The sequence below is a fragment of the Parus major genome, chromosome 4, assembly GCF_001522545.3.
Source record: "Parus major isolate Abel chromosome 4, Parus_major1.1, whole genome shotgun sequence".
NCBI lineage: Eukaryota > Metazoa > Chordata > Aves > Passeriformes > Paridae > Parus > Parus major.
In genome coordinates, this window is record NC_031771.1 from 62,103,959 (window position 1) to 62,248,137 (window position 144,179).

The window sequence follows — 144,179 nt, forward strand, 5'->3', positions numbered from 1 at the left end:
GCTAAACACCCTATATGTGCTATTGCTCCACATCTATGTGGTTAAGGGAACATATGTCCAAGGAAACAATTTTGTTGTCGCTTCCTTTGTGCGTTGGTTTCTAAACAAGTGAGTTATTGTTTTATTAAGGCAGCGGATTCCGTGATTGATGGCTGCATTCGCAGGATGACCTTGTCATTGTTTTCTCAAGTACTTGTAATTGTTACAGTGGAGAACATTGGGCTTTAATTATCTGTGCAAAAAAATTCATACACTCTGGTTACACTCTGCTGATTGTATTGGATTCACTACAATATTTATTTGCTGGAGAGGGAAAAATGGCAATGGCAAGTCAGTCTAAGGACTTTCACAAGAGAAAGTAATGGTGGATATTACAGGTTCCTAAAATACTGTAATAGCATATAGTAATTCAGGCAAGCCTGGTAATCAGTTGATGCTTGGGTTCAGTACAGATTAACTGCTATTATATCAGGCAGTCTCTCAATCTTGAGAAAATATCTGTTAAGGTATAAACATTTAAGCGAAAGAGGTACCGAATGTAAATACTGTGGATTGGCAAACGGTGCCTGCTGCACAAACATCACGACTTCTTTCCCTTTTTGAATATAATGTATTCATTTCACACCCCCAGCCAGTGGTTAGCATTACCTAATTGCCAGGCATGCTCATTATAAATAATTTAATTCACATAGCCCTTCAACAAAGTTCAGTCCCCTTGAGAGCTTCCCACCAGCAGCCTGAGACCAAACTTCTGAACCAAAGTCTGTCAGCAGCTACAGTGGGGGCAAGACAAAGAGCAGGACTATGAATCTAAGAGCTCAAAGACACTAAAAACTTAGAAATATACATTAAAAAAATGTCATATTGTCACAGAAAGACTTTGAAGAAATAAAAATGTATATGTATATACGGGTGTAAATTGGAGAGGTCTATGTCATGCCAGATCCCCATTATCATAACAATACTAAAGCATCAGGTTTCTGTCACCAACTTACTGTAGAAAACAGACAGATAATATTCAGAAAGAATAAATCCATATAAAATATGCCATGAAAGAAAAGTTGAAGGAAAACTGTCAGATGTCAGAGATCCATTTAGTCTAATGGAGAAAAGCAAAACCTGGGCCATTAGCTGGAACTGAGGCAAAAAAGAAATAAGGTTGACATTCCCTGCTTTTCTTCTAAAAGAGGGTCTGTAACTCTTGGAAGGAACTGCTCCTTTGAGGAAGAACTCAGATGCCATTCTCAGAGACAAGAGAATCAAGCCCTAAAATCTGTTGTTTGTTCAGGGACCATTTTTCACAGAAAGTGGCATAAAAAAAATACTTTAAAAAACAAAAAAAAATCATGTCATAACTGTTTTGCTTTCATTGCTTTGAAATAATAAGGAGGATGAGTTTCTAAACAATAGTGGGCTGTGGCTGAGAGCTGGTGGATCTCTTTTATAAAACTTGTAACACCAGAACATTGCTTTTTTCTGTAAATCCAAAGCAACATAACCCTTAAATCCAAAGAAATGTAATAGCCAGAACCAGCCAAAAAATGTAAAATGGTTATTATTGAATTGGGGTGAAGTACAGAAATATTTCCACACAGAGATAGAAAATATGGAAAAATATGGAGTGTGTTAAAAAAAACACCAGTTCACAGCCTAGCTCTGAAGAAGCTACAGTAAAACATCTCATGAAAGTGAGTCTCCACATAAAAAGACAAATGCTGTGGCTGCATGTTCCTTCCCTGACAACTCATTACAGGGATAGTCACTACCATAATATTACTGATGCTCTTTGCTATTTTGTTTTTATAACTTTGAAGTCCATTTTTGTCATTTTCTGCTGCATTTCATTACAGTTGGTAGTGTTTTGAGCAACAGAATTATTTGGGTTGGAAGGGACATTTAATGGCCACCTTGTTCCAGCCCCTTGCCATGGGCAGGGACACCTTCCACTAGACTAGGCTGTTCCAAGCCCCATCCTGCCTGTCCTTGATCACTGCCAGGGATGGGTGTCTGCAACTTCCCTGAGCAACCAGTTCCTGTGCCTCACCACCCTCAAGGTAAGACTTTTCCTAATATCTAATCTAAACCTACTCTCTTTCAGAGGGAAGCCATTCCCCCTTGTCCTGTCACTACCTGCCCTTGTAAAAAGTCCCTCTCCATCTTTCTTGTAGGCTCTCTTCAGGTACTGGAAGGCCACAATTAGGTCACCCTGAAGCCTTCTCTTGTCCAGGCTGAACAAGGCAATTCTCTCAGCCTTTCCTCAAGGGAGAGGTGCTCCATCCCTCTGAACCCCTTGGTGGTCCCCTCTGGGCTGGCTCCGACAGGTGGATATCATTGCTGTGCAGGTGGGATCTCACAAGAGGGGATAGAAGGGAATCCCATGGTGGTTTGGGTGCAGCCCAGGGGATTTCAGGGCTGCCAGTGCACCTGGCTAATTTAACAGCAAGTGCTACAGGCATGTCACATGTGAGCAGGAAAGATGTACCATGCTTTGGAGAGATCTTACTCCTGTTTGGATTTTATTATTGAGTTCATTTCGATCCTAATTCCTACATGTCTCCTATGACCAGGCCTTTTACAAGTTCATCTCCCAAATACATGTATTAAATAAAAGCTTATTGTTGTTTATGGTGTAAACATCATATTTTTTATTAAAAATTATTTTACAAGCCCACTTTAAAGTTGCTTCAATCCTCAACTAATCCAGCTAAACTTGCATATATCTACTAGGGATGACTTACAAGCCATCATTTCAGCATTGTGGTGAAGAGAGAAATGTTTGACATACAAAAACACTGATGCAAAGTGACTTTGTAGTTAATTCATTTCAGTTCACAAAACACACATTCAATAGTGAGAAGTGATTTGAGAATAATTTTGTTTGTTATTAGGTTTAACATATTGTGGCAGTATTAAATAAAGCACATCTGTTCAAGCTAATTCTTTTCATTTTAATTCCCTCAATTAAACTGAAAACATATTACAGTGGGAACTGAGCAAAACAACTTGTGCCAAATTCTCACCCAAAGCCCATGAAAAAAAATGCTGCTTTCATTTTGCACCCTTTTCCTATACCAGCCTGCCACCTCCAACTGTGGAAAGGGAAAAACAGCTGAAAGTTATTTAAAATGAAAAATGGGCATAGTCACTGCCAGTGTACACACTTCAGAGTGATCTGTATTTTTCTACTAATGTGACAGACACTTAAATGAAAGAAGTGAATTCACGGCCACAATAAAACAGTGGCCAAGTCTCCCTTACCCTTATTTTATTTCTAGCAACAGTAATAAAATGGCTGTTTATTGAGCTTTTCTTCACTCTTTCTTTTCTCTGTGTTTCAAAATCAAACAAAAATGTTATTTTTGAGAAAATAAATTAACTTATTTTATTAGATTATTTTTCTTGTGGCTCCATAGTAAATGATGGCAGAATTTTATGTATTAACTGGTGTGATAACATTTTCTGCTTTAATAAATGCTTGGATTCATCTAAAGGGCTCAGGTTTTGCTCAAGCATTTAGGATGAAAAGCAACACTGTAGAAGCACCATAATCACTGAGCACATGTTAATGATGACAAGGCTATGCTAGTTTTAGTTTAAAATACCCATGAAATCTGAAACACTAACCAAATAAATAAAGCATGTACCTATGCACGGGGTATGGCTTTAGCAGTATTTCTCCATCCTTGCAAAGCCATGTAAACAGTTTCAAATGCAAGACCAGTATAGACCCGTACAGAATATATTTGTACACATCTAACTGTTCCCCAGGGGCTGCCAGAACCTGTGTGTCACTGAGAACCTACCACCCCCTCCCCAAAGTCAGTGATGGGAACAGATGATCAACACTTTGCCTTGAAAGCCAGCCCAGGGCAGGGCAGGCAGTGCCCCTCAGAGCTCCCAGCCACTGCAGACACACAGCAGCAGCCCCTGGGGTTATCCAAGGACCAGGGGAGAAGCAGAGTGTCATCAGCAGTGACATTCCAGGTATACCCTGCACCATCAGACCTCTGTGTGTGTCCTTTGGCTGCACTGCACAGCCCTGTGGAGCCCAGCACACCCTGGCTGGACCAAACATTGCTTCTCTGCTTCCCTCCCTCACGTGTGAATTCCCATTAACCTGACTGAATTCCTACATGCATCAGCCAGGTACAGCTTGACCCATTTCCACAACAGCCCTCTTCATTTAATCCTTCTGCAGAAAGTGTCGGCTCGGATATTTGTTTCAATAAAGTTATTGATTTCATATCTCCACCACTTTTGCTACAGTATTTTGGGTCAGTAGGCCATGTGGCCCTGCCTCATCCAATAGCTGTCTGGTCGATAACTTAAAAAACCTCGGTATTGACTGCTGGAAGAATGATCATGCACAGAAATGGACCTGACATCAGTCAAACAGATTGTGTTTGGCAACCCAAGGGGGTACAAAGTGAACCTATACTGATAACTGGGTCAGTCTAATAAAGATACATGTGTCATCAGCTTCACAGCAATTGATTTGCTTAAAAATTAAATGGAAATGCAAGTGAAACAGTCTTTGAACTGAGCCTGTGTCCACTAACACAAAGATTCCCCTTGGTTTCAATGAGGTTTAAAATCAGGCTGTAGAACACAACTGATGGCTCACTAAGAAGGACATGTATCTGATACAAACTCATCATCTTTACAGTTTGGAAATAAAAGTAGGACTAAAGCAAAAAGAACACGCCAGAAACATCAATTTCAAAAATACTTCTGCCCTTCACTCAGTCCCCCAAAACACTTGGGAAATGGTTATGTGTGCTTGTGTGTTTAAACAACAAGCTGTTAACCAGGAACCTGGACTGGTTTCTCTGCCTGAAAAGGCAGAAGGAATGGTGCTTGTTATCATCTGTGTGAATTTTCTGTGTGCCTTGGATCCTAAGGAATCCAAAAGAGGTGGAATGAAATGCCCCATGGAAACATTTTCTTCTATACAATAATTAAGGTGCCAGCTTAGACAGCTAATGTGGAATAGACAATTAAATTTTGGACAGCAGAATTGAAAGATAAAACTTGTAATTTTGGGAATCTTTCCAATCCCTGTCTATTCTGATGTACTTTCCATGCCAAGTTTATTATGAGAATCTGACAGCTGGGAATTTTGTTCCCATTCCTTGTTCTACTGCAGGTACAGATTATTCTTCTTGTCTGTGTCTGGAGTTGTTTCAATAGCCAGAAAATGGGAGTTACAGCATTTATGGGAAAGAACCATTCTTATAGACAAAATTATATCTATTTATGATTTCTTCTCCTTCCATTTATGATAAGCTTGTCAAAGCAATGTTATATATATAGCTGTAGTTATATTCCCATCATCCAGTGATAAAAACACGAGTGAGTGCTGCTTTCCCTGAACAGATGCTGAACTGGAGCAAGGACTCCAGGTTTGACACACAGCTCTGCTTAGTGGAGAGTGATATCATTTACAGAATGATACTATTTTCTAAGCAAAGCCCAGTGCAGTTCTGTTATAAATAGCTGAGGGTATAGTTCTGTTTGTTATTTCTGTAACTGCAATTACTGTACTGGCTGACACTTGTTTTTAGTGTTCTGGGTATTGTTGATTCACTACAAAGTACAATAAATATTATTCTTTTAACTACTCTTTTTTTTTACATGTAGGGACAGGTCAGGATTGCTTGCTACTTTGAACTTCAAACCGTTCAAAATAACATCTTTTCTGCAAATCTTTTCCCTGGTTTTCCCTAATCCTCACGAACTGATGTCCCACTGATATCAAAAAAGGTATATTTCAAATGTAACATTATTATCAGCCACTGACCTACCACACTTTATGATGTTTTTTCTTCCCATTCAGGATTCCTGACCAATGGATCCCACAAACTTCTCATCCTGTAGGACTGAAGGCAGATACCATATGTCAGGTGTCCAATAATTTTCCTAGCACATACACATCAGCTAACATTGCATGGATGTTTTCCAGCAATCAATTCAACTGTTTGATGAATATTTTTAATTTCAATAATTAATAAACTATAAATCAATCTGATTCAGGCTCCAAGGTTCCTGGCTAAGAGTTCAGATCCAAATTTTCATGTTGAATTTACAGCTAAAATAGTAGTCCTAACATGCATTTGGCATTCAAATTACTAAATTAATAAACATTTCTGTGTAGCACAGCAATTCTAGTGCCTCTTACCTAATGCAGTTTTTTGCATTTGTTCTAAATGCAGAGAAAATGGCTGCAAAATACTTCAATATACCCACTAGGTTTGGCTATAAATAAGAGGACATGCTTTCAATCTGCATTTAGGCAGCCTAAAAAATTTCATTCCTTCTTCCCAGTATGGAACTGAATAGTGAATTACCACCACTCAGCTGGGACCACAGTGTTAAGAAACAAGTAACTGCATGCCAGGCATGCTTTAAACCACTCCAGTCCAGCTACAAAAGCACTTTGGGTGGTGCCTTCAACACCCTTACTTGAAAATGCAGGAAGTTTCTCAGTACTGACAGGAGCAAGGTTTCAAGCATCAACAGGGTCTCACAATGAGAGCATCAGGCAATTTTGCATTCAGCCCCCTCTTGTGTAGATCAACTGACACAGCCAGCCTAATTTGCACTAGTTTGCACTAGTTTGTAAAGCTGCCCCTTAACTCTCTAGCTTACATCTAAAAGGGTTTTCTTTGCAGTGGTGTCTCATATCTTTATCATCTGCATTTCTAAATGCTTTAATAACAAAATCACAAGAGATGAGTGCTGCTCACCCATCTGAGGTTGTCTTTGGCAAGAGGCACTCAGTTCATAACTATATGAACAACCTATGGGCCCGCTGTGTCCCTTACAAAACAAACTTCACCACAAGTGGTGTTTTGGGGTGTCTTGGTTTGAAAAGACAGGTGTCAACTAAGGAATCTCCTTTGAAATGGAAAAATGTAACACACTCCTCTCCAAATCATTATAATCTTGAAATCAAGGGGCTCTCAAGCAAAGACATTGGAATAGGAATAACACTTCTTACTAGGAAAATTAAAATAAAAATGCAGTAGAAGAAACACCCAAAAAACAAAAACCAAATCCCAACCCAAAAAAAAACCAGAACACTGACAGAGTCAGAATACAACCTGACAGCCTGTTGCTCAGAGTGTTGGTTGCAGTCTGATTAAATAGTGGCTGCAGCCCTCCTGGAGTGTCAGACGTGGTTCTGTTGAAGCAGTGATCCTATAGAAAGGTGTAGTTTTCCTGTGAAGGTCCACTGGTGATGCAGATGGGTGCAGTCTCTCCCCTGGGATCCAGTGGAGAAAGGCTGCCTGTGGTGTTCCAAGTCTCAGATTATATCCAGGTAGGAATGCTTGGCTCCTCCCCCTGGGTGGAGCATCTCACAATGGGATGATGTCATTTTATCAGTCCTGCAGTGAGACTCAATGGCCCAGTAACAGAAGATATCCCCTGGAGGGAGGATGGGTCATGGAAGAGATAAAGAACACTGCCACTCCTGGTTTCAACAGCTGGTAATAGAATACATACTTTCTTTACATCTCGCATTGCAACTCAAGACATCAGTGAAGTTCTGCAGCAGATGGGAGAATCTTGGGATGTTGCGGAGCTTGGTCAGAAAACTGGGACCTGACTATGGAAAGAAGCTTGGCACCATTTTCTGTAGCTCAGAGTATCGGCAACACAAGCAACCTGTCAATACAGGTAAATTAGGGATGTGGCAGTTGTTATTTAATTCACCAGGTTTATCCTACTGAGCAATTAAGTTGTTAGGCTTCTGTTTTGGCTTCTTGCTCTGCTCCTGACCTGAAACACTTTGGGACTCAGTGCCAGCTCCCTTCAACTGCTCCATGCAAGCTCACGCTCCACAATCTCTGGCAGCGTTTGAAAATCACTCAACCATTGACAAGAGCTGGAGACATTTCCACAAACCCATCACATCTGCTAAGTCCTGGCAGCATTGCTAACCTCTTCTATAAACATTAGGAGTAAAACATTTAGGTCTTCTTGTTAATTTACTCCTATACATAAGAAATAATGAAAGAAACAGAAGAATCTCTTTTTCTTCCTTCCTCCTCATCTGCTAAGGTAAGTACCTTCATTTGCCCTTGGGTTTGCCACATTTGCCACTACTCCTGCCTGAGGTGCTGTGAGCAGCACCTGCAGAAGGTGTTTCCCATGTCCATCTAGCAGCTTCTCAGTTTTGCCTTTGATTGGCACCTCATCATCCTATAACAGCCTTGTTTAGGCACTGGCTGAGGAAAAAGAGGGAAATATGCATGTTGGATGCAAAGGAGACGTGGGACAGGGCATCTTATGCAGACTTGGCTTTGGCTTTCAACTAACAACAGAGAAAACTGGGGAAGGAGCGAATCCTGTGGAACTATATCAAACAGTTGTCCCAGTAAGATGCCTACTATTACAAGAGGATTTTTTAATACTTCAGTGGTTTCCAGTTCTCAACAAGGACTATCTTATAAACATAGTGCTGAGAAAAGTATGACCAAGAAAGGCCTATTGAAAGTAGTGGAATTAAGGTGCTACTTGGGAAAAGAAAGGATTAGTACCCTGGCTAATCTAAGCATAACTAGAAAATGTGGTTTTCATCATTCTGTACAAAAGGATGTTGTTCAACACATCCTCCTGTAACTAATAAGGGTAGAACTAATATGAAAAATAACACACCCCTAGGAAAAGGATTATTGTAGCAGTAGAAGGAGCGATTTTTATAATCGATGTAAAATAGGTAAAGCCCTGAGTGTCACACCTCGAATATTGGTTAGTAACGCTGAGCAAGGAGTGAGTTTATAATGGACAGGGTCTGGCTTGAAGTTCATTTGCAGAGAAAGGAACAAAGCCATTTTATGTTCCTGGTACATGCAACACACATTAACACATTGAGATAGAGAAATAGATGTATTTATATATGTGCATTACAATGCAGTCAGTTTTTATTCTTCCTCATTTTTATTTTGTGTACATTCCTATATAAACATTTGTATCTATAGGAAAAAATTCCATACATTATATTATATATCCCTATATAATTTATTCACAGATATTGCTATTTATTGCGTGTGCCATTAGTGCCATTGGGATGTAGAGATACATCTGAAGCCACTGCTTGAAAGCTGTTGAGATGCCAGGGACAATGTCAAACCCTACCTGTGAGCAGGGGCAGAGCAGAATTTGAAAGAAGGATTGAACTTCATGAATTGAAGACGCCTGAAGTGTCCCCACATCCCAATAAATAAGAGAAATTTGCTGCTAGGGGCAGGGGCAGGATAGATACTGTTGACTTGTTGGGGTTTATTTGGGATGTTTTTCCCCTTTTTTCTAGCATTAATGCCTTAATTCACATCAAATTTTTTCCCTTCTCTGGCTTCCCAGGGACTGTAGTAGCATCCCAGTGAGATCCAGGCCTCTTCCACGAGCAGTAGGCACCTGCATAAAGGAGCAGGAGGAGATGCTATCGGGGCAGCACCTCTGGCTGGGAGATGAGCAGAGCAGAGGTGTGTGCACTGAGTCTGCAATAGCCCTTCTCCTCCCCTCTCGCTCTATCTGAAGTCTGTTGTATATTTGTTACTTCACGGCTCCTCGTCCTTAGATTAGATTTCTCCTTTCTCATTACCAACCTTAATAGACCCTTCAGACCTCATTCCAGCCCCAGATATTATCTGACCCGTATAATTAATTAATTATAGCCCAAATATTATAGATTATTAAAAATAGCATAACTAATAGTGTAATATCTCAAGCTGTCGACTTTAATAGTCAACATTGTCTTGGTCTCTCTTATCAGGCTGGGACACCCGGTGAGAATATTGATTTCTGGTAATTTTAACCATCATCTGCCATCCTGATGGGTAATTGTCAGATTTTCACCAGAGTCAGAGCTCATTTGAAATCGTTAAACCGTCGGCAAGGCTCACAGTTGATCTTAATGTTTCCTTTTTCTCCCCCTTCAATATGTTTCAGCAACAGAGAGGAAAATAAATAGAAAGAGAAAGAGAGAGAAAGAGAGAGCAAGAGAGAGCTGCGTGCGCGCCGGCCATCTGATTTCTCTTTTATTTTATTTTTGCCTTTACATGTACGGCCCCACGATGCAGAGGGGCTGTGTGTGCCCCCTCCACCACTGCTTCTCCCCCTTTTTCAATCTTCCCTTAGAAATAGTAGTAGCAATAATAATAATAATACTAAATAATACTAATGGTAATCGAGCCGCTTGTCCTCGCAGCACGTGTGGGTCCCTGGTGCTGCAGCACCCGGCTCGGGAGCTGGGGGCAGGATCGGGGGCGCTCCCCCAGCCAGGAAGGACACCCCCATCCTGGGCTGCTTCCCACGAGTGTCACGGGGGCTGCAGCCGCGGGACTGAGAGCTGCAGTTGGTACCAGGGCAAGACGGGGGCATCTCCCCTCTCGTCCCCCCTCCCTGCCCCGCATCCCGGCGGGAGGCGCGGGGATGCTCTTGGCGGCATCTCCAGCCTCCTGCCAGCAAAACGGATCGGCTTTCGCGAGGTGTGTGAAAAAGCCCCTGCAGAGCCGATCCCAGCCGCGATAAGTGACAACAAGGCACTTTATTAGTATTTTATATAAACTCCCGGGCGCTGGGAGATAAGCGCCCAAATTAGGAGGCGGGGAGGAGCGGCTGGTTAAACGGGGCTCCACTGGGCTGAGGCTTGAAGGGCGAGGAGGGACCGTGAGTGCGCTGCCCCTCTCTCTGTCCCCGCGGTGACACTCGGGGGCATCTCCCCCTCGGCCCCCTCCAGCAGCGCCCTTCCTCAGCCGCCCCCGGGCTGCCCTCGGGCTGCCGCGGAGCAGGGAGGGAGCCGGAGAGAGGGAAGGGAACTGTTTAATAGATCCTCCGAGGATTCCCCTAGAGCATTATTTAAACTTCTAATTATGATTCATGTGTGTGATAATATTAATTTAATAATCAAGGAGCTGTGCAGGAAGCATTAACCTCAATTAAGCTCATTACTACTCTAACCTGGAATCCCCAGGGCTTTTAAATCTTCTACTATGAGGACCTGACACCGCATTGATAGAGGGCGAGATCTGCTTCAGAATCTTTTTTTTTCGTCCTAAATCATTTGCCTTCGTGGGTAAAGTTAATTAATTCCGCGATTTTAGCTTGGGGGTGTGTGTGGATGGATCCCCACTCTCCCGAGGAGAGACGGGCATCCCGAGGTGACCGCTGATCCTCAGTTCTGCCCTGCACGGGGAGACCCCCGCGGGGCACAAAATCAGGATGAGACCAAGAGCCATGTGCGAGGCTCAGGGGCTGATCCTGCGCCTGATTGCCGCCCCAAAAGCAAAGGTGGTAATACTAGTAGTGGTAATAATAATAATAATAATAATAATAATAATAATAATAATAATAATAGATTCGAGAGTAACCCGTTCAAAGGAAGATGAATCCGGGAGCCCGATTGCATTTGGAAACAATATGGGCAAGTGCAGAAATCCAGGGCAGGTGGTGGCCCCCCGGGCCGGGCAGACACGGCCGTGGAAAGCCGCCGCTCTCCCGGGGCTGCGGGCAGAGCCGAGCGCGGAGGGACGCGGAACCTCCGCGCCTGGTGCAGCCACCGGAGTGACCTTCTCGGAGCAGTGAAGGCTGCTAAATTGTTTAACCGCGGCGATAAATGTCCTTAATTACCCGAAGCTCCAGACCCCAAGGGACAGAGAGAGGGATGGCTGGAGAACACAGGAGAACAGTAAAAAAAAAAAAAAAAAAAAGGGAAAAATCAAAGGTTGTTCGTTGATCGGCAGGTTGCTGAAATATAATTTGAAAATCGTATTAACTAATTAAGTTAAAACCAGGGGGCACCCCGGAACCCGCAGAGTGCATGGCCTGGATCCATCCCGGTGTGAAGGATGACCGGGCACCGAGGCCAGCAGGGACAGAGCCCTCAGAGGGTTCCCACCTGCCCTGCCCTGGCAGAACCGAGGCATCGGCTCCCGTCCTCAAACGCGACACCCTCAAACGCAGCACCCGGGGCTCGGCGTGGCCGAGGGGATGGAGGCTCCCGGGAGATGCTCTGGCCAGCGGTGCCTTCAGGCTCTGGAAATATCACCTCCCCGCAGGTATAATTCAGCCTAACTACAGAGATAACCATCGCTGCGGCGGGGAGGCTCGTAAAAACGCGAGGGTGTTCCGTGTGATTCCCTATTTATTTAGGAGAAGGAAACGTTTCCGTGGGAGTTTTCCTCAGCAGGGCAAGGGATCCGGGCCCAAAATACGGGGACGTGTCTCTGCAGGGCGCCGATGCCGTCTGTCTGGGGGTGCCCTGCAGCCCCTTCACCCCCAGCACCCTCTCAGCTGGTCCCCCAGGACAGCGTCGCTCGGACCAGTGAGTCAGGAGAGGCTGTTGCTCGTCCATCCTGCAAGGAAAATGGAAAGAGAGGAAGACGGGACCGGTCACCCGGCCCGACCACTGGCGAGATATTACATGTCACAACTCATCTAGGGCCCCATAATCAGCGCTAACTTTCTGGTGAACAGATAACCAGAGATGGCAGATGGATGGAGATTGCACAAATGAGGCTCTAATTGACAATCAATTGTGATTAGGAGCAATAGAACATCTTTATAACACTCGCTTTAAACCTCCAACAAACAAAAGCGCCGTGCGGGCTGGGGGTCCCGGCGGGACGGGGCCCGGCAGTGCCTGTCCAGCACACCCTCGGCTCCCGGTGATGGGGGGATGTCTGTCGGTGCCCGGTGGCACCTGAGAGCTCTGTTCGGCGGTGCTCCCTAGGGATTTGGGTCCTTCTGTTCCCAACACCCAGCGCTGATCCGTGAATTTGTGCTGATATCGCCGCTCTGGGTTCCGCACGCCTGGGAACGGTCCCTGCCCTGGCACAGGAGTCAATTACAATTAGAATATTTTTATTTTTTTTTCCTAAGAGGCACTGACCCAGGGAATAAAAAATATTCCTACCACCGCTACTCCCAAATAACCGCATTCGCTTCCCCCTACCCCCTCCCCCCACAAAAGAAAAGGAAAAAAAAAAAAAAAGAAGAAGAGGTACAAATACAGTCGAGTACGACTGCGAATCTGATACAGCCGAGTCAATGGCATCTACCTAAACCACCATCTATTTTTTCATAAATAATATCCCAGCGCTGTGGTCAAGAGTAATATGAGGGAAATTTATCCGAATGAAAAGATGGGACCAGAGGCACGGCCGGAGGAGGAGGAGGAAAGAAAGAGGAGCTGTTAACAAACAAACAAACCAACAAACCCCTGAGTGTGTGCACACGCAGATTAAAACTTCACTCTCGCTGTGTGTTCGTGGCAGCCCCGTCGGTGAGGTCAGGACAAGGGGGAGAGGTAATTACCTACACATGATCAGAGATTATACATACCATTTCAACCCAGGAGGTGATTTATAATTTAAAGATAAAGCATAATAAAGTCATAAAAGAGAAAGGACACTGTTGTGGTGTCTGATTAAAATCTAAGGGCTGGTGTATAATATATGAGCGGGGGCTGTTGTGGGCTCCTGCTCAGCGGGACTCCCCTGGGCCCAGCCCGCTGATGGACTAATCATGTCCAAGACCTACCAAAATTACAAGCTGATTGTTTTACCCATTATTTCTCCCAACTTTTAATTTCTGCTTTCTAAAGGATCATTGCCCGCGGTAATTGCAAAGGACCTGTCCTTGTATGTGTCACCAGCCTCAAAGACAAAAAAAAATCTAATTTTCCTTTTATGCTTTCTCTATTTTCCTACCGCCCCCCCCCCTTTTTTTTTTTCCTGGCAGCTAATTCAAACTGAGTAGCGACTGGAGCGTCCAAAACAAGAATGAAATTGATACGATCAAAGAACACACAACTATACACGAGAGAGAAGGAAATTAGGTAGGGGATGGGAAAACATGTTGTATAATTCACTGACAATTTTATTCCTATGTCTTAATTTTCTACAATTAAAACCGTATTTAATAAGAAAGTATTTTTCCAAAGTGGAACTTAGGTCTGGTTATACCTTTACTCCTCGCATGCAAGGAAATAGACCTTTTCTCCCAGTTACTCAGGATTTATTTATCGTCGTGTTTTGTCTTGTGCCGTTTAAACGCATTAATTTTCTTCTGGCACTTTCCTGGCACTTACATTTGAGATTTAATTTTAATTAATTAGCTAAGGAGGAGAAAGAAGCGTGTGAGGGTGTGTGTGTCCGCGGACACAAGCTTTGCTCCAACCGCTAAACCTCCGTCCATAATTTTCTCCTTTTGTTCTAATTTAATAAACCCAGCAGGGAAGGGAAACAGGTGCTGGGGGCTGACACCTCTGAGCCCACACACACACACACACACACACACACACACACATTCCCGTTTTGATCATCTAACTCCACTATTAGGGATGGAAGACCTTAAGTTCCCCTTTTCTGTGTAAAATATCTTCTTTATATTGATCCCGCAATTATTTAAAAGAAAGCGTCATCTCCTCCCACTTCTCCAAATAAGGCTATTTAGATGCTTTCCAGATGAGTGGAGGTGTGCTGAAACAGAGCTGACAGCCAAGTATATCACAGCCAACACCATCCTTCATTCGCTCTCTCCCTCTCTGCCCCCCTCCCCCCGGCACACACTTCCAACGTGTCTCTCTTCCAGTGATGAAGATTACAGACTATTATGGGCAAGGGATTAATTTGTAGCCAATTACAATCCAGTGCTAAATATGAATGCATAAATAAGATACAGCCTTGCCTCTGTGTGTGTGAGCGAGAGAGAGAGAAGGGAGGGGGGGCAGGAGCGCCTGGCAGCCTGGCGAGGATGATGAGAAGGAAGAAGGAGCAGCTCAGTGGAGGCTCTGTGCCGAGCATCACCTTGTGACTCCCTGCCTCCCCCGGAGGCTCCCGGCGGCTGGACCCAGCGCAGCCCCGGGGAGCTGAAGGCAGCGGCTCGTCCTGAGCCGGAGAGGAGCCGGGGAGGAGTTTCCAGATCAACTTCGCCGGAGGAAGGAGGGGGAAAGCAAGAGGGGAGGGCAGGGGGGAGAAGTTGCAACCGAGAGGGGCTCTGCAAAGAGTCATGAATGTGAGCAGAGACAAGGTCGGTGACATCTCCATCCCGGCAGCGGCAGCCGCGGCGGTGACAGCCCCCGCTGCCGGCATCGGCGGGGAGCCCCGCGGCTGCCACGGAGAAGGGATGGACAGCCGCGGGGAGCAGCGGCTCTCGGCCGGCGGCGAGCTGCCGCTCTACTGCCCTGCCAGCCGGGACAGGCAAGGGGACAGCCAGAGCAACACCCCCGGACAAGAGGGGGCAGTGGCCGCGCTGCCCATGGTGCACAGAACCACCTCCTTCTCCGTGCTCGACATCCTGGACCCTAACAAGTTCAACAGCAAGCGGCGGCAGTGCGCGGGCTTGTACAAATCGGCGGGGACCGAGTTCACTCTGGGGGCGGAGGATAAGCCCGAGGACTCAGGGACGGAGCTGGCCGAGCAAAAGGCTCTCGCCGAAGATTTCGACGCTTGCAAGAAGTCGGCAGAGCTGATCAGTAAGTAGGTCCGGGGGCTCGGAGCCCCTCCGAGCAGGAGGTGCCCCGAGTTCCCCCAACAGGGTCTCGCATGCTTTGACATCTCATCCTTCCCCCGCTGGCAGCCTCGGGAGCCGGGGCGCTGCGGGCTGCCGGCTCCGGGAAAGGACAAATGCGCCCTGCGCTGCTGCTGCTGGATGTAGAGAGGTGGAATTCTGTCAGGCGGAGGGATGGCAAGGGGGAAGCCGGGCGCATCCTCCCGGGACAGGCCGGAGCTGGCGGCAGATCCCGGGGCTCGGCACTGGCCGGGCTCCGCTCCCCGAGTGGCCGAGGAGCTCGGCGGGACACCCGGAGCTGTTCGTGTCGTGCACCCCCGGGAGCTGCAGGATGAGCCCCAGGGATGCCGGCCTGGCTGGGGTGGGCAGGAACCCCGCCATCCTCCTCCTCCTCCTCGCAGGGACAGCCAGCGCTGCCTGTGAGCTCCGGCTCAGGCAAACTTGGAAGCGGCTCCTCCAGTTTCGGAGGGCCGGAGTCCCGTTCCCGAGGGTGCGAAAACCCTCCCTCGGTACCCCCACCTCGCCTGGGCCCCCCCAGGCGTTTATGACTTTGTGTCTCTTTCCTCAGCCTCGGACCCCTCTCCGTCCTCCCCCCGCCGCCGCCGCCCGTTGCTCTGGGCGACAGATTCAATTTTCTCTCTCCCCTTGGCTTTTTTAGGACAAATCAGACTAATTGTGACAAAATGCTGGTTATCTCTGGAAAAACAATTAAATTCCTTCGATTACATTTAAGGTAAAATGTGCTTAGCAGCGTAAAGAGGCTGGATAATGGGGAAAATCGCCCCAGAGTGGCATGTAGGACTGCTCGGATCGATATCCTATTATCGAATTGTGCATATCTCTTTCAAGCACCTTGCAAACTCTTCCCTAACATCTAAATTATAGGGTCAAAATTCGGATAATTACTCGATTAAAACCTATTACACTTATTAGGGCTCGCTATTGATCGGGAATTGCATTCGACCCAAGCTCTAGATTGCTTTTTCTTTCTGGGTCCGAATATCCCAACTTTCTCACCTCTAAACACCGCCACTCTGGGGATCTCGAAGGGTTTCCGGGAAAAGGCGGTCGTTGTAGAAAATATCTATAGCTATTCCATGTCCAGAGAGGGGAAAGAAGAGGCAGCGAGCTGCAGGAAATAAACTTCTAGGCTTAGGAGAAATAATTTCTCTGTGTCTGGGGCAGGAGAGGAAGATTCGGAGGTTTCCAACCTCGCCATAGCGAGACTCCTGTCAAGTAAAATTAGGCAGTGAAAGAGGTCTGGAATCTGCTCCAGCCCGAGCCATGACTCATTTTTCATCTGTAAAGCAAAAGCAGGAATGGGGCACTAATAGGATTCAAAAGATATTTTTAAAAGCAGTGCGGAGCTGGAGTAATTATTCCTCTAAACTCATCTGACTTTCGTCATATTAAATAGATCTGGGTGATCAAAAAGACTGACGAGGTTAACCTATCGCTAATCTCACGCTTTTATCTCCAGACAAGAAGAGAAATGCAACTCCATCTCTTCTCTCTAAATAAATATGTTTGGAGGCATCACGCCGCGGTGCGCTTCGCCCGCTGACAAGTTCCCCGGACACTGCACACAGGGACTCCTTCGGTCACATCGCCTTAATGTTATGGCAGTGGCCAGGAATAGATCTGGGACTGCTAGAAGATCACGAAATTTAATTCTTCTCTTTCCCCATCGTAATTAGTATTAGTCCAAGTGGTGTCTTAATGTAGGAGAAGCGTTCTGGAAAGTAGTTCTGTCCTGAAAAGTACCAACCCCTCCGGAAAATGCAAAGGCTTTCTGGCCAAAGGAGAGTAAAAACAGCGCTCGTCACTTGCCGCTCGTAAAACTATTTTAATGTTAAAAATAACAGTTCAAACTCCCCATTAAATCACAATTTAACATGTTCCAGAAACAAAATAACAAGTCCGGCGTCCATCTCCGTCGCCAATTCTATTCGCGGTGCCTTTCTTTTGTCTTAAAAAATTTTAGTTGACCAACGGATGGGATTCCTCGGATGGAAAATTAAACTCGGAAACAGCCAGCTGCAGGTCCCCGGTCCGGTCCGTGTGTGGGTGCTGGGGCTGCGCTCAGTCCCCGAGTCTGCCCCGCAGGAGCAGCTACACGCACTTTTTCTAAATCGTTGCTGCAGAAAATTACGCCCCACAATTTCTAGCAGGTCCTACAGGTTGCAGGACACTTGTCTGCACTCACTGGGTCGGGCTGGGAGAAAAGTGACCCGGTTCTTTTCTGTTCGGCGGCGATCGCCCTCGTTTTCCATGCTCCGACCTGAACAGAAAGTTGGAAAGGGTTCTTAATGAATCCTGAGTTATTAAGGGATATTTTCGGGGTGAAAAGGACAACAAGAACTCTGCCCTAATTTCTCCTATTGAAACAGCCATATCTGAAATCAGTGTGTTGAACAAAACACACTTTTAAAACCACGTCTAATTTTACATGCGGGAGACAGGGGGTCCGGCGTGAGGAGCAAATTTGAGGTGTGTTCAGGTTTTGGGGCGATTATAAACAACTAAACTGCGGACGGGATAAGGGTGACAGACCAGCGGTTCATTTTCTATTCATTTTCTATTTTTTATATCTCGGTTAGCCAAGTTAAAGGAGTCCTTGATTAGGAGTTCCCGGAGCTACAACCCCGTTGCAGAAGTGAGAGGAGGGAAGTTTAGGAGTGTCTGAAAGCACCGGCGAAAAAGGACGGTACTCACGGGCCTCTGCCCCCGACCTGTCCGCGGGGCCTCCCCCAGCCCCGTCCCGTGGAGAGGATTCACCTCTCGCTTCCCCGAAGGAGCCCGGGCCCGGCCAGGATGAGGAGGAGCCGGTTCTCAGGAAAACGCGATTTGCTTTCAGGCTTCATAATGACAGAATCGTCAGCAGAAGTCCAATAGCCTTAAATATCGGATAATTACCCTGTTCTCCGATGGAGACCCGTTAATTGGAGCGTAATATAAACCCAAATAAATTAAATGACCGTTAACTAGTTTGTACATTGCACAAAATGAGTTTAATTAAGTTTGTATCTGCTCTGCTAATCAATACAAGTATTTACTCCACTTTAATACTTCCATCTCGGGAAGTGACAAGAGGTCAAACCAGACGCAGGAAGGGTTAAAAATGCCAGAGCAAAACCCAGCAAACCGCCCATCGATTCGGAGATTTCCGTCACTAAAATTGTTAGAGGCGCTTTGACATCCCTGCTGCCCGCTCCCCCGGCACGGCTGGCTCGGCCCGGGCAGGGGTTTCTCCCCGGCCGCTCCTCGCCGCTGCCAGCGCCCCGCTGCCCCTCCGGGTACCGCGGGGATCCTCGCCCTGCTGCCTTCCCAAAGGCTTTTCCAGCTCTCAGGTGTTTGGTGGGTGCACTGGTGGCCGCGGGAAGTGGGGTACATCCCCAATCCCGGCCACGTCTGGGTACCAGCTCTTGCTGAAGGTGTCTGGCTTGGAAGGGTCAGCGCTGGCACAGCCTCCCCGAACTTGAACAACCCTTTCCCGGCCCCAGAGCTGCAGTTCCGATCCTCATTCCCACCGCTTTTCCCCAGCTCCTCGCCCTGTCCCCAGCGCACTCCTGGCTCAGGGCGGCCGGGGCAGCCCCGCACACGAGGGGTCCGGCCCGGCCTCATTCCCACGGCGGGCGGAGGGGCCGGGGGGACCGGGAGGGACTGGGAGGGCCGGGAGGGCCTGGGGGGGTGGCCCCGCTGCCCGGGCAGCCCTGTCCCAGGAGCAGCGGGGACACCGGGTGGGCGAACTCCCGGGACGGACGGGTTTCCCCGGCTGCCCTCGCCCCGGGGGCCGCACCGGCGGGGCTGGGGGCGGGCGGGCAGGGGGCCGGGCCGGGCGGCGAGCCCTAACAGCGGCTGTCGCTTGTCCGCAGAGGACGGGGAGCTCTACAAGGCCGAGGAGTGCGACCTGGACTACAGCAGCCGGCCGAGCCGCAGCCCGGACAGCGAGCCGCCGGACGACGAGGAGCTGTGCAGCGAGGAGAGCGGCAGCACCAGCGGCAGCAGCGGCAGCTCCGGCCCCGCGGCGCCCGGAGAGCCCGAGCCGGGCCCGCTCCGAGCCGAGGCGGCCGAGGCGGGGCCCGTCCCGCCCCCGGCGCCCCCTCCGCCTCCCCCGCCGCCGGCGCCCGTCGGGGCTCAGCCCGGCCCGCAGGCCAAGCCCAAGAGGAAGCGGACGGGCTCGGACTCCAAGTCGGGCAAGCCCCGGCGGGCGCGGACAGCCTTCACCTACGAGCAGCTGGTGGCGCTGGAAAACAAGTTCAAATCCACGCGGTACCTGTCGGTCTGCGAGCGCCTCAACCTGGCGCTGTCCCTCAGCCTCACCGAGACGCAGGTGAAGATCTGGTTCCAGAACCGCCGCACCAAGTGGAAGAAGCAGAACCCGGGCGCCGACACCAGCGCGCCCACGGGCGGGGGCGGCGGCGGCGGGGCGGGGGCCGGGCTGGGCGGCGCGGCACTGCCGGGGGGGCTCAGCCCCCTCAGCCACTCGCCGCCCATGGGCACCCCGCTCTCCATGCACGGCCCCGGCAGCTACGCCGGGCACCCGGCCGGAGGGCTGGTCTGCGCCGCCCAGCTGCCCTTCCTGCCCAGCCCCGCCGTCCTCTCGCCCTTCGTCCTGGGCTCCCAGACTTACGGCGCTCCGGCTTTCTACACCCCGCACCTATAAGCCCGACGCTCCTTCCTCCTCCTCCTCCTCACTCCCGGCTCCTTCCCGCTGTGCCCGCCGCCCCTCAGGGGACGAGCCGGGCGGGCCCGGGGGCCGCTCGCAGCACGGCCCCCACACCCCGCACCCCAGAGGTGAAACCAAGAACCGACAGGCAGCGACTCCGGGGGAAAGGGACAGCCCCGTGCTCCTGCCACCCCCGGCTGCGACCCACGCCAGGGGCACGAAAGGAGCGGCCAGAGGCTCCCGGGACCCCGCGGGAGGCTCCCCCGCCCTCGGGCCTTTCTACGACCCTTTTTGTACGCGATGTGTCCGGACTGCGCTGCTGAGGGAAGGAGGAGGAGAAACCTCCCTCCCCCGTGTACATACAAGTAGATGTAAATCATCGTTACCTGTATTTTTATTTTCACCGTCTCTCGTTGCTATGTGGGTTTAATTAATTTATTAATTACTATTAATATTATTTGCCTTTGGTTTTTTATTCTGATCTGGCCACTAGCGAAAGACTTTCAAAGAATAATAATAATTAAAAAAAGGATTATGTACCCATTTGACTCTCAGGGTAAAACGGAGAACTATCGGTCCTGTCCCTCGACATTGCAGAAGCAGAGACACGCCGCTCCCTCCGTGACCTCAAGGTGACAAGGGATGTTTTTTACAACGTCACTGTCCATCGACCCCCGAGCGGGGCCGGGAAGGGGCGGCGAGGGAGGCTCCTGGGGTGCAGGGCTGGTTTTTTACGTTAATTGTTTCTGTATATTTCTGGTTATTACAAAAAAAAAAAAAAAAAGTTTTAACTTTATAATTAATGTATAAGACGAGGGAGTAAAGAGCAAGAGGTGATAAAGAGAGCACTTTGTTTGCTAAACACTTTAAATGAATCAATAAACTCTAAAGAAAAGGCGCTTTCCGTGGTGGCGAGTCCCTGGTTTTCGGGTGAATCTTTGTAAGACAAGTTTCCTCTGGAAAACGCCTGCCTCATGAGACGCTCGGAGGGATGTCTTGCATCATCCTTTTTCTTTTCGTTTACTCTGAGAGCGTATTTCTTACACGCAAATAAACTTTATTCTTCTTGTACGAGGGAGGGTATTTCCCTTCTTAGTTTCCTTGTTTGCGTTTTTTTAATTGGCTTTGCCGATTTGTGCAATATTACGGACAAAACAAATTCATATATAGAGGGAATCCGACATTTCTGCCATGTTTCCGCTGATGGGAAGTCCGATATTTTGGATTTATGTAAATTTAATAAATCGGCTCTTTCATTCAGATTCCACAACTCTAAAAATAAAATAATCTTTTCATTGCCGTTCCGCTGATCACTTTTAAGTTTGTATCAAAGTTGATCTTTTATAATAGTTTTTTTAGAACTTCAAAGGAAAAGTCTATAAGTGCCGTGAGCACCCCGAGGTGGCTCCGCTGCCGCAGGGATGCTGTTACCCCATTTTCCCACTCTCTGCGTGACTCCAAAGCTCACGCCGAGGAAGAGCTTTCATTTTCCGCTAATTTTTGGTGTTTTGGGGTTTGCTTGTGTTTTGGGGTTTTTTTTTTTTTGTTTGTTTGTTTGTTAGTTAGTTTGTTTTCCTTCGGGAGCAATTCTAAGAAAGCGGTATTTTCCGGAGGGATTTTTGGGAAGCAGAGCATCCCCTTCCTCTCTGCCCCCGCCTCCGCATCGCTGCCCGGGGGGTTGCCGGGGGTCCCCGGGGTGTGCGGGCTTTGCTCCCCGCTCAGCTCCTTTCCCCTTCTCCCCCCGGCCCCCCAGCCTGGCTCCGATCTGGGGTTGTGTATGGCCGGGTGCTCCACAGCCGCACCCCACTCCCTCACACCCTCTCCAGAATGGAATCGAATGTTTCAGCCCTCTCGTGGAAATAAAACCTGCAGCGACCGCCGATACTGGAGACGAGGGGGGAGCGGAGCCGGCTCCAGGCTGCAGACCCCGCAGGGAGGTGGGTGCAGGGTCCAGCAGCCCGCGGGAGCCGCGGGGAGGATGCGGGATGCTCCAGGTACTGCGGGATGCTCCGGGTTCTCACTTCCCTGCGTGCAGAAGCGTACAAGCACCAGAAGTCTCTGACCAGATTCGTTTGCATTTGTGAAAATAAGAACTTTTACGATGAAAGGTGTTCTGAAGTAAGTTTTCAGGGAAAACATGACAAGTAACAATGTTTGAAGTAGTGCTCTGCACAGCTCTTACTGGTAGAAGAAAACCAGCTGAATTGGGAAACAGGCACTCAGGAGATTCTCTCACACTATGCCAGGTTTGAGTTAAGTGCCACTAGCAGCCAAACTGTTAGCTCAGGTGAGGCGTGACACAGATGAATAAAGAGATAATTCAACCCCTATCTGCACTCCAGGAGTTCCGAGCAGTTTCTTGCCAGTGGAAAATAATTTGGCTCCAGCAGGAGCTGCCCAGAGCTTCAGGGTGCTTGATTCTCCTGCTCCAGGCCAGTTAGCGTCCTGCCAGTGAAACCTGTTCATGTGAGTATTATTGCTCACAGCTGCAGGATGAAGGAGCCGGTTAGCCTGAGATTCCCGGTCATTAAATGCGATTTAACAAGGCTTCTCACATTTTATGGCAGTGCTGAAAACAGAGCCGCAGGTATCCTTTTCAGCATAGTTTAGGAAGTTATTGATAACCCTTGCTCCAGTGCCTCATCCAGAGGTCTGAGATCATAAAATTCTAGAGCAAAACTGCACAGCCTCAACTCTAGTGTGCATCTTCCCCAGTATGCAGCACCTGCAGGGCAGTTTTACACTCTGCCCACAGGTACTGGCTGTGTCCAGAGGGCATTTGGAGCACCAACACCAAAGACCCAGCTCAAATAATGATCCCTGGACCAAAACTCTGCAGCTGGCTCATGGTGTTGGATCAGAGCGTGTGGGTGTAATCTTGACAGTGAGAAGCTGATGGTGTCAACACAGGGCAGCTATTGAGGAACATCTCAGATGTGAATGCTCAGCCCCTGGTGTGCTAAAGCAAAATGTTCCCACTTGTCTGAACCTCCCAACTCCATCCCCCGTGCTCCTGCCTGCTCACACTCTGGCTCTGCAGGACAGTCAAACAGACCTTGGTGCAGCATTCGAGGTTGTGGCATTAGACAGTCACAGAAAGCCCCCAAAGCTCCTACAGTGACCCCTCAGCAAGGCCCAAAAGCCAATTCCCATGTGGTGCCTGTCTGATGTCCCTACTGCCCTGCACACCATGCCCAGTGCTCCTGCACAGAGTTCTTGGAGCTCCTTCTCCATGAATCATCAACGAGCCCTGGAACAGAGCAACTGGAACACACTGACTGAGGGGATGATGGTTATGACACAAACAGGAGGTGTTTGCTCTGGTTCATTCTGTCAGTCAAATTATTTTTTTAATTACTTTATTATTCATTCATAAAATTTAGTGTTAGGGGATTCAGGACACAGAACACATCCAAGGGGACATCGATCAAAGCGTTTGCCAGAGGATGGAGTCTCAGCTCTGACAGACTGAGCAGCACATTCAAAGCCTGATTCAGTGTGCTCAAGTGACGTCTTTGGCATGCACCAGAGATGATCTGGGGCATCAGCATATTTTTGGACTAATTCCCATGAAATCAATATTAAATCCAAGGCTGCAAACCTGTATTAGTAAGAAAAGATTCAGATATTAATTGCATCTTACTACTGTTCACTCTGAATGAGTGAGGTTAAAAAAAGGAAAGTGCATTTATTTTACTTCAGCTTATACTGAACAAATTTCAGTTTTCAGTAAAATGTCTCCCAATCAAAACAATAGAAAAAAGCACATAAATACAGACAGATATGTTCCAAACAACTGAGAGAGAACGGAAAATATTTTGAAATATTTTGTGTCATTGATTTTACTCAGCAGTCAATGATGTTTCACAAAGTTACTGCAAGCCACTTCTGCACTATCACCTGCAAAAATTCCTCATGTTGTTTCCACTTGAGCAGGGTGCAGTGAATTACATTTTTTTAATTCTTAGAGGTTTTTGACATGTATCTCAGACTTTCTGTTTCAGACTGAATTCAGTCATGTTACTCATTTCTAGTCTTATACTACACAAGTGAAACGTTAAAGATAAAGCTTTGTCTGTATAAACTTAAATCCATTTCCCAAAAATACACCATGATGGCTGCTTGTAGTCTGCTGTATTAAAAAATATCCATGAATTCCTGTATTACGTGACAAAATAATTTTGCTCAAACAGTTGAATTTAAATACTCAAGGGAAAATGACAATGTCTGGACATTTCTGGTCTTCAGGTTCTGTCTCAAAGATAACCAAATAAATACAGTTGTTGTAGAGCCTTTCTTAAGAGCAAATAAAAGAAAGATTTTTTTTTTTTTCTGCTATTGGAAGATTTTCCAAACTCCAGGAGGCAAACCAAGGCAGAGAGCAGAGGGACACTGGGGATGAAGGGGACAGGCAAGTAAACAAAGAGGATCCTAATCAGTTTGTCTCTCAAAGTGGGCTTACATCAATGGTCTGCATAAATCACATTCTTCTCTGTCTGGTGGGGTTTTTTACTTCTTTCCCTCTTGGTCACACACTCATGTTCTGTGCCACATGCTCTTGTTAAACAGACATCTCAGGTGGACAGAATGGGGGCTGTCACAGTGAAAATAACCCTGACAGGAAGAGCTCTTTCTCCTTTCCTGATGCTGTCTGGCAAAGATGTGAATTCATCATATAGAATAAGCTTTAAAACAGGTTATCACAGCCTTGGAAAGCTACAGATTTGTGCCCACTCAGAAGAAATCCCATTGATGCTGGAAATCCCAAGAATGCAGCCTGTATCAATAGTGAAGGAGCCAGAACACAGAGCATGGCCAGAACAGAAAAGTCTGAACATACAGGGTCAGGCAATATCTGTTCACGATTTACTAATTTATTCTTATAATGTGACACATGTTCAGGTAGCTAAAACTAGCCAGGTCCACTCAAAGTGATAGACTTTATTTTAGAATACATCTTCTAGATTTTCTTCTCTGCAATGACACAAACCAGAAACATTTTACAGTGACAATGAGAGATGACATCACAGCAAAGAACTGAAATACTGTTACAGTAACATTTATGTGGGGTGAAGGTTTACACTGCAAACATTCACCTCCTTTGGTAAACTGCTGTTCTTTCAAGAGAGCCAAAATAATTCTATTAAACTTAGCACAAAGAAATCAATTATTGCTTTTTTTCTTCCTTTGTATTTTTTTCCCTGTAAGCACACACATACATTACAAGAACTCATCCAGCACATACAGGGACTCTTTCCCACCTTTTCACTGTCACACAGGTAGAGTGACAATTTTATTTCCTGTTCCTCAGTTCCCAAAGTCTGCAGGAGGGGAGGAGAAGCGTAGGGAAAGAACATTTGAATGAGCTGCTGCTTGGGCTCCTCCAACTCCTTGTGCTGACCGAGAGTTCACAGCATCAGGCTGCACTCTCTGTGACCTGTTAAATGTTTTGAGAGTTGTGATTAAGGATGCTCTTTGGGACTTCAAGCACCAGCACCATGCCTTGTAGGTGTGATTTGGAGTGAAATACTGTGTTTGCCTTGAGCACGCTCTGCAGCACACCTGATCACACTCACCTCTGTTGCTTCTGCTCCAGCACTGGGGAAAATAAACACTCGTGCACACCTGGAAGCAGCATTTGATTTCTGCCCTAGTGAAACCATGTGGCAGACTCTCCTGGTGGTGCTGTTAGCCTTCAGCTGCCAAAAATACTATTACAAAAATTCAAAGATACCCAAAAGCAATTTCCAAACAAGCAGGATCATATATTATATTTCCATATACCTTTTACAATGCATGAGGATAAGAATGGCTCCATAATGGCATTATAAATACAGCAAATTAATGGTGGATGCAATGCCAACACCTTGTCATTATGCAAATTGGAATGTCGGCAGGAATGGTTACCCAACAACCCCTTTCAAAGCAATCAGAAGCCTAATTCCTCTCATTACATCTAAACTAATTAGCACCAGATTAAAAAAAAACCAAATTAATAAGATTTTCCTTAACCCCTCAACAGAGAGGATTCCTCATGATAATGGAAAACATACAAGCATTTGGCACAGGAGAGCTGGGTTTTTGCTCAGGGCACTGGCAGGCAGAAAAGCAAGGGGAAATCTACCCAGAAAGCCAAATGATGATATTTCAGTCACAGACATTTAGAGATGGAGAAACAGATTGTGCTGACATAAGCCTAGCTCAGTTTGCCCAGGCTCTGGTGCACAAACACCCCATGCTCTCCTCCCAGCGTGGCAGAGCCTGCTCCCCCAGCCCTCCCCTGAGCTGGCACGGCACTTAGGCTCTGCATTCCCCAGACCCAGCTGACAGGAAAAGCTCAGCAAGAACATGAATCCTTTTCTTTCTCCACTCAATCAGCTTTGAAGAAGAGGAGGGAAAGCATCAGCTCAGAAACATGAGGGATCTTTCTCCTTCTTTCCTTCAGGAGCAGTATTTGACTCTCACACCTGGAAGAACAACTTTATCCCTTGGGCCACAATTTGTCCAGCTGCAGGCAGCCCTAGCTCTCATCCAGACATATTTTCTAGGGGATGTGTTAAGTTTTGGTCTCTTTAGCATCCCTCCAAGCTGAAGGGGTGGGGAGGTGCTGAATGGGGAGGGTTCAGACTGGTCTGATCTAGGCAGCTGCTTTGAGGCTTTTCCTTCTTTCTTAATTCCTTCAATTTCTGTAGAGGATTTTGTAATAGGACCATTACCACATCCAGTAAGAGAGATGCTCTAGTAAGACGGCTCTTAATGCACCAGTAGGATCTAATTTCTCTCGTTACCCTCTCCCCACCTTTGTAATCCTCCTGGTGTCCCCACCCCACACTCCAGCAGGTGCCCAAGCTCTGCCCTGATGTGGCACAGCTGCAGCACCTTGGTTCAGGCTGACATGGAAACAGCTAAGCTGGGAGAGACTGCCCAGGAGCCTCCCCCTGAACCCTCCAGCAGGTTGCAGGGGAGCTGCATTTCAGTGGGGTCTCTTGCCTGAGCTGTGCTTGGCTTTGTAGCTGACTCTCACCCTGATCTCTCCTTGCTGACTTGGCTTCAGACCTGCCTTTTATCTTGGTGATCCTTCAGGTAACTGGTGGCTGACTGTTCATATTGCCAAGATTGTTTCCTTGTTTGTGTGTGATGGTGCCCTTGTCAGGAAGGATATTGCCCTGATTTTCACCTTCAGCTCCTGGCTTGCCTCTCCCTGACACCTCGAGTCTCTCCTCTGTTTTTTCTTTCTCACCTGGCTATGGACTAACTTCCCTCTGCACTCCCAGCCCCATCGAGCGCTCCTTGGGCACTGCTTGGCACAGAACTTGATTGTTTGCAGATGCAAATTCAAGTGTTATTTTTACTCAGGAGCAGTTAACTGTTTTGGATATACAAACTTTAAACTTACATGCAGCTGTGCCAGAGCACCCTAGAACAGACATATGGAGAAATTGCTCTGCAGAAGTTACCAGAGTAACACCTTTCTTAACACCCTTCTCTCTGCCTTTGGTGCCCATGGGGTCCTGAGAGCTGATCTATCGTCCTGAGTGATATCTATGAGGAAGCTCCCTCCTGAATCCATGAAGTTCAGTGGTGTTTTTCCTGGCAGTGTCTAGGGAATAAGAATGCAGATCCAGCCCTCCCTTGCCCCAGTCTGGGGACTGTAATCTGCAGAGATCTTTTACTCTGTCTGGTTTCCTACACGAAGCCAATGTTTTACAGTTCTAGCTCCATGGTGGTTCAGTTCCAGTTCCCACAGGGAAACAGGTGATGTGAGCTGTCTCACTGCATTTAAGCTCCCCTGATGGCTCCTGAGCCGGGACACGGGACTGTCACCCCTGGGGCTGAGAAGGGACCTGGGCTCCCCCTCCTGAACGAGTGCTGTTAAATGCATCACGATTGCCGCTGCCTGCTCAGAACCAGTGACTTCTGCTGAGGCATCCCAAAACGCGCGGCTTTAAGCGGCCGCTTCTCATCACTTGAGTACTGCTGTAACAGCCTCACCTTTTCTGGTGCGTTACCTACAGAGACATTCACATCAGCTCCGAGTAAAAGCATCAATGTGTCTAACAGCGCTGAGCAAGCCCCACGCGGAGCTGCACCACAGCCAGGCACTTGCAGAGTGTGGGAGACCACCAGGTGGCCACCTGCCTCTGCTGTGCACTGTGACACACCTGAACTGGCTTTGTGCTGCCTGGGCTCCTGGGATTCAACACTTCTTGCTTCTGGCTAGAGGCTCCTTACAGCTACTAACACCCTTATCACCCATTTCCACTGCCACTTGAAATGGAACAGGTTTACTTTTTGTTTTCCACGGAACAAAGTTGGTTTCTTCGTTGTTTTTTCAATAATGCCCACTTTGATTAACTGAAGCCTTTCCCCAACATGCAAACTGTTCTGTGTGGCACAATCTACAGAACTGCTTACAAATCCCATTTCTGTGTTTTGCTTACCAATTAAAAAAAAAAAAAAGCTACAAATATTTTAACCATGATTTCTAGGAACTTTTTATTGTTACTGCTTTCTAATAGAAACTTTCTGCCCTACCCAGGTTGATAAAGCCAAGCTTCAAGTGAGTTTAGAGAAAATGAGGTCACAAGGCATTGTGCAAAAGACGAGTACGGGCCCATCACCCTGTCCCAGGAACCTCGGAGGGGATGTAACACCTTTCTTAAGGACAGCTTTCATTCAGAAGCCCCACTCACAAGCTCCACACCAGGCTCATTTATGTCACTAAATTCTTTCTATTTGAGTGCCAAACCATATGTGCTGCTGTCTTTTTTCCTTCCAGGCTTTTACTCCCCAGGTGTAACCATGTGCTCAGGTAAGAATAACCATGGAGTCTGCTAACAGGTCTCATTTTTCCCACTGACACAACCCTGGTTAAAAAAGGATGGTTTAGATGCACCAGCACAGCTCACTTCAGCTCAGATTCCCTTCAGACACACAATATTCAACCTGTATTGAACTATTTACCTTAACACTCTAAGGACCAAATCAAGGTGTCTAGGGACCTGGAAACATACACAACATCCTCAGTAAGCACAAGTACAATTGCAAAGGTGTTGGAATGAGTTATAAAGACAAAACCATACATAGACATTATACAAATTATACCTTTATTTTTTTTTTTCCTCAGAAGTCCTGAGGACAGGAATAGAAAAGTTCCAGTAGAAATGTCACAGGGACAGTTGAATGACATTTTAACCAGTGAGCCCAGACCTCAAATTTGTAAACTGCTGTAAGTAAACTGACACACAAAAGGTGTGCTGTATCAAAAACTGATAGTTTTTGATAGTTTTGGTGAAAAAATAGACTGATCTATTTTGAGTTTTTGAACTTGAAAGGATTTCTATTTAGTGAGGGTATGCTGGATCTTTGGAGAGAGATGCCTTTTTAGATTTCTTCTTCCAGCACAGATACAGATAAACTCAGGAAAAGGAGAAAGCTCCCCCAAACCCTCTAAATTATGTCTGAACAAGTCTAACAAGACTGCTTAAGTGACAACATTCAAGATCTGTTGCATGTATACATGCTGAATGGCTCTTGTAGAAAAATAATTGGATAAAAAGTGTCAATAATTAACATGGGTGTTAAGGGGAGGGTTTGTCCAACACTGGACCAGGGGAACATAAATACAGTTCTACAGGGGATGTGCTATCTACACATTTTCCTATGAAGAGTCGATGGTTCATCTTGCCTCAAGGTAAAAAAAAGAAAAAAATGTAGAAGAAAAATTCTAGAAGAGCTTTAAAGAAAGTCATCACTGGCTATCAACCTGTCCCAAAGTCCAGGTACCTCTGTGTGAGCTGGCCATTTCTGAGTCACTTGCCAGGGAACCTTAACTCTGAAAATTCTCCTTCTGCACAAAAGAGGCACTCCAGGAAGACACTTTTTTTTTTTTTTTTTTTTTTTTTTTCCCCCAAGCATGCATGTTTTAATAAAGGAAGGGGGAAAGCACACAGATCATGTGATAGGATCAGATTTAACTGCCAGATTGGACAATTGGGTCCAGACAGGAAGTTTTAGCTAATAATTCTAGAACTGATGTGACCGAGTAGCATCATTAGAATCACAGCATGTTTTGGGTTAGGAGGGCCCTTAGAGACCATCTATTTCCAGCCTTTCTACCAGGGCAGGGACATCTTCCACTAGACCAGGTTGCTCATGGTGGAACATGACTGACTAACCACTTTTTTTTTTTCCCCTCAGATTTGTGCCATTTCCATTCCCAGTCTTGTTCTTTAGGATCTTTATTAAAGACCCATAAAGGGAACTCCATGGGGAAAGTGCATTTACAGTTTGCTGGGGACTTTGTAGTGCTGACACTTCATGGCCCCAGCAAAGCAGGGCTAAGTGTCACTGCACAACATAAATTCCCTATTCTTCTTACAGGGAGAAAACTTGTTTTATAAATGAACACCTTCAGCTTGTGCAGGCTCAAGAATCTCTGGATCAGTGGCACAGTGATCTCTGTGGCTCTTTGAACATTAATCACCAAGTGTCAGTTAAGTTTGGGCTGTCTGGGAATCCCAGCATCCAGTGATTACTATCACATTCTAATGTGTGCAGTGGCGGAGTTGTTGGGTTTGTGTGTATTCTATTTTGTGTGTGTGACTTTGTTCTTAGTAAGAAATCAAATCACTTTAGCAGTTGATTCAACTGACTTGGTGATGAACTTAGTTTGTCCTTACCCACATTTTCACCTGAAATCTTCACTGCCACACTAGCAAGACTGATAATAGAAGTGGCTTTACTTTCCAGTGCAGTCAGTAGGTATGACTTGAAATTCTGTCTCTTTATTGTTTTATTTTCAGTATTTCAGAAGTATATCAACCCATGTTGAAGAATAAAATATGTCTTCCAAATTACAGAGATCTTGCAAGATAAATTATCAAAAGTCAACATTAATTGCTTCCTATGCAGTACTTGTGCAAGTCAGAAAGTATTTAGCAGAACTGTAAATTAGCTTTTGTTTGCAGTGGTCAGAAGGTACAGTGATTTGTCAAAATTTTCCAAATTTTTAATTCTTAGAGTCTCCTTACACATTAGGAAACACCTCCAACAGGTGAATAATGAAACCTATGCTATAGAGAATCCATTCTATTTTATAATGAGTATTTTACTGGAGACTTTTGCAGGTCACTTTGAAACTGATTTTCAAACACCACCTTCCTGATTCTCTAGATTTTCTTTACCCATAAAGCCATATGAAATCTTGCAAGAGCACAACTGATCACTGTTTCATTCTCTCTCCCTAAGCTTGACTACAGCCAGCAAACAAGTTTGGGAGATTTGTTTAAGTACCCAGCCAAGAACTACAACCCACACTGAATCCAACCTCACATTAACTCCCCGGAGTCAGGAGATTCCAGATTCTTGTGTTTATATCTGGGTACTTAGACACACTCTGAGGCTTTAGCCTGATGTAATTGTATCTGATCCAAGCCAGGCAGTTCATTTGTGCCACTAGTTCAGTGTGCCACTTGAGTGATTTTTTTTAAAATATCACACTTTCACTTCAAACTGAGCTTTTTTGACAGCAGTTAAACTCTGGAGCACATTCTGTGTAAATCTACAGACTTTCACAATGTGCTGTCCAGGAGCAGTTCTGAAAGATACTGGGACACCACCTTGGGAGGACAAGAAGCAGGCCAGGATGATCTTTGACATTTCAGCTTTTTCAGCTGTGCCACAGCTACCAAGACTCACTTAGCTCCTGGAACTCCATTTGCAGAAATCAAACTCCACTCCGTTCATCATCTGAAGGCATCAGCTGATTGTGTGCCAAGGTGTTTGTAGAGGTGATGCAGGAGCTGCTGTGCTGCTTGATGTGGCTCACTTTGTACAGCAGTAGGCTGAGAAAATGCTCTGTGTATTGTCATCACTGGCAGCAATCACATAGTTTTTAAGATATCTTTTCCCCTGAAGGCATGAATGTGGAATATTAAACACGTTTTGTCAAATGACATATAAATTACACGAGTCCCTTAGGAAGGAAAAAAACCAAGCCCCAAAATCTGAGCAATTTACCCAAATTATGTACAAGTCATAAAACATCTCTATTTCATTTGTATTTCAAATAATTATCATCTTTTTAAATTAATTCAATTACACACCACATCTTTTCCAAAATTAATATTCATTATCAAATAAGTTAAACATGGAAACAATTTTAAAATGACACCTGTAAAAATGTGCCTAGCAAGATATTGTAGTGTAAATACAAATATCTTTGATTAAGGGTTTTGCAGTTGCACTCTTGTAATAAAGAAGGGCAGAGGTGAATAAGAATTTAATTCAGTGCATAATTAAACTGGTTGGCAAACTTCTCGTGCTTCCTTTGGTCCACCCGGTTCATGGCTTTCACGACCCGTTTCATGGCACCTCTGAAAGAGAAACAAAACAATAATAACAGTTATATTGAGTCTACTCAATCCTAAAGAATGTTTATGAATGTTGGGGAATTTGATTAATCACTACCAGGCTTCTGAGCACGGCATTGATGAGGCTGAACAAATTTGTCTTGTTAACTAAATTAGCTGCAGCAATATAAATAGTTTAATTCAGCAATGATTTTATTAACAGGAGTAAACAAATTCAAGTCTTCTCAGTTTAATGGCTGTGTATTCCACCCTCCCAGCATTATTTCTTAGAGCCACATGGAGCATGTTTGATTTTCAAAAGCACCTAAGTGCTCTCAGGGAAAAAACAACTAAAAGTATCTAACAAAATCTTAAAAAAATAATACTCAGAAACCCTTACAAAATCTAACCCTCAATCCAGAATGTTTTTGTGAGGGAAGGGTTTGCTGTTCACTTCATGTGAACTAATCTAGCAACTTCTACAGGTTACTAAAACTCAGTTTCACCAGATGTGGTCTGAGTTAGACTCTTTTGCTCACACCAGCAGCATCCCCATTCCTGAGCAGCAGCTTTTAAGTCACAAGAACAACTCTAGTTTAGGAAGACACCAGATTATTGTGTATCTCTACAGACAGACAGGCTTCTGCTGCAGAAGTGTCCAGAGTTTAGCACAGGCAGGACACTCTGTCCAATACCTCATTCATACATCAGGTGGAAATGGGATCTCTGCTGCCTCGGAATGAACAAGCACTTGTGCCCTCTGCATCTCCTGCTATGCTTGAAGGAGGCTCTAGAACATTCTTCAGGTTCAAAAACGAAGTGAGGGAATAAAGTTCAGAGCTGTTAAATTTTCTGGTGCTCCCAAATCCAGTGAGGGCCTGTCTGTGTCCCTGCTGCTGCTCTATTGGCTGCCACTGCTTCCTCCCAGTAAAGATGTACCCCGAGATTTCTCTTGGGATGGACTGCAATGCTTCTGAGCTGGGTAATTAAGACACCTGCACTTTTTTCCCCTCCACAAACGTTTGAGTGAAGATCACACAGCTAAGATTTTGAGGGTGAGGAAAATGATGCCTAGACAGCATGAACAGGAGTAGCAGACTGTCATAAAAGGCAGAGAGAGAGCAGGCCCCTATATCCTCCAGATGGTAAGGCAGAGGAATAGGTTGACAAATGCAGAAGAGTAAGAGGCAGCAGAAGCAGTCAGGAAAATGTTCTGTTGTAAACATCTGTTCCCTCAGAAACTTAAAGCAGCTACTGTGCAGAGCTGAGAGCACCCTGTGTCAGGAATTTTGTTCCTCACTGGATTCTAAAGTTCCAATTTTTACTGGTTACTTAAGATGCCTCTGGCACAGAAGCTCAGCTGAGGCTGATGTTTGCAGGCGTTCTCAGCTGTCACCCTGCCTGTGAAGGATGTTATCTCCTAACACCAGGTAAACACCAGGTATCTCCAGGTAAACACCTGGCTGTTCTGCTGATTTGAGAGGTAGAGCAGCTAACAGGCTTGGTTTGAGGGACAGTGTCCCATTCAAAAACAGGGCACTGACTGATGTCTCCTTTGATTTCTGCAAGTTTGGTAAGTTCCATCACACAAGTAGATGGTTTCAAGGCCCCTGCTGTTAAGACTCTACATTGTCACAGTCTGTCTTTATTACTTCTGAGGATGTTTCAAGCTGTGCAGGAAAATGAAGATAAGACATGCACCTGGGTAGAGTTCCTCAGCCTCTTTGAGGATCAGCCCCTACACACTATTCCAGCTCTGCTTCCAGGGTTATCTCCAAGAAACAAGCTGACTTCTGGTTTGCTAACTGCTCTATGTAATGGCTTCATTTCCAAAGCCATTTTGAAACATCTGAAAACAGAGGTTTCTTCTTAATAATGCTCTAAATGGTGGGATTAAAGAGTTTCTCATCAGCAACTGCAATGAAAACCAACATTCTATAAAAAACACCCTGGAAGAGATATACTTTTAACAAACTTCTGCCAATAAAGTTACCAGAGTAAGGAAAATGTGGTCATGGTTTTGCACTTCAAATATTACCTAATTGGTAGGAGAAAAGTGAGCCTTTAGCAGTGCAGAGTGGCCTTGACACTTTCATGTCATGTAGGTTTTACATTAGCACCAGTGGATTGTGTGATACTGTAAATGAAATGAGATCCCACTTTGATGATCTGTGTGCAATTTCACTTAGCTTTATTGGCAGACTAGAGCCTGGGTTTATCACCTATACATTTCAAGTAATTTGGGGTTGTTATAAGGAGCCAAGGTTATCATCTTGTTTAGTGCTGCAAAGCATGAAACCTATTAAAAACTTGACAGGTTTGATTCCCTATGCCTGGCACTAACACACACTCAAAATCATTAGCACAAACCACAGTAAACCATGATATGAAAATCTAATCATTAGAACTGTATGTCTCTGACTTCTAACTAAGACCAGGTGACATGAGTATTTCACACAAAATGTGCTATTTCCATAACCAAAAGCAATGTGGATTTGGCTTTGTTATTATAACCACTAAATCAGTGAAGGGAAAACTGATTTTAAACAAATATTGTGTCTTGGATGCTGTTCAACTCATCCAGTATGTGTAAAGAATAACCCACCATATTGTAAAAATGATTTTACAATAATAATTTTTCTTTTTTGATTTGACAACTTTATTTTCCTTTGACTCCTTCATGCTTAGGCAAATTTTTGTAGCCACACACCTAAGGCAACAGAACTGTTAATAGTGGACAGATGGAGCTACTGTATGTTCTAAAGTTCATTTGGAAGTAGCTGGCAGGTTCCCACATTCACCTGAGCTGTTGTGCCTGACTAGTAAATGGTCATCCAGAGAAGTCAATCCAGCAATTAAAGTTTTAGAAAAATTGAGACAGGATGAAAAAGTCTTTCATAGGGAAATTTTGCAAATTAATTGAAAATCAGTTTCAAAGAAATAACCTTGGTTGTCACTACCTGCTATTTTTTACCCTCCAGACATATGGAAGATATTCTTGCTTGCAGTTAGCAAAAAAAAGCTGTTTAGTAAGTACATGTTAATGTAGAAACAGAAAATACTGTTGAATCAAACAGAAATAGCAATTTAACAGGCTTTAGAGAATGGAAATATCTTACTTATTGAAAACTTTCTTCTCAAGCCGGGAACGAGAAGTGTTAGCCTGTTGCTTCAGGTCTGTCAGATTTGGGTATTTTTGCTTCTTCCCTTTCTTTTTCTGTCCTTTTCCATTGCTTTTAGAGGAACCAAGATCCAGTCCTGTAGCAGCTTCAATTTCTCTCATGAATTCTGGATCTCGCCACTCTGTTCAAAAGACAAAACATGAACTTTGAAACACCAAACCCAGGGAGGATTTGCAGTCCCCTAAGGAAGAGGTTCTTGTCACCCATGGCTGAGGGCAGAGCCACTGTGATTTAAGTTGCACACACAAAGGAAACAGAGGATAAAGCAGTTCCCCAGAATGACAGATCTTGATGAAGCTCTGCCAGTCTGGGTTAGTATGTATTAGTAGCTGCCATGGATAAAACTGTAGGAAGACTTAAGTTTTTAGCACAGTAGCAAATTTCCAAGGAAACTATTCCATGTAGGAGAGATGAATAAATACAGTGATTATTATTTAGAAATGAAAATGCCAACAATGTAGCAGAGGAACTTATCTGCAGAAATAAACTCTGCATAAGCTTAAAAATAAACCTAAAAAATGGAATATATAAACTTTTGAGCAGAGTAGGGCTGACAATTTCATCAATAATATTTACTTTAAAACATGAACTTGTTTCTGACATCTACATTAAATTCTTGACTAGGACAACATGACCCTGTTGCCATGAAATCCCTTTGAAAATGGATGCATCTGAAAAAGATTCTAAGTATCCCACACTGCCTCCGTTTATTTATCTAAATCAAGTTTCTTCTCTTGATAATGGCACAAGTTAATTTATCTAAACAAAATCTTGTTTTACATTTTTTCAAAACCTTAATGCTTCAGAATCCAGCCATGCACCATCAGTGGATTCTGATCCTAGATGCCACCAGAGGAAAAAGCATGAACGATTTAGACTGTGGACTGTTTGAGAAAGCTGCAGTTTTTCACCTTCAGTGTAGTCTTGTGTATCAGAACAAGGCAGCACAAAGTAAAAATGTGGCTGGAGGATGGACATCTGCCAAGGGGAAACTTAGAAAAAATTCATTTCATTGTAAAGACTTTGAGCATATGGGTTGGAAAAAAAATATAGGAAGTACTACTTTAAAAAGAACATGGTATAAACTCAGCAGAAATGCCAGAAATCTGCATTTTAGAAATAGTAATTGCCAGTCATTTGTCATAGTTTCCCTTATGTCAGTCAGCCTTTCTTGCCTGCAGAAATTGTAACACCAAATGTCTACTCCTCTTACATAACATCTTTGTAGATATAGAAAAATAAACAGTCCTAAAGGACTGTACAACTTCATTTATACACCAAGATGGTGACTGAGTGTGACAAACACTGCTAACAACATTTCAGGAAGGTCAGAGGCAATGTCCTTACTTAAGAACATGGTGTAAAGGAATACCAGAGCAATTTTCCAAGGAAAGGTTAGATCTAAACCACCATCATACATGAAAGCAAGGACTGACTAAAATCCAACACACCAAAAAGCATGAGGAAAACGAAGCTGTTCAAGAGTTGCACAGGAGGGAGAAAAGGGAGCAAATAGAACACGTTTACTCAATAGATCATAAGACCTCACAGACGACTTTTTTTTTAAATTTTTTTTTTTCAAGTGAGGGAATACAGAACAGCACAATTCAGATACAGGAACGATTAATCCAAGATTAAGGAAAACTGTCTAAACAGTTTATCTCCCAGTAATAAGAAGGCGTCACAGTTTAGGAACCCCGTGAATGGAGCAATTGTTTAAACACAACGAAAAAATGCCGGCATCCAGTAGAGATGAAATGAGCATTTGAGTAAAATGAAGGAGCAATTTAAAAGCTTTTGAGAAAAATCAATAGAATGCCAGGGAAGAGCAGGCTTTTTGAGCATTGATGGGCCCCTAAAGCTCTTCATACATTGTTACTGAGTTTAGCAGCAGGGAAAAGAAAATTACACAGTTTGCAAGGGTAGGCGGGAATCAATATTGTAGTTAGTAAAGAGATGCTATTTCACATCTGAGTGGCCAGCGGCCTGCCTTCACCAGCCTGTCCTGATACCTGTTTGTTAACAAGTCACTAAGGGCTGAAAAACCAGATACTCTTCAGGGTTGACACAAAAAATAGGCACTTAATTTGCTCCTGTGTGCGAACTATTGGAAAAGGATGAACGCTGAAGATTAGCGGGTCAGCGTAATCCCACCTGATTCACTGTTTCAGGACTGAAGAGCCCAAAGCAACTTTCTGTGGACATTAGCTAGAGTTGAAAATTTTGTACTAAGAAAATAAATGATCCATAATAACAATGACAGTGCTGTCAAAAGACAATCATTAGTACATAAATCACACGACTTTTATATAACTGTTTCCCCATTTAATCACACAAATATAGAAATAGATCTACCATCCAGTAGGAAGGAGTTACAAGAAGAATTTTTATGCAAGATACATACAACATACATCAAACAACTGAACCCCAAATTTAAGTGTTTTCTTCCAAATTTTTCAAACTGCCATCATTAATGATGTTGTCAATCAAACAATTCCTGATTGTTCAGTGGGTTCCCAGTTGTGTATTTCCAACATCAGCACTGCTCAGATTTGCTTCAAGACCCTCGTTACAAAAAAAAAAAACCAAAACCAAACACCACTGAAAACCAACCAAACACACCTCTCCAAACCACAAGCTGCAAAACAAGCAAAAAAAAAAAATTAAAAATTGATGAAAGTACTCCAAAGCAAATATAAAAATAGTGAGGCAGAGGAAAAAAGGAAGTGGATAGAAGTATTTAGTGACACCTGGTAAACGTATGGCTTTAGAAACATGGAGGGTTTTGTCCAATAAATTAAGTGCCACAGCTTGTGCAGTACATCCCCAGCCAGATGGGATGGACCTTTGTGTGACATCTCAGCTTAACAACCACACTCAATAACACAAGGAGCAATGCCAACACTGGTTTGGGACTAACACACACATCCTTGTGGACCAGAGGTGAGAAGCCTCTAACAACACCAAGCTGACACTGTAATAAAAATAAATACTATGTCTAGCCTCAAGCAATGGCAATTTCACAGGAAAAAAAAATCAATATTTTTCAGTCCAAGTGATTTTTATACCAGAATATTAGTTTCTAGTTTGAGATTTCAAGAACACCTATCAGTTTAATTTGCTAGTTTTAGTTTGTCTTAACTAAGGTGGGAACTTTCCTTTCTAACACAACATCCACACCCCTATCCTAGTTTCCCTGTGACAGTCCAACAGTGTCTGTGCTGCTGGCTGGATGACAGTTTAGAGCACCTACTGTACCTGGACAAGGATGAAAACTACCTGCAAATGTAGCACTTTGACACCTGCAAATACCAGAAGATTTTCAGTAATTGCTGCACTGGTGTGGTGCTGTAACCACCAAGCACAGTCACTCAATGATGGTCAAACAAGTATTTAAGGACACTGGGTGAGTCAATTGTGTGTTTAAATGCACATTCATCCCACACAGATCTTTCTGAATACTGATTCCTGTTCTGTATACTGTTAACAGTTCCTCAGGCTCTCAAGAGGTTTCATGAAAGGTTCAGTAGCTTCATCAATAATATGCACAGCTGTCAAACACCAAGTCAGTCAAACCTGAAGCGAGAACTCCTTCAAGGAAGTATAGTACAGGATATCAAAATGCTAATGCCTATGGATAAGTTTAATTAGAATGCAGAATAATCACCTAGAATAAATAGCTCAAACCAGAGAAAACTAAAACCTGCTGGAGGAAGGTAGATTAAAGAAAAGCTGTTCCCTCCAATTATAAACTGTGTCTTTGCTGGATAGATCCCTCTTTCCCATCTTCCTTTGCAGTCCATCAACTTCCAGTAGCTTCCAGGTTGTAGTCCACCAGGTACCTTCTGTCCATCACTAATACAGTTTAGTTGTACTATTGCAAGAAAGTCTCTTATTCCCCTTGGAAGTCTTCCTGCCTGTGTACTCATTGCCTGCATTCCTCACCTACCAGTCCAGAGCTGCACCTTGGCTAAAAGCACCCAAATTATCTTGGGGGAAGAAGGAGCTTTCCCCTCCACACCTGAGGGCTGCAGCCAGGATGCAAGAAGGCAAATTTTTTAAAAACAAAATCCAGCCCCCATCTCCCAATACTGGTGGTAGCACAATGATCCTAATAATAATATTATATTGCACAAATCAAAACTGTTAGGGACCAGCAAGATTAGACATTTCCTTGCAGAAGCACAGGAGTAGTTCTGTCAAGCACTTCCCAAGGAACAGGTGCAATCATCCTCAATAAACATGTTCCTTAAGACAAAGGTTATAACTTGGCTGTCTGAGCAGTGCTGGGAACATTGCAAAAGCCACTGTGAATAAAGCACAAATGCAATGTTAACCTTATTCTGTCTACACATGTATCCATATTTATCACATAAGCAAGAACCACTGCAAATGAGCTGTAATTTAAAATCAATAGGAATGCAAAAGGGGCAATGTGGTTAGGAACAAAACAGGTAACAGGTATTTCCCACCTTTGTGTAGTAATTTTTTTCAACTTTTACTTTTTTAAGATGCTATGCAGACACAGACCTGGTTGGGCTGCCTGCTTCTCAAACTTCATCTTTTCTTCTCTGGCTCTGTCCTCTGCATTTACAGGAATCCCAGAGTCATCCCGAGGAATTATCTTCCCATGGAAAGGGCACTTGAGAAAGAAAGTGGGAGAAAGAAAAAATCTCACAGGTTTTGAATGGAAAGAAAATGTTTACACTTTATTCAACTCAGCTTAAAGTTGGAAATTGGAAATGAACAACAAAACTACACTTGACTCCCAGTCCTCTTTAGAAAACATCAGAATCCCATAAACATCATGAGTTTCATATATTCAGAACCTCAAAGAAATAAGCTCTTTTTGAAACAAACATCCAATTTAAAGAGACCAGGTGGCACATCCTTTCAAGTCTGGAACCAGGGCACCAATGCTGCATCATATATTGTTGTTTATGCTATATCTCTATCCTGTAACAGTCCCATTAAAATACTGAAGTGCATTGAGATCCTTCAATCTCAGATAATACAGGAGGAACAGGGATACTAGAATAAAGTATTTAAGCAAAGTAGTTCTGCTCAACAGAGCTCATAATCTGAGGCTGTGTAGAATTTAGCTTTCATAAAACTTAATTCATAAATAAAATTTCTTTGCCCCTCAAACATGTAGATTTCTAGAAACAGTTAATATCAAATATGCTCTGAGGAAAAATTTTCAGCAAGGAACTATCTCTGCCTTACTGCCAGATACTCACACATCACAGTAATAAATAAAATCCAAATAACCTACAATGAATGCCAAAAAATTAAATTAAATTTAAATTAAAAATTTAAAATTAAATTTCTTTAAATGTTTACAGCTTCTTTACCAAGAGGATGTTTCCCTTACAAAGCATATAGTAACAATGAACTTCTCCAACACAATGTTCTCCCACTCTCTTGAGCTATACTTAAAATGTGAAAAAAATGTTTATGGATGTTCTAAGGAGATCTTCTCCACACAGCACAGATCTTGGAAGTTATGCAGTTTGGTGCCTACCTTAATTCGATCTTGTCTTTCACACAGAGTTCCATCTGGCATGGGTGCTCGACATTTATGTTTTACTGGCTCAAACTTGCCAGCAAATGTTATATACCTGGTTTTTAACATTTCTGTTATTTCTTTATTTTCCACCTCTTCCTCTACTTCACTGGGTGCCCAAAATCGATGCTCAGAGGTAAATCTGGGAAAACAACCAATGAAAATAATTCACACGAAATTGTAAGAAAACACATAGAGAACCATTATCAACCTGTGCTAAACTCACATGTGAAAGGAAGGGAAGCATTACTAGTGAATTAAAAAACCCAGGAAATCTACCAGTCTTTCTTATATCTCCTGTATTATGAAAATACTTTTAAAACACCACCAAAGCCTGTCTAGTATTGATTTCCTGTTTAACCTGCTAAGCTATTACAAGTCTTAGCTTTAGTTCATGATCTGACATCCAGAGTCAGTTATCCAATTTCCAGATTCAGTGAATAACTTTGTAATTCTGTACTTAACATTCTTCATAACAAAATACTTCTATGATTAAGCACAGAAGACAGATCAAGTAGGAAACAGTTTGATTTTAATGTGTCTGATCTTATTCCTGATAGCTGGACTCCTGCAGCAGCAGAGAAGCAGAAGCTGAAATCAGAGGATCTTACAGTCAACTGAGACCAAGGGAAAGAGCAAACAATCAGCTGAGCCTCATACGGATTCTTTATTCCAGGTTCTCCTACACAGTGTCCATAAATCTGAGAAATTATCAGGTGTTCCTCTAGAAAATTAAGCTAATCCATTGAAAATCTATTTTGAAATTAGAGACCTTACACATATTTACAGATATATAGGCAAACAAAGATTTTTCTCAACAACATTCATATAATTTCATTTTGGCCACCCTGAGCTGCCAACAGTCTTTAGTGAAAAACAGGCAACCCTAGAGAGCAATTACCTGACTCATTTTAGATGCTAATCTTAGGAGGCAATGATGGTCCCTCTGATGATAAATGTTTCTTTCTTGTAATCATGAAAAGAAATTAGGGTGATCATCTTAAGCTTAGGTATCTAATTTTAAGATATCTGAAGCTAACAACAATCCAACCCAAATTTAAGGAAATATTAAGTTAAAGAGGAAAAAAATATAGCTAAACTAAGGAAAAAAAAATGCAGCTTGCATGTCTGCTGCTCATGACAAGCAAGATGGAGATACCTAGATGACAGATGTCTTGATAAGGACATAAAATTCCTAAAGGAACCTTGCAATCCCTTTCTTCCACATAGTTCTTCGACCCAATCAGTTCCAGAGTTATTTGAGAGGATTTTCTCTATCCATATCCAATTCTTCTCCCTCACTAATATCCATTCTGAGACTGCTTTCTGTACACTGCAGAGCCATATATATCTGAACACTGGCTTCACTCATCACACCAGTCACAACTTGGTAAAGCACATAAGCTAATACTTGAAAAAATTACTTTAGAGGGTCTGAAAAGTTTTGATTAATTTTATCTGACCAAGTTTTCAGCAGATGACAAGGAGAAAGACAAGTAGAGGAAAATATCTGACCATAGCAACCTACAATATATATAGCTGCTGGTTTTAATGCAATAGTTGAGGATTTGAACTATGTAAAGAGGTTAGAACTAGGTTAAAAAGGGATTAAGAAAACTCTGAAACTTCTGATTTGCCATCATCAGAAAAATGTTCAATAAAATTCTTTTTAAACAGATTGATTCTATCCAGTAATTTCTCCATCAAATACAACTCATTAGTGCCAGGGAAATGCTAACCTGCCATAAAGTTCAAATAATTTTCTTCTGGTAAATTAGGGGATAGAAGCAAAAGAGTTCCAGTGGAGGCTAATTCAACAATAAACACAGTAATGTATTTTCACAGTTTTTGGTTAAACAAGATATTTTTAATTACACACTTCTACAGTGTAGCAAAAAACCCCAAAAGCCCTGAGACTCTTTCTAAAAAATCAGTGTTACATCAGCCCAATGTTTGAATGGTACAGTATTTTAGCTTCAAAAATTATGTGGCAAGATTGTACAATAGACAGTTAATAAAATAATGACATCAATTTCTTATTTGCTTTGTTTAATGCAATACTGAAAGCAAGACTGACTGGCAGCTCTGTGTCACTAACCTTGCAGCCACATGGAGAGGAGAGCATTCCTATAAAAGGCACAATACAGGATTTTTACATGCAGGCAATCTTACAGAATCTCTTAGTAAAATTCTAGTGTCCTTTGGTGGTCTGAACTCCCCTCCCCCTCTAAATTATCAAATTACAGTTACATGAGAATGAAGAAGCATTTAACAGTTGTGCATGTCAACCCTGCCAGTTAGGAAATAGTTCTATTTATTATATTAGTAATTTCTGTCTCTCTTCCCCTAACTATGCACCAAACAAATGTCAAGAATATTAAAACTATGTTTTGCCCTATGTATTGTTGACCAATAATTGGGAGCTGAACTTAAATTAACCTGATTCCTACATAAATATTAATACATATTACTGTTTACTACAAGCATATAACTTATTTTCTCCCAACATAACTTCCAAGCAGATGAGAAAAGAACAAAGCAGTGGGTTTGTTTTCTGATTTCTTGTTGTAAGTTAAGCAACATTATAAACAGGCAGACACTTGTTTGAAAAAATGATTCACATGTCAAGTAAACCCTGTTCGTAAGATGGATCAGAAAAGGAACAGATCATCAACTAAAAGATGAGAAAGATCAACACCTCACTCACATTTAGAGTGCTCCTAATCCAGATAAATAACAGAGGCTTTAATGGCAATGACACAGCAATGAGGAGGAAGAGGAGGAGAAATAAAAGACAAGTAATGGTTAACTAAAATCTAAGAGAAAGCTCTTGGAGAACTGCTGCCCTCTTACAATGAATTTATATAATCTTAATTTCTGATCTGACAGGAAGCTTATAAAAACATTGAATAAATATAAATTCTAATCCCAGATGCTTACAGAGATCCTGAAGCAAGTGCAAAATGGGCTAATTCAGACATTCTAGTCACAGTCAGTGCTGCACCAGCTATTTTTTTCTCTGCTCCTAAGAGTGAGCTGGTTGAATTCAAGGAGGGTAGATGAGTTTGGAAGGTCCATGCTTTCCAAAATAAGTCTGTTAAGCTGACATAGCAGACTCTACACAATTCAACACTGCACAGCACACACTATCTTCTGCTCCCCCCACAAAAAACCCCAACAAAACTTCTTTAGAAAATCTTCCTGGTAGCTACATTCTCACTGTCAAAGTCTTAATTTATTGTAAATGCTGTGATTAAGTAAATGCACTGTTGAATGAAATGGAAAGACTTTTCCACTTCAGATTTTAAAAATTCAAATTCCATACACATCCCATATGTGTTGTCTATTTTTCAGTTTGTTTTTTTCCCCTAAGAATCTTACAGAGCCAGTATGGGTGCATATAGAAATGCTAAAGGAGATGACTGATAACTACCTTAATTTTTCAGTAAGTCTATTTTATACCTGGGTCAATGGTATTGTGTGTGCAGAGTTACTTAAATTATCTTTAGTTAGATTGGCACATCTGTAGTTATAGACTGTATGGTTCAGAAGTGTGCCCTCTATTTTATTGGGAAGCATAAAAATAAAACAGTACAGCATGAGGCAGACAGGCAGTGAAATATGCTTCTGATTTCACTTATGACTTGAATAACTCATTTGCAATGTAAAATAAGGCCTTACTACCTTTTTGGCATTATCACAGACAAATGCTTCTTAAAGCCCTGCTGAAAATCTTTTCATAGGCTTTGAAGAGCCTATACCACATGAGATGGAATCCAAAGCCTGGGTTGACTGTGGTAAAGCACTTTTATGCATCAAATGGCACCAGTTTTTGGTAATTTAGAAGATATTCAGCGAAATCAGGTGCAGAGGCAAAGATTTCCTCTTGTTCCTTTCTGCCATGACTGTTATAGCACTGTGATTACAGGCTGGGGGTATTTTTCTTTGTTTTGGTAATAAAACAAACTAAGTTAAAGTAATATGCTAAGAATATAGCAGCTTAATTTGCAACCCAGCCAGTCAATGATTTTTGCCTTGTTCAAGCCAGGTATGACACACATTGATACCAAAGTTCTGGTGGACTTAAATGAAATTTATACATAGAGAGAGGATATTGCAACCCAACTTCCATTTAAAAATTCTAAAAGGGGTTTTAAAAACGGACTGCTAGAAATAAATTCTGATGTGTTCCTACCACCTCTACTCCCCAGCAGTGCTAAAGCTTTCCCTAAGTCAGCAATGCTTCATGAAACACAAAACCTCCTAAATAGCAATGGAAAGTGAAAGATCCAAATCCAAATCCTGTAACCGCACCTTTCTCTTGTGTGACTGAATAAGCATATCAGTTTCCTCAATTACCACTCTGTAAAGTCAAGAAAAACACTTCCCCAGCCTTTCTCCTACCTTGCCTGCTACTTATTTAGTCCTTAAAGTCTCCAGCTCAGGGAATGTCTATCGCACACTTGGCAGAGCCCTTTGCATAAAGAGGTACCAGCTTAAATTGGAGTAACTAATGCCATGCTGCAAACATAAAAAGAGCAGGGAAAAAAATTGCTTTGAAGCATCAAAGGATATTTATATTTAATTAGTATCACATCTTCTCCAAACAAATAACATTTAAAGGTAGAATTTCTGACTTTGTTTATGGGTCCTACAACACAAGGTAAAGAGGAAAAGCAATTATCAAAAGAAATAGCAGTCACCTCACTGAATGACCTCTGAGTATAAGTAAATCTGTTTATTTATTTAATTTGTTTTAAAAGAAAAAGAGCATTACTTGATAATCTTCCCAGCACTTGGCTGATCCTCTCCCCAGTAGTGAAGATCTAACCCAAAAGGCATGAGGGGAGCTTTAGCTCTTTCTTCTAGTTTTCTTCTTTTACTGTCAGGATCTTCCAAGTTTGCCGTCTCAGAAGTTGCAGATTCACTGGAGAAAATTGATGAGAAGTCAATAACAGGACACCAATGACTACAACAACTTTTCTTCTGTTCTCATTAGATTTTTCTAGACCAGCACTAATACTACCTTACACATACAATTACAACTACTTTTACAAGGTAGTCCTTTTTTTTTTAAAGGCAAACCATATGACACCACACACTCTCTATGCAGCTCACTGCATGTTCTGCTAATCCTGGCTAATACATATCACACTGTGGGGCAGAAGTCCAGAGATCTGATGGGGCAGCAGTGGATCATGCATGTTGATGTGGTACTGAAAATCTCAGATTAATTCCAGTTTGCTTCGTTTTGGGGGCTTTCCTGGCCCATGCAGAAGTGTCTGTCCAGGAACATGCCAATAAGCAGAGGATTCCAGCCTTATCCTCAAATCACAGCCAAATGCTCGGCAAGACTGGAGTTTCACCAAACTTTGAACAGGATTGATAACAAATATGTCTTTGGAAGCAATAGAACCACCTCCAGGCACCACTGACAGCATAAGTCACTGGGAACAAAGAGATGTTGAAACTACTTGCTAACTGAAGATTAGGATACACTCTGCTTAGCTGCAAACAAAATTTACCCAAATAAATGGGGTGGGGGGTGTTGTTAGCAAGGAAGGGAACAGTGTATTTTCATAAAGGCCATTTACACCAAGTAAGGTCTGTATTGACTGAGCAATAAAAGATTCCTTAAAAGATCCTGGTGCAATCACCAACAAAATCCCAAACATTAAGCAACGAATGTAACTTCAAAATGAGACCCAAGTCAGCCTTGTCAGCTTGCCTGGTCTATGAATGCTTTCCTGTGTGCTGTCATGACTAATAAACACAAGAGCAAGAGGTTTGTACAAGAATTAAAACAAAGATGACCTGTCTTGAGGAGATGGTAACTTTGGTAGTTTGTCTCTAATAAGTTTCAGTGTGGCAGCTGCACAGGTTGGATCAAGTTCATCCTCATTCCCTTTGAGCTGAGTGTGGGAGCTCAGCGGAGCCGCTCCTGTTGACGCCTTCATCACCGGCGCTTTTGGAGGTGACTGGGGTTCCAGCCCTGCAAAATAAACCTTGATGTTTAAGAGTGATTCACTTCTCCCACCCTCACAGTCCCACCCAAACAGCTCAGGGTGCTGACTATGTCTTCCTGATTTCAGTTTGCCATTAGACATCAATCCCATTCAGAGCGAAATGGAATTATTTAGAGAACATTTGTCTTTCACAGATACTACGCCACACAGTTTGCCAGGAGAAAATATCTAAGTGCTGGCAGAAGCAGGAAGTATGACCAGAGAGTCTGTCCAAAAGACAGCAAATGCCTGAGCTACCCCTGAGGAATGAGCTCTCTGCAAGGCAGTGCCAGGCACTGATGTTCAGCACCAGCAGCTCAGTGGTGGGGTAACTTGAATTACTTTATACAGCCAGATTAGAGATTCAGCATGGACTGTAAGGACAGGTAAGGTGCTGTTAGCACCTGCATCTACTTGCTGAGCAGGAGGAGCAACTCCATCAGCCAGTAGTAGCTACAAGAACTTTTCAGCCAATAACAGCTAAAATTGGAAAGATATGATCCCTCACACCAATGTGGTCTGTCCCCTCAAAAAGCCTTTTTATAAAATAATTTCTTATGCAAGGTCTCATCCCTCAAGAAATATCCCTAAATTTTATACAAAAATATTCATAATTTCATAAATCTAAGTTTTTCAGCAAATTATCTGAGCTTTCTTATGAAAAATAACTAAAGTCTATCTAACATGTTTTTGCTGTTACTTATTTGTAACTTTTAATCTTTTTCCCAATTCTAACCAGCCCTGAAGCCACATTCAGAAGTATGCTTACTTTTTAAGTCATTAAATGTATCACAATATATTAAGCAGAAAAGGAAAAGCTAATGTGGTATCTGTGACCAGCCACCTGAGTAGGAAATTGCAAGACCCATAGTAGCAGGGAGGCTTGGTACACAAAATATTTTTATTTAGGAGAATAATGAATTTTCCATGAACAAAATTAGAACAATTTGCTGTGACCCATCTTACCACCTTCTAAGGTTTTCCAGTAATTCATCCTGACCTTGATTCGTTTGCATCACTCATTCCCTTTAACCCACAGGATGCACAGATGGCACCAGCCACAGGCCAAGGTGCTGATCACCTTTGGGATCCACCTTCTAGGAACACATTTTCCAAGTACCTAGATCAGGAGCAGAGTCCTTGTGCAGGGAATGACATCCAAACCTGTTTTCCAAAGCTCCAAGCTCAGGGCACTGAGAAGGATACCTGTTAAACCTAATTCCTGGACAGCCTCTCTCCAGAGACAGGAACAATCCTAATTCAAAATCCAGAGTCCATCCTGCTGCTGAGCACATCTGGCACTAACAAAAGCTATGAACACTCTACATTCTCCAAAGTCAACAAACCTTTGAAGAACATTATCCAAAAAAAAAAAAAACAAAAACCCAAAAAACATTTCAACAACTAATGTCTGCACTAGAAAACAGTCTCAATATTAGCAGAAGGACCAGGAATAAAGGAAATGGTAATTAAATATAATAGGATGGATCTAAGCAGATAAATACCTAAGTTAAATAGCAAAAGAAATAATTTCATTACACTTATTAGGCTGTGGACTTGCTGTTCAAGAGAGAGAATGGTGCCTCCACAAAAATGTGCTTTTAAACAGCACTTCAGTAACATAATAATGCAGGAATTTTGAATTTATGTCCCTGGAAAGGGGGCAGGGCAAGGCTCCATCTCAGTTCACATCACAGGCTAGAAAGGGAAAATGCCTTTCTCAGGTGCTTTTATTGAAGTGAAACTGATCCCAAAACACTATTGTAACCACACTTTAGAATCATCAGTATTTGGAGAAGTAAACTTCCTTTAAATGATAGAAGCAGGGCCTCTGGCATGAAGAAGGTTAACTGAGAAGAATATGTCATAGGTTATCTGTAATGCAGAACTGCTTAGACTGTATTTAGCATTTAAACTGCTTTCTTTTTCTTTTTTTTTTTTTTTTTAAAGGACTCTTTCTTGAAAAGCATTGTTTAAAGCAAATGTTTTGAGAGCACTTGTATGGGTACTATTTGCAAATAGTAAAAAATAGAAGACAGTAGGTTTGTGTCACTCACACACCTCTCATCTTCAGAGGAAATATGTGCATATGTATTAAAAGTTCTCAGAAAGCCCTATTTTTTCCATTTCTTTTACTGTGATGTTTACAGGAAGCATGACTGCTTGTTCACAACACTGGTTTTGTTGAGGAGGAGGGGAACAGCAAAGACAAGCAGTCAGCAACAGACAGGAAAGGCAAGAGAGATAAATGGACAATGTGACATTTAGACAGATAAAAATCACATCTGGAAGATCAATACAGGAATTCTTAAGAGTAACAAGAACAAAATATTTTCTCATTGATTTCTTATTTTAAACCATTAACAGAAAAATAGCTAAAAGTAGATACACTAAGACATCACCTCTACTGTGGAGTTTTAAAGAAGTATTTGTGTATGAAAGTAGTTTTTGCTAACAGGATAAAGACAAGAGCAACCAGGCAAATAGCCTCAGCTGAATGGTGTCCCATGTCAGGGTGGTGCTGCTTTGTTTTGGTTTTAAAATATAGATGGGATTAAGTACAGTTTTAAAAGTAAAAATTCCTCTTCAGAATCCTCCTGCACTGTGTGGTGTATTTAGTAAGTACAGTCCCTGGGTTCAAATTCTGACAGTAGCAGCTTTGAGAAAGAATCATAAAAGTGTTTAAATCCTCCTTTTTGTTTAAATTGACCAAATGGCACCTATTGCCTGAAGCAATAAAGTAGCCCGTGTTCACAAGATAAATCGATAGAAGGAAAGAGAGAGGCTGGGGTTTCAGCTGAAGTTAGGCTGCTGAATGCTGACATTATTGATTTTAGCTAGTTCAGCTGGCCTTGTAATTAAAATGTAAATTTGAGAAAGAGATTATGTCCTGACAGAAATGGTGGGATTAGGGGGAGATAAAAGCCCCTCAGTGAAAATTCAGAGAAAAAGCAAGCCCAGGTTTCCTCAGCTGTGTGGATTTAGACGAAATCAAACTACTTCAGATTCACTGAAGTTTAATTGAAAAAACGGAGATAGAATATAAACAAGTATTATGGACTTTACCTTTCCTGAAAAAAAAATTAATAATTTCTGTTCCCCATTTGTTGAATCTTAGTCAAGCCAAGTGTATGTGATTTATATTAATACAGACACTGTCCCAGACTGTCAGGAAAATCCAGCAGTTCAGATATAATATTTCCCCACCTACTCTACTGAGTTTACAATGAAAATGCCTGCTGCTATTTTACTCAGGAAGCACAATAAGCTTTGGACTTTGTAAAGCTTCCCACTGCCTTTGAAAGTAGCCATGCTCATTTATGTGAAATGTTGGAATCCTCCTTTGGAAATTCAAATTAAAGAAAAAAATGTAACTATGGTACTTAACAAGAAGAGCTCACTAACATTACATAAACAATTTGGCTTACTGGAATTACAGAATACGTTGTTATACTCTCATTAATTCACCTTATTTATTACTGTTTTACAATCATAGTTAAGAACCAGAAAAGCTCTCAGAAAACACAACTTTGATATCAAGACCTTCCTGTAGCTTACACCCTGATATTTTAAGCTTCTTCCTTACGATTTTGCATCCCCTGGCCATTGCATAGATCCTCTGAGGGATACTGCTGTGGCAAACTACTTGAAAGTGTACCAATATTCTGTGCAGTGAGTATTGACTTCCAAGAACTTTAGTAGAAACCAAGTATATCTCATATCCTGTTACACTTTCTGGGAACTATATTTACATCGAAGGACCTCTCCTGAGAATGAGGAAAGTTTCCATGATCAGCTGACCAGGATGAATCAGAAGAAATATCTACAGTCAATAATTCTACATGGATGTTGAAGTATTTTTTGGGAAGGGATAAAAATTTTTCATAAATGTAAAAAGTTAATCTTCATTCTAAATACTGCATTACAAACAGTTTTACTCATTTATTGTCTTAAGTGTAGCTAGGTCTCTGTAGGTTCAAGCTGCACTAAATGATGTTCAGGTTGGATGTTAGGAAATATTTCTTCACTGAAAAGAGCAATTAAACATTGGAAGGTGCTCCCTGGGGAAGTGCTAGAGTCACCATCCCTGGAAGTATTCAAAAAATGAGTAGATCTGGCAACTCTGTGGTTTAGTGGGCATGGTGGTACTTAGTCAAAGGTTGGACTGGATGATTTTAGAGATCTTTTCCAATCTTAATGATAATTCTGTGTCCATATAGGACTTGTGTTTGTGCATATACATGTATACCAAAACACTCTAATATAATGAGGCAATCTCATTTGCAAACTTATAATTAAATATTTCTAGAGTTTTATATCCTAAGAGAAATGGAGACCACACACACATTTGATTACAGAAATCATGTTCAGTGATTTTAATTTCAATGCTAAGTATCTGTTTTCAATACATTTATGATAAATCAATACATGAAATTTACATCATGTAACAACTACATCTGTTTTTTTTAAAGGATTTATAGTAATATTAATAGAAAACTTATTCTAGATACTAGACTTGTCAGGCTGAGAAACAAAACTGTGCGTTATTTGCATTTTCCAAATTTATGAAAAAGGAACCTGAATTTCAAAGAGGCAAATAAGTAATTCTGTCTAACATTCCCCCTGTAAAACATGATATGCTTTTTCCCCTTAAAGAAGTTGGGTAAAAGCCTTATTTAGCTTAGACAGTGTAATTCTAAGTCTCAAACTCAGTCCCTGACAATGGTGCTTCACACACTCTGGAGTCTGCAGGTTTGTTTCTGCTGTGGTCTCCACTGAGCTTTCTCCAAACCCTTCACACGCAAGGAGAATTCCCTCAGAAGTTCCTGACAAGACCAGATAAATGAAACCTGACTGAAAAGCTAGACCCAGATGGAAATCATTGCAGTAAGGAAGGAAAATGCTTAGGTATAATTTTTAATTTCCATCTAGCCAGCACATGTGTTTCTATTTAAGGATTCAGCAGTAGCTGCTTAACACACAAGAAAGTATGACTGAGATACCATCACATTAGGAAAGACAGTCTGGGAATATCCAACCCAAAAAAAGCACATCAGATTTTGAGGAAAAGAAGGAAGAATTACAGAAATTGATAGAACTAACCCTTGGGATTTTAGAACTGTAGCTTTGATTCCCACATGAAAGAAATCTCAAGCAGACTCTAAGATGCAAGGCGAACCAGTAAAGTAGCTATCAGTGACCTAAAAACATTCAGCTTAAGGCTCAAATACAAGAGAAATAATCTTATTAACCAGAGTATAAATAATGGTTTGTGTCTACACAGTCATTCCTAATATAATTTTGGATAAAGATGGAACTTGATAACCAGCAGACAGCTTCCATGCTGACAGTCCCAAGTCAGACGGTTTCCTCATGTCACCTCTTGTAAAACAGCAGTAAGACTCCCCTGTTCTCAAAGCATTATTGCACGGGTAAGTAATGCTTGCATTGAGACAAGAACTACCAACTGAAGTGGGTGCTTTGAACTAGAGCTGAGAATTGTTCTATTTTCACGTGGAAAAGCACATCCCTCAAAACAGATCATTTCCCATGTGATTCAGAGCACAGCTGCAAGGCAGGTGAAGACCACCAAGGGCTGGAAGGAATCTCTCATCCTTTGGCATTCTGTTCTATGGGACAAGAACAATGTCAGGGGCTGCACAGTTCCATCCCTTACCTCATCCACCTAAGGCTTTAATGCCAATGGAACCAACAGTTGACCAGCAAAAGCTATAAAGTGGAAAATCTCCAGTGGAAACAAGATTTTATTTCTCCCTAAAGTTTTCATTTAAATGAATAATGGCTCCATTTTCCAGGGCTTGGCAATACCAGCCATACAAGGGCAGGTCACTTGTCAGTGGTATCAGCAACATCAGTGCCCAGTGGCAGATCTGAACAATCATATGAAAATTATTTTCAGTGTTGTTCCTTTTTCAGCCAAATATTCCTCTTGAGCACCACAGCGTATTTTAAATGACCCTGTGTTCCCACAGGAGGGCTGGCCTCTTGTCAGCTGTAGACATCAGATGCAAGTGTAAATAAGGATTATACAAATGGGAGGTCATTAAAATTCTGGTAATGCTAATTTGGCATGACACCTCTAATGGGTTATATCTTCACACTTCAATTATCTAATCACCTAAATTCTTTTAACAAATTTACATTTCATTTTACACATCAAGATTAAAATTGACTTGTTCAATTCTACCTCCACCCAAACTGCACCCATGCTCAATTCAACTTCTGTATTTAATATCCTCACCAGTTTTGAGTTTGTAGGTATTAACCACATAAACACACAGATAATACAACTACATGTGTCTATATACTTATGCATAGAATTGCCTTTCTCTCTAAATAAATTTTCATTTTTTAACAAGGTTTTCAGCTCTCAGGAGATGCACAAAATTTAGCTTGTTGGTAGGATACATTTTTGTGAGAGAAGTGAAAGGGAATAAAGTGACATTTAAATCAATAATTTACATGTCACATTTCAATCCATTTCCACAGCCATGTTTTACAGCTTTGTTTTCTGGTTTACTGTAGTAAGTTAATCTGCCTTGTTCAGGAAAAGGAACAACAAAAGGAAAAAAGCTTTTAAACATTCACACCTTCCATGTGATGCTGAGATTTTATTTAACGTGGAAGGTTTAATGTTCCAGTTAGAACATTCCACTCATGCAGACTTTTGTTTTCTAAGTTGTGATTTTCAGGAATTCTGAGTTATTTTCAGATAATTTCCTACACTGGGAATTTACATAATAGCTGTAAATGGCAGTAAGTAAAGCTGAATGTCTTCAGAAGCATCAGGAATGATTAATTTCTTTCAAAATGTTATTTTTAACAAACACAACAGATAAAAAACTGCCAAGTGTGACCATTAGCTCCTACATAACCACAGGTATAAAGAATGAGAGGTTTTGTTTTCTGATTGATTGACTTCTTCATTATAATGTATTTTCCTATCAGCAATAGTTTAAATACAAATTGGGAATTTTTTAATCTATTTTATACAGATTTTTAAAATATCTCTGAGCAGATAGCAGGCTTCTTCTTTTATCCTTTCCTACAAGAAGGAATTCAAATAGCAGCCAAGTATTGTGTTAGTGTGATACAAAGGGTGGTAAGATGCTTTATTTTTAAAAAATGTGTGTCCATGAGGAAGATGGGATAAAAGGGAAGAGGTGAATACATTTCACTTCCAGTGGAAGCTGGCAAGCATAAACAGAATTTTTGCATGTTAGGATTACTTAGGCTGCTGCTAAAGATATGCAAATCGAGTTCCAGGTGGTAGCTGCAGCCTGATTTTTATAAGGTAAACTGCAGAAATGGGAAAAATAAGCATCAACAGGATTGAGAAAGCCACAGCATCAAATAATCATAGACAAATGTCAGAGCAAGATACTTCTTACTGGTTTTTAACTTCAAGCTTTTTGATGGCAGCTACCTTTCTCTACAAAGTACTGAAATCTTGGGAGTTCTCAAATATATCAAGTTACACAGAGGTAAAGCTGCAGACTTACTAAGCAAGAGGTGCAAAGGACAAGGAGCAATGTACAGAAGTTGAATTTCTCAGTAATACCACTCTCAATTGCACAAGAACACACAGTAAGTATTACTTCATTTAAAAATTATCTACTTTTAATAAGAACACAAAATTATAGTTTGTCATCTGGTATGTGCTCTGTGGCTGTAATTCTGCACTTGAAGGCATCATTTAACATCTTCTGGCAGCAATACCTGAACAGAAAGAGCCACCCAGCAGAGGTCTAAGCTGGCCATTCTATGGAAGTCAGTGTATATGCAGCTGCTACTAATGCAGGTGATGGAACAGCACCTTATCCCAGCTCACCAGACTGGCACCAGTATTTGTAATATTCAGGCTCATTGCCAACTTTACTTTGCAATCCCTTCACTCTCAATATGTGTTTAGCACACTTAAAAGCACACAGGGTGCTGCTTGTGGCTCTGAACTCCCGTGGAAGATGAAGGAATGAAATAAGCTGCTCGTCTCAGTTGCTCTTGCTCCTGAAAGTATTTGTTTATCCAGAGCCAATCGCTGCTCCGGTGTCCATGTAATGACTTCCTCAGAGCAGGCAGAGATTACCCACACCGCTGATCACTTTATTACTTCAGAATGGCTGTTTATTTACCTTAGTGCAGCAGTAACATGCGGGGATAAAGCTTGTCACAGCTGGGCAAACTCACCATATTCCTTACGCAGGTGGTCTGGAATGTGGGGCTCATAACCTTCCTTCTCAGGGACCTCCACAAATTCATCTTCATCCTCATCATCATCATCATCCGAGGCTTTAATCTACAGAGATATTTTTGTTGGGGTTATTTTCTCTTTATTTTAATGTGAAGACTGTTTTTCATTTCCCTTCACATTTTGCAGACATCCTGATAGCCCTACAGAGACTTCTCTATGTCAAAAGTATTTTCCTAAATATGTATTTAATCTTTATCTAAGATTAGGCCTTAACATTTTATCTGCTTAACATTTTATCTCTAAAGCCATACTCTATCCTAAGGGCTTCCTTAAAGCCCTTCTTATCCATTAGAACACACACAGTCGGTGAAGTCTGAGAAAGTGTGAAGCTACAAAATAAGACCAAAAAATCTTAAAATAACATCAAGATTTTGACTTAATGAGCAAATTACAGTCTTACCTCTTCTCATTTGGATGATTTTACTCAGTTAGAAGCACCCAAATAATCTGTGGCATGTTAAATGGTATCACAAATTGTTTAAGAGCTCAAAACCAGGCAAACAGGAAGGGAAGCTGATGAATGGGAAAGTTAATAGTGACCCAAATAAGAGTATTCAGATCTCTATACTACAGTGGTTCAGTGTGTTTCTTCACAACAGCATTAAAAATAATTTGATACCTTCATTTCTTAACTGATTTGGTACATCCCAACCATTTATACCACCAGACAGCACACACTACTCTGGTTAAGACCAAAAAACAGGATTTTCTTAAATGTGCACTTGGTCTGTCTTGCAGTCTGAAACTGAGGATCTATGAGTAGGTAAAGAAAAAAAAAGAAAAAAAAGGGAGTTCCAACTAACCAGTATAATTCATCCACATAAGTGGCTTCCTATATACAATTTTAGCTAGCAACTACTGTATATGTGCCATCAAATCTACATTTTTTTCTAAGCTTGTTTCATATCTGAAAATGTTTTTTATTTCTAAATGGCACATAATCTAAAAGAATCTGTGTCACCAGACATTGCCTGTATTATCAGAGTACTATTTAAAAAAGCAAATGCCAGCTACCCTAAAAAGCCAAAAGTGATGGAGACTTTATTTCCTTTGCCCATGCTCAGAGTAACCTCATTCCCAACAACATAACTAGCATTCTATTTTATGTTTGCCATGTGCTTTTACAAGGAAATAGTAAGAGGTATCCACGAAATCCAACCTTAGCACAGGCTATCACTTTTTCCACTTTACTGCAGCAACCCAAAGCAATAGATAAGGAATAGTATAGTTTTGCTATTTTCAACTGTGTTCTTTACTTCTATTAGTGCACCTGGCTTCTGTTAATATTCATACCAACTACTCATTGTTACAAGCACCAGAGGATACTGCAGGTTTTGCCTGCAGCAGAATTTTCCCAATCTAAATCACTACTCTAATCTTGTTTTACAGCTGAGTTCCTTTAAGTCATACTCTGAAGTCAAAAATCTAGCAGCTAATATTGGTTTATTAAATGTAGTTAAAAAATTAAAATAAATAATAATTTTTTTTAAAAAAATCAGTATTTCTTTTTGGCCATAATTAATTGTAAGCTGGACTGTATTAATTTCTAACAAATAATATTAACTGATATTAATACACAAATACACATTAAAACATAATGAATGGGCAGTACAAGTTAGAAGTAAGATTCTTCCCTTTGTTTCAAAAGTTACTTTGAACTAAGAAGGCTGCAGTTCCAGTGAAAAAGAAGAGAAAAAAAGCAGATTTACCATCCCAATGACAAGAGCTGATTTACTATTGCATTCTTACTAGGGAACACCTAATTAGCCTTCATTTCAAAATAGTCTCAGGGCAATCATGTTTGAGAGCACCCTGCTGCCAAAGACAGGTAAGGACCCCAGTGTAGTCTCAGCCCAATTATCCCTCTTGAGAGCTGCCAACATTCAGGCTCTGCTGGTGGATCCTGCACCCTTGGTTTACTTTTGGTTTCCCACTGCAATCATTTTTCCTGATCTAAAGGAGAGCAGCAATTCAGGCCATACCTGGCCCAGCCACGACAGATGCACACTGAGCCTGGCCTCCTCAGCAGAAACCAAAATAGAGTTCTAATCAAAGAAAGGATCAAATGTTCCACCACTAATCACAAACTCCCAACACCACTAGATTTGAAAGCAAAACATCTGTCTTAAACTACAACTTTTACAAGACATTAGGATAATGGCCCTTAGAAAGAAAAAAAAATCATGTTTTCTACTGCACATCTAAAGAGGGCTAGAGACTGAAGTTGGTTTGTACCTTGGTTTTGAAATTCTGCTCGTGTCGTCATTCCCTTTTCATCTATTAAGGACAATTTAAATTTGGAAATAACCACCAGCAAATAACCTCCAGTATTTCTCCAGCTACAAGCAGGACATCATCATAATTCTCATACTCAGGTTCTATTTCTTACCTAGCTATTAAAAATATACTTCACCAAGATAAAACTTGCCATAGATTATCTTAGTCTACAACTTTGTGCCATAATGTACAAACTGACTAACTTTCATGTCATAAAACAGGAAAAGTAAATTCAGTGTATTTCCTTAGTTTTTACTCAGCCTGTAAACAAGCAGCAACAGGTGTAAAGAACACAGAAATATTGTCAAACTAGCAAGAGGAAAAAACTCAGTCCAGCCTGATCATTTAACTTAAGTTGCCAGATTATACCTAAAATAGCAGGGGATATAATACCAGTACTTCCTTGCATGTCATATCTGAGAGGACTAGAGGGAAAGAGTGCTATCTTTAATTGAAATTTCACCTAATTTGTTCCTATCACTCGAGGCACATATCTCTCTGTATGGTAATATACTAAAATTCAGTGGACTTCACTAATCCTCCACTTGAAAACTGCACTGGAAGCAACTTTGCTGTATTACCTGCATGATCTAAAACTTTAAAGCACGTGAAAAGCCTGACAGAGAAAAGGCATAATCAGATGCAAATTCACTTTGTTTAGGTACAATCCATGAACTGTGCATTCAAGTACTATAGAAAACATTAATCATAGGAAACTGTAATTTTTGTTATCAGTCTAACACTAATCAAAAGGGAAACCTGTCACTACCGCTGACCTGTGAAACGTCCCAATTATACTCTTCAGAAATGACAGGAGCACTTAACTTCCTCACTGAGTAAATGACGACAATCAATCAAGTTTGAATAACAATGAGCCACGGAGCTGAAAATTATTTTTTGTATAGAATCTACCCAGGAATTTATGAAAGGTGAAAAGCAACCCAAGGTTTTAGGGGCATTATGGCTTTCAGCTAGTGCAGCACATATCAAACACTAAACAGAATTTATGTGTTTTAATTTTCTAAAAGGTAGATGTGGACTTGGTGCTACAATGCATAACATATAATGCCAGATTTTAAATATGGGGGTCATTTTCATAAAATATTATGCGTATTGTTCACACCCTTGAATTTCCCTGGGGTCTTCTATTAAATTTAGATTTCCTGTAAAAAAAATTAACTGCTTAGCTAACTATCAGGAATTAAGTCCTCTCTTCTCCTCAAACAGACATGAAGTCTTTATCTTGATAAAATCCTGAACAAGATAAGTTATTTATCTTTTTACTTTAAAATATTAAAGTTGTCACTGTTGGAAATTCACAAAGTTGCACAGTAACAGCAGGTAGTTATATCTCAATTTACCTCATTCCAGTGGAACTTTATCAGAACCGTCCCATTTATGTTGGTTTGTTCCATTTCCTTGCTAGAGAAAGTGGGAGAGCTCATGAGCAACATTATTAGTTAGGAAAGTATGTTTTGTTATTTTAAAGTTTTGCTTTTCAAGCATGAAGACATCTCCAAAAGCAACTTCTACAGATGTAGAAGGGAAACTCAATCACCTCCTATCTATGTTTCCACTATAGGTAAACTTTTTCAGTCAATTAAAAAAATAAAAAGAAACAATCCTCCATTAAATCAGAAGAAATATTTAAGACAATAGTTTTAAGTGGCTGATTAAGTAAATTATAATTCTTTTAGGAATGAGGGGTTAGGATACTTCCAACCATGAAAAAAGGAGACTAAGATAAAAACAAGCAATACAAAATTTCTAATGTGCCATGTCTGAAGGGAAGGGAAGCAAAGTATAAGAGCAAGTGATAAATACCTCAATGTAAAGCTTTTCTTGTAGTGTACAAGATTAAATACCTCGAAGATAGGTAGTCACACAACTGCTTGTTTCTCAATCACCTGTCAAAGAATGTGAGAAAAAAAGCTCCTGGTTTCAAATCCATTCTAATTATCAGGTGATGTGAGGAAACTCACTAACACAGGCCACCAGTCTTATCAGAGATGAAGGGTGAACAACCCCTCTGTCACTAGAGAATGGTCCACCTGAAGGGAGACCAGATCCCCAGACATCAGAGGCTGCTTGCACCACCACTGCTCTTCAAGTTCCACGGGGAAGGGAATTTTTAGCCTGTTAATCTGCTCTAAAATGCTGATATTTATTTTTGTATTTATTTATCCAAGTCACAGAATGATGCATTTGCAAAACTATGCATTGGTTGTTGGTTTGTTGCTTTAACATGGTAGGATCACTGACTAGATATCTGTACTCCTGTGAGAAGAAATGGGATTTAGCTAGGCAATTTTCAGATTCTTGATCTGGACTTATTTACATATGAGAACATGGCTTTAAAAAAGACAGAAAGCATACACACATTATTTCCACTGTAATCCCTTAGACCATCTTCACAAGTCTCCTGATTTTTCACTAAAAACTTTAAATAGTGCTGACTATTCCAACCAGACAAGTGCAATCAAACCATTTCCTCCTTAACTCATTAAAAAAACTTGAAAAAACAGATGTTTCCTTATTACTCTGCATTATTAAGAAAACACTGGATGCCAGTAGAAATGCAATTGTTTCTTTTACTTTGCAGTCAATACTCCATCTGTTAGTGCAGCTCAGTGCAACCAGAGCCCCAGTTAAAGGCCTTGTTCATCCATCCCAACTGGTAATGAATGTGAAAAAAGCCTCCACCCACCACACAACACTTGGAAAGATGTGAAGAAGAGCCCTTGATCCTATCCTTTTCTCACTTTTATATAAATCGACTGCTACATTCTGTTAAGAGGATTTAAAAACCCGAGTCTCTGCAATCATAATAAAAGCAAGCAATAAAATTACTGAAATATACAATGCAATCAGTTTATAGGACTAGATGTACAGCCACTACTAATTATTTTAGAAAAAGAAGAGAAAAGATAGCACATGAAGAAGTCATATCTACTCTCTAAAACACCACTTGCAAACTACAGCTGGGACCATTAAATAAATTTTGCATGGTCTAATTAACTTGGTTTGCAATCTCAATTACTTTTCACCCAAGAAATCACTTTTGTTCAGTTTTATGCGTGCCTGTTTCCCTTTTCTAAAAAAAAAAATGATGTAAGGCATCCTCAGACAAGTGAACTCTAAACTTCATTTGTCTTTCAGCAGGCTTGATGGCTATGCATTTAAAAACCCATTCTATCTTATAAACTAAAAATTAAATGTACTCAGCTGTGATGGTCGTCATTGCATCTGCTATTTATATGCTAATACCCTCACTGAAAGATCTTGCAAATTATTCCACCATGCCAATATCTCATGTGCATCTACTCAAAGCCAACTAAATATTTTTCTAGAAGATTTTGGTTAGGGAACCAGAATATTTATTGCTGTAGAACCTAGTTAGAGGGGCAACCTTAAGCACGTGCATTTTTTATTCAACTGTGACACAAAACATAGTTCAGTCACATTAAATGAAATTTGGGGATATTCTATGTAAGAAAACAGTGTCTGGCGTAAAAATCTTCAGTACCAGTAATAGAAACTAAATAGTCAAAGTGTGTCTTGAACGTAAAGACATGTTCCTCCTTTTCTATTCTTTTATATCATCCAACACAGGGTGACATGGAAATAAATGCTGGCATTTGGACAGATTTTAGAACCATGCTAGAGTTTTCTCATGTGCAACACAAGGAAACCACAAACTACGAACAGAGCTGTATTTATAAGAACCTCCCACACACCCTCCCTCCCCTTCACTCTGTGATATGAATATAAATTCAAATCCTGATGACTGCAAATTAGATATGTGGTCCAGGCAAAGCACATTTTATGTTCACCCGTAAAAGTATCACCATTCATTCTATGTGTAGTTGCTCAACAGCACATAAGCATCTTGGCCAGGCTGACTTCTATTTAGGAATGCACTTTTCACAGTATTTCCTAATTTCCAGTGAAAATGCTTAAAGGGTTCCAGTCCAACACTTAGCCAAAGTACACTGGAGAATGAGCATTCCTTGATCCAAATTGCTTTGGCAATATAACAGTTATCTGATGAACCAATTTTTCCCTAAAGCAAGAGTGTGTGAGGATTCTCAGAGTCCTGGAGGGCCAAGCTCAAAAACCAGTTCAAAAGACTCTGCATCTTCATTAATCCTTTCAGAAAAAACTGGTACATCCAATAGACCCAGAGGAGCAGTGTGTGCCTTCACAGTTTCAGAGGACAGCAAAAAAAAGGCACTCTAGTAAACTAGTACATTGGACAAAATTGTTACCTCAGGCAGATATTGCAAGGCAAGTTTAGTATTTCTTTAGCAATAACCTCTCATGCTGTGTCCTCAGATGTATTTTCATACCTCATCACTTGAGCTCCTACCATCTACCAAAATCAACAGTACATGATTGAATAAATCATCTTAATCCTTAAGTAGATACATCAAAAAGGCCAAATTCTCTTGCACAATCCACATGTTTCATAAAATAAGTACCACATTCAGGGGAAACATAGTAGTTAAACTAGTGAAGATTTCCAAGTCTAGCAATAACAGGTGGATACACATCTCAATTAAATAAACCTAATTTATTACATACAGGTAAACAAATTATTCTATGCAAGATACACATAACCTTACTTGTATTTCTGATTGTGAATTTCAGGTACGAAGATACTTTAGATGCGAATATATTTACTTTCATACTGCTCATCACCTGAATTTAGATGCATTGATATATGTTTCAAGCCTAAAAATTTTCCTCCTTTTCCATTTTTATATATACACCTTTAGAAATGTACCTCTGTGAACCTCACAAAAAACTTCAATATACTATTTCCCCTTGTAAGGCAGGACAGATAAAAAGCAGGAAGCAAATTTGTATCTCCTACTTGCAGAGCACACACTGCTCAGTATTCAAAGATGAATCAAGGGAGATGACCCTTCGGCCTGAAAAACTTAAGTATTTAACATAAGGGTTAACTTGATGATGGAGACATCCTACTTTATTTTACACTCTATTAGAAGAGCTCCAAATTGCATTGTGCGACCTGCGAATCAGATAGGGATCAGAGGTCGTCACAGCGACAACCCTAAGAATTCATGGCTAGATCTGCATAACAAGATATTTTTAATAACTTCATAGCAGTGGCAGGCTGCATGGCCAGGGCAAAGCATAAAACACACCACAGCAGCATTCAGCTCTCAGCAAGGAACAAAACCAACCAAACCCATCATCCAGCTGATCAGACACTTTAACAAGGGAGTGCTGTTCTAAGGTTTAATTTTACAGTGTTCTGTTTTATATCAGTCCTACAGCCTAATAAAACGTAAAAAAATAGAACGCTCTTTTAGCTGAAAAGTGATTACAAAATAGACATTTAACAGAAATAATAATAACATGATAAACATGACAATAAAAATATCACCAATTAAAATAGGGAGGAGGAAAGAGGAAGCATTAAGTATCTGTATAACCTATTTAATACTCTGTGTTTAATTTGACCTGGCTTCTTTGATAAATATTACCTAGACAAAAAAAACACCAAACATTTAAATGTTGTCTGGGCTACAGATCTGACCACATAAATATTAATAAATGTTATTATTTATTCTGACCTCACTACATGTTAAAATCTGGTAAAGAACATCTTTAGGTGTGATGCTGATGTAGTTATCAAATATTCCTATATTTCTCTATAGAAAACATACTAACAATCAACATCAAGTCACCATCTAAATTTTAAAATTATATGCTTCCAGTTTTCAAAGGGCAACTTTTTGTTAAGAGTTGGGGTTTTTGTTAAAAAGCAACACCTGGGGAAAAGACCTCTACAAAGGTGCCTCTCTTGCTGCATGGTCTGAGCATGTTTTAGCAAATCTGGTTTCAAGGACTGTGAAGGATCACAGAGGACAATTTTCTAACCTCCAGAAACAGTTTCTCTAAAATGAGCAAGAGGAGAAAAATGTAAGGATGTGACTACAGGAAGCTGTTACAGAGAGCTGTCAACAGGACTGGATTTTCTATAGCTAAAGAAGCAGAAAAAATCTAGAATTCAAGTGCAGCTTTTTTTTCTTCTAAAGCAGACACTAACTTAACAAAAAGAAAGACTTGAAAAGAGCTGGTTATAAAGCTATGAAATGATTAGGCAGAAATAACTCATTAGAATTGCTACACTGCCAAACTGTAGATGAAGACATGTAAAAAAAAATCAGCAAAGTAGTTGGCAGAACTCTTGACTTAATTTATAACATATTAAAATTGTAACCATTTAATGTATTTTAGGACTAAATTAGCAGCAAATATTTAGATTGTAAATTTGGAACAATTTTCTGACATTACTCTTTCTAAAAAACCTGACTTGTATTATAGTGAGGTTTGAGTATCAGGTTCTGGACAACAGAAGGACAGGTTCCTCCAAATCTAATTATTAATGGCATTACTGAGTTCAACCAGATGTTTCACATGGATAAAATTAAGTACAGGAATAAATCAAGATCCAAGTGCATGCTTAGATTTGACAGAAGATAAGGAAAGGCGAAACAAAAAGTAGTGAATACAGTTAATGAAAAACTATATATCCCTGGTTGTTAATGTAATTTGAAATTTAAAAATTCAAAGTGTAACAGGTCTGTTAAATGATCCCTCTGCTGACAAGACACATGAATGGGATGTTTCTCACATCACCTTTCCTCCTGGATTCTCTCTGCCCAAGTTTTAGACAGTCTGAGTACCAAACCTTCCACAGCTTCCCAAGGTAATTACATAAGACATAAACATACTTTGAGTGTACAAAATCCAGCAATTGAGCTACATTTCTATTAACAATGTCAGGATTTCAAGTATTATCCTAATGAGTAATCCTTTATGGAAAGGATGTAAGTGAAAGGTAGTGTGCATGATTTAAAATACAGTAAATAATCGTCCTCTCTAAAACTGCCAAGATCATTTGTATCTAATCAGCAGCAAATCAGACATTAAACAAGAAAAAAAATAAAATCCAGTACTATAAAAGAAGGAAGAAGACGTTGAGAAACAAATTTATTTCTAACCACCAAAAAAAAAAATTTAAAAACAACTTGATCATAAGCTATTCCTGCAAATGAATCAAAAGTCTGGGAACAGCAGTGTCTATTTAAACACCAATCTAAGTCAATAATTACAATTCTACTTTTACAATAATTCATAGAGTCACGAATTGACTTGAAGTGTCTCTGGTATGTTGCTGTTGTAGTAAGTTTAACTGAAAACAGACTGAGCAGATGGCTGGCTCTCGATCAAGGTGGTACAGAGAAAAATATGGAGCGTGCAGTTTGCACTCCCTCTACTGGGCACTGGAATTATCCCGAGCAGGCACTCAGAGAAGAAAGGGCCATGTCCGAACACCGTGGTACCATGAAATAAAAGCCTTTTTACACCTCTCCCTGCTCTTCACCTGGATTCAGCCAAAACCCAGATTCACAGAAAAATTAATTTCAAAACCCTTAAAATGTTTATACCCTAAAAATGCATTTCCTGTCAGGAATCTGACTGACACTCAAAACAAAGATTTAATTACAGTGAATGTGACCCATGTAAGCACATAAAAACTCATTTGCCTTTGACCCATATAGGTAGTCAGTAACTTTTTTTAGTAAAGTTAGTTAGGAGTAACACCCTCCACCCATTTGAAAAAGTAACAGTTCTTAAGAAATGCCCTGACCTCTGATCTGCTGGGGGCATGGCAGTGGGAATGGGAAATGTGTAGACTGGGAAACTGGGATGTATTAATAATTATAGAATCTGATGTGAGGGATTTGTTTCTAGACAGTCAAAGTAAAACCTTTGTTTTTCTTTTCCCTTTCCTCCCACAGCTCCTGACAGGCAAGCACGAAACAGTCTACTCATGCTAGCAGGGTGTAGGTGACAAACAGAAATGATGGCCCTCCTTGTAATTAAGACTCCCTGATGGTTTGTGTTCTTTACTCATGGAGGAGAAAATAAAGAAGTAGTTATAGCTCATGTCCCTAGAAACCATTTTAAGTCAAAGTGTCTCCCACTGTATAAAGTTCTGTGCTTTCCTTCAAGTGACTTTGTATAAGCGAAGTTCCCTAAACATCCAGAAAGTTCTCCTGTGGTTTGCAAAGCAGTTTGACTTTCCCATTTTTCAGTAAAGATAAAGGTAAAAAAGAACTTCAGAGAAGGTAACTTGAGCTAATTGTGTAACAGGCTCTGATTGCCAAAGACTCCTTCCTTGGGGGCTTGTGCTCTGTGATATGGAAAATGGAAATGAGAAACAATGGAAAACATGGATGTAATAATAAGGATTGCCAAAAAAACCTCGTGAACCAAGCAAATATTTCTTCTGTGGAATCACGTCAGGTAACCACCAATTTCTTGCTCTCAGTGTAATTTACATCAAGCTACACTGCTGGTATATTCATATTAAACTGCAGCATCAAGAACTACCCCAGATACATACAATTATTTGCATTTCAGCCATGTTCATGTGTAACTGACCAGCTAAAAAAGAGTAGCAATGACACATGGCAATGGTAAGGCACCCCAGGACCTTCCCTCTTTAAAGTGGCAATTTAAATCTCTGTGGGATTGAGAGTTATAGTAGAGTTCAGAGTAATAAATTTTCAGTTTCATTGTCTCTCACTAAACCCTTCCCTTTATCAATTTTCTTGATCTCAGTTTGAGGATGGGTAAAGCCTTTACTCCCTGTTTCCAGACAGAACAAAAATAAAGCACAGAACAGAACAGATGAAAAGGGGGAAATCAGTGACCACAGAAGCATGGAGATTGGGCATGAAGAAAATGCAAGAAGACCCAAGAGAAAAGGCAAGCCCAGCTCAGCCAAGTTGCCAAGTCCCCATCACTGTTTTATATTTGCTGATTAAATAAGACCATTCTCTCTCTATAAGAACAGCTTGCTGTAGTGCAGGATCATAATGACAGCTGAAATGAGCAAGTACACAAACAATTCACCTTTACAATCTGCAGTTCAGGATACAGCTGCCACAGAGTGCACCACCAGAACTGCCATCCTATCCAAACAGAGATGGCACAGACCACTTACAGACCAGTTTACATGGGATCCTCAGCACTCAGACACTTGATTCCTGTTCTCCCTCTCTGCTTACTGAACACTCCCCTCATTTCCAGGTGTGCTCGTCTCCACACATGAGCAGGTCCAGCACTCACTGATCCCATGTGCCAACAAATCACATGTGTAAAGCCTTGGCAGGACAGGGTGGCTGGAAGTCAGGGCTTTGAAGGACAGACAGGCTGTCACTACTTCTTCTCTTGGCTTTAGAGATACAGAAGACAGGAAAATTTTGGCATGGCAAGAGCTACAATTCCAAGGGCATGAGGACACCTGGACAAAGCCGTAACACCTAACACAGACAGCAATGCTCAATTAAAGAGGAGATGTGTGCAATGTTTCACATGCTGACATGTAAATATTTGACAGATGGGATTTAATAACCATGGCCTAAGAGATTCTGTTTATTTTGCTCTATCAGACTCCCAATTTGCCATGTTTTTACGTTTCAATAAAGTCATCTGACACACAAATAAAATATAATTTATGCAGCTTCCTTCTGCTGTAAAAAGCTCTCTATGTTCAGGTTATAAATTTAAAATAACTCAGCACTAACACTAAATTTGGTTATTTTCCACTGGAGAGAAAACCTAGGAATATTTATACATTGTTTTCAATGCTTAAGTTAATTCACTATGCACTGCTTCATTTTGAAAGTATTGTGAGCACTTTGAACTTCCTATATTTTTGGCCTTTTAGCAATGGAATTTATTAGCTTTCAAATTAATATAGGTATTAGTTCTAAACATAATATATAAACATACAGATAGCATTGGTCACTCTCATAAGCGGTAACAATACCATTCTAAACAAACACACAAGCATGTTCACACACACCCAGGAAAATCAAGGCTTGAATGTCTTTTATATCTTACAAGAAATATAGCAACCAATATTCCATGCAGAGGTGCAGCAAATGAAGTCCTGTCAAGCAAATGGCAGGAATGACAGCAGATGTCTGGATTCCTTCATAGCTGGTTGCATAAAGGTAGCACACATATTTCACTGGAGACAAGTCTGACAAGACAGTCTTTCAGTACTTTTCATTCAGAGTTGGCATTTTTGACTGGTGTGGCACATCAGGAGGTGTTAAGACGATGAACCAGATTAATCTTGATTTAGCTTCATTTGTACAATGAAGGCAAAGTCAACAACACTCAGTCATGGCTAAATGAGGCTACACAATTTAGGTCAAGGTGTTATGTCCAGATCAAATTCTTACAATCCAGTAAATCCAAACCAGACTCTAGTCTGGACTCTGACCCAAAGGACTTACTTTCATGTCAAGCAATATGGTTATTTCATTTAATCAAGGCCAACAGAAATTAGTATCATGCAGCCCTGTTTTCTATCTATTTAAACCAGCCATAGACTCCTTTCTGGACCTAAATAATGTATTTGATCTTTCATTCAGCCTCTGTTTATTTGCAAAGTCTACCTATTTCACAAGAACTGTCATAGGTAGTTAATCTCTATGAAATAGTCTGATGTTCTAAATTTTCCTGTGATAACCTTAATCACATTACATGCTTAATACAGAGTAAATGCTACAAAGCAGAGAAACTACTTTCCTGAACTGAGAGACTCTGAGTTAGCAAGTTGTGAAAGAACACAAACAGTACAGTGTCTACTGAGAAGTATGCACGCAAGAAGCTGAGGACTTAACAGTGTTAACATAAAACAACTAAGAGTAAATAAAATCTGCACTTCCTCACTTCTCTATCCTAAACAACAGGGATGCTTTAAACAGTTTTGGTCTAATAAACAGTCCCCTGGAAAATTATTCAGGTGTTTACTGCTCCTTGAAGGAAGCCACATTCAGCTGAATTAGTATACTTTACAATAAAACTTGTGTTGAAAAGTTTTCCACGTTAGGGATTAAGAAACTCACCACTTTTCTTTTTCTTGCTTTAAAGGAAATGTTCATTTCTTTATATTTCTTCATAGCAGTCTCCAATTTATTCTTGAGTTCAATGGCACATCTTAGCCGACCATCATTGATTCCTGCTCTGGTAAGTAGCTGCAAGCCAAGAAAACAACATTCTTATTCTCTTCCGGAAGTCTGAGCCAAAAAAAAAAAAAAATCCCAATTCATAATTAATGAAACAATGTCACAAATTCCTTCGATTTACAAGTGACAATTAGTGAAGCCAATTCTTTTTCCATCTAGACTATAAAAACTAATAGCAACTAGTGATGCCAAAGAATGAACAGCTGTTACAAATATCTTCTGAGAGCACCCATCAGCAGGCCAAATTCCACCCAGGAGGGTCCATGATATGCTGCTAACCTGACAGAGAGATGTCTAACAAAAATAAGCTGTGTTTTACTTTAAAACTTTGCAAAGAAGCCAAGTTTTACCTATCTAAAAAAAATTAACAAAGAATTACCTATAGGTACCACACCCAAGGCTGAGAGCTAACAAACAAGACACATAGTTCCTGCAGACTCCTTTAGTCCACCCTTACTGAAATGGAAATCTCCAATTGGTCCTTCATTTCCTTTTGGCTCACTCTCCCTCAAGCTTTACTGTATCCCAGTCCTTGTTTCACCATCTTTTTATTAAAAAATTAAGAAAAAATAATGATCTCTTAACTGCACCTGAATCCAGGACTGCACAGAAGGCCAGAACTTGTTTCTGAGAAGTTTGTGAGCATCCATGACACTGTTTATGATGGCAGTATTATCTTCATTCTCTTGCACTTTTATATCTACTCAAAACAGGGGAAAAAGAGTTAGTGTATGATATTTATGGTATCTTTACTACATGAGCTAAAGAAGGCAAATAACTCTTTCTAAGGCATTTGATCACTTCAGGGGAAGTTACAAACATCAGAATGCTTCTCTGTTCAATTACATTCTAATTATTCTATTACTATCCACACACTCAAAAATCTGAGGAAAATATGAAGTGTTCTGTCCAGAAAGAGTTGTTAAGCCATCATTATTAAGGAATCACCAAATAAACCACAGACAAGTTCAGTCTTATAATTTACATTACATTTTGTTCCAAATTCAAATAAACTGGGCCTTACTGTACCAATTTCTTCATATTCAATATGAAGTAATCCCTACCCTGGTAGTAACAGGGGGTCAATTGCCAAAGAAGCCAAGTATGCCATTATCCAAGTAAAAATAATACTTTTTACCCACTGTTGTCAGCAAACAGAGAAGCAGATACCACCCTTACTGTCTGCACATGGAATTCCTTTAGGACAGGAATTGTAAAAGACTTCCAAAACACAAATCATTCTGATTTTTCTACAGGTAATTCACACTAGCAAAGTTATACAAAAAAGGTGTAATCACTTGCTAGCAAAACTACTTACTTCCTTGCAAGGAAAAAGTCTCAGAAACACTCAAATGCAAGATTTTTAAAGTAGCAGCTTATTCCCCTACAGCTACAGAGAGAAAGAGGTGAATAGCAAAGAAGAAGGAAATTGTATTTGATAAACAGATCTTTTTTTTAAACACAAAAGACTCATTATAGATACCATTAAGTGCTATAATGGGTTTTCAATAACTACTACAGAAGTTCAGTCTTAGAAGATAATTAATGAAATCTGCTAATCACACACAAGGACACCCAAAACTATGAACAGTTACTAGAGGAACCAGAAAAATAAAAAATAACTTTAAAAAAAAGAAATCAAAGTGGCGTAGAGGAATCCCAAATCAAAATGGTGTCCAGTAACACCAGCACTTAAGTAGCAGAAACTAAACCAAATCCACAAGCACAAAACACTTCAGAGAGAGGCTGCCTCTAGCTATATGTCAAAAGTTTTTCCAGATACCTGTGGAGATTTCAAGGTCTAGAGTATATTTATGTGAAATAAGCCCATGGTTCCTGACAAAAGTCTGGTAATCATCGTCATGGAGAACAGGGCCACTGTATTGGATGTCTGAGCATGTGCCTCCATCCAGCTCTTTTTGCCCAAGCTTCTCATCTCCCTCTTCGTTTCCATCAGTTGCAACACACTGAGAAGGAACAGGAAGAATGTCCTTGCTGCAGCATGGCTGTTCATCATCCATGCACCCCAAATAGGATGGGTTAACTTCCCCCTGGGAGGACAGGGGGGATGCAGGTCCGGCCTCATTAGCAGACGTTTGTTTGCTGAGTTCTGGGTCAATGTCGTTCACCCCAAAATTGAAAGGATCTGGCATCAGAAGCTGGAAACAGTTTTCCATCTCTGTCAGTGTATCAGCAATCTCTTGGGACATTTCTATTAAGACACAAATGTTTTTTAAAATGGTTAGATACGGTAAAATGTTAATGTCTCCAGAGCAGGCACAGAGGTACAAAACAAATATGACTGTCAAAGGGGGAATCTGTTTATCCAGTGATGACTGTGCCATACATATCTTCCTCTTCTGCAGAAATTGTCCTTATAGAAGTAATAATACCTAAGCAAGAAATCTAGAATTTCCTGAGCCAGGCATGTAGAATCAGGGCTCCTCCTTTCCTTCTCCTCTCTAAAATTTCATTATGTAAGGATGACAAGTGCTTGACAGAATTTCAAGGAAAAACAAGATTCAATGAGATATTATTCATGATGTTGGTGGGTATTCATTTTACAGCCATGAATTTTATAGCTGTGTGTAGGAACAGCCATGAATGGATGTTATTGCTCAAACAGATGCTACTGATACAAATTACTTTAAGAAAGTTAAATCTCTTTAAAATTCCACTCTTGTGCATGAAAACATTTCCAGCATCCAGAATAAATGCAGATACAATTGCATGCATTACATACACCAAAGTAATTTAATTAAATAACCCTTTGTAACTGCAGCATAATACACTTACTATCTCTGTTGTTCTTTGGGGTGACAGAAATGTGTCTGCTATTATTGTGTCTCTGCACATATTGCTCAGAGACTCAGGCCCCAGTTACATTTTCTAGCTGCACTGTGATACTTTTCACAGTTATCCTACACTGCATCCAGGACTCCTGTGCAGACCACTGCCTGTATTTTTGGAACACAATGACTGTACATAATAAGGAATGCCACTGGCCAACAAGGCATTGGGAAGTCTGTGCCTAGCAGAAATTAAGACACTAACTCCAAAATGTCTCATGGTTCATTTACTTGGGTTCATGCACTCATACTTTACTGAATTAGAGACCAGATCTTTACTTGATAACATTTTCTTTCTCTTCCATATCTTCCTACTGAACTTACATGACAGTCACTTCTTTCCCCTGATATTCTTTAGGTGAGAGAGGGAGGGTTGAGCTCCAACAAATGCAGTATTCCTGCTTTCTGTGGTCAGCTATTATTTGGGTAACTACTCTCTCAGAATTTATTTTATATAACCTTAAAAAAGGTTGCTTTAAAAACTAAAAACCAAACCAAACCAAAACTGCATTAAAAGAATCAAAGCAACCAACCTTCCATTTCTTTTTCAGTTCTTTTGACTTTTTCTTTGTAAATGTTCTCCAGTCGTTTTTGCTTCTCCTCTTCCCTCCTCCTTTCAGCCACAGTTCTGGCATGCACATCTTGAAAATCCACCTAAGGAGGAAATTAAGAAAAAAATGTAACATTCCTCGTAAGAAATATATAGAAAATCCATTTCCTAAGATCCTTATCTATGGTGAAAAATCCTGTAACATCAGCTATCAGCCAGAAGCTCAGCAGCATTTCCTTTTATCTCTTCTCCCCCTTGAATCAATAACTACAGCAATTGTGAACAGACTTTTTACTCCTACTTATAAAGGACTGTTGAGAATCAATGGCTTTCAAAAGAAAATCATAAGGTAGAAAAACAAACCCCTTAGATTTTCACATCCAGAGTGCAGGAACAAACTGGGATTTGAGTGACTTCTGTCACAGCCCTGGAGACAAAGAGTTAGGTAGAATGGGTAGGAGGAGTCTCTAGGTCATATCTATGCAGGGTAGATATTAAGATCACATGAAAACCAGGTCCACCAGGAAATATAGGAAAATTTGTAAGCAGTATAAAAACTATTATACATATAAAACTTACAAAGGAACTTTGTAAGAAAGGAAAGTAAAAGAGATGACCCTCAAATTTATTAAGAAAGACTAAATTTGTGATTTTACAATTACATACTTGGATTTTGATATTGAGGGAAAAAACATTCAGTCTCACTTCCTTATGATTGAATTATAAATATTAATCTGAACAACTTAAAACACTTTCTTAAAATATTAGCAATATTTGGGTTTTTTTTTTTTTACTTTGGTCTTAGAAGAGATTGAAATGCAAAAAAATGTCACTCCTGTTTTAAAGAAGGGAGGCTTGATTGCCTTAGTGCATAGGAAACCCTTTTGAAAAACACAGAATTTCCTTTGTTTGCTACCACATAACTTTTATGAGCTACCAGACAGACAATGCTGAGTGCTGAGCAAGCCTGCACTTTGCAGATTCTGTAGCCCACAGACTCTCTGGTGCAATGTCTCCATCACAAACACTCACAGAAGGTTTGTCATTCTTGCCACTGCTAGATGATCAAGCATGTCAACACCCAGTAGTGGCTCTCAACTACCTACATCAAAGTTTTGACTCACATAGATGTTTTACTCTGACAGCTGTCCAAGAAACTGGCATGGAGGTACCATAGGCACACTCACCAAGCTGTTTTTTCAGTAGGGAATGGGTGGGCAGAAGGGTGGTTGGGAAGAGGTCTGGTTTCACAACCTACTGCATCATATGGATCACCTGAGTGAGCTTTCTTGGTTTTCAGGACCTAATTTTCCTACAGGTTTGCATAGCTCCCCATGCAGAACTGAGAGAAACAGACCCACCCGAAGAGCAACACTGCCCACAAAAGCAGAGCAAAGATACAGAACTCAGGAACTACAGCCACCATTTGCTGGCAGTCAGACTGGACTGCACAGAAAACCAGACACAGCAACAGCTTCCTAAAGCACAACTTCTGCCTTATGCCTGAGTACCTACAGTGGAGTCATTTTCCCATTCTCTCTACCAAAAGGACCATGAAGCCTTTTATTGCTGGTCTGCAAATATGGAACTAAATGTGTGAGGAGCAAAAATCTGCTTGACTGAAAGCTAAGCAGCAGGCTGAGACAATTACTGCAACAAAATACTGGAAGACAGAAGCACTATACTATATGTGGATCTGTCTGAAATCCTTTTCTGTAATTCTATCCATGCATTCCTCAGACACAAAGATACTACAAGTCATGCGCCCAAATACGCAAACATTTGGAAATATGTGAAATATTTTTTCCTCTTTCTTCTTTTAAACTTTGAGATGGGAGTTTGAAAACAATTACTTTCATGTATACTGAAGCATTATTTGCTCTTGAAGTTAAACACTTATAGAGGCACCTGCTTGGTACCTACTACAACTGACCAACTAACATTAAAAGACTGGGGAGCTCTCTAGCTTTACACCCTGAAAGAGCAGCAGCTATCATCTTCTGACTGTTAATAAAGTGATTTCGGTGATCATTTAGAAAACATCAACCAAAACCCAACTATGGATCACACACAGAGCTAACACTCCACCCAAGTTGTCCTATACCACTGTGCCAAACCAGTAAAACTCCACAGCTGATTTATTTTACTACAAAAAGGTAGCAAATGCCACCTCAACCAAATGCCTTTTAGTTGCTTCTCACACTTCAAGTATTAATCTGGCAAAAGGCCAGCCAGCTAATACCAAGTCTTTAAGTACAAAAGTTACCAGAATACCTGAGATTGCTTCTATTGATATTAATACTTGTAGAGGAACTCAAATTCAACTGCTCTAGAAAGTAGCACAGCTTGTATCAAAACCTGGAGAGGGGTCCCTCAGCTGTTACTGGGGAACAGCCACTGACCACAGGAGCACAGACAGACCTGCCAAACTTCAGCAGAGCTGTTGTACACTTGTGTTCAATTAGGTGAAATTGTGTAAAAGACTCCTTGTCTCAGTCTTGCACCTCTCCTCATCACTGTCATTTAGTTTTCTTCCTTTCTTAAACAAGATAAAAAAGGATAATTCAAAGACAATCAACTTTTGTGAGCAGATGCCAAAATCTGTATATAAAACTAGCACAGCACTGTTCAGTTATGGAACCAGAACAACAGAAATATGTCATGTATCACAAAGGTTTTTTATCTACTGTTAGGAAGGCTGAATCTGTCTTTCTGAAGAGACAGAAAATCAGTATGTTTACTGAAAGTCTGTTATTATCATTGTAAGTCGTGTGAATGCTAGAACAATGCTCCAAATTTCACTGTTGCACCTCAGAAGACAGACTAAAGCAGTACAATGTTCCAAACACAGTAACTTGAAGTGGCATCATAAAGCTACAGTTTACACGAAATTTCTCTTTCATAAAATCTCTTTTCTAGCACAGTAACACTGCAGCTAAGGGTGCCAGGCACATGCACTTGCAAAGCTGCACAGCAAAGGGGACCTAGAACTGGGCAGCTCAGTAGAGAAATCAGGCTAGTTTAAAATGGCATAGAAAGATTTAATAGCTGTTTATCCTCAGATTAAGGGATGACCATTTTTGCCCTTCCCAAACGAGCTAAACCTTGGACTCCAGTCAAGAATCAGTGGGTGAAAGCCAGCTGAAAGCAAGCAATACTTGCACCCTGAGAAAGGCGCAGCCCAGCTGTAAGCACAAGACTGGGGTTTCTAAAGCCTGCAGCACTGCAAGGTGAGCAGAAAGCCTGGGGTTTGTTCTCCAAAGACCACCCTCAACAGGAGGTGTCCTACAGGCAATGTTGTTTCCTACAGCTTTTTTTCTTTTTTTACATTTATTGGTTTCCTTGCTTTGAGCATCTGGTGATCATCACTTAGTACCATAGAGCAGAGCAGAAGCACAGAGTACCTTCTTGTTCTGCTTTAGGAAGTGGTACCCCAGGGAAAGCTGCTTGTAGGCCTCCCCATACTTCTCGTGCCAGTCTTGCACTGCCTTGATGGCCGCTTTCCTCAGCTTCTGAGCCACCTCCTTGGGCGGGGGGAGCGGCTGCTCGTGGTCTATCCCCACTGTGAGCTCCAGGAACTCCTGGAAGTTGGAGATAAGCAGCGTCCTGAACTGGCGGGACCTGGCGAACAGCTCCTGCACCACCTGGAAGGCGGAGAAGCGCATCTCGGCGTGCTCCTCTTGGAGCCGCGTCACCAGCAGGTGGTAGGCGTGGCTGATGTGCTCCTCCGACGACCTGAGCACGGAGAAAACGGAGAAAAAGGAGGGGGGAGATATTTAGAAAGAGGCTCAGCACATAAAAACTAAGTCTGGGGACGTAATTTATTTTAAATTTTAAGTGAGCAGCTTCTGTGCTGGCAGCACCCTGTCACCACAGCAGGCCCCAGGAACAGCGCTCGGGACGGCTCCGCCCGGGACTGCCGGCTTGGGGACAACGAGCGAGGCCCAGCTCTGTCCCTCCCTCCGGCCGTACTTGCAGATCTTCTTCAGCTCCTTCATCCTGCCGGGCTCCAGCCGCGGCTCCCCCGAGGTGGTGAGCTCTTCCACCAGCTCAGCCAGGCGCTGGTCCATCTCCGCCGGCACCGAGGCACCGGAGCTGCCGGGACACCAGCTCCGAAGATCCCTCAAGCCCGGGCAGCCCCGGCCGGGAGCCACCAGCACCGACGGGCCCGGCCGCGACTAGGCGACGCCATCTTCCGGCCCTCAGCGGAGCCCCGCCCCTGAGGAACCTCCGCCCCTTGCACAGGCCCCGCCCCGTCTGGCCACGCCCCACAACACCCGCCTCGCCCACCGAGAGCTGAGCCCACGCCTCTCTCCAGGAACCACGCCCCCTGTGTGAGCCTTGCCCCTTTGGATGCTGCTCCCCCCGCCCCACGGCGGGTGGTACGTTCCTCCACCCCCTCTCGGCACCTACCACCGCCCCCCTCCCGCCGCTTCCGCATGGCACCGCCCACGTGACGTGCATACCCGGAAGCGCGGCTGGAAAAGGGCGGGGAAGCCTTAAAGGAGCCGTGCCCCGGTTTTGTGTTTAACCCCTCGTTGTCCGGAGCGCTGAGCCCGCCGAGAGGGGCGAGCAGCCGGCACACAGCGCCCGTGCTTATCATAGAATCAATTGCAACTCCGAGATCATCTACACCAACACAGTGTTCCAAATCTCACTTCCACCACTCCAGCCTTTCCTTAAACGCCTCCAGGGACAGTGGCTCCACCACCGCCCTGGGCAGCCCGTTCCAAGGTCCAATCGCCCTTTCTGTGAAGAAATTCCTCCTAATATGCAACTTAAACCTTCCCTGGTGCATCCTGAAACTGTTCTCTCATCCTGTCGCTGTTTGCCTGGAGCAGAGCCCGATCCCCTCCTGGTCACCACTCTTGACAGGGAATTTTAGCGGGTCCCTCCGAGCCTCCTCCTGTTCTCCCGGCTGAGCGCCCCCAGCCCCCTCAGCTGCTCCTCACATCACTTGTGCTCCAGCTCCTTCCCCAGCTCCATCCCGGTCTCTGGACAGGCTCCAGCACCTCAGGCTCCTCCTTGTCATGAGGGGCCAAGCCTGGACACTGCTGCACCGCCACCAAAATGTCCTTGTGTGCTACCTGCGGGGCTCTGGTTCAATTACATCGTGAGACTGCTCTGGATTCACTGCTGGCAGAACCTGACGGCCTCTGGTTCTGGATGCTCAATTACAAATGCTCTGAAGACCCCCAACTCTGAAAGTGCTGCTTTACCACTTGGAATAAGTAAGACCTTGCAGGTGCTCTCTTGGAGCATCCTAAGGAAGAAATCTAACATATCTGCTCCCGTTTGAAGATGCTGTCAGCTAATTGACAGGTATTTCCATTAAGCCACAGTTAAGGCACGTGTTGGAAGCGATTTATGTGGATTGGCATTGCAGCTGTGTCTGCTGGCTCCTGTGATCAGGAGAGATGGCATTGGACAATTTTCCCTAGGAATAGACTCACATCATCAACCAGATTTACTGCAGTAAATGGATACAGCATTTTGCAATGGCTCTGCTGTTTATGACTCAATGCATGAAACCAATGACATCCTACTTTTTAATAATGTTTATCCATTTCCCATTGCCTTTCATGAAGCACAATGCATTTCTATGTGAAAGTCATGCAGCGGCACAGCACGTCTTTAAAGTTTAGATCGGTTTACTCTTTCACTGTTTATATCTATTTCTTTTCTTCATTTGATTGAAAGTGCCAGAACAACTGCTTTCTGCTAGGGTATGACTTGCAAAAGGAGCATTGCTGTGCTATCTGGAAACGGAATTTCAAAATGAGCCTCAAGCAACAGACTTACCATCTACAAAGGCATTGATTTCATAGTTTTGCATAATCTTTAAAGAAATCCCTGCAAGGAGCCATATGGTATTGCAAAGAATCAGTTGATGAATTAATGAATGAGTGCTGAGTTATGTAACTTATTCATGACACTCCCTTAGGCAAATCCCAGTGACAGCCAGGCTGTTTATTTATTTATTTATTTGTTTATTTATTTATTTATTTATTTATTTATTTATTTATTAAATTGAGGACAATTACATAAAATTGTGTTGGCTTAAGTTGCTGAGTCTCCTTTTCCTATCTACTTTTTAATGAACATGGCAAATATCCAACATTCAATCATTTCCCTACTCTTTTTATCTGGACCAGCCTGATAAAAGGCTGAAGAGAGCTGAACTATGAAAAATGCCTTCATCTGCAAAAGTCACAAACCTCTGCACCTGTGTTGATTTTCCCAAGCTGACCTGGGATGTTCCATGGAGGGGAACACAGAACACTGTGAAGTGCAGAGGCAGAGCTGAACACCGGCTGATATCCCTTCAGACCCTCAGAGTTCAAGGCTTTTTCTCTTTACACCTGGTTTCAGCAAAGCCTGGGTCTTTAGATTCATGTTACATGGATTGTTGTATCAAGGAGTTGCATTTCTTATGTCTGACCTGAGACATCAGCAAGAGCAACGTGGTGGCACTTTGTGAGTGCTCTGAAATGAGTGACACCTTGCAAGAGCAGACTCTTCCAGAAACACTGTCCTGTCCACCTCCTCTCCAGAACACCCAACACTGTCGTTGTTAGCAGGAGGCATTTGAAATGGGAATGTTCTCCTACAGGAAGGCATCTCCTGTCAGGACCAGTTGGGCCATCCAGAGGTCATCTTCAGCTGGTCTGGTTCCTTTGGCCAAACACATAGGCAAAGGGAAAACTCCAGAATTTTGTCCACTGACAATGATTTGGGTCTGGGTGTTTTTACATTAAAGAAGAACCATTTGTTCCATTACAAATTTAAAGGGTCAAACCAATGGCTCTAGGAAGGATTGTTTCAGGCTTTGTGCAATACTAAATTATCTGGTTTAGTTTTTTATAAAAGAAACATCTCAGTAGGAGTTCCACCATTTTACTAGATGATTCTTTGCCAAGGGTTGTTTTCCAGCATTGCAATAAAGGAGAATGTCAGTCAAAAAAAAACCTCCCCTGATCTTTTAAGAGAGCTATACTAGCTTAATGACATGAAATTAAAAAGGAAGATTTCTTTCCCTGCCAAAATGGAGCTTAGGCAAAGAAAGACTTCCCTACAAATAATTTGAAGTTAAAATAACTTTTATTTCTGGTCTAAAGATACAGAAACACAATAAACACTTACAATAAATTGTCACAGATTTTGTGCCAATTGGGTTGTAAAGAAAATTACCTTCTATGTGGGCTGAATAGATGCTGAACCACCAGTCTGAGTTAAGCAAAAAGGTGACAGGTATTTCAAAGCTCTGAACTACCTTGTAAGGGGTAAAGACTATATTTAAACAGGTGTTCTCAAAGGGGAAATAGCCTATTCATTAAACCATCAATAATGCAAGGCCAAAGGTACTTGGTGACCTCCTCCAGCTGTAAGTAGTGACTGTGACAACACTTTAGCCTACAGTAACATTTTATAATTCTGCCCTAGGAGGAGATGAATGAACCTGCTCTGTGTGGCCTAGATCACAAATTGAATATCCACTTGTGAGTTAGATGCAGCAGCAATAGTTGTAGGAAAACCATCACAAATCAAGGAGCACCTTCCTATACATGGCTTGTATTCATGTCTAGAATAATTTTTAAAAATGATCCTACATCAATACCTGAAACTGCACACCAATGTGGACACACTTGATTAGTATTAATTAGGGTAATTTTTTTTTTCCTTCACTAGAATATCAGTGCAGACTCAAACTAGAGCTTAACAAACATTTTTCTGTGTTAGACAATACATATCCACACCAGGAGCTAACATTTCTACATGAATACACCCAAAAAAGACCAAGGCACACCCCAGTGCACTGCACAGAGGTGTCTTTGGAGGTCAGGGGGATACCAACCTTTAAGAAATGACTCAGATCAGATGGTGCAGAAAAGGAGCAGCTTGAAGGTTGTTAACATGTAAAAAAGGAGACTGCAGAGGAAAAGAGGACCCCCAAGGCTACCCAAAAAGGAAATACAGCCCAAATTCTGCATAATGACCCTCTGATACTAAATCATACAGAGACAGAAATGACACTTTCCTGCGTGTGTAAATACTGCTCTCAAACATCTGGTGTTAGCAGAAATTTCTTAAACAACCTGAAGAGACTGGTTTGGATGTCACACTGACTCACTGAAAATTAGTTAGAAATTAAAATTCTGATGAATGAAAACAGAAATTTCTAAACAGAAATGAAAATTCTGTTTAGAAGCTCCTTCTGCCTGATGGGTGCCTGAGCTGTCCCATCCTTGGAAAGTCTTAGGTTGTAGAAGGGCTGCAGTCGCTCAAGCTGGTTTCTCCAAATGAGAGACTGCACAGAGCAGATACCCAAATTAATTCCTTTTTTCTTTTTTTTCCAAGGATGTGGGAGGGAGAGAACTGCTCTGAGGCTGCTAAAAGCTGCAGTGCTGTCTCCAGTTAAAGGAGAGTGAAGTCCATTCCTGGCGAGGAGCTGCTGTCGCTGTTTCAGACAGGGATGGGTGCCGGGCCTGTGTGTGTCTCGCAGCCTTCACACACTGCTGCACAAGCACTGTCTGCTCTGGGGTTTTCCATTGCAGATTCCTCTGTCCTGTTCAGGGACACCTGTCCTGCACCAGGCAGCTTGGAGCCACAGTGACACTGCAATCACAGGAGCGAGTCCTCAGCCATCCATCTAAAGCTGCTGCATCCCCTCAGCACCAGGACGAGTGAGCCTGCTCTCGGCCTTCAGCCCTCTTCAGCATTTCCATCATCCTTTATTTGCAGTGAGCAAGAAAGCCTCATGGATCAAAACGAGCTTTTCCAGGGAGTTTCTTCTACTCTTATGATAAAATAATGCCTTGTTATGAAGGCATTATTTTATCATAAGATAAAATGAAGAGATTGTTTATTCAGGTTGGCTTTTGCAGGCAGGAGGAAAGTCCCTGGCTTAAGGAGATTGTGAGGTAGTTGGGACAAAAACAGAGTGCAAGGACCACAGTTTGAGAGGGAAGGAAATGTTGAGGTATAACTAAAAGGAAGAAGAAAGTGTCTTGAAAAGTAGGAGGTAGCAAGTCTTGTGAAGTGTCTGTAGCTATTTATTTATGCTTTTAAGGAGGTGTGTTGCACTTCTGTGGCTCAATACCTAAGCTGGAGAAGAAGGGGAAAATATTTATTTGTATTTCATGTATTTGGACCCCTTTGCATGCTCTCAGTTTCTGCAGCAAGTACATCACAACAGTTCCACTGACCAACATCCTTTTATATTTTGCACTACCAGGATTCCTAAATGTTTCACAATTTTTTAAGCTGTTGAACCTCAGTGGAGCTTGGAATGAGACTTCTAGGTACAGCCAACACATATGATCCCATCCCTTGAGCAGCAGCAACTCCTGTGTGGTGATCTCAGCCGTGCAGCTCATGCAGACACCCCTATTCTGTGTTTCAGCTTGTCTCACCTGAGTGCTAAAAGGCCTCTTAAATGAATCATTCCTACTTTTTCTCTTTGCACAAATCATGTGGCAAATCTATATCAAATACTGAAAAAGCAGTATTTATGGTGAACATTTCTCAGTAAAATGTACAAAAAATTCTCTTGGTATCATTGACATCCAGTTCTGCTCCAGGTCATAGACCTGAATTCAAGCAAAGTAGGGGGTTTATTTTTTTGAAATGTAAACAAAACTAGCAGGCAGTAGTTTCAAGTGGACAAGGAATATTTACAGGGATAGTAAAGGAAACTGCACTGCCAGCACTGGTCTGAGCTGGGTGATTGTGAGAGCCTCTGCTCAGCTGAAATCACAGAAAATACTCTGTCATTGCCTTTGTCACCGCATTCCTGCATGGCCATGAGAGACACAGCCCCTGAGAGACACAGCCTCCTGACTGCTGAAGGAAAAAGTTCTACATCTATTTAGGAAGTTTTTTATTAATTTAATAAAAAAACCAAAAATACCCAAACAAACAAAAACAACAAAAATAAAAAAAAACCTCTAAAGTTATGTCTTTTTTAGGGAAAAAAATATATTAGTTAAATTCAAAGAGATATGTATATATATATAAATTCAGATAAGTGTATTTTCAAATGAGAATAAAAATTAAATTTATACAGAAGCATAATATATTTTTACAATTAGTTTATTTGCAGATAAGAGAAAAAATTGACATTATAATTCTCTGAAGTTCATCACTCTTCACCACAAGTGTGTCCAGTGAATTAAGGACACCATAGGCTCTGTTTATTTCCCCCTGCAGGAGCAGCCCGGGACATTTCTGCCGGGGTAGAGCCACAGTGGGGGGACCACTGGAGATGGATGGGGCTCCTGCAGGAGGTGTCCCCGTGTCCCTGCCCTGGCGCAGCCCCCAGCAGGTGGCAATGCAGGAACACCTGTGGCCCGTCCAGCCGGGAAAGGCTGGGCTGAGACCGCTGTTCCCGGGAAAAGCCTCGCCTTGGAAATCCTGCTCGATGCTTTCAGTATCAGCTACAAATCGTGTTCACTGTCAGCGAGAGATTTGATTTTGTTTTTAAACCATTTGAGCTTACAGGCTTTGTAACAGCACCCTGTGGCGATGGATGTGCCAGATCTAGAATCTTATGGGTCACCTGGGAAAGTAATGGAATTATTTATGTTGGAAAGGATCCCCAGAATCATCAAGTCCAGCCATTAACGCAGCAGTGTCAGGGCCACATGTGACAGATCTTTAAATATTGCACATTATATTTACACACACACACATACACACACATACATGTGTCTATATATATATGTATTTATATGTATATATTTTTATATACACAGAGACACACACACATATATGTATGTATGTATGTATGTATATATATATATATATATATAAAAAAAATGTCTGTTAAGAACCCCACTCACAACCCTTTTTCCCATATTCTGTTGCATCTTCCATCCCTGTGCAAAGCCACACTGTTTCCAAGCCAGGAATAAATCTTGAAACAGATCCGAACCTTTAAACGTAATCACAGTCTCACAATAAAATCGGCAAAGAAGAGATTTTGTTTGAACAAAGCATTCCTGAGTATCACATCATAGAAACTAATTTTAATGAGAGTTTAAAAGAGAACACATGTCTATGAGAAGGCACTGAATGTGGGGGCATTTTCCAAGAAGAATGACTGTGCTTGTAGAGTGAAATGAATGGAGTAAACCAAAATATAGAAACAAAAAAATACAGAAACATTAAAAGTGTTTAGTGGTACACTGCCTTTTTTCTAAACAGACACACACTCACAAAAAAGCCTGCCTAAAACAAATAAAACCAACCCTAAAAAATCCCCAACAAAAGCACCTCCTCCTCCCCGAACTCTAAAGCCAATTTTAAAAATCAGTATGGAAGATATTTGAGCTTGTTAAGAAATCAATGAAAAAAGCTTGATTGCACCAAAAAGCTACTGAAAAAATTATTTTCCCTTCTTATAATAACTGTAAAACCTGTTCCTGTCAGAGAAGTGAGTCTCCCTTGAAAGGCCAGTGCTGGTGAACTGAAATCACAACAGAACTGCCAAAACACTGCCCTGGGCACCACAACCACAGGGGGTTAAAGTTTCTCCAGAGGAAATGATGCAAGTGCTGAGAGGTTCCCTTACAGGTGTCAAACACAGTGTAACTTTACTTAGTACAAACAAGGAATACAAATTATCTGCAATCAATATGGTTTCTCTCATCTCCAAATGCTTCTATCACTGTTTGGATTCTGTTTTTAATGGTGCAATAAAAACCCTATGGAACAAAATTTATCTGATGCAAAAATACACTGCATTGTTTCTTCAAAAGTATCACAGATCTTGAACTGCACAGGAATATTTTAACATCAATCCATATTCTGCACTTGCTGCATAGAAAAACAGCAGTTCTTGCTATTTTAGAACCATCAGCAGGTTTCAAATATGTCTCTATTATATGGAATCACACTGTGGGAACAGCAGGGTTAAACAGTTTCAGAGCAATAACGAAAAGCACTAAGTAGTTTAAGCTCTGTAAAATGTGTAAACAGCACAGCAAATACTAAAGTAATGCACATTTTATAAAGTTCTTTAAAAAATTCTGTGACATATAGGAAGGGTACAAGAACAAACAGCAGAAAAGAAATAGTTGCAATAGTGCCTACTGGTAAAGATTTAAATCAGTTTCGATTATTGTGGGGTAACTTGTTCGTAAAATAAAATTATCTTCAGGGAAAAATATCACATTAAATGATTCTGAGTATAGCAGTGAAAAACATGAGAAACAAAAGATTAATTCAAACTGGAAACCAGGCACATATTTTACCAGTGAGAAAACAGATTCTCTGTGTCATGATGATGTTTTTCTGACAGATGTGCTTGAACCAAATAGCCCTGGATTGTAAATAGTTTTGAGACTTGACGTCCAAAATCAGGACACTGGAGATCTGTTGCCACCGGCTCTTTTGGGAGAGAATGAGAATGCATTACATTACAAAGAAGACTTTTTACACAAAACAGAGATGGGACATGAGAATTCTGGTGACTCAGACAGTAAGTGTTAAAGCAGGACCCTGGCTACTCGTGCTGTGGAGTTGTCAGTGGGTCCTGGAGAGGGGACAGCACAGAGGGAGAGTTTTGTCAATAGAGTGTAAAAAAAAAGGATATTGTGTCTCTGTAAAGCATCCTTGATTTGAAGTGACTACTGGAAGTTTTCAAGAATGTTCCAAATGTCAAGACTCAATTACCTAAGGACAGAGAAGGGTGATAGGAAGGTTCCTCTAATTGTGGGAGCAGCACCTCTAACTGCTTGGAGCAGATGAAGCTGTGAGGTGGCATTTTTAATCTTGGGTATTTTGACAGAACTGATCCATACTGGTGCATTTAATGGTATTTGCACAAAGTTTTAGAACATTCCAGAAATGTTCTATTAGACTTCATGTTTTAGCCCAGATCTTTTAGTATCTCTTCACCTGACCATGATCTTCACTTGTACCTTGAACTAATATTTTTTAAATAGTCACTCAAAGTTTCAGTGTTAGGTTCACTGGCCCAAAGATTCTTGCCTTCACTGGCCAAGACAAAACTGGCACCATGATTTCTTTTCATGGTGTTCCTGAAAATCCAAGATGTGGAGGGAAAGAATTAAGCCAAACACTTTATTTAGACAAAAATTTACTCCAGCATCTCACACCCTCAAATGCAGAGATCACAGGTGATGTTATTTATGGTTTCCCAGTGCAAAGAAACCAGTCATTATCCTTTGCTAATTGGTTTAGAATAAGAGAGGTATTTCTGGATGCGGCAGCTGCTAATCTTTCTTCAGTGAGGAATTCTTAATTTTGCCTCCTCAGAAGAAGGATCCAGAGACACAGGGAGTATGTTTTGGCCAAGGGTAGGATAATTTATCTCTTAACAGGGCAGGTGACATTCTTTCCAGCTATTATAAAAATTACATGTGTCAAAGAAGGTCTGTTACTGAAAGAGCAAAACAGCAATTCAGGTGTAGCCTCTGGGCTTGTCTCTATAGGTGGTAGATAAACGGAATCATTAGTTGTCCTGTAACACCAGCACCTTGTTTATTCACTGTTTTTTGAAGTAGGATAATGCAGCACGGAAGCCAGATAGCTGGCAATGGATGTGACACTGACATTCAAAGAAAACAGATGCCACAAAGCCTGGATCATCAGAGGGTATGTATATCTGAGATCAACATTTGCAAAGTGCTGCTGGAAAAGAAAAGCCAGCAGATTTGCATCAGCAACATCAATTCTCAACTGTTCTTCCCTGTCTGACCATCTAACAAGATAGGATCACTCACTTGATGGCATTTGTCCCATTCCAGGGTAGTTCCTCCTGGAGCTGGCTGTGTCTCAGCTCCCACACACAAAGGTTGGTAGCACAGCTGCTCCAGGCACCTTCTGTACCCAGAGGATGGGAAAGTTGTAAATGCCCCGAGGGCAAGATCCATTTACAGACTCCAAGCCTGTTTGGCTCAAGCCTCATGCTGACTCCAGGAGCCAGGAAGCAGGTTGTAATGCTCCTGAGACAGGAATGTGATGCTGGACTCAGTTGATCAGAGCTGGGAGTTACTCTCCCCTCCCTAGCAGACCTCCCCATTGTGCTCAGGTGTCTGCAGCTGGCACAGACAGCACAAGATGCTGCTGCTGCTTCCCTTGCTCCAGCAGCCGCCATAGAGATGCTCTCCTGGTGCATCCCCCACCACCCAGCCCGAATTCTTCTCCATTTCCTGTGGTGGAAGTCAGCCCTGTAAACTGATGTTCCTTGTGGCCACAAATAGGAACAAATAATTTCATGAGCTCCTGTGCATGGAGAAGCAGGACAATGAGACAGCGACTTGAACATGCACAGCTTAAAATAGAAAATCATGTCACGATCCTCATGGAGAAAGAGCCTCTTCTCCCACACCACTGATCAAAACAGCTTCCACAGAGAAGCCACCTCAAGAGGAGGGGGGCCAGGAACAAGCAGCCAGGGGTACAAACACTGCCAGCTGGGTTTCTGCTGTCCCAGAGCAGTTCTGCCAGCAGGGTACAGAGCTGGCTCCAGTGAAGGTGTTAGATGGGCATTGCAGCACAATGCCAGGATGATGCCCTTCCTGGCAGGAATTAATACAAGGTTTTCCTTAATGACTGCATCCAGGGCAACTTGAGCTTTTCTAAGATCAATTTCCCTCTGACCCCTCCAGTATTCAATAAAATACTTCTCTGGTTTGCATCCCTACAGCTGCTACTTGAAAGAGGAGGCATCTCTATAAGGGGCATGCACAAGCACCCTGAAGAACTTCCCACAGCTCTGCTCCTGGCTCTTCTGAGAAATTTGTCTTGGTGTGGTTTGCTAAGAAAGAAAAGGAAATTGTCTACTGGTTTATTATCTGTTTATTTCCTTTTGGGGAATTTGTCTATATGATCCTGCTTAATCTCCATGGGTGGGAAACAAAATATTTAAATTAGTTTAAGATCTTTTTGTCCTGAAGTGAATAGATCTTATAATCTTTTTTGCCTCATTCTTCCTTCTGGCTCTGTCAGGGAGAAGTCCTGTTTGGAAATGCAGATGATCTCCCTGGGAAAATTTGCTCCTCTGCTCTGTGGGGTAGGTATAACATTTCCTTAAATGCACAATGAAGAATTTAATCTTATGGGACAGGAAATAGTGTCAAAGGAGTAGGTACAGATGTTATCCCCCATTTAACCAGCTTTAGTTTTCCATTTGAGTTTGGGAAACAGAACAGTGATTTCTGTGCTCCAGCTGCAGTGTAAGACATGACCTGAACACCCAGAACTGTGCTCCAGCTTCCAGCACAGCAGCACCAGACCCCTCTGCAGCCCAACATCGGAAGGATCTGAACCTGCTGGAGTGAGTCCAGAGGAGGCCACAAAGGTGATGGAGGGCTGGAGCCCCTCTGCAGTGGAGACAGGCTGAGACACCTGGGGGTGTTCAGCTTGCCCTCTGGCTTTGGGGAGACCTTCTAGCACCTTCTGGAACCTAAAGGGGTTATAAGGAAGCTGGAGAGGGACTTTTGACAAGGCCGTGGAGTGACAGGACAAGGGGCAGTGGGCAGGCTTAGACTGGATATAGGGAAGAAATTCTTCACTGTGAGTGTGGGGAGGCCCTGGCACAGGGTGCCCAGAGAAGATGTGGCTGGATCCCTGGCAGTGTCCAAGGCCACGTTGGACGGGCTTGGAGCACCCTGGGATAGTGGAAGTTGTCCCTGCCCATGGCAGGGGGTTGGAATGAGATGATCTGCAAGGTCACTTCCAACCCAAACCATTCTGTTTCTACGTGATACGATTCCCAGACTGGATACTAGAGCAGCTTCTTTCCATTAGAGCTGAACAATTAACAATCCCAGGAGTCTGATCACTTGGTTTCTATAACAGGCACAATTTTTTTCACTTCCATGTTGCTAAGTTATTTCTGGTTTCCTCAGCGCATCTCCCTCTCCATGCCGCCCACTGATGTTGCACATTCCCATCTTTATTAGGAGCAAGCAGCAAGGTGCTGGGTGCAGTTTTGTAACAAAGTCTGCATCTCTGTCACACAGTACTTCCATGTAAATTTTTTCTTCTTTCACTTTAAAAAGCTTCAGTTATTTTAATCTCTTTGAAAGGTCATTGGCTGATAACATTTCTTAGCTCTACCCTGAGGCTTGATCTCATTTTTAATGAGTCAAACCAAACAGCTTTTCTTGTTCAGCAGCCCTTTCTGTTTCTTGTTCTGCTATTTCCTATTGTTCCTCTTGTGGTGCTACTTATCTTACAGCTGATTTCCTCTGGCTTAGGATACAGATCTCTGATAATCGTAACATGATCAAATAGCAGGATTTTATGGTGTAGTTGAAAATACCCGATTCATGACTTTGAGCTCCCCAGTGAAATCAACTTGTTTCCAGCTAGGAAATGAGGAGTGATTTTATTTTTGATGTTAAGAATTCCCATGTAGTTTTAGAGCTTCAATTCAAACTGAGATCAGGATTATGTCTCTTAGGGTTTTTTTCCCAATGCCTTGTTTTCACAAAAGCCACCTGTAAGGTAGAACTACTTTGTGCTGGCTCTATAGCTGCTGTGCCAAAAACATCAGCCCTCACATCCAACAGTTACTGAACTGTAACTTCTTGCTCCCTCTCACTGGCCTTGACTGTAAATTCTTTCCCCTGACTGTGCCAGGGATACTTCCACATACAGAACCTACCTGGCTCGAAGAGGTGTTAGTAAAGAGATAAGAAATTCTATTGTCCTGCTCTGCCCACTTTACATCTCCTTCTAAAACAAAGCTGAACCCCTGAAAACTTCTTAGAGCTTAGCAAACTGGGTAAGTCTTTAAAATAAATGACTGAATTAAGAAAAATGCTGCCTTTCAGTGTGGCTGATTGCAGAACCAACCAGACACGGCATCTTTGGAAAAGCATAATGGCAGGGAGATCCTGGTGAATATCTGACACTCCTCATCATCAAACAAGGAATAGATTCAGTGACTAGAGGAAACTACTGGAAACTAGTTTATCTGTTCAAGGATGAGATGACAATCAGTTTCAACCAACTATCACATGGATCTGGGCTGGGCTTTATTTGGTGAACAGAATAATGAGTTCAGAATACATCATTATGGAACCTGAAAAAGCAGGATGGGGAAGTTTTAAATACTCAATTTTATTGTATCAAGTGACCTCTATCGTGCATCAGAACACCCAGTGCACATTGTCACAGTGTGGGTCTCAAAGCACCCTCAATAAAAGTATTTAGTGTGTTTCCCAACAGGAGCTCAGGCTACCTGAGGCTGAAAAAAAAGCAAGTCAGAGTATTCCTTTTTATTTTTTTCTGAATAGCAGTCCATTATGCATGTTCAAAGGCTTCTTTTTGGCAGATTCCCAGCTGTAATTTTCTCATTCTTCCTGTCCCAAATAATATATTCTTTTTTTTCCCCAAAGAAGTAATTTTATTACTGAGCAGTAAAGGCCATGCTTATATTACAAAAAAACCCCAACCCAAACCTTTACCAGTTCATCAGTCTTAAAGATTGCAGGAAAATGTTTTGCTTGAGCTTGGTATCAGCTTTGCTATTTCCTACCTACAAAAGGTGACTTCAGCATCCTGAACTCTTCTCAGCCTGGAAGATAATGGAAGCTGAAATAGCCTATTCCCCAGGGCACTGTGAAGAGTTACAGTGTCTCTCTTTTCACAATACTGGAAAATCTTCACCATTTATTAGAGTAGGGTTTTGAACCACAACAAACAGAAGGAAAGGCTGAGGCAATTCTCATCCTTGGTCTAACTGTGGAAATCACAGGAACCTGTCCTGATCACAACTGCTGCCTTCAAACAGGAACACCGCAACCAAAATCCAGAGCCTTGTTAAGTTGCCTGGCAAGACTAAAAAAAATCAGTTTTGTTATTGTTCATTTCCAGCTCAGCCAGATCTTGAGAGGAAAGAGTCTTTGCTTTACTAGAGAGCTTCTACTATTTCAAATAACTTTATACTCACCGTGAGTCACCTGCTGCTCTTGGTTTGATGTCTGGGGCCACCTGTGAGATGAACTGTGAACCAACACCTCTGTTGGATCGGGAGCTCAGGGCTGCACTGAGCACCCAGGGAATGCAAACCAGAGCTCCAAGCTGCACCAAAGCAGTCTGTGCCTGCCATCATTTCTGACCCTCATACAGCTGGAGGCTTCCAAAGAGAGCAGCCCAGCAGTTCAGAAGGGCCAGCCAGGAGGCAACAGCTACCTGTGGCACACAGGCCTGGCTGCATTTTAGAATGGATTGTGTAACTGTAGATTTCCAAAGTGAGCAATCCGAGCTGACAAACAGCTGAAGCTCCCCTACGCTCCTTCTGGAGCACTCCCTTGTAACACACCATCAGGGACTGAGTCCTCATGCTGGCACCTGGCCCTCTGGAATCACACCTCCCATAAACGAAGGCCCTCCTTGTAGGACAGCTGTTCTCCTCCCATCCAAAACTAGGTTTTTTTGGAGCATGTGGGTTTCTCCACCGTTCTTCTCAGGTCACAGAAATCAAAAAAGGCTGGTCTCAGGAAACCACAGCTCTAACTGGTATTTAAGAGAAGGAAAAGCAGCAATTTCCATGCCCCACAACTGTACATTTACTATCCATTCCCCCAGGTCCAGCAGAAATCTATTGCTTCTTTCCTGCTTTGGCCTTTTATGAATTTCTGTAAAGTAGGGAATTTGCTATGCTCAAAGCTATGCTTGCCCTTCTAAAACAATGCTACAGTGTCCCAAAGAAACAGAGGTGCTGTTCCATGTGGGTTTGTGTAACACTGCTCCTCAGGGTGACATCTTCCCCCCTCTGAGTTGAGGATGCTCCAACACTTGCCCCAGGAGAAAGAAAGAGAGCAGTTACTGCAAAACTGATAGCAAATTATTCCAGTTACTAACGTAAGTTCTCTCAGTTAACTGTCTCCACCTACTCTTAGTACATTGCACTTGTTCTAAGGAATCATTAGATCTGCCACTTCAGAAAATGCCCAGAGAACAGACCCTTCCCTTCCAGCAGTGAGTGCATGAGCACTGGCCCGTGCCAAGCTGGCAGCACTGCAGCGGTCCAGCCACACCTGTTCTGAAGCATCAATTGATACTTACTGAAAATGGAACCTTTTCAGACACACCTCCCTGGAAATCCCATGTATCTACAGTTTCACAGTGGCTAGTATCAACAATTTAGCAATATCTGTGACCTTTAAGTGTTGAACATGAAAAGAATTTGTGGTCCTATGTCTGTGCTTTGTTAGCATTCTTTAAAGCATGAAAAACCCACACCTAACATCACCCACAACATTTTATTAACAGGGAGGATCTAGGACATGAAGTCTAAGAAAAGACAGAAAAAACCCTGGAGTATGCTGTTCATATATGAAAAGTTTAAACCAGAAACACTTATTTGACTGAAATGCTCCAAAGAACATCTATGGCTGCTGTGTGGCATTTTTTTTTGTTTGCTGGGGGATTTTTGGGGTTTTTTGCTTTGGTTTTTGTATGTGTGCATGTTGTTGGTTTTCTTCTTTTTAATCTTGCAAAACACTGAAAACCAACACTTGGAAGTTACACTTCTTTTAAGAGAGGCTACTGAGAGTTAATTCTTTTTACATTTAAACACAAAACAGCTTTCTGATTTTATATAATCAAGAAATGGAAAACAATTTTTATTAACATGTCTTACATTTACAATCTTTTATTAGCTAATCAACATCAACATGCAAAAATAAGCGCTAAATACAAACCTCTACAATATGGTTTTGTTTAAACTACAATGGTTTAATTCTTTTGAAAAGTCATAAGGATGTGTTCTGCAGTTGTTAAAATTGAACTATTAGTTTCAGTAATGAATACTATTTAGACCCTAAAATTATGTAATCATCCTGCAAGGCATCTTCAGAAACTTCGCCCAACACTTAAGAATACCAGCTCATTGTCATGTGAGTACATTCTCAAAGCAAGAAATAAGGCAGTAGCACTAATGATTTCATATTGAACCCTATGCACATAACTAATAACTTTAGAAGGACTTTAACACTATGGTAGACTGGAAAAAGAACATTTAAACAAGCATTGGATTTTGCCTGAAATGTTCTCAGTTCTTCTTGATACTTATGCAACCTCCTTAAAATATTTGGGTTTGGAAAAAGTCTTCATACTCCTTTCAAACCATTCCCTATTTGATCCTCCAGAGAAGACACCTTGTGTCAAAGACATAAAAAATATCTTCCCATGGAAATAAGTTACATCATTCATGTTCAGGATTACTTCACCAGAGGATCATAAAGAAGGCAAAGAGGAGCTTAAAGGAGAACATGTTGGTAGTACTGAGATCTTTGATAACAAAAGGGTCTTGGACAATTGTGAAAAAGAGGGAAGGAAAATGGATTTAATTTCAAATCTGTTGTAACTTTTCCCCCAGTGCAAGTGTCCATCTTTAAAGAAAGCTATCCTTTAGAAGATGAAAGTACTTTTCTTTGAGAAGAGTCCAATTTTTGACCTTATGTTACAAAACCTTAACAATCAAAATTTGCTTTTGCGTTTTTTATTCAAGTACAAACTTAAGTCATAATTCCTCTNTCATAATTCCTCTCTTTCTTTTTTTTTTTTTCTTTTTTTTTTTTTTTTTTTCCTTTCAAGAGTGTTTATTGTTGCTCATTGATCTTTGGTCGCAAGAAACAATAATGCCACCGACAGGTCTGCTCCCCAAGGTGGCAGATTTTGCTTCTTTGCCACACATTAAGGCCCCCCACTTTACAGGGTATGCCAAGATACACTGTTTGAGAATTCCAGCGGCACTTCATCGTGTGTTTTACAGACCTACATGATGTAGACTTTCTCAGCTTGTGAGAAGTTGAAGACTTCTTTGGTTCTTGGGCAAATTACTTTGTCATCTTGACGAATAGAAAGCAGAGACTGAAAAAGAGTGAAACCAAAAGATAATATTCACAACAGTCATTCAAAGCATTATTGAACTGTTTAGGAAATGAACTTTTAATTTAAAGAAATGTTATGGTCTGAGATCAAACCACCTTTGCCCCAGAAGTTACTTATTTTTATGTTATTACCCTCTGGAGGGAAAGCTTTTTAATGCCATTTGATCTCATGTTATAAATTCACATAGTTAGGTATGTGACCATTAATATGTCTTAATTAAGACCAATTTAAGCAGATAAATATATGGCCCTTAAAAAAACATTAAGCAAGAACTATTCTTCCAGCTTCTGACTGAGTTCATAAACTCTTATTTTGATCTAGCAAGTTATTCTAACCGCTGCTATTTTAGCCTTCAGCAAGTCATTGACTCCAACACTTACATTGTATCCATAGACATATCCATTTGGTAACATCATAGGAGGATTATTTTCATTCATTACATCCCCCGAAATCTTGCAGACTAGTCGGGAGTTGGCACAATGTGCCATCGGCAGGGGCTGAGCCAGCTTGTTCAGGGATTTGCTACACACAGGGCAGTCGGGGTTTTTTGAGCTCCCATCCTCTTTATAACACTGTCTGTTAACAGCAAGTCAGGGAAGAATCACCACAATGAAACCATAGTTAGTTTCTCCTTGTATGGGAAACATTAAAATTGAAAGATGGGCAGCTGTGCCAACAGAGCCCAGGTGACAGAATGCACAGAACATTTAATTCAAGTTTAATGTCTACACAAAAGAATCAAGGATTTGCTCTGTTTCAAGGGACAAGAGAGAGCAAAATGCATGTCTGGCAGGCAGCACAGGTAAAACTTTGAGGTGCAGCACTCCAGCAGCACCAGCCCTTCTCCAGCACAACACACTGTGCAGCAAACCCAATGGAGTTTGAAAAGATGCAGCTGTTTTTGAATATTCACACAAAACCTGGCAGGTAAATTTATGTTTAAGTGATTAAAAACCAGTAACTGTGACCCAGCTCACTAACCCTTGCAGACATGTTCACTAATTTCAGACATGAAAAGACAGCCAAACCAAACAAAATGTTACATTTAACCTTAAATTTTTTGTTCGGGCATGCCTTTTTTTTTTAAACAATAATGCTATTTATTATAATCTCCCCTTAATTTAATTTATACTCCATTTGAACAACTCATGAACAAAAATACTGAAGTGTCACATTTCTCATTTGAGCTCTCTGAAAAGCATCCATAAGCCAAAAATAAACCCCCACAAGGCTTTTTTTTCCACTCCCAGTAATATGTACATTAAAGGATACGGTGTTTTTATAGCTGAAAGGCCTGCCTGGAGTGTTATAGTAAAAACAGAATTGTTTCCCAGCTGATGTAGTCTGTAGTTATCATATCTAAACTGTTGGATCAGCATTCTCCATCGAGCAGGGTCCAAGAGATCCTGTTAAAAAACAACACAAATTTAAGTTGCTTTCAATCTAATTGTCCCAGGGGGCAAAAGCCTGGGAGTGGCAAATTGTACAAAACTCACTCGAGCAAACCAATCACAAAACTGAAGTGGACATCCCAATGCCAAGTGTTTAAAAAGTACCTTTTAACACTACTTTATTAAAGCAAGTATTATTTAAAATAGCCAGAGTAATATTAAATCTCTATCATCTATGTTCTAATCAAGGTATGTAAATCCTGGTGAGGTTACCTCTTCCATTTAGTTTCCTAGCATGCTGGACTAGTTAGGAAACAGTATTAGTTGCTAGGGCAGATGAGGACATGGTTTTGTGGTGGTTCTGGGTTGATGGTTGGACTGGATAATCGGAGAGACCTTTTCCAACCTTAACAATTCAATGATTCTACTGTTCAAAGCCAGGTTAGACTGGGCTCCAAGAAACCTGGTCTAGTGGAAGGCATAGTGACAACATATGATTGTTCAAGGAATATGAAATTAAAATAGCTTGTTTTGCGACAATAGTAAACATTTTCCTTTAAGTCCTGAAAGGAAAAGGTGGAGAAAGTTCTATTCACTGGTCATAGAAGGTGCTTCTTTCCTTGGATTCATAAAAATCAGCTGGTTACAGATATAATCTCGCAAACTTTGTCAAAGATTTAAAAATAATTTCCTTAAAGGCATTTTAGGAAGCCATTTATGCACAGAACTCAGTCAAGATATTAAAGGTAACTCCATATCACCACATGCTGTGATTGTGTTCAACTAGGTAATTATTAGAAAATTCAAAACTTAATTTCCATAAACTACAATGTTTTAAGTCATATCCATAAGTGTCAGGGAATTTGCTCTCATGGTATGGTTGTATGTGAAACAATCCTAGCTTTTTCTCCTTGCTCTCCCTCATTGAAACACTCCATCCAAACCAGCCCTTAGAATAAAATATGGGATTTTTATTTCCTGCCTATTTCTTCCTAACTACTAAAATAATGATAAGCTCTATCTCACACCCACAGTCTTCTAACACATCTATCATTTATACTCATAACTTAGATCAAATCTAGCATGTAAAATACCAGGATCCTTCTAGGACTCTGAGATGAGCAAAGAAATTCATATTGATTCTGTGGGTTGTTCATTTCTGGGTTTTTTTGTGTGCTTATTTTGTGAAATTATGATTTCATCATCATGTTTAGAAAATGTGTTTATACTGGCACTGTCTCATATTGGCTTGGCATTTCATGGAATTCTTGTCTTGCTTTGACAGCTCAATTCTTCTCTACCTTCTGCCTCCAAAGCCAAGTTAGAAAGAAGTGAATTAGCACATGACCACAGAACTCAGTCTAAGTAGAAAGTCTCAGTAGAAAAAGTAGCTACCGATGAATTTTGCTTGATTTGAATTTCGATGTAGATATTAACACTAATAGCTACATCAATTAGCATAATCCAAATAAATGAAAACTTATTTTAAGGAACAAAAATACTGCTTTCATATCATTCAAATCATCCTTTCTTCATCCCAATCACTGCAACAACAGTAATGTGAGAAGTCAAATTAAGAACTGCTGCTGGTATATTAAAGCCACAGCTTTGTATGTTGAACACGACTCGTTTTTTTTCCTTTGTACTTCCCCATCTTTTGCCTCTTGTATATTTAATTACTGTGCTTCCAGCCCTAGAGATCTCTAATGCTGGGTTTATGGTAAGCCTAGCTCAGTGTGAATCCATGTTACCATTACAAATCCAACTGAAACAATACAAATACTTTCTGGATTAATGTACAAGGACTGGTTACTAAAATTAAAAAGTCCTACAAAGGTGGAATTTAGGAAGTAAAATTAAAAAAAACACATTTATTTTGATATTATCAATGCATTTTCCTGAAAGTGCTGAAAAAAGAACTGAGACATCTGTTTTAATGTTGTGTTGTAGCGCTGAATTTCAATGTTACCTTATAGGGAGAGATATGAGTGTCTGAAGGAAAGGCCAACATTCCCATCACCTGTCGAACCTCATCCAGCTGGCTTCCCTCAGCTTGACTGAAGTGCTTTCTTGCATGTCTGAAATAGAGAATTGATACTTTATTAGACAGACTTGTTTCTAAATCAAGTTAATTTACTTAATTATGGAAGATTTTGGAGAAAACCTCTAGATTCTGCTCAGTAGATGAACTCCAGGAGTACTCTATCTACATTTAATGGACTTGAAGAAACACATCCTGCAAATGGGAATGCGGGAATGACTAAGCATTAGCATTTTTACACTGTAATTCCTAAGAAACCAGAGTCTTTTTACTTCAGTTTTGCCTCACCTAGAACTAAACCAACCGTGATTATTAGGAGAAATGTCTCTTCTCATGGAGGCTCAGTGTATGACACTCCTCTGGCGTACACTCACAAGTGAGAAAAATGCAGTCTGAAAATCAGCTGTGCCAGACCCATTATACATCAAGAGTGCTCAAATATCTGCCTTGTTTATACTGACATCTGGGGCAATGTTTATTTTGAATAAATGATTTTTTGGGTTCAGGGGTATAGGCTAGAAGACAGTATCACTTCCTGTGCAGACTACAATAAATTGTAGGGCAATGTAATAGAAAACCCCCTGTTAAGAGCACGTTTTTTTAGCCAGGAAAATAAAAATTAAATTAGAACTTTAGTAGAAATTTTTGTACTTTAACATATACAGAGATTGTAAGGGATACACACATGGCTGAAAGCTTGGATATTTGAAAGAAGTGACAGAATTACCAGAAACATATTTAAATAAAAAATACAAACTTTAATATCTTTCAGGAAATAGTAAGAAACCACAAAATTATTATCAGATTATGAGGATATTCAACTACTTTAAAACCCTTTATGAAAGTTTCCCTAAGTCTATCCTCCCCAAGATCAGTAATTCTCAAGTTGGAGTCTAAGTGCACAGGAAGACCCTTCAGCCTTTAAACTGGATGATCAGTTCAGCATTTCTATGGAAAGCTCCTGTTTTCAGTGGTGCACAGATGTAGCACAGCAGGCTGGGTATGGAACCAGCATTATATGGAATTTCTGGCATTGCATAAGTGTAGGAAAATTTTCCCTGTGCTGTTACTTCTGTGCAGCTTGTATTATGGGGAAGATATCAAATCATTGCTCAAGTTGTCTACTCAGAGTTTGTTCATTTTTAACTTTTGAAGAGTCTTTTATTAATTCTTAAATTACTTTTAGGAATAGACAGTATTTTCAAAATGCCCATTTCATGGCTTGAATAAGAAAACCTAGGCAAGTTGGTTTGGTTTTTTTTTTCCAATTCTGAATTTGACTACTACACTGAGGTCATCAATACCATGAGAACAGTCTCTTTAGCAGTGTTTCAGTACTCCCACTTCCTCTCCCACCCAAGCCAGGAAGCAATGGAAGTTATGTAGGACAGAATGTTTCCACCCAATTTCCTATGCTGGGTGAGCAATTCTGGAATGTAAACATTGTTCCCCAGGTGATTACTGCTATGAGGGCAGAAGCACAAACCCCCTGGGCTGAGAGAAGAGACAACCTGGAAACACTGGAAGAAAGCTAAAATAAGGGTGGAGAGCCACAGATGAAATGAAGATCTTCTGAAAACAAAGATTAGGCAAACAAAAAAATTCAGATCTACCAGTTGAGACAAATTACTATCTGTGCATGCATGAGAGAAAAGAGGGGGAAAATTCTTCTCAAAAGAAATGATTAGATTTCAGTTGTGTTCTGTGATGGTAAAACAGAAGTGACAGTTCAGTTTGCACCAGCTTGGTTAGTCTTGAGGTTCTTCTCCCTGCCAGGCCATCAGCCTTCCATCACTTACAAAGTACTGAGCACACTGGGATGTGGTGGCTGGTTTGGACTCAGCCAGAATGAATTAGGTTTTCCAAAGTGATCTTGTGTCAGTCAGTATTTATCTCCAGAATTTCCCTCTCTCCTGTATTCTTTAAAAAAACCCCCAAAAAACAAGGAAGTTTCCCACAAGGTCTGCATGCAATGGCTGAATTTCCTCCACTGAGAAATTAAAATGGAGCAAGATATCTTTCCAAGTTGAAGCAAGTTCATTAATTCATAGCACTCAAGTATTTTTTTTAGATTGGGAAGCACACACAATACTATAAGTTACTTGGGAATAACACTTTATTTGCCCTCATACCGCTTTAGTTGTTGAATGACCCCTTTCCTTGTCATTCAACTATTTCCCCCTCTGTGCAAGTGTTGTTATGCTCCTGGAGGTCTCTGTAAACATTACAGTACTTAACTGCAATGTTTCTACCACTATTAGCACATATGAGTCTCTAAAGCTAAGGCAGGGAGCTACATTTTTCTAGAAAATATTTTTAAAATCCTGGCAACAGATCATCCCTGAAGCCACTGAATTCCTGTGACAGATCTAAGTAATAGGTAGAAAATTTTGTTTTTCGAATCCCAGAATGATTCTGTAAACTCTGTGAAGACAAAGTTCATCTTTTGTGTGCCACTCCACCCCATACATGTAGAGCTGACATATTGTACTTAACAAATATTTACAAAGACTTGAAGACCTACAGTTCACTAAGGGTAGATTAAATTGTTACAAAAGGATCCACATGTCCAGCTTATATATCTACATATGCCTGAAAGTAAAAATGAACATACTTATTGGGCAGTGGCAATGACTGAACACAAATATAAGGTGTTATCAAGAAAAGACTTGTTTCTACTCAGTTTTTTGGTGAATGCCTGATTGGCTTTATCTCAGACCCTTATGACAACCAGCAGAATTTATACTCAAAGTGCTCAAAAGTTTTATTATTTTTATACCCCTGTTCAGCCTCACCAAAAAAATTCATTCATCCTCGTAGAAAGGAAGTTGACTAAAATGATAGACTGTAGCCATTTTCTCCCAACTTTGCCCACCATCAGCTATTATTTACTCCTTTTTGTCCTTTGTATCCCCAGAACAAGAAGTGCTCATGATGCTTTGTTAAGCTTTTAGCTGAGAACTTTGTGTACCACTGGCATTGCATACGAGCAAAATATCAAAATGCTGTCAGATTTCCCAGAAAAAAAATTAGTGAGAGCTCCTAAAGTGTGAAATCGGTGTCATCAGTCATTCATTGTTACTTTAGTAGGTACAAATTTGACAAAAAAGCTCTAGAGACTGAGAGTTAAAGGCTAATGATACTAGGCAAAAGACTCTGTGTTATATTTAAGGTTAAAAGATTTACTTTTTGTACTCAAGAACAGTTTTTTACATTCTTGGAACTTGCACTTTCAAGGCTACTCTGATAAGGTACCTTAGAGGAAAGTCTGTTTGTACTCATTCTAAAAAGCTACACAAATTCAAACACTTATTAAATAAGATGGATAATATTAAAGTTCACATCAATTTTAATGTAAAAGCAATGTCACTTCAGAGGTTCTCAGCAGGCAGCAAAAGCTTTCAAACTTATTTAAACATCAGCTGCGTTTCAACAAAATGTCAGTTCCCCCAGTTCCACTCATACAGGAAACTCCTTGGTAAACAGCCTCTTTCTCTGCCTTCTAATGGATGCCTGACCTATTTATTGCACCACAGACACAATACTGAAAGAATCCTGCTGCAGGCACTTAATAGAAGCAAGCTAATAAAACCACAAGTTGCAAGGGTTTGCTAGAAGCAATGAGATTTATGCCACACCTCCCAAAATGTACTCCCTTATTCATTACTTACTTTGAAACCAAGTAGAATGCATCAGTAAAAACCTACAGTTTTTAAGCCACATGATTGAAAGGAAGCATTGAGATGTTGAGGTCTGAATGTACAAAATAATCCTAAGAAAGTATAAAACTCATCCTTCTAAAAAGGAGTCAATTAAGATATAGAAAGACTCCCATAGCTCCTTCTCCTTTTACAATTGGTTATGAAGTTAAAGCAGGAATGCCATGACTGGCAGTAATATAATTTCTAAGTATAAAATGTATGTCAACCCTGAATTTCAGCAGGTATATGGAATATACACACTCCACCTCAACAATACTCAATATGGATGCCTTGTCTGCCATATAGACAGAAGCTTTAAGTTGTAACCTCAACTCAGACAGATTATTCCACACAAAGCATGCTGTGTCCTCTTCAGGGCTGACAGCTTGCAAATTTTACTTCTTATGAGGAAAAGGGATGAGAGGGAAACAAATACCCAGTAACAATAAAATACAGAAGGACCTTATCTGCTGTGTCCCACTTCTCAGCCTATTTCCTTATTCCAGCTCTGTGCCTGCCCTCCAGTTTCCAAGCTACACAAGGAAGCTGTAGCTCAAAGAAAATAGTTTTTAGAGCATGGACTACTCATTGTTAAGATGCATGACTGCACACTTGGCAAAGAAACAAACTGAGAATAAAGCTAAAGGCACAGTATTCATTTGGTATAAAGAGCACCATGGGCTTCAGAAGACAGATAATGGAGTTGAGTCTCTTTTATCCTTTTCTTAAGTACTTGACAATTCCTTAGGATTTGATAATTCTATCAAAGGGTAAGTGCACATATCAAAATGCTAGCTTGTAGGTTTTGTTTTTAATTATGTTTGATTTTAATTATTAACACTAAAATTAGCTGGAGTTTATCAGATTGCACATTTGCATTGGCTGGGACCAGAGCAAAGATGATTTAAGTGCAAGTAGGGCAAAGTAGGAATGATATTAGCTCAAAGCAAGCCACGCATTTGAATGAGATTAGAAAGAAAACCTCAAAATAACCCTAAAACTTTGGCCTGCAGGAGAGCTTCTCCATCTAGATTTGGGAATATGCTAGAATGTTTTCAGTCTGTGCATACATTACGGTAAGTTTTCTGTATATCTGTGCTGCTCTGACCAAAAAATCAGCTCTGCCACAAAAAAATATGCCACAAAGTTTCAGTTCCTGAAGCACCTAGTCTGCCTTTAAAGGCAGCAGAATTTGTAACTTCCTTCACATAGAAATATTATGTTGCAACAGTGTTTTCATCAGGATGTATCAGCAAAGTTTCAGGTTGGGCCATGAACTTCTCACCTCTCTTTAGGTTTAAATATTCTTAAAAAATAGAACCTGCTGGGAGTTCTCCCTCCCTTGAGCGCATGTAAGCTCCAGTAGCTCTGCCACCTGCACCGTACTTTGGTGCTGGCAAAGTCACTGCTTATCAAATCATCAATGGATTTCTTTGTCCCAGTATCAAAATTCTACTTATTTCAGCAGGACTATTTTCCTGTGTTACCCTGGAACATTATTCCACCTTAAATCAGGACCATTAACTCAGATGTATAAATTGCTTCATGTGCTGATAGGAGAAGTATTGTCAGAAAAACTCTCTTGTGGTTTAAGTCAGGCAGTGCTGAGGTGTGACTGCACTTCTGCTACTGATTCACAGCCCCACTGGGCATTGCTACTTTCTCCCTGAATTACTTCAGAACAGGTAAAAATGGATATTGAGTTAGTTTCTTCATTTGGAGCCAGAGGAACGGAGTGAGGAAAACCTAACACAGCTCATCCTTCTCCCACCCACAACCATACAGAACTCTAAATCAGGCATCAATACAGGGAGTGAACATGGCCTTGCAGGTAACCTGCAGAACAAAAGCTTTAATGAAGATAGTACAGCAGAAGAGAATTCAGACAAAATGGAAATGTTAAAGCTGCATCTACAGGTTTTATTAGCCTTTTAGTATTTCTGGTGATTAAAACTGTAATGAATTGCCTTGTGAAGCTGGCTGTATCCCTCTTGAAGATTAGTTAAAGGTGAATATATATTTATATAGTACACTGTATGACACCAGAAAATCCATGTAATTTTTAAAACAGGTTAGTTTTCTAAACCTTGATTTTGAAGACTAAGAAGACACGGAGTTTCAGGGACAACATCAATACTTTAAGAAGGTGCATTTGTGGAATGACACTTAGCCTTTAAAAAAAATCTAAGCCCAGCTTAAATCCAAAGTCTTACACCAGCCAAGAGACCCTTCAAGGCTTTACAGGGCTTCTGGGTGTTGCAACAATAGTCACAGGTTTCTAATGAAGCATAATACCATCTTGTTAAGAAAACTGTTTGGAAAGCATCCTAATTTCATACCTCACAGCATCCAGTCTCTTGTTCTGTCGAATGAGTTCAATGAACTCCTGAATCCTTAGGCTGAACTCCAGACAGCTCTGAGATTAAAGACAAGACAGGGTCTTAGATAGTGCCAAAGTTGCACCGCATGGTTTGTTAACGACTATGTGTGCACAACAAAAAAGAAAGTGTTAATAACATGCAACCTGGTTTGCTTGCTTTTAGGCATTCATGCAAAAAAAGTTGAAATGCTGACTCTACAGACAAGATCAGCACAGAATTCCCTAAAAGCAAACAAAATCATACTCCTCTTGCCTCCTTTAAAACTTCAGCAGGGATGAACTTTTTCCTAATGACTGAAAGCCTTATTTCCTGAGACACAAATGAGAGTAATAGGTGGTTTCTTTCTAATCTCTTACAATTTAAAGTAGTAGACTCAACTATAGTTTGGGGCTATGTGATAATTTAGACAGGTCTACCCAGAAGACTGCATGGAAGAAACAAGCCTTGGAATATTTTTTGAAAAACCCCAGTATTAACAAAAAACAGCACAAAGTTTAAGTTGCTGCAATACCCTCCCCTCCCTTTCTTCAAGCTTCTATCCCAACTTTCTTGTCAAACATCTAAAAGCCATGCTGGAAACAAGTCTCAAACAAGAAAACCAAGTGGCATTTACCTGTTTATGGAAAAAGGTAAAATTTGAAGCCTAACGAAGTTGACAGTGTCCCTTTAAACCAAATTCCATCACCAGTTCACAAAATCTATAAAAAAACTTTGAATATGTGGAATTAAAAAGATTCTCCCCCCTGTAAAAGAACAAATCACTATGCTTCTTTATAGGGACACAGTCAACTGGTTTTTTACCTTATGAAAATAATGAAAACCCAAAGCGCTCTGAATCATGTCAAGAACTCTATTCTATTCCCTGTGTTCCCCTGCTCCACTTGCTGAGTGTTTTTTCTTTACCCATGTTTCTAATGAATAGTTGCCTTTTGTTTATTGTCATCAGCAGAGTCATATCAAAATTCCTCAGTGTCTTCAGTAGGAATTTGAGCAACTGAATTTCTATCAGTTAGCTGCCTGAGGTGACTAATGCACACATTGCAACAGCTACTTATTTAAGATTTAAAACATAAGCCATTTGAACATAAAAATAATGCATTCTTTTATATATTAAAACTTGCTAGTTTAAGGAACAGAAAAAAGTATTTTCCAACTATGCATTTTTTCTCTTTTCAAGTCCAGATTTAGCAGAAAATAAAAATTTCTCCTCTTGAGGCTTTCAATAAGACTATTTTAAAATACCTTGTTATCCAAATCTACACAAACCCTTCATCTAGAATTTTAAATAAGCTTGTTTCTACTAAAAATCTGATCAAGCTTTTTAATTACTAATAGTACTAAATCTCAGGGCTTCCTATTTTGCTAAGATGTTTCAACAGCAAAACCCACATGCCAAATAAATGAATTTTCAAGTAAGGTGCCAGCCAATGGCTTCAGGGGTTCTGCAGACAAGTGTAACTAGAAGCAGAGTCCTAGACAATCAGATGAAGCACATTCCAACTCTTTGTACCTTCAAACAACCCACAGCAGCTCTTCACAAGATTTCAGATTGCTCACATCTGTAAAGAGTACATGACTGCTTTCCCAGGCCACCAAACAGTTTAGATTTTACGTAAGGCTTGCATTCAGGTAGGTGGTGGCTGGGATTATAGACCATTAACGTCGATGAGTAGCTAAGCAACTAAGGCAACCAGAAGCAGAAATATTTGTGTTTTGAAAAGAAGCATAGCAATTTCTCCCAACTCTGATCTCTCACAGCCTTAGCTTTGGTTTTTGTTTGATTAAAAAAGAAACAAAAAAGAAGAAAAAAAAAAAAAGTAGGGCTTGCAGAAATAGATTTTTGTTGTAGTTTGTTTTTCAGAAAGAGGACGGGGAAGATTTTTCCTTATTTACTGCTTGTTGAAAATTGGTGATGAAAAAGTAAGATGCTGAGATTTTATTTCTTGTATTAGTTAACATTTTAAGATTACACAAGGGGGATTTTTTTATCAGTATAATTATGCAACGTGGTTTACATACCAATTCTGGTTTTCCTTTAATGGTTTCCATAACAAGATCATCATTTTCTCTAGAGTAATCACTGGCTGATTTACTTTTGCGTCCCATCTTCGGCTCGTTCTCAGTTTGGCGCCCCTGAGTGACAGAGAATGTCACTCTTTGCTTATTGTTATGTGCACTCAAACATTATTGGTTAAAAAAAGCCCTTAGTTTAAAAAAATATATAAGACACAAACATCTTTGAGGGAGGCAGGGATTTTGGTTAATATCTGTTAAAAACAGATTTCTGCAAGCCCTATAAAAGACTACAGCATGTTTTGAAATGCATAATTTAACAGGTAAGGAAATTTAAATGGACTGCATAGCAACAAGTACATGGGATGTTCAGTTCATGGTACTCAATGGCTTGAGGAAGACTTTTTGTGTTTATTATTTGATTAGATTCCAGCTTTTATTTTTGTATTTTCTCACTGCAAGTTAGTTCTTTAAAGTTTTGTCTTCTTATATTCAACAGCTAAAAATTACTAAGACTAAAATCTGTATGTAATTTCTCTCAGAAATTTTAAACCTGAGGGAAGAAATTACCAATTAATCTCATTCTTAAGACTCCTCCACATATAAACTGAGTTACAGTCTCACCAGGATGCACAGAGTCATAAATGTAAGTTTACATGCATCGACACTATGTATTTCTGCATTTATTTGTTTACAAATTGCACTAAACCCAACTGAGCACTGTATTTTATTTGAGCATAATTTGTTAAGAAAACACTGAATCCAGAAGATGACTGACTCACTCACTTCCAGGTCTGACATTTGTGAGCCTGTTTAGCTCCAGCTACCTTTTAAGAACATTTTTATACTTACTGTCCTTACTTTTATACAAGACCTTTTTCAAGACCTGTAATTTAAAACATATTGACCGCATCCAGCATCCAAGTAGTTTAGAAAATAGTTCAAACAAAATGCAAACATGTTACATTTTCATACCTTCATTTTTCTGAGTCTGGATTTGTTGTCATGACACCAAGCCAAGCAAGTCATAGTCTCTTGTCTTTCCAATGACTCTTCCACTTCTTTAGCAGTCAAAAACATCTCAATATTTACCAAGTCCTTCAAAAAACAAAAAAAGGGAGGAAGGTCTTGTTAAATTGTACTCACACTTTACACAGCAATTCTTCAACTTAGCTGGAATACAGAGATACAAAAGACTTTGTTCTCAAGAACTCTGGATTTTAGAACTGTACTTTGCAAAAAGACATTACAGAATATTTCCAGACTAAAATATTCTGATAGCAACAGCAGTTCTCTAAGTCTAGTTATATAACAGAACTAGAAAAAAAAAAAACCCAAAATACAATCCCCCCCACCTTTATTATTAAAGATTACACCTAGAATATTGCAGATTTTTATACAATTGACATGCTTAATATCACAAGTATTACCATAGCTATAGTGAACAAAACCACTCTCAGAAATAGATGGCATTTTCACCTGTCAGAATAGCTGAATATACTTAATCTTAGAAGTTCTACCTTCCATAAGACAAAGCTGAGAACCAGAACTAGCATCAGCTATATCACATTCACATCTTGTATTTCATTAGCCAGTTTTTCCTTATAAATACATGAAGTCTAATACCATTGGGAAGTGGACTAAATCATGTTAGGGTTAGCAAAATGGTTATTTACAGAAATTTAAACAAGCCACATTAATTTCTGAAGTGCAGCAGAACTTGTACCTTTTATAAATTTTTTGCTCATTACTTGAATTTTAAAACCAAAACATGAACATCTATTTTATAAGTTGTATGATCATGGCAACAAAACCATTTACTATCAAAAGAATAAACAGCCTCCCACAGCTCTACTGATATCAAATCCAGGTAAGTCAGACTGAGCTCAGAATTCAGACAGCTACAAGTTTACAGAACAACATGAAATTGGACTTTAATGGACTCTTCCCATACCCTTAGTGTTAAAATAAATCCATCTATTTTATCAATGTGTTTGCAAATGGACTGAAAGAATGCCAGCCTGTTCCACAACTGTATTTTTGAAGTATTCCTACAAGAACATGAGAATAATCTTTTTGCTGGTCTGAAGTTTTTCTGATGATATGCTCAAGTGGAAGAAAAGCGCATTACTCCCCAGTGCATGATAAGGTGACCATTTAAAAATCTCTTGCCCATTAACTCATCTGTGCAAGCAGCTCAACACATAATGCAGTCATAATAATTATCCTGCTTGCATTCCATACAGCTGCTGAGTGGAAACACAATTCCATTTAAGTTACAAAGAAAAACACCTCCATATATCTACTCAAGCTTATTGGAGCTATGTGCCCTCTTAATGAACAGCATTTGCTTTTACAAAAAAATAAAACAAAAGCATTTGCTTTTACATAAAAAAAGGACTGGACCTACTAAGCAGAGACAAATATGTGGTTTAAGCTCATTTGTTAAGTTTTTATAGTTTAAACTTCATTACAACAAAAAAATAAAAAATAAAGAGGCATAAGGGCAGCATTTGTTATAAGCCCATGAGCTGGTGAGAGAATCCCAGATATCTGTACTTATCCATCAGGTGTTGGTACAGCAGCCCTCCACTATGAGCAAAAAGACTGCCATTGCTGCTGGGGCAAACAAAACTCTTAAACAAAAAGAGAATTTCTACATCGCTTTTGAAAATTTAAGATGAAAAAGGTTCTTTTTAACAGAAATGCTAATTAGATTTGTGGTTGCCAAAGGAAGTCAAAGCTTGGCAGCCTTCTCTATTAAATAGACAGTATGTATCCAGAAAACAGAGAAGAACATTTTAAATTAAAAGAGTTTCTTTCAGAACCAACAATTACATTTAAATTGCACCAATAAATAGGATTTTCTTCTCTGTTGACTTGATAGAAAGTTAAGGAACAATATAAAAAAGGCATTAAGGAATCCTTTTGTAGAGACAGGAACAGCTTTTGCATTTGATTAGAAGTAGTCAGAAGTCTTAATCATACAGACTGATTACCACAAAAATACTAAGACACAATTAGGCAATAAACCTTTAAAAACTCCACATTCCACACTGTTTTATTTTAATCCAATCATACTTTCCTATCTTTTCTGACGGTGCATGATCTTGGTGCTTCTTCCTTAGCTAGGACTAAAGAAACAGAAGAAAGGAGTATCACAGGATTTATCAAAACCAGCACAGCTCTTCTACACAGGCAAGTTGTGAGTACAATTTGTCTGCCTCGTCTTGGATGGAAAGGAACTTTGTAACAAATATCTCATATTCCAGTCAAAAAAAATTCCCATTTAGATTCCAATCCTGAATAGCTTTCCAAAAGTATTCTGCAATTCAGAGTTGTACAGGCTGCAGACCATACAGAAACATTGTTTTTCTCAGGACCCAAAAGAGGATTAAGATTTCACAGGCTGCTACAAAGTGCCTGTTATATAATTTACATATAAAATTAAATAAATGCAAATACACAATTTTAGAGAAATACTGCCGCTTGATTTTTCAGGCGCAGAAAAAGCAGAAGCAAGAAATCTGTTGCCACACACTCCCCTCAAAATGACACAGTATTCAGCACCATGGCAAATGTTCTCTGACTTGTATATAAACTAAAAAGGAATTCTGAGCTCTTTAATTACCCTCTTTACAACACTAGTGTCTCCATTTCACACTCTCAGCTTTCACACTGGAACAGGGGTTGCAATACTTTCCTGCCAGTATTGCAGAGCTTAGGAGAACCCTACCCCGCACACAGATTATTTCAGTACTGGGATCAAACCATAACTCTCAGCACAGACTTTCCAGCCTCCTCTATATAACTTTGCCTAAATCACTTGATTACAAATACACAATACCTGAGGTTGGGCAGGAAGACTGATTTACATGAAACTTTCATTTAATTCTACAACTGTACTGAAAAATAGTCTCAAATGTCTCAAGGAGGAGAACTTGGTCCATTAAGTATTAGCAATAATTATCCAGACACTCAAGAGGGGAGCTCAGTACAAACCAGGGAGTGCCACCTGGATTTTATAATTTCTGCTTTAAACAACTGGTATTGGACTAAAGCAGACAAAACTTTCCCTTCTATACAACAGTCACTAACCAGATTTTAGAAGGGCAACTATCTCAACACTAGGTGAACTTTATCATGAAAAAACTATTTTATTCCATTACCACAGTGAAAACTCCAGAGAAAGACATTTATTATTAGAGAAAACTGCACATGAAGGCTGAAGTCACTTTAGTGAAAGCAGAGATACTTATTTAAACAAGAATACAGCTATCCATCACCCTGTGCTCTGCCTGATTTACATATATATAGCTTTTAAAATATCACTGCTTCTTTTTAAGCTGCAAGTGCCTCCAGGGAGGGAGGTTAGCAACCCTCTGATTCTGCACAGAACTCCAATTATAAGGTATAAAATACTATGAAGAATAAGGATGCCTTTATGATGATGATTACTAGATACATACTCCTGGCCAACATAAAAGCTGGATCCCATTTGCTGAGATGGGTTCTTAGTAAGAACATCCCAAGCATGTTTCTGCACATCCCCTCCTCTGAACAGCTTCTGGACTCTGGTGAGCGTGAGCAGGAGCTGATGGGCTGAACATTCAGGGCAGCTCACTCCTTGCCAGGGTGCTCTCCTTAGCAGTGTCTTGTTTTCAGGAGACTCCAGTACCTGCCCCCACTGGAGGGAAAGACTGCAGCAAAAATGAACACTAGTCTGAAACACCAAAACTAAGAGAACAATGAAAATGGGCCCAAAACGTAATGAATTTATGTGGTTGTGTTACAGAAAAGAAGTGATTCACAAAAATACAGTGAAGGCTGTGGAGAATAACAGCTGTGAAATAATGAGAATGTATGTATAAAGGCAGTAAGGTAACTTGATTTAACTGGCAGATATATAAGCTTCGCATGAATTTAAAACTAAACACAACTATGTCTAGTGTAAAGTTGTGAACCAAACTGGCAAATATATATCAAAATTCAAATTTAAACTCAATTTAAAGTGAAACAAAAGCTGTAACTTTAGATTGTGCACAATTAAAAGAATTCAGCAGTGAACTGGAAAAGAACTGAGATCTACATGTGTGACTCTAAATTCACCAAAAAAAACCGCTCAGAATTTTCAGCATCAGATGCAACAAAATTAGCAATTTTGTATTAGATCGTATGTCAAAATGACTTAGAACAAAAACATTCTTCCTGAAGTAGCAAAATACCTACAGGAATTCATGTAGTGTTCATATGAGGATTTTTATGTAACATTTTAAAATTTGGAGCAGTCAGGTCAAGTCATTCCTCTCCACTGGTCTCCACTATACACATGAACTGAAGTGCTTTTACTTTATGAGCTCTCCAGTCACAAGTCTGGAAAGCTATCAGAAAGAATGTGTGATAAAATCCCTTATAATTCATATGAACATTTATGTATTATATAATCCCCAGAATATTTTACATCAGAAATGTGAATCTTTAACAGGGCTCAAAAACAACCAGAAAAGAATACTAGAACACCCAGTGCTTAATATTTTCAAATCTCCCATAAGCTATTCTCAAAACAAGATTAATTCATCAAATTCATCAAAAAAGAAATGTTAAGCTTAAACAAGATAAAATGAAAGATTTGATTCAGTGAGAAAAGGCAGTATTTTGCAGAAAAGAAAGTTTCCTCAGTGGAAAAAAAGCATCTCTCATAAAACAAGCTATTTGTTGTACAAAATAAGCAGTTCGTAATATCATAAGATGATGTTTATGTATTTTTTTCTAAAATGCAAATTGTTTATTTTTAATTGCTTACTAGTATCAATATGAAATTGAAAATAGGCCAGTATGCCTCAAGCTATCAGTGGCTCGTTGCCAAGAGTATGTACCAATAACAGCTTTAATAAGACTGACTAGCTATCTATCTATACACATTACATGCATAAGAGCACTCCCCTCATAAAGAAGCCTTTGCTGATGCACTTCAGCATTCAGCAGCATGGTAAACTATTTGTATATGAAACACAATAAACACTTAGATCACTCAAACAACAACTTCAGAAAAAGCTGTGTTAAGCTTTTAATGACTACTCACATACTCTCCACTTGCAACGCAACCTTCAGTATAATTTAGTTCTATGGAAGTGAAATAGAAATGCAGTAATGAACAGTTACAAACAAAGAGGTCAATTTAGTCTTCTATATTAATATATTCATTTGTTAAAATTTCCCCTGTGATGAACATGCAGCAAATCCAGGCATCATCTCAGGCTGTGATCATTGTTACACAATTCAGGGAGAAGGCAAACACAAGGGGCTACAAGGTAAGACCGCAGGAGCAGCTGGGAAAGGAGAGGTCAGTGTATTCCCAGAGTGGGGAAACAGTGAAAGAGGTGTCACTTGGCAGGAGCAGGAAGCTTGGAAAACACCACAGTCACACTGCCCACTTGAAAACATGTGCAGGAAGGAAAAAAGAGGTGCAGGTGAAGAGGGGGACAATGCAGGTGGTTTTGATGGCAGTAACAGGAATTGGGACCCAAATCCAATTCCTCTGCCCCTGTACAAGGGCAGGAATAAAAGGCTGCTGGAGTAACAGTTTCTTTAAAGTCAACACTGGGTATGTATGAACTGCACTGACATTAAGGGAGACACAAATTAAGAAAATAATGGCATAGGTGGTGACAATACAACAACACCACAATTACTGAAGACCAGTTAAAGTGGGGCACAAATTAACAGTAAGGGGCCTCCTTACTCTCTGCTCATAAAATAATATTGTCTGAAGTTCATTAAGCTACTATTAAGTGTTATAATGCTACACACATTAACAGGATTAGAGAGAAACTAAACAGAGTAACTGCAAGAATTACTCAAAGCCAGCTGCAGAGCCAGTTATTGGGGAAAAATGCAAAAACAGACAGCCAAACCACAAGTTCATCAACAGAAGAGCCAGAATGTTTTTGTCTACAAAGTAAACACAGTACCCATCATGTACAGTCGAGCTTTCACATGAGAGCATCTTCCATACCCTCAGCATAGCACAGACCTTTTAGTTCTGCCTGGTTATTTTTGAAGGATCACAGTATCTTACACTTAATTCTGTCAGAGGAGCATGGTCTTTATGTAACATTAGAGGATACTAGTGCTTTTGTTAATTAGTTCTAGTGATGAATTCATGTTCTAAACTTATGTCCAACTTCAATTTATCTATCTATATTACAAAACTCCTTGGTATTTGACCTCTGCTCTCACACCTACCAAAAGCACCCACCCATAACATTTTCAGTCATCTTTTCCCTTCAGTTTTTCCAAAAGCTTTCTGAAAGTGCGGTCACCATAACTATATATATTCTGGCACTGGCTGCTCCACAGCCAAGCTAAGTGTTTCATCCACTTCCTTTCACTCAAGGACATAAGCTGCTTGGAAGAGACTCAGAGTTGAAGCACTGAGGTTGGTTATTAGCAATCCGTTTCCCCAATGCATCCTCTGCTCCTGCATCAGCAATTTTTGTAGCTCAGCAAATGGCTACACCTTTACCCATCAGCATATTATACTATGCTAAGTACAGTAATAAATAACTACACTACAGTAGTGTGACAAAGAGCTTAAGATGCATCATTGGGTAGAAAAAAAGTGCCTCATTTTCTGTCATAGCCTCTTCTAGCAGAGGAAAAGCACCCAAACCTTTGCCAGTGGCACACAAGCCCTGCAGCTTTTGTCCGTGCAGGATCAGTCTGTCTTAGCAGCTACACACATTCTCTGACAAAATATTATGCTATCATCTAATGTAGTAGTAGGACCAAGTGTTAAATGTGAAGTAAGATTTACACTTTGAAGGAATGTCTGGCAGGAAGAAAGGACAGTAAGAAGAGGCATAACTTCTACTGCTGGGTAATTTCCAGGTGATAACACCATTCCCCATTTAGATAAAATTTCAATTCAATAATTTTTCTTGCTTCACCTGCCTTCCAGACTAAGTATTTTGTAATAAATTAGCTCAGTTATGATACACTACAGGTAACCCACTTTGTCTAAATGGACTGAAAAACACAAGATGTTCAACATCACAGCACAATTCATGTTGTTGGCTTTTGAAGTGTCAAATGATTTGTAATGAGGAAGTTTGTTATTCTGCTTCGATCTTGACTATTTCACATTTACATAATTCTAATTCCTCAAGATGCTTGAGACAAACTGCAGATGTAAGGCTGTGCAGGAATTGCAGCACTTTGAAATTCAGATGAACACACCCAGACATTCATTATACCAATCTATTCAAAGTTGTCATGCCTACGCTAGGTACAGCCAAAACACATTTGAAGGAGTTTCTGAGCAGCTCTCTATAGCCTGGTACTGCAGGGTATCTCCAAGCACCACAACCTAAAATCCTGGCACCTTTCAATCAGTTATGCCAATTTAGGAGCTCCTTCATACATAGTTTTCCTGTAACATCTCCAGTGTGGGAACAGCAAGTCAAAGGAGAAGGACACAAACAGCTCCTGGCAAAAGACACCTTTTACCATTCAGCCTGCATCTGGAAAGTCAGCTTGGCTATGTTCTGGATGACAGTGAAGTAAATAATACATTTAAGCACTATGATGAATATTATTTACCTATTTGAAATTGAATTGTTTTGACTATAAATGTGTTTTGATTAATTACTTTAATACATATGTGTTTGCCTATAAGCCATTCTTGGACTATGCATCTTAACAAGGAAGATTTCTAAAGGTACATTTGTATTATTGTTAAAAGATGTGTTTATTCAGCTTTAACTTTTTGAGTTAAGACTTAATACTGCTCCTTTTTGTGATGCTCAGATATGCAGGTTATTTTCCATCTCCCATTTTCTGAGAGAATCATCAAATAGAAACAGTTATTCAGGGAATGGATTACTTCGAAAATAGCAGCTTCAGGAAGATTTTGTCCCATAGCAGACAGAAATCCTTCAGCAGTATGCTACTGAGGTGTCAGCTGAAGGATCCACATCACAGTGCTGAGGAACACTTTCATAAAGCAAGGAAAGAACATTTAACTTTGGGGTTGAAAAAAGGAACACTGATATATAATAAGAAAGAGATCAGATACTTGGTCAAAAGCCATGAAGCTTAATTTTAAGATACAAGTTTCTCTTATACCACAGGACATCAAATAAGATTTCACAGCTTTCTGTAACAAAATTAAGAGAGTGGAACACACTTGAATTTGTTGCAGGTATCTTTTCTAGTTAGGCTAATCCCTCCAAAAACAGTTTTACAAAAACTGAAGCTGCAATGATGCAGTAAAAAAGACTAACTGGACAAAATGGGAGGGAGAGAAGATCGGAAGATAAGCTGTTTTTCCAGCGATTACTGTTCCTTATTTAAACAAAATTAATTTTTTTTAAATAAATGTATTTACTACTTTTAAAGACAATTAAATATTTTTAGAATGTCTTTTCAGTATCTACCCTGTTTTGATATTCTCCAGTGAAAAACCATTACCAGAGACGTAGTTCTGCTCAGGAAGGAGACTACTGACAATAACTGGAGACCTGAACTCTCACTTCAAGAAAACTGTTATCTTTTTGGGACTGGGTCAATTGTCAATACTTGAAGTGTCAAGAAGCCCTTCTAACACTGATCAGTGTTGACAATGGCCATATGTCTAGTCAAAACTTCTGAAGTCAATGGAATACTTGGTTTTTACCCCCACAATTCTCAAAAAAAGCAAAAAGCACACTGTGGTATGAATGCAGAGGGCTAGTTAACTATCTTTGAAGGATGATGCACATACTTAATTATTGATCTGAGAACATTAATTGGCAGAATCTTAATTGATATAGATAATCCCTGATTTAAGGCCAAATAAACAAGTTTTAAGCTATTTAAGAGTTTTTTAAACTCAAGCAATTAACTGCCCACATTACAGTGTCACTGCCCGCCCTGCCCAGGGGTGCAGTAGCTCTTCTGTTCCTTAGTGAGTTATAGTTTTTTAAATAATTTGCTTCCTGACCCTACACACTAAAAATTAGGTTGAATTTATGCTATTCTTCACAGAAAAAATATTGCCACTTGTACAGCTTTTGTACAGTATGAGCATTAAGGCAAGGAGACACATTCTTTTACTAAAATAAATTAAGCAAAGATGGAAAGAGGATTTACAGCATATGATAAGGGAAACTGGAAGCTTCAGAATATGGCTTTGTTTTCAATCCTACAGGCAAAAATCACTACAGCTATACATAATTAAGCAAAGAATGTAAGGACACTTTACGTGTTTATTTTTTCTTCCCAGCCTATTAAGGAAAGGGCTGGAAAAACATAAAATTTTAAACCCCACCAGCTCCAGAAACAGTAGACTAAGCACCACATATGTAGCCTAATTATAAAATTTGTCTACAAACAGAAACCAGCTTCCAACTGGAACACCACTCTTCCTAAACTAGATTTGCATATCAATTAATGACACAAAAATGAGATAGCAGTGTAGCAGAACACAAAATAACAAAGTTGAAGTTAACAAACAACCTCGCCAGCTAGCTGAAAATAGGAATCTGCAGATGAAAACAGGCATTTTTATATTGGTATGGCATTACAAGTTTGTAATAATGACCTTATTTTGATTCTATTTATTCTAATAAGCCTATACTGATGAGTTTTATTCATATGCAACAAAAAAGCCCTTAACATCTAATTTGTATCTTCAACCCAAACTGTTTTTCACATCATTATGGAGGCAGAAGACATCAAGAATAATGTCCACAATAGAATCCCCTCTAACCCGTATTTACTTTGGCACAAACATTTCTGTCTTTGACTGTCAGCTTTTCTTTCAATCTTATTCACATTCTGGTTTACTTTCCCAAGCACCATTATTTTTCTTTAAAGACATAAAACAAATATTTAATGTCTGGAATTTATTTCTTATATTGCCTTAACTTTATACAGCATAAATGTCTTATGCCCAAAGTTATTCCTTACTTGAGCTAGTTCATAACTTTGATATTTAAAATTTCCCTGCAATTTTTCACATTCAGCATTGCTTTCCATTCTGTTTGCTTCCTAGTTTATAACCATGGTTTTCAAGCACCTATCTTTGATTACAAGATTTCATAGCTTATCATTCCTATGGAGGCAGTTAATTTAGGAAATAGCCTAAAATTTGTCACGGACCATCAAAAACTATTAGCATTGGGCACTATGACACACAGTCAATCTTTGCCAGTAGTACAGCAGACAGTTTGCTCAAGCATAGGAATGATTTAATGGTTTCCCTTTGGTCACCGAAGCAGAATCCCTTCTGATCTGCTTTACCCATGAAGCACCTTGGCAGCTCTGAGGTCTCCTCATTTTCAGGAGCCACACAAGAAACTTAAATCAGGCAAGCTGAGACTTGCTCCCAAGACTGGTCTAACAGCTACAGGAAAGTGTTTAACCTGGGATCCCCAAGCTACAATTGAACTGGAAAGAGCTGCTTCCTTCAGAAGAGCAGCAAAGGGTACCTCGGCCATTTTTCCCACAGTCAGAGGAACAATGTCACAGAATGGTTGAGTTTTGGATCTTTGAAACTTTGTCATCTCCCTGCTTACAGCAGGGTCACCTCTAACAGATTACCTGGGATCTTTCCCATTCTAGTCTAGTTTTGAGCATCTCCAAGTACAGGGCGACTCCACAGTCCTTGTGTCTGCTGGGGAGCCCAGAACTGGGTACAGCACTCCAGATGGGTCTAACCAGTGTGTTGAGTAGAGGCTGGAGCACCTCCCTTCTGCTGCTGCTGTTTATCCCAGTGCACCCCAGAGTGCTGTTGAATTGTCTTTGCCACAAGAGTACATTGCTGGGCCATGCCTCATTTGTCCACCAGCCTCACCTCTGGCTGCTGGACAAGCTGAACAATAACAGCACCTTTTCTCAGGTTCTTACTTAGGGTATAATGTCTACCCTGTGGTAACAAAATCAAGACAAGACTGGAGGTGGGGATATTAATCAAAATGCCAGGTGAGACCACAGTAAACAAAGATTACTTGGGATGAGAGAATAACATGGTATTTCGTAATCTCTACAGCAAAGTTACATTAGAGAACACTTCAATGTTCACATCCTTTAGGAAGAAAGGAACAAAAATAAACAAAGCTGCTGTCTTATTAAACCAGCAAAACCACAAATTCTGTGTAACAAACAAGTCCCAGTATCATACACTGTAAAAGCTATTCACAAAGAGGATAGCCATACAGTAAGAAAGAACAAGTGCAAAGCAAAGAAACTGAGGGAAGCCTTATCTTCATTAAGCCAAAACAAACTGTAATGCTGACTAAAATGCCTAATTTGAGCAAACTAGAAGAAAAATGGCCTCAGTGCATTCAATATGCAACTATGTTCTGTGTTATTCGAGTTACTCTGATGTTATGCAAATTGTAAGAGTTAGGCTTGCAGGCAGAAGGTAAATAATCGTCTTTAAAACTTCCTTTTTAGCACAAAATTTTCTATTCAATAAACAGAATGAAGAGCTTTAAGTATGATGCTTTTACCACAGGGTCTTGCAGTATGTCATGACAGACTTCCACACTCACGTCCAAACCAAAGCTGAGCATTATTTAATCAGGCATAATAGAGCTTGCTATGAAAGTGAAAATATTTCCACAGTGCTTTTCCAGCAGACCTAGTAGGTACAGTAACATGATGATTCAGCAAAGATGAGCTCCTGCTCAAAACAGAGGGAAACATCTACCAGAAGTGGGAGAGCTGCTGAGCAGTCAAGCTGCAGTTATCCCAGCGTAATTGCCTTGGGTATTTTTGCCTCACGTGCATGGGCTGTGTCTCTAGTGAGGCACAACAGCCTCTTCAGCTGCTATTTTCAAGACTATTTCCTATTAATACTTTGTAACCCATTTCCCCTCTCATTTCTATTCAGTCTCTACATGCTATTTCCTATTTGGCATTTACTGAATTTACTGAAATTGCTGCTGGCTGAACAGGATTAGACCAGTAAAGCAGCCAAGGAATAAGACACACATGATAAATAGGTCCCTGTTACACGACAAAGAACTAGTACATATGCTCTAATTTGACATCAGTAACAAAAATATCTTCTTCCCCATCAAAATGAGAGAGATGTATTCAACTACTCCACCTAAGAAAGGCAAAGTACATAAGTCATGTAAGGGAACTCAATTTTCAGCATCTTTATAAAAGTAAGATTTTGACTGTAAGAGTTGCATGCCTTCTGGAATCAGGAATATCAAAAGAAGATTCAAGGATCACTGAGGATCAAATAGCAGAGACTACCTAAAATCTGCAAAACATGATTTCTCTAGACAAACAGCAAATTCTTAAAAAAAATCAGTTTTAATGTTCTCGTGACTGTCAGAGGACCCCAACCAGGATTCATTGGTCTGCATAAAGAACCTACACCAAAGCACACAAACTCCAAACACTTCATAACCCACTGTGAGCCCAAGCAAAACCAACTAGCTAACCAGTGAAAAGGAAATCAAAAATCACAAAACGGTGAAACAAGCAAACCAGCAAAACGTTCTCAGGATCATGCAAGATATAATGGCAACTAAAAAACCCAAACTGTATCAAAATTTCTTTTCCCAAGTAAAAGCCAGTCTTCTCAGGGCATCAAACAGTGGAATGATACAATAGAACAGTCGTTCCTGCAATCAGCAAATGCTGTTCTGTTCAGCCTGGTCACCTACACGTATCAGCTGAGTGGGTCTAGACAGATGGGAAGCTCCACCACCTGCTTAATCAGCAGCCTAAAGGCTTCTATCAAGAAATTTTGTATGACATTTGAGAATTAATCTGAGCTTTAATAGAGAAAGGTGTTTATCTAAAAGCATTTAATTTGTGACTAATAATTATGACTTCAATTTTACTTATTTAATTCATTAAAACACAATTTACGCCGAGTAAGGAGACAAAACTCAAGCCTAAAAAGATTAACAGATAAATATTAGCAAGGAAGGAACACCAATACATAAAAATAACTGCTACAAGGCTAAAGCAGCTTGTTCTCATTTTTCAATGACTTCTTTACTACTGTTTTGTTAGTCCACACTGCCACTCACCTCAATCCCACTTTGTCTGGCTAGTTTTACAGCTGTGTTGTAGTAGCCACAGCGTAGGAGATGTTCCACCATCATACGATCCATACGTTTCTTCTTCCACATGTTGGCAGGAGCTGGCTGGTCACTGCTGTGCTCCTTCAGATGTTCAATCCTGCGTTTGCAGAGCTTTGCACTTTCATCTTCAGCCTGGATTGACTCAACAGCCTAAAAAGTAAAAGCTAACAGTAAGAGCTACACATTTTCAATCTCCTTTCAAAGCAAAAAACAGTAATTGATTGTAACCTTTCTTTATACGTTATACAGCTACTCCCAGTAGTTTCTTTTTTTTAGAAATATTTCCTATGGCACTGCATAAGTTTCTGCATGGCTGGTCCAGTTCTGAGATATTCTTGCACAGAAGTAAGTTTTGATATATTTGACATTATGAATATATACATTTTTCTGCTTAATTTGCAGTTCATCCAAAACCAGAAGCGTATCAACTATGGCAGCAACTGCTGTAATAGCCTGCAAAGAGCTTTGTGAAGGTTTGCAGTCATCTGATCCAACCAAATGAAAAGAAAAATTTTCATCTCTAACCTATGCACGGCTTCTTCCTCCAGCAGCTGTCCTGCTGGATTACTTCTACTGAGGAGTGATGCAGAGTAAACCCACATTACTTTTAATACACTGGAGCCATTTTAATCACTCATGCAATAATGGTAATTATACAAATGGTTGGCCTCTTGGCACCTGTAATTGAAGGATCTAAAAGCAGTTTTTCAAAATCATCAGTTTTGTTTAACTGGCACTATTTTATATAACTCTGCTACTGTGGGAACATGCATCCCTTCAGGAGCTTTACTCAGGAAAACACATTTGTCCAGAATAACTAGATTGATGATTTTAAACCAACATATTGACATACCCAGCAAAAAACACACACCACTCCTCCAAGGGATTGCCGCAGTATTTTTTTTAAAAATTAAAACCAAAACACTCAGCTCATAGTTGCTTTCCTTCAAGTCATCATTCTAAGCTGGCTGACTCAGTACAACTCTGGGCTATGTCAGGCTACAGAACTCCAGAAAGCTGGCAGTACCTTTAAGTGCCTGCTAGGATGAAGGCAAACCAGCAGAGGATGGTTAGTAACTTTCCCATCTGCAATGTAACACTAGTGATGCAATCGCAAGTTAGGCTGCCTTGTGGTGGCTTTAAACTTTCTGGCTTGTGTTTGAATGACTGCACAGCTCTGGCAACTGGGAGGCACAGGCAGAACCTGGCAGGCTTTTGGCAGCCCACTCTGCACTCCATGCTGATGCAGCTACCTTTCCAGAACTCAAACGATAGTATCATATATGGTACAATTCCAGCTCTGGAAGCACAGGCTGGTTCTAATTGTATTTACCATGCCTGCCTATAGACATACTTCTGGAAGGATCAGTATGAAGAGCAAAGTGAAATGAGAGAAAACTTGCAAGGAAAGCTCACCAAGCTTATCCCCCCCACCCGCCTTAAGCCTGACTCCGATCTGGACCTTGATACCAAATTCAAGTATCTAAAACACTAACCACTATACAAGAGTCTCTTAACATTCATATAAACATCTGTAGCATGAGTTATTTTTACTACTGAAGTCTGAGTTACTTCTGCTGCTGACTTTACTTTGTAACATACAGTTTGATGACAAGTATTTTATTTGAGTTATAAACTGTGTCTCTTCCTATTCAGCAAGCAAACACTTACTCAAGACAGAACACATTTTCACTTCTTAGATGTCTACAGTATTACCAGATGTGAAGGCAACCTTGAGAAATACTCTGAATACAACTCAAGGCAGGCACAAAGTTTAGACCCTTTCTTCTTCCAAAGGGCTCTTCTTATATGGCTTTGTATCTGGACCTATACAGCTCTTGCTGGGTTTTTGATCCTTCTACTACATTCAGAAAGGCTACAGATCCTTTTCAAAACCCTCTGAAGCAAGTCTATCTGGACTTGCCCTGCTGGACATTAACAGAACTTGGGGGAACAAGCATATTAAACAGGATACAAAAGGGAAAACACAAAGGCCTAGGTTTCCCCAGCATCATTTTCAGAACCCAAGAAACCTGCTGTATTTAAAAGCTCTCTTTCAAGAGTGAGTAAGGTGTTAAATAAAGGAACCATTTAATTCTATTATGGTCATCTCAGCAGTTCATGAGATCCTTGTGTAAACACAGGAGGAAACAGATCACACATGGGTCCAAAGGCTCTAAAGAAAACAACCATTTTGCTCGGGGCAGAGATTATAGAGAAGACAGTTGGGAGTTGAGGGTTTGGAGCAGAAACAAGACCGTTGTGTTTCAGAGGGCTTTTACTGTTAAACAATTTTTTTTTTGCCTTTTGTTCTTTCTGAGCAGCTATAAGATTCCCCAGAGTCTTTCAGGCAGTCAAAAACAAGTGAGCAATTAAACTAAAATGGAGCCTTGCACCCAAAACATTCAGCAATGCCTTCAGACACACCCCCACAATCAGCAAAGCTTTAACAAGTAAATAACTTTTACTCTTCCACATCATTACTACACATCTACAAACAACAGCCAATACCTCTTTCAGAAATAGCTCCTATTTTTCTGTAAGTAATGGAGAAGTGAAGAAAACATATCCTTTAAGACCTCTTTAAGTCTCACAATTCGAGTATGAAAAGAGCAATTAATTTATGAAGTCTTTTGCAGAACAGCTTTTCAACACCTTGCTAACTTGTTCAAGCAGAAAACCCCAAATCAACACACATGACAGCATTATTTTCATGTTGCAAACCTCCAAGGTATTTTGATGCTTCACACAGCACTGTCTCATGATTTATATCTGTTGGTTATTTCATTTAAGTTTTAATGAAATGACTCTGCCACTATGTTTCATCTATTTATTTTTGGAGAAGCACTGCTCTCAAGTCAGGCGACAGAGCTATTTTCATTTTTCTGCAAGACTTGTTTCAAGTAAGTGTTCTGATGACTCTAGGGATGAGTAATATTCCCATCCAAAATAAGGATGGCTTATACTTCTTCTGAGAACACATACATTTTTTTCTAAGAAAGATGTGGTAAAGGCATGAAAGGATGGTTGTATTTTGTTCAAGCTTAACAGCTAGAAGCAGGTTATCCTGCCAAAGTTTGTTTAAAAGGCTCTTAATATTCCCTAGGAATCTTTCAAATTTCAGGTTGAGTGCTTATAAAAATTTTTTAAGTAACAATCCAGGATAACTTGCCCTTTATTCTGCAGAGAAGTCTCAACACTGCATACAACTCTCCCTGCACTGGGGGGGGTTTCACATTTTTCAGCTTCATCTTCTACCTGTTTTGCTGTTCCAGTGATCAATTAATTGCACAAACCTTTGCATTAGACAAGCAGGTACTGATAATAAATCGATTAATTTTGCTACTATTTATTTTCTGTTAGTAAAGGAAGTCCTTTTGAGGACTGCAAATATATATTAATTTTACCTCTCGATGGAAGTTTGCTATACTTAGACAAGGACCACCAAATCATGTTTCTTAAGCACAGTGAAGCAAGGTTTCACTGTGCATTCCAAGGCCTTTAAAGAGACAGTAATGTCTGTTATCTTGACAAGAAACTCCAAGCAAAAACCATTGCAATGAAGGTAGAACAGCACTCACCTTGCGTTTCAGAACACTGAGTTTTTCAACGACTCCATCCAGGAGACTGACAACTGAGTCCACAGCAGGACAACTGCTCAGCGTCTTCTCCAGCTCTGCCACCACCATGGTAACGTGGCTAGTCTCTCGATCAATGTTCTTCTGTGCAGCTCGAAACCGTTTATTCAGTGTTTCATATGGCACCTGAAGGAGAAAGACCAAGTCATCAGAATTCCTGTATTTAAAAAAGCCAGGTCCTCTACAGCTTAGAAAGACTAATGATTTCATCTGATGCAGCCCAAGGAACACCTTGGTTCCAAGGGACTAGAGGTCATTGATTAAACTTGAGTTCCCATACTAAAACCCTTATTTAAACTCTCTCAACAAGGAGCTCACACTTTAAAGATTACAAAAAGACAACAGGAAAAATGCTGCAGTTTCTTGTCTGATACCAGGTTCACCTATTCTGCTTTGGCTGTAGGAAGCACTGATGGAAACAGTTCAGGGAAAACAGAAAGTGAAGACAAATTAGTACCTACTAAAGGAAAGCTACAAATTAAACTACAACGAAGAGATCACCCTTCAGAACGTGACTTTCTAATTTTACATTTCTTCCCTTCATGAATTCATAAAAAATGAGAAAGTTACCTTGGAGAGAAAGTATGTATAATGCATACTGGCTACTGAAGTATTTATACATAGTATACCAACAGTTATTCAGGAAATCCAACAAGTCTCCTATATACCTCTACCCATGAAAGATTACCTTTTAGTATTACTTCCCCAAGGACTATAAGGAATGCCAAGATAAACCCCATATAAACTTTCTTTTAGCAATAAAAGCCTACAGTGTATGACTAAACTGGTTAATGTCCTCCAATCTCCATTCCTGAGTTAAGAGATTTGCCAGTCTTGGAGGTCTCCTGTCCTACTTGTCCCACACCTTTGTGGAAAAGTCGAATCAAAACTGCTACTGATGGCCATTAGAGACACATGGATGGGAGCAGTATGCAGCCTGGGGAACGATTTGGGGAAAGCTTACAGGAAGCGTTAAGCTGCTTCCGCTACAGTGGCAGCACAAGCAATTTGGAACTTTAGGAAGTTCTATTACTTCACAGAAACAGGAATTTTTAAAATCATTCCAGTGCTATACACTTAATTCAGCCATATCTTTAATCTTTAAAAAGTCCATGAGAAGTTCTTTCAGGTAGTTAATGATAATCTTGATTGCTTTCCTATTAATCAAAGGCATAATTTAACTAGCAATCAGATTATCCATGTTAAAAGTAAAACAGGAAACACAAATCAGCGCTGTTTGGTACATATCACGTGTATGTTTGATTACAAATCTTTCAAGCATGTAACTTCTAATCAATTATATCAAGGTCTCCGTTTTCCTCATTCTAATTATCTGCATGCAAGGAAGTATCCCCAGGGGCCACATCCCTTCTGGGCTCTATTAGGAAAGGGGTTCCTATGGAACCACTGCAATTCCCCATTAGAGAACAGGTTGGTTCAGAGGAAGGAAGATGAGCCAAAGCATTTGCTTTCCAAGACTTTGCATTACCTACAAGAGGCTTTGCTTATTTGTGGTAGTAATAAAAGACAAGGATAATCCTGATAAGATATGAAAGGGCTCCTCTTCTCAAGACTGAGATGATCTATTTAATCGTTCTTGGTATCACAAACTAAGACCCAAACAAATGACAGGACAAGACTCTACCACAGGAAGCATCAAGCCAAAACAATTATTTTCCTTATACATTTTGCCCTAAAATCCCAGCAGTACACCCACCCAAAACTCAAACCACATAAACCATGAGAAATAATAGGCTTCAACACATACTTAGTTGCCTATATAACCATTTTCCATCTCCAACCCTCATTTCTTTTTTCCATTTCCACAAAAAAATATTAAATACTTTAGAGACCCACAAATAAAATGGATGTTACAAGAGGCCATTATTTTGACATCTCATGTTTTTGAACAAGGAAACTTATTTCCAACGTTATGACCTGATGCCAGACAGTATTAAGACAACTTCTTCCCTTCTTTTTCCCCCACAGCATTTTTCTTACTGCTCACCAAACAATATTTCTGCAAGTATTTTGCTAATCAGCTTTCCATGCCACACTGAAAATCTGCATCAATGAAGACTTTCATAAGCTACTATTAATTTGAGGTATCTTTTTTAGTACAGAAAGTGCTTTTGTAAATTTTGAACAGTCAGCTGGACACAGATCTATCTACTCATTTGGAAAAAAAGTCTGTTTTTAATCTCCCTTTTCCCTAGTTCCTTATCTGCACTCCAGAACAGTAACAGCGCCCATTTCCTGTGCTCTGTCTCTTCAGCATGCAGACTTCTGGCACAGTTTGTGTTCATGTGACATTTAGAACAATTGAACTTTCAATTTCAGCTGGTATCATATATCATTTAGAATGTGTCTAGGTGCAATATATTTTTTAATCTTCTCTTATCCTTTTTTTGCCCCCTACCATAAAAACAATCTGAATATCTTGCATGGAAGAGACTATGAGTTGAAATGTTTTCACTACACACTACTCTGAAAGTAAATAAAAGTAAACATATTGAGAAACATAATTTAGTGTGTCATAACAAGGGAAATTAAAGGTACAATGAAATTATTTACATAACTGAAGCTGACAGTAAATTCACTTTACCAAAGATTTTCATAATTTGCACAGGCACTTGTTTCTTATTATAGAGCCAGCAGTTTGCATGAAAATATTTGTGAATCATATCTAGGTACAGCTTTTACACTCACTTTACAGGGACAGAGTCTACGATTGCCAAAATTTAGAACTGTAACTGCTACATTCCTTACAAAGCAGCATTTATCTTTAATTTGCATCTTGATCCGCTGGCTCTTTTATTACTCCTACAGCTCCAAAGAGCCAAAAGACCCAGCTCCCCAGCACTGGCTTGCTTTCCTGCAGAACCATTCAAAAGTTACATGCACTGTACCAATAATATTTTTCCACCAATAATGAAAATTAATGGAAGGAGAACATATAAGAAAATGTTCTAGACAAAGCAATTCTAAAAATTTTTAATTAAAGTTCACTTTGATTTTTAGGTACCATTGTTAGAATACTGCAAAAACCAAACTTTTCAGACCAAGAGACAGATGCAAGATTTATATCTCATTAATCACCATAAACCTATTAGAGACTTGGAATCTTTCCTGCCAGTACCATTCTGTGACCAAACCCGGATTACACAGTCATTATTTAGAGACAAGAGTGATGTACAGAACTCAGGCTAGGGAAGCATTACCTTAAGGAAAAAAAATAATACATCAGCTACTAGAAAATTTAAAATAAAGCAGCAAGTATTAACCAGAATGTGTTCTGTATAAGCACAATACTAACTTGTCCTACTCGTTAGAGCTTGAAAAACCACACCCAGTTGGCTCATACCTTGAACATACAAGAGGATACAAAAGAGTTGTAAAATATTAGCGGGGAGCACATTTAAACCCAGTGGCACTAAATAGGTTCTGCTCCTTTTGTTCATCAGCTTCTACAGCTGCAGACACATTATTCAACCTAAGCATGTACTAAACCAGGTCAAACTTAAACCTAGTGAAAAGGAATTTGATTGAAGTTAGAACAACATACACGAGGGGTAAAACTAAAGTAACACAAATTTTTCCAAGATGGAAATTTTGCTGTGATATTAAGAAAACTCTGCTTCCCTGGAGGCTTCTGCAACTGTAGCATGACTGTTTCCAGGTGCTAAAGACTAACAAAAAGGCAGAGACAACTGATTAACGTGATCCAACTATTTTCTTCATTTCAGGAGTTACTTCATTCTGTTTTTAAAAAACCAAAACAGTGGTGTGTCCCAGAACATGCTCCAACAACCTCTAGCTGTGGAGACAAGAAGAGGATTTTTCTGGGTGTACAAGCTTGAACTGGCGGAAGAGAAGGAAGGACTGCCATGAGAGCTACACGCTGGTCACTCAGTTGAGAGCAGGGAGTAAAAAACTGCAGAGCTAAGGATGTCAGAAGGAGTTTTTAAGTGTACACTTAGGAACTCAACCGTGATGTTTATTACCTGGCCTTCAGCCCAAGCACAGTCCTCTTCCTGCTCATGAATGCAAATAAGGTACCAAAGCAAGGCAGAGCTCTCAAATTGTGAAGTGGCTAAAGCTATTCAAACTGGACAACTGTAGGCAATCTTTCTTTTCATAAGCCATATCAAATGCAACTTGAAATACCCTTAAGCATTGTGAATTTAAATATATTTTCATAAAAATAAATTTTTCAATAAGCCATTTGCTTACAAAGTGATTTAATTTTCTTGAGTTTTTTGAAAACACATTAAAAATAGAAAAAAAACCTCAGCCAGTATTAAATATATTTGTATATTGTTGCATATATTGTAACCTAATGTTTTTTAAACTGTATACACTTCTCAAGTGTTAATTATCAGCCTGCAAATAAATGTTTAAAGTAATACAGATAATATTAACTGCATACAGGGCTGTAACAAAACAAGTTTGAGCAGCTGGTCAAGGGAGGCAATCTTGCCCATCTACTCTATTCTTGTGAAGCCCCACCTGCAATGCTGCACCAGCTCTGGGGCCCCCAAATACAAGAAGGATCTGAACCTGCTGGAGCAAGTCCAGAGGAGGCCACAAAGGTGATCAGAGGGCTGCAGCCCCTCTGCTATGGAGACAGGCTGAGAGAGCTGGGGGTGTCCTGCCTGGAGAACAGAAGGCTCTGGGGAAGACCTTATGGCACCTTCCAATACCTAATGGGGCTATAAAGAGAGCTGGACAGGGACTTTTCTCAAGGGCATGAAGAGACAGGACAAGGGTGAGTGGCTTCAAAATACCAGAGGGAGGGTTAGATTAGATTTGAGGAAGAAATTCTCTACTCTGAGAATGGTAAGGCCCTGACACAGGTTATCCAGAGAAGCTATGGATGAGCCATCCCTGGAAATGTTCAAGGCCAAGCTGAATTGGGCTTTCAGCAACCAGGTCTAATGGACACAGCAACAAGGCTGGAATTAAATTATCTCTAAGTTTCCTTTAAAGTAAACCATTCTGTGACTCTAAACCAGCTGATCTTTTACACAGCATCCTACAATGCATATTGCTTTTACACTCATCAAGATTTTACTGAGATTTAGTCTTCTTTTCTTCTTAAGGTTTTCTGAATGTATCTATATGTGTACACTTTGTACTCTTGCCATAAATTGAATATATAGAAACAGCTGCTGAACACCCTCCCACCTCAGCTCTTGCTTATCTCTAGAGACTCACAGAAAAATGCCTTTAGAAAACATGTGATGAGAACATACCATCTATGACCTTTAACAGTATCAAAAGGGAGAGGAAAATGCAGACCATTTTCCCCTCAAAGAAGTTCATTAATTTAGCGATCAAAGCTTAAAAAGCTTTGCTGCCTCAATGGCATTTATGTTGCTGGAAGTCAGACATCCAGATTGGACTTACGCTTATTGTAGCATCTCGAATTCTATTAAGCAGCTTAATGGCATTTTGAGAATGTGGCAAAGTTTTAGCCTGTTGCCAACTTGCAGCTTCTAGAACTGACATGGTCACTCACTGAGCACCTGGGGTTTGCAAACAAATTCAATATAGACACTGCTGAAGAGCTCTCTGCTTGGGATAGAGTACAACATAACAAAACAAACATGAACTGTGGTGAAGTCTTCTTTGAAGAGGTGTTGTGGTTGTCCAGCCACAAAAACCTTGAAGTCGCAGCTAGAAATCCAGCACTTGTTACTATCACAGCCAACATATACATCCACTTCATTCAACTAGACTTCAAACAAGTAATTGCAATTACCAGGGCCTAATAGACACAAGTAGCTTAAGGAAGATGAAAAGCATCTACAAAACTGAGTTTGTGACCCAGCTACAAAGGACAACAATGTCTCACTTCTAAATGCCTTCTCTGTGTTTACTGGTAAAGTCTTTTCCTAAGCCTTCCAGATGATTTACGAGCAACTGAGTCTGGGGCAAGAGGTACTATTCACTCATCTAAGAAGTCCAAAGCAAGCTGAAGATACACAGGTACACAGGAGCAGAAGGGATGAAAGGAGAGAGCTCTTGGATAACACTGCAAACCTGCTAGCATTGCTGGAATGTCATGGTGAATAAGAAAAGTCGTCCATGACTGAAAAGGGCAAGTTTCATGCCTCTACTCCAAAAAGAGAACTTGGAAGATCACAAAAACTACTGGTTGGTCTGCTTCATATCAGTTCTTGTGAAAGTCGCAGAAAGAAAAAAATAAATATATGGAAACCATTTCTAATCTTATAAAGATGACTAGGAATAACCAGCCCAGATTTATCATAAGCAAATCAAGCTTGACAACATTGTTTGCTTTCAGAGACTCTGAATGGCAGGAGCACACTGGCAGCCTTTCATGCCAACAGTAGTGAGGCTTTTGACATTGTCTCACTTGTGGCCAGACAGGGCCACATGTCTGTGGCCAATGGTTCACCCATGGTCACCATACCAATGGTTCAGTGGCTGAATACAAAATGAGCGAGGGACTGACTGCATAGTCAGGCTCTAAGAATAATGGTCAGTGGTTCCAAAGCTTCCTGGTGGCAAACTACAAGTACTGCTTGACTTCCGAAGAATGTTATCAGCTCCAACATACATGCCATCTTCAACAATCTGCACTACACAACACAGTCAGAAAGCTCACAGAGGACAAACTGGTGGAGTGCTTGATAAATGGGTGTTGGAGTTGCTATTCAGAAAAAAATGACAAGCTGGAGAAATACACCAAGAACTTTATACAACATAATCAAGGCAAACACCAGCGCCCTGTAGCTGGCACAAAACAACCCCAGTTGTGGAATAACTAGCTAGGCCCACCACTGCAGAGGTCCTAATGGATAGCAGTTTGGATGTGATCAGCAACAAGCTCTCATGGCAATGAAGGTTAACCTCACCCCAGGCTGCATTAGCAAGACTAAAGGCAGTGGGTTGAGAGGAGTGATTGTTTATGCTCAGCATTCATGCAGACTCATCTGGAATACTGAATCTGGTTTTCAGGTCACTCCCCACTACTAAAAAAGAGATGCTGACAAACTGGAGAGAGTCCAGAAGGCTGCCACCACAACAGTGAGCTGGTTGGAGAACTAAAAAAACCAAAAATCCAAGAGAAGCTGAGAGGGGCAGGCTTGCTTCCATTGCAGAAGGGAAGGCTACAGGGAGCTGGAAGCGGCACGATCTGATAGAACCTTTCTACCACCAGAACGTGAAGGTCACAGATAAGAGCCAGCCAGACTTTCTGGAGTTACAGACCAAAAAGGAAGGAGGCAGAAATGACAACTGTCACTAAAGAAAATTCCAGCTGGCCATAAAAATATTCCAGTCAGAAGACTTTGTAAGCACTGGAACAGCAGCCCAGAAAGGTGACGGAATCTCCACCCTCAAAAACTTTCACAACTTGGCAGAACTCTGAGCAACTCAGATTAGCTTTTGAAGTTAGCCAAGGTTCAAGCAGAAGCCTGAATTTAACACTGTCTGCAGAAGTACTTTCCTACCTTAATTTAATGAATTCATCTTTGCTAACTTACACATCAAATACATTTCCATATGAAGATCTGAATGACCATACCACATAAGACCAACAGTCCTCTCTCTGTCACTATCTTTTCTCGGATGATATCCAGAAAGAGGATGGCACTTGAAAAAAGGCAAGAACAAAGTTACTAATCCCAAACTCTTTGGACTTCTTGAGCCAGAGATGGAAGTTTAATAGTAGAAACACCACAGGGTGTTTCTCACTCGTGAACTCTGCTGGTTGCTGTTGACCCGAGTTTTAACACTGCAACATCCTGTTGTGAGACATTTCACAGGCTCACGCTATGTGAAGAAATACTCTTTGATTTTTCAACAAATTTGAAACCCTTTTGTTCTTGTTTTGGAAGCAAAAAAGGGAACCCTCTCTTTCTCTGACATACTTCTCAAGTATCTCAAGATTGGAGAGACTCTTTCTAAACATTCCTTGAATACAGACATTCCAGCTCTCTAATCCTTCTTGCCCTTCTGTAGACATTTTCCAGTTCTGCTACATCCTTTTTCAAGATGAGAGAAGGGAGTAAATAAGATTAAGTCATGCTGCTTGAGAGAAGAAGAAACCATGGATTTTAACTGTTGTGTATTGAGCTCTCCATTCTTCCCTTTCCCAACACTTCTGTCCTGTGTTGTCAACATTAACCTGGCCACTCACAGAAAACATTCACTATTAGCCCCAAGATCCCACTGACCAATGATGATCATTTCCAACTCAGTTACATATTTAAGACTAGGATTAATTTTCTTTCCACCATTCCTAAAAACTGTATCACAGTGCACTTGTGTATGCTGCATTTAATGTATTTTAACACCCATTCAGTCTCTCACTGTTTTTCTCTAATGGTTCACACTTGGGCTACATCTGTAATACTTCAATTATCTTAGTACCATCAAGGAAACTGCTTCATCTCAGCACTTACTCTTTCTTCCACGCTGTTCAAATAGCTGAATATCACCAGAATGCCAGCAGAATCCTAACACCAATCTTCCTCCATTGCAGAAGCTGGTTACTAAATCTTGATGTTTATTTTCTATCTTGCCCAGTTCCTTATCTACATAAGGACTTCAGTCTTTCTTGCAAGAGTTCCTGGTAAGGCTTATCTCTAAAAAACATCCAGTAATATGAATTAACTATCAACCAAGTCTACCTCACTGCCTCCTTCAGTTTTTTTTTAAAAACAACTCCAGTATCTTTACATGGAAAGCACTTCTAAAAAGTCACATTAACTGATGTACATTATTCTGCATTGGATTAGTCAGGATACTATTTCTGCATCAATAAGCCATTGGTTGGAAGGGAAAAATCAATTAAATATATTAGGAAGTCTTTTACATTGTTTTTCTTCCACAGTTATCCAACAAAATCCCCAAACTACTTCAGCATTTACCAGAGAATTAAGAGGAGGACTGAACAGGAGAAAGGAATCCTAAGACAAAAAAAGCTTTCTATAACAAGTGTTATGTGCTGCATTTCTACACTTTTGAAGGTGCAGGATGTTAGGCCAAAGTCTAATGGCCACTGTGCAAAATTCCAAATACCACCTTGATGCTGCCCACAAGTTTTTCTAACTGGTACAAACCAATACTAAAAGACTGAATTACACACTTCTTTCATGAGTGAAGTTTTGAAAAAAATGTAAGCTTTTATTTTCCTCCAAATCTTTAGCCTTACACTAGACTTTAAGCACAGCAGCTCTCACACTGATCTGGTCACATTCTACAACACTAGACAAATTCCTTCTGTACTCATGTAGATTCAAACCTATGGAGCTCCAAATAAAAATGGAAACTAAGACACAATCACTTTCACACCACAAGATTATTCAAAATGTTTCCAACCCACAGCAACTGCATAGATGAAACCAGTTCAGATGCAGCAGAAAAAAAGTAAAAAAAGTTTGTATAGCTATCATTTGGCTGTTGGGAACTATAGAGTAAAAGTGAGACTTCAAAGTCAATTGAAGGATGAAGTATTTTATTTATAAGTAAGACCGTTAACTATTTTCCAGATTCCTGTTAACAGGAATTTTCAAAGGTTTCTTTTCTAAAAACTGATTTTCACAGAAAACAGTATAGACAACAGAAACAAACATCTTTTACATGGGTTTGCAATTCTGTAAAGAATATCCAGTTTCCTTCTGTATTAGGTAGAAAGTAGTTAATTTGATCTAACTAGCACCAATTCCTAGAGGGAACTTTTAACTATATATCCTGACTTGACAGATCTCTGTGTGCATCTTCCTTCCTTAGTGTTAAAAGTATCTTGGCTAAAAGTAACTCCCTCCCACATAAAATGTGATCCTTCAAAAAACATAAAAACCTATATTGTATATCTTTTCAAATTAACTCAGTCATGAGCAGGAGGGAATTAGAAATGGATTTTTAAAAATCGCATCAAGTATACGAAGTCACAAAACTATGGGGAAAAAAAAAGTTTCAAGAAATGTAAAATAAAAAGAGTCCTACCCGATTAGGTGGGGGGAACCATTACAGAACTATGCTCTCCTTTCAAGGGTCAGAAAAATGGCGTGCTTCCTCTCCTCAACTGTGTTAGCTTACAACACCTGAAAAGCACCAGAGATTTGTATGAATCTACAGGTCTCCAAGACAATTCAGTTGAAGACTTTGAGCTATAAATAAGCTTTTTTCAAATGCCCTTACATGAAACTAAGCCTGACCAGACAGCTAGGGAAAACAGAGAGGTGCAGTACTGAAATTGCCTTTCAAAAAACTAGAAGCAAAGAGAACTTAGTATTACTTTAGGCAAGAAGAACAAGGAAATATAGAAACATATAAGAAAAATTAAGCATCTCCTGAAGAATTTTAATGAACAAACACTGTCAAGAGAAAAACTAAACCCCACAAGAAACATCTTCAAGCGTTCAGCTGTTTTCTTGAGACTAAATTAGATCACCATGCTCACCACTTCAACAAAACACAGAAGTAGAGGACATCTATTATATATAATGCCATAGAAAAACGAGGCAGAGTACAATAAACTGCTGAAAATTTTCCCTTAAAGAAGTAGAAATTAAGCATTTCCATGTAGAATTACTGAAATTCTGTATATAGTTCATCAGACCAGAGTCAATATCATTATTTGTCACCGGACTTATCTAAAAGGTAAATGATATCACCAGCTCTTCTCAGAACCCTTCTGATGGGTAGCTCTTATCAAGTCCTTAAAATAGTAATAGTTTTTCTTTGTTCTAGGCAAAATCAGAAACAGAAAATAAAGTTAAAAGAGTAGTAGTATATTTCAGGAATGGATGGCTTAGAATAATGTCTAGATTCAGGTTAATTAGGTAAAAGCATTAAAATAAAATCTTGAAGAGATATAGGTCCAAACAAAGTAGTTTCATAAGCATGAATTAATAATTTGGATTATTAAAAAATAGTTATTTTTAAAAACAGTTTCAATGTTTTGGAAAGGTAAAGCCTAGTAGCTTGCCTTAGTTACAAATAAATCAGTTTTACAACTCAGGAAGACAATACTGTGTCTTCTAGAGCAGCTGTGTCTCAAAAGAAACCATCATTATATTATTCAAAGCTGTGATTTCAATACAGGAGAGAACGAGCAGCAAAAATTCTTGGACTATCCATCTGCTACACACATACTTAGGCAACTGAAGCAATCACACTCCTTCAAAATATTATCCTGTAACACAGACTGCAAATAACTTACTTCTGAATATATTATGAACTTCTGAACAAGGCTTCCTATAAGAAAATTAAGTGCTTTACAAAGCCATTTTACTGTTACAGGAAATTGTCTTACATACATATGGAAGTTGACAGCCATTTGAGAGCCCTGTCTAGAACTACCCTGGGGACATCAGAGGTCAGTCCTTTTCAATGCACTTGTTTTTAGCTGCCACCCTGGACTTACACCTCAAAAGAAAATCTTTGCTTTTCTTCTTTTTGTAGGAATACAGGAGTACTAACAAGAACCTAAGCATTGCTCCCTGGCTAAAGAAGCAGCTAAGTTGCAAAACTAAAGTCACTCAGCAGGTTTGTGTCCTGAGCAAGTCCTTCCATTTGTTTTGATCCTTCTTTCTTCACCAAATATTTGTTCATTTTAATCACAGCACCACCTCTTTACCTCTTTAAATGAAAGAGGTCATTGTCCTTCTGTGCGTTTGCACAGTTCAGACACCACGATACTGGTTAGAGATCCCATTTCCAATGAGATTCCTCCCAAATACCCTATTCCAGCCAAAGTGACAGGACTTTTAAAACTATTAGGCATTACTGATTCAAATTAGCAGACCCATATCAGAATATATGAATGACCAAAGTTCTACCCAATGTATTATCTGTTTCGCTTTCATTTTCACTAGTTTACAAGACAAGTTAATCCACAGAGCTCTTAAAAAAAAAGCTGAAGTAAACCAAAAGAAGTTGTGAAATAGTTAAATTACTGGATATCAAAGTAAACGTGTCTTAAAAATTGCTTTATTTAAATCAAATATCACATATTGTAAGTAATCAATTACTTTGGCATATTTCACATTTTGGGTTAGCAAATACTTCCCACATTGTGTATCTTCAGGCTGTAAGTTGTGGGAGGCCAAGTGTACAATGCAAGCAGCTTTTTAATTTAACAAGGACTGATGGATCCTGTCGGTGTGCCCTTACAGCAAACACCCACCTGCCAGAACAGTAATTCCCTGTGAGCCTGAAAGGTGCATACTTCTGCTGGTTATAGAGGGAAAGACAACGGGAAGATGCTTAGGGAGCCCACCAAGTAAAGCATTTTCCTCCTATTACAGTATCTAGGAAACATTTGAAGCTCATCTTTGCTTGTTTCCCAGCTCTTGAAAAATACTCATTATGCTAAGATTCAAATCTTGTCAACATTTAAAGATCCCAATGAGCTAGTTACCATACATATTATTCCTACACCAGAAAACATATACAAACCAAACTCACAAGACCACAGGGCCACTGTCCTGTGAAAACACTACAAATCGAATATGGTACAACTAACAACTGCAATATCAGGTAAGTGTTCACTTTGAAGATACTAACACAAGATCTTCTGTAAGATGTTTGAGAATACCTTTCTTCAAGTATTTTCCTACAGGCAAAATTGGGTACTGATAACCAAGCAACAGCTGTAGCTCATGACCACAGCGTTACTGCCTTTTACTGTGTTTTCTTCCTTCATTAATCACTTTAAAATGTATTTTATAGTGAGTGGGCAGGTGTGGAAAAGAGACCAATAGGAGCCAATTTCTTCAGCTATTTTACAACATCAAACTTCTTACAAAGTCCCACAATGTTAGCTTTTTCTTAAAACAGTGTTTTTTAGAGCAGAGCCTAGTGCAGTAAAACAACAGCAGTACAAAAGATGTCACACTTGTTTGCTGACACAAACACACACACACACACACACATAGGATGTGTCAAAACAGGAAGTGCATTATTCAGCAGCACAGGAACGCTTGGCATGGACATTCAACACAGTCGGTGAGTCAGAGCAGCCAGGTTGAAGATGGATTTAGTGTGAGATAAGTGTTCATGATGAGTTAGTCAGAGCTGTTACCAACATCCAGGCTTAGCTTATTTTGCCAGCCCTCTGTCTGAAAAGCACTTAGATAATCTTTTAAAAAGGAGCCTACAAGAGAGCTGGAATGGGACTTTTTACAACAGCAGGTAGCGGAAAGGGGGAATGGCCTCAACTAAAAGATGGCAGTTTTAGATTAGATATGAAGAAGAATTTTTTTTTTATTGAAAGGATGGTAAAACACTGGAACAGGCTGCCCAGAAAGCTGTGAATGTGTTCTCCGCGGGAGTATTCAAGGCCAGGTTGGATAAACCTTTGAGCAACTTGGTACAGTGGAAGGTGACCCTGACAGGATTGGAACAAGATGATCTTTAATGTCCTTTCCAACTCAACCCATTCCATGATTCTATCATCATACACAGTTTTTTACAATAATGTACAGTCAGTGAATTAAATGTTACAAGAACTTCTGTCTTAAGTTCTCCTTGAACCATTTTCACTGAACAATTTTTGCTGCTACACATTCAAAATTTTGACAAAAGTACTCTTGACTCTTAAAATTAGGTTCAAAACCAACTTAAGGGTAAAGCTTATAAACATGGGAAAAGAAGTACTGCAACCAGTTATACAAAAAATTAAACTTGCACGTCTTCTGCCTCACTGGGTAAAAAAGTCATCTGAACTGTTTGACTTCTCCGTTGATCTCCATTCTCATTGGAGATGATGGGTCAGAGTGCACCTCCCCAGTCTCCAGAGGACACAAAACTGGGAGGAGCTGTTAACATGCCAGGTGGTTGTGGTGCCATTCCTACGGATCTCACCAGGCTGGAGAAATGGGCAAACAAGAACCTCATAAAATTCAACAAAGGGAAACAAAGTTTTCCACTTGAGGAAAAACAACCCTTTGTACCAGGGTTGTTTTTTCTCAAGTGTAAGATTTTGTTTTCCTCCAGGACATGCTGGAGACCAACAACCTGGGAAGCAGCATTGCAGAGCAAAGCCTGGGGTCCTGATGGACAAGTTGCACATGACAGAAATGTGCCTCTGCAGCAAAGGATACCAACAGCACCTCCTGGTGCAGTTGGTACCAACTGCTGGCAGTGTAAGGAAAAACACTGCCAGGAGGTCAAAGAAGGTGATCCTTCCCCTCTACTCTATAGTAGAACTTAGACCCATCCAAAGTGCCATGTCCAGTTTTCTCCATTACAACAGAAACATGGGCATATTGGAATGTGTAAAGAGAAGACCTCAGAGGTCACTAACAGACTGGAGAATCTGACATGGGACGAAGGGCCAAGAGAGCTGGGATTGTTCAACCCAGAAGAGGCTCAAGGGAAGCCTTATCAAGGTATATGAATACTCAATGGGGACAACAAAGATGGAGCCAGCAGTGCCCCATCGAAGTACAACAGGCAATGAGCACAAACTGAAATACAGAAAATTTCTTGTCAACAAAAGATTACTTTCTTTTAGTAAACACAACAGTCAAACACTGGAGTAACTTTACCAATAGGGGCTGGAGTCTCCATCTTGAGAGATAATTGAGAAGTCTGGCCATGGTGCTGAGTAACCTGCTCCAGCTGACCCTGCTTGGAGGGCAGGCTACTGGACTAGACTGTCTGCAGAGGTGCCTTCTAACCTCAACTCAGGACAGAAACAATACACACTTCATATAATCTTAGTCTCGTACGTGATTCCCTATAACAATCTGACAACTGCATTTCCATGAGAAATTATTATCTTATTAAATCTGCTGCCAGTATTTTCCCTGACAGAGCTGCCAACAAAACAAACCAAAGAGTAGCTCTGAGAAGGCACTGACATATCCTGTGCTTCTACAACTCTCCTGTTGATGAACTTTTTTAAAAAGCAGTAGCTGACCAAAACTGCTTGCCAACAAACCCCTCAGAATATTTTCAAGAGATCATCCCCGCCTTTGGGTATTCCATCTTCCACTGCAGGATCTTAGTCTATACAGCTTGCTATCAGTTTAATAATTATTCATACTTCTAAAGATATGGATGAATTATCCAGCTTCCTGTCACCACTTGTTTATTATTTTCAGCAAAGAACTATGATAACAATGTTTGCATTCATTCATTTTAAAATTGCCAGCTTTCATCTTACATGCTCTCATCTTAGATTAGCAGAATACCCCATCAGTAGGAAAAAAAAAAAAAAAATTCCACAGCAGTTTGGTAGAAGAATAGCTGACAACCTTCTTGTCCTTGAGAAGGGACTGGAGAGGGTGGGGGGGAATATTCAGGAATTATTTTATACACCTAAAGAGCTTCTCTAGATTCAGCTGAAGAGCTCTATTTACTTCCCCTGAGCTGAACTGCTGAAGACAGCTGAAGTATTTCCACTCCAACAGCAACCACAATTTAGCTATGGAACAGGGATTTCCCTCTGCAGTTTGAAGCACTCTTCCACATAAAAAGCGCTCTGTGGAACACACTGCAAATGTAGAACTATTACACAACTATTATCTAGTGATGCTGGCATGAGGAAGCTAGAGGGAGGAAACAGGAAGGATATAAATACAAGTCTGCAATCTTTCATATTTTACTCACATAAGGAAAAATCACCAGTGTCCAGATCCCCAAGAGAAATAACTGAGCTACTGTGTTGGTGAAAAAATAAATAATTAAAAAGTGATACACAATCATTTTACACAGCATTTGAATAAACAGGATATAAAAATTCAGAGTCTCAGCCCCACAGAAACTTTTAGGTACATGATTCCTAAAGAACAAAATGAGACTCCATATCAACTTACTTTAGCAGAATTTAGCCATAGTGTTCATTTATGTGTGCTGCTTTTTCACCTCCACCACTAAAATATTTTGATATATGACTCACAGCTAAGAACATTTCAGAGGACACATTCAAAAGATTTGAGCAGACACTGTTCTGGCAGGTTTTTTTCAAACAATGAAAAATGTTGTTAAAGATTACAGGAACAACCCAGAAGTTGAACGGCTGCTGGGAAGAGTCAATAAACATCACCTTTGCTTGGAAATTAAGAGTTTCAGCGCAAGGATGTCTCACCCACTTACTATTTAGCTTGCTAACTTTACAAACAACATTCCATTCTATTATGTATATTTTTGTTGAGATATTTTTGGGAAAAAGAATGCTTGTGGAAATAAAATAATTAGTCCAAAATATTCTCTACCTTTTAAATGGCTGGCACCTTGACAATTCATCTTAAGTCATAAGCACCAAAACAAAAAACTCACTGATCCTCACTGCCAGTAATTTTTCAGGAATGTAGCAACCAAAGCTGTGGTAACAATTGGAATACACCTAAAATACAGTCTTAAAACTATGTTCTTAACATTAAATGGCTTCACATTGTTCTGGCTATAGAAAGCACCAGAGAGCTCTTTACAGCTATTTTAAAATTTAAGCCTGATGCTGTTAGGTTCAAAGTACTTCTGGGTGACATAATGGAGGTTTCACATGTAAAATGAGAATTAACACTTTGTCCTTCTGCTTCTCGGGACCTGAGCATGACGGAGTTAGTGGAGGACATGCACAAGAAGAACATGGCCAGAGAGCCTTCAGAACCAACACTGCTAAGAGCACACAATGCTCGGCATGTGAAGGCACAGCATCATCTCAGCACAACGAAGTTGACTTTGCAAAAACATCTTCTATAGATGGCAAAATGTGGATAGGCTGATATGAGAGATGTTTAAATAAGCATTTTACAATAGAGATCCTTCTACCAGGTGCCTTCCACAGTTGCTGCTATTTACGTGGTAGACCTCCTGTATAATACAACACGAGACTTCAAACAAAGGTTTCCGTTGATTCCTATGAGCATCATCCTTGCAGTTCAACAGTTCTCGGAGGCACTGAGCGTTAAGGTCATCGCTGAGTCCTTCACCTGCCTCTTAACACCTGGTTAAAGCCCAAGACCATTTATACAGGCTTGGGAGACCTCCATCCTGCAGGCAGACGCAGTATCTCAAGGAACAGCTTTTACCAAACTCTATTTTGCTTATTCGCCTCCACAGCCCTCCAATACGTCTGTCCCTTTTGTATTTTAAGCTCAGCTCCATCTTCGGGGGACCAAGCAGCCAGGGAACCATATTATACTGCCACCTCCACTCCCTCCCCTTTAACACGTCTCCTAACAACGCCACGTAGATTCAGATAATCATCTGGGATGAGCACTTCAGGCAGTCCTCGGTGTTCCTGAGGGAGTACGTTCCACTTACACACCCCAACCCCTCTCCCCCAGCCCGGCTCCGGCCGAGCCCACTCCCCCCTCACACCGCCCCGCGACCACAAGGACCTCACTTCTCTCACAGCTCCTTTCCAGCTCTTTTTGTGTCCCCACCGTGTCCCGGGGGCCTCCCCCGTCCCCTCAGGGCACGGAGACACCAGGGAAGAGCCGCATATTCCAGGCACGTCCCTCTCCCTCCGCGGAGGGGGATGGGAAGAGCAGCAGCGGAGCGGCACCAGCCGAGACGTCAAGAGGGGGAAAAACGGGGACAGGCGGGAACTACGCGATAGGAATCGCTCCCAACCTCCATCCCGCAGCCCCGGGGATCCCAAGGCGGAGAGAACGCGGGGTAGAAGGGGCTCCCCCTCAGCGCTGCTCGGGCGGGACGCTGAGGGCGTTAACGCGCTCCCCCCGCGCCGGGGGCGGCCCGGCACCCACCTTGAGAGTGGGGTACTCCTGCACCTTCAGAGTCATTGAGAGCTGAGCGGCTGATTCCTGCACCGCCATCTTGGATCGAGCACCGGCCTCCCCCCTCCCTGCTTTCCCTCCCGCCCTCCTTCCCAGCGCGTCCCGGCGGGAGCTACCTACGGCGCGCGCGGCATGCCGGGAAACGGCGCCCGCCCCGCCCCGGCCCTCATGGACACGGGCCAAACCAACGCGCACGCTCCCCCCTGCCACCCCGCGCCGCCGCGGCTTGGTACGCTCCGCGGGGGCGTTGACGGAGGGAGAGCGACGGCACACCGGCCAATGAGCGGCTCCCTTCCTCACGTTCCCCTGCCGTGAGTGTTGACACCGCCCCAGAGCTCGGGGAGCCGCGCCTGAATGGGCAGCGGGTGTGGAAATGGGCGGGGCCACATGGATGCGCGGACAAATCAAATGGGATTACGGCATCGGGATAGGCGGGATTTGGGGGTGTTATGGACACCTAGCCACCCAGTGGCTGCAGAGAGCGATTTCCTGTGGCCCAATCAGAACATGCTCTGGGGCTCAGTGGGCGGGACCTAAAAGTAAATTTTGCTGGTGACTTCAAACGGCCGTTTTAACACCCCCGAGGTGTCCGGGAAGGGGAGGGGCGGAGCGAGGGGCGGAGCGCGCTTTGATGGACAGCGCCGCCAGCCAGTGCTGTAACCTCTCGAATTGACGGGCAGGCTTCTGAACCAATGGGTGGCGCGTCTGGGGCGGGGCGGCGGGCGGCGTGTGGCTGTGTGTACATCGAGGGGGGCGGGGCCGCCCCCCGTGAGTTCCGCGGGGCGGAGGGAGCGAGTGGGAGCCAGTGAGGCGGAGACGGCGGGAAGAGATTTAAATAGCGGACACGGTGGCAGCCCCCTGCCCTCGGTTTCCCGGGCCGGCGCCGAGTTTCCCCGGTGAGCGGAGGCGTGGGGCGGGCGCAGCTCCCGCCGCAGCCGGGCCGGTCCCGCCCGCCCCGCGGGAGACGGGGTGGGGAGGGGGGGCGGCTCCGTTCGGCCACCGGGGTCTCTGGAGGTCCATTCATGGGTCCCGCTGCCCTCGCAGCCGCGCCGGCGAGCGGAGCTGCCGTCCCCGGCACCGCCCGGTGCCGCCGGGCGCTACAGGTGCGGAGTTGGGGCTGCTGTGGCCGGTGCTGGGTGCGCGGGCTCCCGGCGCGATCCCGGCGAGCTGTGGATCTCCATGGCTGCGCTCGGAGGCTTTGCGTGACCCGCTGACCTCTGCCCGGTCCCTGTAAGGTGACGAGCACCGGTTTAAGCGAGCAGTAATTCCCCTGCCGGACGTACGTGAGCGTTTCCATTAAAGAAAAAAAATAGAAAAAAAAAAGAAAATAAAAGGGGACGTGATCCTGAAGAGTTCCTACTTGTACGAGGGAATAAAACCGCTCTTGGAGTGTCAATCCTAATATAAAAGCTCCTTTCTGGGTAATGCGTAGAGGGCAGTGTCTCGATGTTCGGCTCCTCGCTGTGACCTGGGCACCTCAGCGTGTGACACAGGGCACTTCATCACACCAAACTGGCAGCAGAAGGGAAACGTGCCCATAGGACCTGTACGTGCAGTAGATACAAACTTCATTCTGCTGCTGAAGTTGGTGTCAAAAGTTTGGTTTCTCGATGCACTGGCATCAAATGTGCTTCAAGTGGTGTGCTGCTAGAGTTTGAGGCTTTAAAGAGACCCCAAAATATGTATCTATCAATAACCATGATGGTTTTTTGCTCTCTAAACATTGTAGTTATGTTTTTACTGGTCTGCAGAAGACTGGGGGGAAAAAAAACCACCAATGCTTCCAGGAGGAGTGAGCACATTTAACTTTCCTGGTTCGAAAGAGCAAGTATGTTTCTTAGAATACTTGGTGGCATTGTTTCTGATATGCATAGACCTCATTGCACTGGAAGTATCTGCCCACCATAAAGGGATGGGGGTAAATAAAAGGCAACATGGGAAATCATTCAGTTGAGTGTTAGATTCTCTTCAGCTCTCAACTCTGAACTATTTACTGATGCTTACTCACAGTTGCCCTAGCATTCAGCCTTCTGCTGACCATAACCAGAAAATGTATGCTAAACATAATTTACCAAGCCCCCACCAGGTGCAGAGCCTTAGTTTGAGAAGTGTATTAGTGAAACTTCTGTGTTAGGTACACCTGGGATTAGCATTCGTGTCTAGACACGATCTTGGGACCAGATCCTGCAAGACGATTTTTATAAGGGGGATTTTGACTCCATTAAAGTTCTGTACAGGGAATGGTTCACCCTGAGCTGCTTGGGTGGAGGATTGAAAACTTTGCTCAGTTGTTGCTGTATTTACAAACATAATTATGTGGCATTGTAAAATATTCCTGTTCTTCCTGTCTGTCTTAAATATCCCGTAAGCTAATATTTAGAAGGAAATTTGCTCTTCAGTAGTCCCCATGATTGATGGTACTGAGTAGCTTGAATCTGGCATACCTTAACTCTGTGATGCTTTGTGACTTGCCTTATAATTGATCAAGTCATGTATGCATTTGTCCGAGACACTTACATGCAATGAGTTTTGTTTATATGTAGTCTCTTAATGGTCCTTTCTGATAATACAGTAGCTAATTTAATGTAACACAGATACTCTATGGATACAGGTTATGTTCTCAGGCTGTGCCTGTCTTTAAACTGAAGGGTTATTGGTGAAGCTTTGTCAGACATTAGTAGCCAGAGCTAAGGGGGTTGCTTAATGGAACAGATGGCCAAGCAACCATCATGTCAGAGAAAACAGCATGTATTCGTGTATTCTTAGTTTAACACAAGAGGGAGCATGTCTAATCTTTAACCTTTAAATATTGCGACTTCAGGGAGGAAGCTTGAAGTGTTGAGTGTCAACTAATTTATGTTCAAGGCTCCATGTGCAAATATTGATACAACCTATGCATATTTCTGGCATGTTTTCAGCTTTAGACTGCAGCTGTTGATTTATAGTGTAACTGTTGGTGTGATAAATGTGGGGATGAGAACCAAGCTAATGATCTTTTGAAGTTGTTAAAAATCTGTAGTTTCCTGCTAAATTAAACAAAATATTTATGGCTATTGTTATTCCTGGGTATGGTTATTAATATACAAAGGTTGTACTTTTTTCTTTAATATTGGGTTAATATATGTCTTCTGCTTAACCTATCATACAAACTTATAAAGATCAGTCTTAATTTAATTAAATTTAGTTTAATTGCCTATGTACATTTGCTTTTAGAGTTCTTATAAATCCTACCACTTTATTCAATAGGAAGTATGAAGTTTGATCTACTGAGAAGTTTTGTACAGTATCTTCTTTATTTTTTTCTTGTCCCCTGGTGTCATAAAAGGAAGATGAAAAATCAGCTTCCATTTTGTATTTCTTGGTATTGTCCAGCTGAATCATAACGTGTTAATGTTTGTCCTCGTTCAGTGTCTTGTTAATGTGAATTAGCAATTAGTTTAACTTAAGCAGTGTGCACAGAATACTCCAAACCTTTAGGAGAACTTTACTCATTTGTTTCCAGTAGCCCTCTGCTCTGCTCCAGATTAATGATCAGAGAAGAACATCTGTCTACCATTAAACATTGCATGCAAATTATGTATCTTTCAAGAACATTAACACTCCATGTGTTATTTGTTGGAGCAGAGCAGAGGGCTACTGGAAACAAATTGAGATTTTACTGCACTGGCTTCTCTTTCCTCTCTGTGGCCATTATAAGCCCAGTGCCAGGTGGCAGAAGTGGGTGTGTGTCACCATCATGTGTTGTATTTGCAGACCAGACTGGCCTGAGGCAGGAATGTGAAGCCCTGTCCTGGTTCTGGTAGGAAGGAGTGCAGGTTGTCCCACTGTGTTCTGTAGAGTTCCCTTCCTCCAAGCCGGTGGGTGTGGTGGTATTGTCCATTATAATGGAGAGGCAGAATCCTTTACTCTTCTGGTGAGTTATGGTGTTTGTTAAATATTTAGGACCTTACCTTTAGTCTGTGTTAATTTTTTCTTCTGATTAATGGGAG

At 40.7% G+C, this 144,179-nt stretch overlaps 3 protein-coding genes and 1 long non-coding RNA gene across 9 annotated transcripts in view; 1 reads left to right on the plus strand and 3 right to left on the minus strand.

Annotated features, from left to right (window-relative positions):
* Positions 1-29,275: 29,275 nt before the first annotated feature.
* UVSSA (UV stimulated scaffold protein A) lies at positions 29,276-76,551 on the minus strand. Of its 2 annotated transcripts, XM_015625034.3 has the most exons (13): positions 76,299-76,549; positions 75,731-76,061; positions 72,310-72,430; positions 70,711-71,139; positions 69,518-69,627; positions 68,808-68,936; positions 55,500-55,608; positions 47,101-47,278; positions 46,064-46,213; positions 41,245-41,428; positions 40,251-40,362; positions 35,658-35,841; positions 29,276-32,562 (listed from the first exon to the last, which is right to left on the minus strand). In XM_015625034.3, exons 1-13 carry the CDS (start codon positions 76,394-76,396, stop codon positions 32,469-32,471), a joined length of 2,229 nt encoding a protein of 742 aa, XP_015480520.1. In that variant the 5' UTR covers positions 76,397-76,549; the 3' UTR covers positions 29,276-32,468. The 2 variants fall into 2 exon arrangements, with proteins under 2 accessions (XP_015480520.1, XP_033369665.1); XM_033513774.1 differs by lacking the exon at positions 29,276-32,562 and having other exon boundaries at positions 35,759-35,841; positions 40,193-40,362; positions 76,299-76,551.
* A 5,851-nt stretch (positions 76,552-82,402) lies between these two features.
* LOC117244315 lies at positions 82,403-87,935 on the minus strand. Its single transcript, XR_004497142.1, has 2 exons — positions 84,581-87,935; positions 82,403-82,884 (listed from the first exon to the last, which is right to left on the minus strand). It is a non-coding gene; the product is annotated as an uncharacterized LOC117244315 (long non-coding RNA).
* A 3,967-nt stretch (positions 87,936-91,902) lies between these two features.
* MAEA (macrophage erythroblast attacher, E3 ubiquitin ligase) lies at positions 91,903-140,290 on the minus strand. 4 transcript variants are annotated; one of them, XM_015624935.2, is made up of 11 exons: positions 140,161-140,271; positions 132,443-132,540; positions 122,405-122,587; positions 118,770-118,973; positions 105,706-105,828; positions 104,737-104,850; positions 102,676-102,752; positions 96,564-96,672; positions 94,476-94,609; positions 93,584-93,779; positions 91,903-93,182 (listed from the first exon to the last, which is right to left on the minus strand). In XM_015624935.2, exons 3-11 carry the CDS (start codon positions 122,510-122,512, stop codon positions 93,087-93,089), a joined length of 1,161 nt encoding a protein of 386 aa, XP_015480421.1. In that variant the 5' UTR covers positions 122,513-122,587; positions 132,443-132,540; positions 140,161-140,271; the 3' UTR covers positions 91,903-93,086. The 4 variants fall into 4 exon arrangements, with proteins under 4 accessions (XP_015480421.1, XP_015480417.1, XP_015480420.1 ...); XM_015624931.3 differs by lacking the exon at positions 132,443-132,540 and having other exon boundaries at positions 140,161-140,290; XM_015624934.3 differs by lacking the exons at positions 132,443-132,540; positions 140,161-140,271 and adding an exon at positions 130,897-131,027.
* Positions 140,291-140,988: 698 nt separating this feature from the next.
* Positions 140,989-144,179, plus strand: part of CTBP1 (C-terminal binding protein 1) — a 235,257-nt gene continuing 232,066 nt past the window's right edge. The window contains exon 1 of one of the 2 annotated variants that reach the window (XM_015624116.3): positions 140,989-141,086. The gene's annotated coding sequence lies outside the window, so the exon portion shown is untranslated. The remainder of the gene's footprint in view (positions 141,087-144,179) is intronic. The other variant, XM_015624114.3, reaches the window with a different exon arrangement.

What these genes read in the sequence shown, in the direction of transcription:
- UVSSA (XM_015625034.3), bottom strand. Translation starts at nt 76,396, where the DNA reads ATGGACCAGCGCCTGGCTGAGCTGGTGGAAGAGCTCACCACCTCGGGG. An exon ending in CTGTGCAGTCCTGGATTCAG is followed by an intron (nt 68,937 to 69,517) that starts GTGCAGTTAAGA and finishes CTTGGCTTGCAG; the next exon opens with CTACTTACCAGAGCAGGAAT. An exon ending in CCACCTGCGTAAGGAATATG is followed by an intron (nt 47,279 to 55,499) that starts GTGAGTTTGCCC and finishes TTTATTTTGCAG; the next exon opens with GGCTGGAACCCCAGTCACCT.
- MAEA (XM_015624931.3), bottom strand. Translation starts at nt 140,229, where the DNA reads ATGGCGGTGCAGGAATCAGCCGCTCAGCTCTCAATGACTCTGAAGGTG. An exon ending in TTAAAGGAAAACCAGAATTG is followed by an intron (nt 102,753 to 104,736) that starts GTATGTAAACCA and finishes CTTTAATCTCAG; the next exon opens with AGCTGTCTGGAGTTCAGCCT. An exon ending in CTTTCAGCTATAAAAACACC is followed by an intron (nt 93,780 to 94,475) that starts GTATCCTTTAAT and finishes TGCTGTTAACAG; the next exon opens with ACAGTGTTATAAAGAGGATG.